Raw genomic sequence first — 144,179 nt, forward strand, 5'->3', positions numbered from 1 at the left:
AATGGTGACTCCCATACTTATAGTGTAGTCTGGCTGGAATTCTTCTCCAGGCTTTCTCCACATCTTCCATCACTTTGATGTTGTGCTAAAAGTGCTTTCCCTGAAACAAATAGCATTTTGCTAAACATTTTATGAAGTGATCTAAAAATGTCAATAAAGTTCCTTAATGAATAGTGTCCAAATACTTTTTAGAGCCATGTTAATTACGGTGACTGCAATACAGACTTGTGTGTGTATTTTCAGTATATAATTGGTGACATGAACTATCCTAAAGCTAAACCGTTAAATAGTATTTATCATAGATTGTAGCTTAGATGGCATGCAGCAACAGGTTCACGCTACAAAACGGGAAAAAAACATTATTAAAAAATATCATTTCACACTGACCCCATGTATCCAGTACTCTATACAGAGCCTTCACAAAATTGGCCATGACGAATCTAATTTACTTTGCTAAAAACTGAGAAATTACTGAGGAGATTAGTCTAATTTCAGCACCACAGTTTAGCCACCTGATCGATCACCTGACGCGACTCTTCCTCTGGTGCAACTTTCCCGCGCGTTATTTTTTCCCCACCTATATTCCGACAAGCCCCGCCTCCTGCATTGGGATTGGCCGGCAGTTCATACGCACAAGCAGTCCGCCTTAAGATGAGTAAGTACTGTTTTCATGTGCATAAATAAAATTTTGATGGATTTGGTCTGGATATTTTCAAGGGAACACGCTTTCTTATACGCACGTAGGCCTATATGTGAGAGGCCTAAATGTATGTTGCTGACATTAATTTTTTGAAATTTCATTTTATTTCGGTGTGTTGGATTAGCACCTGGACTGTTTGCGTCTTTGAACTTTAGTGATTTATTTTAGAATAAAAGGATCCCAAAAAGACAAGAATGGCACTTAACAAGCTTCAGTTCCTTTGCTGATAGATGCTAAACGCTGGACGTCCGAGGAAATTCCACCGCAGTTCTATAGGGATTAGCACTTAGTTGGTCTTGGCAGCTGCTTGTGCTCCTATTTGAATCATTATTCCACCGAAATTACAATACTGTTACTTAAATGTGCATATTGCTTGTAAATATGAACTACTAGCCAATCCCGGTTCAGGGGGCGGAGCTTGTCGGAATACGGGCGGGAACAAAATAACGCCAGTCAGACTCCCCCGCGCAGGCGGGAACAGAGTCAAAACCGGCGGTGTTTGAGAGCGGAGTGCCCCGGCTGCTCTCGGTCCTGCCCTGCCCTCACATGAGTGAGTGCTGAGGCTGAGAGAAGAGCAGACAGCCCGGCGTCATCATCGGGCTCCGAGCGCCTGATTTCACCAGGTTCACCTGCTGCTCCGACTCCGCTGAAGGTGGAGCGATGAGTACCGCGGATTCCTCTCCAAACGCCGACTGCTTGCGAGGTAAGGTAACCCTCCCGCCGCGGCTCGTGCTCCTTTTTGCCTTCATCACTCGCGTCTTTTCTGGAGCTCGTGGACCTACAATGATTCCATTTCATTCAAATTATAATATCAGGCTGAGGGAGTTATTTTATTTGGGATAAACATACAAGAGTAAAAGCTGTCCGTTCTGCTCGCTCTCCGTCTCCACTCGTGACGTGTTTTCAGACTGATTTACAAAATACATTTTCCAAACTTTGCTCTTAAAGGGGATATGGAAGCATGTAAGATGCTCTCACCTTTAACTCGAGCTGCGGTGAGATGAGCCTGAACACTGAAGCAATTCGGCCAGTTAAGGTGTTTTGTGCAGGAATTCCGACAAAACGTTTTCATTTTATTAACTATATAACCGTGACAGTAAGCCGGGTGTTCATATGAGGGACAGTCTGCGTTGAGAATCTTCCACATTAAAAGTGAAAGGGAGAGATAATTCTCAGCATATGTGCCTAAATCCCCCTCAGCCTCTCCACAGCTGGAAGAGAAATCAGTGCTATGCACTTTCCATAGAAATGAATGAAGTACACTCTTAAAGATAGTTCTTCAAGATTTCTTTAGTGAAGGGAATGGTTCTACGTGGAATCATGAGTTCCATGAAGAACCATTTCATGCTTAAATGGTTCTCAGCAAATGGTTATTTGAAATGGTTCCACAGATTGATGGAGAATGTGTTGCGTATAGTTCTAAGTAGAAATTTTTTTGAGCACCACAAAGGGTTCCTCTATTGTTACAAGCTTGACATCATAACAGTAGAAGAACCCTTTTTGGTGCTATTTAGAACCATATTCAAAAAGGAGTGATGTGTTGAGTCTGTGTGCGTTTGCAGGTAAAATCCTGTAGGCTTCTAATCTAATCTAATCTAATCTAATCTAATATAATATAATATAATATAATATGCTAGGGGTGGGCAATAGGATGGGTGATATTTTGTCATTATTGTGACAGGTTTCTTTACTTTTCTGAGCATACTGCGGATATCCTCAGTACTTGAGCACTGACCAACTACATTTTCATTGATGACATATGAGTTTTGATGGCTATCGGGCTGATATCAACAGAAACACTGTATTGGATATCAGAGGGAAATAAGATTGAATCTGATCTGATCCTGTAACAAACCGATCCTGAAATAGCACTCACATTGTGTGGTGTGATGTTGTTAGCTGTATATTTTTTCCTGTGGGGTAGTAGAGTAGTAGAGCCTACTTTTAGACACTCATCTTACGTGAAGTGCGTAAGTAAAAGGCTTAATGATTTTTAAAGAAAAAATAGCAGGTCCGTGTTGGCCAATATTAAAAATTTTATATTAGTATCGCAAAGAAAAATTGTTAAATGTTAAACGAAAATCATTGCACACATAGTTTCTGATATATAAATGTGGTACTACTCTGACTTTTTTCCTGTTCCAACGTATCAAACCTCATAAAAACCTCATGTGATCTGTGCATTGTTAAAGTGTCTAGTGGCATTGTGATGTTATGTTTTTACCATATTGTCCACCCTAAATATGATTTAATATAACCCTAAACATTCTGAGAACTGTCCACTGGCCTCTCTTTCCCCACCTTCAGGAGCCTGATTAGGCTTCTTTAGAGGGGCTTCAATTAATTCCCTCTTAATTCCCTCTATTAGCGTTGCAGAAGTTGATAAGTGTGTAATGGAGACGAACCTGCCTGCTGCAGTTGGTACCTTGTCTGCTCGCCTCCTGCTTCAGGCAGCCTGAGCTGTTGAAAGTCTCCAGCATTAAGAGTAGATAGACACAGCATGGCAGGGAAAAGCGCTCCAGGGATGCGTGCACCTGTTCTGACCCCATGCTTAAGCACAGTCTTTTCCAGTCCTGCTCCTGGAGTCTCCCGGCTCTGCACGTTATAGAGCTTTTCCCGCTCAGCACCTGACCTGAAGTGTCATTAGCTTATTATGAAGCCATGAGCTTAAAACAGGTATGCTAGAGCAAGAAGAACACTAAAGTGTGCAGTGCAGAGGGATTCTAGCAACGGGAGTGGAAAACACTGCTGTAGCATCTGCCAGTTAATTACAGCAGCTAAAGCCAATTGGTGTGGCATCGATATCCATTTGGAGATTTTTTCAGTGCAGCAAGTCGAAGCTCTTTGTTTGCGTTAAATAGATTAGTCTGGTTTCAGTATAAATGAAAAAAGCGTTTATTTTGTACTGGCTGGATGACCAAAGAGTTCAGGAGGAGCAGTAAAAATAGACAGCATGTCCATCTTTTCACTGTAGATCCTCACCAGTGCAACAGTTGCGCGGGACTCGCTGCCAGTTTGTGTTAAGCTGTCTGTTTGAGAGCATCTGATCTGTTTGGAGTTGAATCTCTGTGCCATGGGCTAAGTGATTCACCTTTAATTAAAAGGATGAATGTGGGTGTTTAATAAATAAATAAATGCATCTTTTTTGCCTAGTGAGGGCAGACACAGTTTGATTGCTTTCTCAGATTCAGTCCCAGGAGCTAAAGATATCTTTGAACTGGTTGTCCTCAGTGCAGCAGTAATAGTGGTGGTTAATTTGTATGCATGGTTTTCTCCCTTATGCACAGTTTTCTGTCCTTGTGTGAAAAGGTGTAGTTTGTTTTACTGCATAGCAGAGCGTTGTCTGTTTACATGTAATGTACTGAACATGTGGGATGATACATGTCATGTGAACTCTGTGAACATAAATATATCCAAATATTCTGAATATATCATTCACTCCCCGGTCTATACAATCCATATATAGGAACTTACATGTAACCAGCCTGTTCTGAGCTCACTGTTTTTGTGATGTCACAAAGACCAAATGCATTTGCGTTAATCCCCCTATTGCTGACTACAGCAGGTTAGCTTCTCCAAGTCACACTGAAGTTAAAAGGAATTTTTATGCCCCAACTGTTTTTTGATTGAAGCGCAAAAAAGGGCAGCCATTCAGAACAGAGATATTTTACATATGTCGGTCCTAAAGGCACAGACTGTTTACTTATAAAAGATAAATAGATGTTGAAAATTGTAATGTGAAATGAATTAAAGGATGTTTTTGGTACATAAACTCATACAAACATTAAAGGAAAATAAAAGTTTGAGAAAAATATACAATATGAGCCCTTTGATAACAGAGCTAAGTTAGAGAGCCGCATCTTGATATCTTGAAAAAATAATTCACAGCTTAATGTAGGTTTTAGTTATTGTGGGCTGACATTAACTGCCTAGTTCAAACTGACATGCTTGTAGCAGGTTTAATAGGTGGCTGTTATTTTCTGGGGTGTGATTTACCAAACGAAGTCTATGCATAATGAGCACAGGATGGATGTGAGAGGCTATCAGTGCGCTGATGGAGAGGAGGGAGAGAGGGAGAGGGAGACGGGTGAACAGGACACTACTCATTATTTTCATACTTCACTGAATGCTGTGAATGGTTTGGCGTTTTTAACATAGCCTCAGAGTGTTTTCTGTTTGTTTGTTCTTTATTCAGACAGACAGACAACCTGTTTGTTGGGGAGAATAGGAAGTAGAGATATTTAAGAACAGAAGATAGTGACATCTTTAATTTGTTCTATCAATTATACTAGTAAATAAGTGATCTATAGGTTGATTATGTTGATGATGTAATGAAGCAATCAGATGCTAACAAAAAAGACAGTACAAATGGACTTCATTGAAACAGTAAAAGAACATGCATAGCCTTTCAAAGATTCCAAAATACTTTATTGGAAAAAACAAAGAAGCCTCTAAGGAATTTATAAAAATATAAACACTATGTGGAAAATGCATATGAATGGAGGTGTCCATCAAGATCTGTTACTTAGCCCTTTGGGGTCCATGAACGTGTCTGCATGTCAAATTCGATGTTTATATATGTTTCTCTATCTTTGCAATAATGCAGCGCGCTACGGTTCAAAGTAGAAATACAGTTCAAACATTTCCTGAATCTGTAGAGTCGCTCTTTCCATTCCATCGCATCGCGAGATCATACATGACATCACATCCAGAGTTATGAGGCTATGAAGACGAGTTGAGATACACGTCATCTGTCTCCATGTGTTATTGGTGGATTTGTGTGTCTGTCTACATTTTGTGTGAAACAGACCAGTGGACACACAAAATCACTAAGGAATTGACCATCACATCAGAAACCCTGTGTTTTTCATACAGTTGACATTAGAAACGTGAAATAGCTTGCAAAGAGTTTACAGCTGCTGAAGTTGCTGCAGTGGTCCAAAAATTGGGAAAATGCCCTTAGACCCCAAAGGGATACTGTAAAAGTAATGATGCAGATCCAAAAATCCAACTACCGCTGACCACAGCAGCATAAGATCACTTGAAAAGAACTTTGTGCATATCTTTCTGATACTCAGTACTATCAGATGGCCACTTCGTGCAACCGTGTGACATGTTGACCAGTTGGCAGCCAGAGGCAAGTCTCAGAGGGAACATTGCAGTGATTAGGAGTTCTGTTTAGCAGCTGGTGCACACTGCACTGTACAAACTTTTGGCCAAAAAGATGTTGTTTGTCTTTTTCCTTTGAAGTTTACTGACAGCTTACAGATACTACGTTACAGAAGAAAGGAACTGTGTTACTTTATAAACTAATGATCGTCTAAATGTGGTGCTGAAAATAAAAGAAAACATTCCTTCATGGATTCTTTACAATTAAGAGGCAAAGATTGATATTCATAGCTCTCCGTTATACATTCTTTTGTCACGTAACTTGAATTTACACTTCCGATTAGCAGCAGCATTGGGAAGTTATTACATTAATATTTTATGGTATCAAAGGAAGAAAACTATAAGCATGAGAGGAATGGCACATTTTTAAACATGTAAATGTATTCTGCTTTTTTGAGAGGGGGAAAAAGTAGACATTTTCCCTTCAGGCGGTTGAGAAGCTATCATGAAAGCTCCAACACGTTCAGCTCTAATGTGTGCCAGATTCAATCTCCAGGCCCTAATATTTACAGTTAATTAATATTCTCCTGCTGGAGCCACGACTTACAGGCTGTCTGCACCAAGTACAATGATAAGAACTAAAACTGTGCATGAGTGAAAAAATGAAAATTGGTCCTCTGCAAATAAATGGGTGTCTGTGCCACATTAATACTATAACTGTGATGTTCTGAAATGAACAACAGTAGTGGATATTTGCTTCTGAAATAATTGTCTTTCTCTGAATATCCCAGTGATTGCACTTTGAGTTTCATGAAAAAGGCATATACTTAGATAGCCTGCAATGATAAGACTTTATTTATGCAGGTTCCTACAAAGAATTACTGATTTGTCTTGTGTAGTTACAGTACAGCTCATTACTGTTTTCTCTATAGTCAAGTCTGGGGTAATGGACAGGTGTTTTCTTGTAAAATTGGTCTGCGTTATGTAAGTGGGCCTAAACTGCAGTAAATATGCTAGTGAGCACTAAAGATTTATGCCTCAGTAGCATATCAAGATAGATATATGCGATAGATCTGTACTAGTATGTAGATAGAGATGTGTATCGTGTGGTTGCTGTGCTCTTCAGCCACATTTCACTGCAAGCTCTGGTTGATCTAGATGGACAGTTGTTCCAAGAATGTCTGTTACGAGAATTGCCGTTGCCTGCAGTGAGCATTGTGGCATTGGGCATTAGAAAATGTTCATAACCCTTTAGGGTCCTGAGTTAATACCCTGACATAGAGCACAAACGAGGACAGGGCTTTGAGGCTAATTATATATAGCACAACAACTACATCTAAAATTGCTAATTTTAACCATGTCATACATTATTTGGTGTTTTGGGTCACTAGAAAGCCATCCTTCTACAGTCTGTCATAAACTGTGAAGTGCACTTTTTTTGTCAAGTAAAGAGACCATTGAGATTCAGCGCTGGATATCAGTGAGAATGTAGTGATGTATATACCAGTTTTTGAGATATACACATCAGAGGGGTCTTTGGCACAGAAAGTCTGGTGGGGCACAAAAACTGTAGGGGCAGCAGCCGATTCGTCAATGGAACTACCCACAAACCTGATCCAAACACAGATGCACTCCATCAATAAAATCTCAAATTCACAAATGAATGTAATGTGGTGCAGGAGTTAGTGGAAGTGAAGAATAAGTGATATGATAACAACATTAGATCTCACAAAACCTTGTTATACAGCATTGCATTACGAATTCAAAGTTATCAAGCGGTATACAGTCATCGTGGCCTGCGACTACGTGTATCCAAAGCAACATTTCAGAGCTGGGAAACACTTGGCTTTCCAGGCATTAGGATAACACACCTTGTAATAATGCAGAATGACTCACCAGTGACGTTCACTGCTCAAAAAGAAAAGATGCACAACAGTCTTTCATCTGGGCAAACTTGTCAAAAACTTTTCTCTCAAAGTCCAACTAACCATGAATGAATTCTAATGATAACAAAGCAAGGGCAGGCAAAGAAAGCAGAGCAGTGTTTTAAGTTACACTTGTAGTTAGCCATGTTTTTCTCTTGAACCTCTCTGGATTCACATGGATTTTTTGTCCTTTCCAGACTGAATGATGTTGAAATCTTCTGGCTGTTGTGGTCCCAAATGTTTAATCTCTAATTTCTGCTCCAATGGCAGGGTACCAAATTTAACTGTTATTACATTTTTTGACTTGACTCATTATATTACCTTGCTATTAGGAGTGGCTACCACAACTGATCAGCTAGCTATGCCCGCAAACGACGTTTACTAAACGTCTGGACAAATGTACGTTTATTTTTTTTTATTGGCTGCATTCAGCATGGGGCCAACGTGGTCATGCCCCACGGCTGGTTGTTGAAAGTGCGTTGAACATGCGCAGAGTGTTTTCAGCTGCTTACTTGACTAACGCTGACGGGCCGGCACCACACTCACCATATGAAGACTGCTAGGAGAAATAGGTAGGCTACTGGCATTTCCACAACAGGTAAAGGAAGATATTTGGAATGTATCTAATAGTGCTACCGTTATCGTATATAATAAATGAGCAACAATATTAGTTACGAAGAAAAAAATATATATCAGTGTTGTCGGAAGAAAACCTTGTATTTCCAAAATGATAACTTTACAGGAGAAGGAAAAAACCTACTTTACTTTTAATGTAAGTCAATGGAACCAGACATTTTTGTTCCAAGTTATTTTGGGCCATTTCTTTTGGTCCATTCTTCATGAACTTTACAGACAATGTAAAAGACAACAGGCATTTTCAAATTATGTCAAAACCTGAAAAACGGCAAAAATGGAGGTTTTCTTCTGACAACAGTGATATATTGGTTGATATACTGAATTATTGATCATGTCGTGCACTTCTGCAGAGTGACATCCCACCAGCCCCTAATGTAGAGACGCTCCTGATACACACACACACACACACACACACACACACACACACACACACACACAGCTGCTGATTAGAGCGGTCATGTGTCATAGGTGTTTGAGCAAATTGAAATGATTGTTCCTCACAGTGAATGACTCAGAACACCTGAGGCTACACACTTCATAGTGCCCTTATATGAACTTCAAACTTCAGACCCACAGACATTTAAGGCAGCGGCAAATCACTAAGCAGGTCCCAAATGAGGTCCGTAGCCATTTTTGAGGTATTAACTCAGTTTTTTCCATCATATTATACCTACATGAGAAGTTTAGTCATTGATGCCTTTAAAAGATCGACCTAGATTTGGCTCTTTTCATGCCCATAGAGACACTTCATGAGCTCTTTCTGTAAAATTGACTCAGATTTGGATTGATAGGATCAGGCTGACCAGATTTCTGATTAGCCCTTTGGGGAGAATGAGAGGGATTAGCTACAGTCCTTTTGCCTCTCTTCTGTCAATCTCGCAAGTCTTCCCAAACCTAAAGGCATCATTGTCTTTAATAGCTCAGAGATATAACCGAGAACCCATGGCTAATTCCGTAAGTCTCTCGAGATCTCATTTATTAGCGTAGTCGGCGTTAGTATTTTGGAGCTACCTCCCTAGTCATCCAACCTCTTTAGTGCTGTGAAGTGTGCGAGGACCATGAAGTTATCTGCCAGAGCCTCTTTTCCTCTCGCACAGGCCCATCCATAATAGATAAGTCACTGTAACTTACAGTGCAGGGGCATAACTAGGCTAATGCTGGAATTTGCATATTCTTGCTTACCTACATTATTCATAAGTGAGCCAGGGCTTGTGTATGCCTTTGTATCGTGATCCTACAGTCAAGATGCCTGTATGTGGCTAACCACACAGCGGATGGAAAAGTCCGTATTGATTCTCTTGCCTCGCAACACTACTACTGTTACCCCCGCAGCATCAAAAAATCACATCTGCCCATTGCCAAGGCGAAGACTCATTAAAAAGGAATGAATTCTGATGAGGTTTCGTGGATGCATGCAACAGGACAGGTTCTGTGCTTTCTTCTGTTCGGTTTGCTGTCGTTTTGGAATAATGGGTTGAGGTTGAGCGGGAGAAGCTGGGAGGGTGATGGTGGGGTGACGATGAGTGCTCTGACACCTAATTTGAGAGATTTCAAAGAGGCCTCTTCCCTCTTCCCACATCAGGGATTGTAAGGTAGCAGATGCCATCATTTCTGAACGTTATGAGGTGAATTTATCATTCTCCTTGATGAATGGGGAGTTATTTATTCATCGGTTTTGTTCCCTTTAAGTCACAGCCAGAGAGCCACATCTGAGGGAGTTTGCCATTTTATTGCATGTTGTACGTCACTGCGCATGCCTTTCCATGTGTGTCTTTTGATTAGTCCTTTCTGTTTTTTTGAAGGGGATTTCTGCCTGCCATCCATTGTATTTTTCCCCACCACCTCTTTTTACTTGTAGGCTCTCAGAAGCTTCTTCTGAAACGTTTGTGATGTATAGTTCCATGTTTATGTAATATGCGTTCTTCTGATTTTGAGAAATAATTGAACTTATTTTAATTCAGAAGTGTTCCATTGCTGTGAGGCTCTTCACACAGCTTTTTTTAACTCCAAGGAGATATTAAGATAATGAGGGCAGTCATTTGTCTGGCGCCTTGACAAGGTGACGAGGAAGAGACCGCGGACTGCTTTCATGCACACACATTATGCATATCAAATGGTGTCATAGCAACTGGTGAAGGCCTTCATTAAATGGCGATCAAGCCTTTTGCAAACCGTCTCCTCGAAAAACCAAAGAAGCCGTCTCAAGTGCCGCTAGGTAGCTTTGACTGAAAGTACAGGGATGTCTCTAAACTGTAAACTAAATTTGGAATGATTTGTGACTTTGAGGCAAAAAATGAGATTGAAATAGCTTTTTTTTGGACACAGAAGACATTGCAGAAGATATTCTCAGGCATGGTATTGAGTTTTGATGCCAAGTATAATCTAATGGATGAGTATTGAAGAGTGTGTGTTTTTGCTTTTGTAATATTAAGAACTTAAATTACATTAAACAGAAAGGCTTCTTTCTTTTCTAAGTTATGCAGCAAAGCTCTATGCTTTCTTTCACACCTAGCCTTGTCAAGTCATTTTCTAACATTCACACATCCTAAAACAGTGAGCACAGGCTCGATAGCTCAATCTGAGACACTCGCACGCCCACCATCCCTCGCCTGCAAATCAGATACTTTGGTAAACTGGGCTACAACTCTCAACACCTCTATGCTTACAAGATTTGTGGTGTAAAAAGAAGAGTGACTCATTCAGCCATTTTTCTAGATTTATGCGTTATCAGGTAGTTATTGTGTGTGTGCCTCAGGCTTGGGCAGTGTACCAGAAATACTGTTTACTGAGGAATGGAATTGATGGGTGAGGTCGGCGGGGGGGGGTGTATTTTTCCATATAGCTATTTGGGGAGGTTCACTACACTGAAAATGTACTAGAAGGCAGTTAGAATTAAGTATTTTGAACATTTTAGCTGTTTTGCACCATATGTTTCATCTACGCCCCGTGCCTTGTATGTGCTTTAGGCTTGGGAAGCATACCAGAAATACTGTTTACAGGTGAATGGAATTAATCTTATTAAAACATCCTGTTAAACAATATATAATATAAATATATCATATATAATATAAATCCTTCATATACACTACATGTTCAGAAGTTTGTAGATACCTGCTCATCCAACGTTTCTTTTCTGAAATTAAGGGTATTAAGGCAGTTGATCACCCTTTGCTGCAGTAACAACTTCTACTCTTATAGGAAGGCTTTACAGGTGTTAGAACATTGCTGTGAGGATCTGATTGCATTCAGCCACGAGAGCATTGATGAGGCCAGCTGCCGATGTCCTAGATCACAAATGCCACTCCAACTCATCCCGAAGGTATTAGATGGTCTCCATCACATTTGAGAACACAGTTCCACTGCTCCAAAGCCCAAAGCTGGGGGACTTTATACCCCTTTAGTTGACACTTGGCATTGGCCCAGCGACCTTAGGCTCATGTGTGGCTGCGGCAGTGTCCCATCCTGTTGGCACTGCTTTCCTATGCAGATTACACTAGTTGTGTGTACACAATTGAATGTCCGTATCAGTAAGAGGGGCCTTAAAGTAGCTGAAATCACTGATTAGAAAAGCTGTCTGGATACTTTTGGGAAAACTTTATGAAATGCTTTTAAAAAAGGGAAAAAAAAACATTTAAAAACTTGCCGCATGGCGCCATTGAATAGTTTCTTCTAAGCACCGTGAGTTGTCTTGCTGAAGACCTCGCTACAAGAGGCGACTTCCCTGTAATTAGAAGGCTATACTTAGCTGCTAATAAAGCAGCCAAGTAAGGAGTTTAAAATTAAACTTTTTTTTGAAAACTTATCAGAAAAATAACTTTAGTTAAAAGCTGGCAGTGGTTGAGCATGTTAAAGGTGAGAGGCTACAGAATTACTGAGTTTTTGTAAAAAAAAATCCTTTACTGATGCCAATTCCAACATATTGACTTTGATACAGATTCCTAGATGATGCCTTATTAACAAGTTCGTTGTCCGTTAAACCAGAAATGAGTGTGAGGTGTCTGAAGTGAATATATTTATGATCCGCAGTGGATTGCAGATTAATCAAGAAACACTGACATTAATAACATACACGTGGAGTGTAATTTAGACAGCACATCACCGGTTTGCGGCTAAATCACGATGCGGCTAAAACTGACATTTGAATAGTTTTCAATACGCAGTAGTATTGAAGTAATTTAGTCAATACCATGAAAGTGTTGGATTTCAATATGTCTTCCATGTGTGTTGGTGGTGCCTGCTTAGCATTAATATCTTCTTTAACTAAAGCTGCAGTGGGCAATGCAGAGTGATACAGCAGAGGAAGAAAAAACAGTGGCAAGAGTTCAAGTGAGGCTGGGCTTAAAACTGTCAAAAAGCTGCAGTGGTCTTCTTTGCAAGCAGGTTATCTTTACCCCAGAAATTCAGTAGCAGCATTGCTGACCATCATTTTAAAACAAAAATATGTCTAGTCAAAGCTAAAGAAGTTACAAAAATAGTTCATGTAACACCCAAGCATACTGAGACATAAGAATTTTGACATCAAACTGCCATCATATTACATGTGCTGTCGTATTTCTATGTTTCTGTAGTTTGTGTGGCATCTTCAGCGAGGGCTGCACAACATGTCAGTTCTTCATCACTATTGCAATATTGGCCTATTAAGCCCTCAAATTCCATTACCCAGTTGTGTGCTGTAAACATCTTACCAGTTGGAGATGTTTTGTGGGTTTTCTTTAACAATTTCAATACAGTACAGAAAAGTTTAAAAAGTACAAAAAAGTACATTGAAATTTGAAGTTATTTCAGCCTCTTCTGAAGCTTTTTCATTTGCCATCTTTTTACGAACCACTGTCAATGATCAAAACTTGGCATCTGGGTGCAGAAGGTTTGGGATTCTGATATGTGAACACACCCACTCTCAAATGAGTGTACCAATGTGTTTTTGTTCTGAAAACATATATTTATAGCTTCTAAACAGATTCTAAACAAATTAAATAAAGCTTTCTCTGCCAGTACGTTTAGTGTACATAATTAGAGCTCTGTAGAATCATAACATTTTTAACATATAAAAAATTAAGGAGATCTTAAACTTAAGAATGGGATTGAACATGTCTTTGAAAATGTGCTACATTTCCAACAATTTTAAATAACTTTGGTCAAAGTCTTTAAGCAGGCCAGTCTTTAACCTTGTCATATCAAAGGTCTGACAATGCATTTTAAACATGTCACTAAGCATATTGGGATTGCGCTTATGAAGCAACATAATCCTAATATGATTTTTTTTGTTTTTATCGTATAACCATGTTCAGTAGCATCGGCAGAATTTTAAGTACACCACACTCCACAGGGGGAGCCTTCGCCGACCAGCAAATTAAACCATCAGCTCCCCAGTCGGAGTTAAATACGCAGAAATGACTCATTTAATGTCCGATTACCCCCTAATGCTGCGCCGTAAACAATGGCTTGTGCTCAATCACCAGATGTTAATGCTCCTTTTCGTGAGATAACGGGCTCAATCTTCGGTGGGAGATGACTTGCATCGCAGGCGTGTGTGGATGCAGATGGATTTTATTAAAACATGCACAATGCTAGAAGAGTCCCACTGTCTGGGTCATTATTAAAAGGCTCTCTCAATTCTGGAGATGCGTCTTCATTATGCTAGCACCCGCTTAGCACCGATAATGCCTGCTCATTTGCTCGCAAGTCCCTCAATTTTCCTGCCGATGATAATGCATATCTCTCACGGCAGCCTGGATGACGGGAGCGCTATTCTCCCAGTGCTCGGCGGATTACAAAGGTTAATCACCAATTTGAGGCTTATTGTTGCTAAATAGTCAAAGACCTACATGGATTGTGGCTGATAGATAGAAGCGGGTATCAGGCTGACTGCGCGCGTTGGATTTGAATGGCGCCTCCCTCTAGCATGGTGATGGGCTGCTGTTTGATGCCTTCATCTCTTCCACAGCATTTCAACATGAATGCTCAGGCTTACTGAAAATGTACAAAGCTCCCTGGAGTTGGTTTCACACTGAAACAATAATTCTGTCAGCAGTTTCAGTTCGCATGCAGTGGCAAGCAGTCTCGATTTTCATTTAGCCTGTGCTGCCTGGACAGATAGTGGAACGGCAGCTGAAATTATGAAGAAGAGGAGACGTTTAAGCGAGTCATTTTCTTCTAGTGAATTAAAAAATGTGAAGTTTGATGAGGGATCATTTACTCGTTTTTGTGTTGTTCACACAACCAGAAAGATACATTCCTCTCTACAGTTCCACTTTGGAATTGTACTGAATCCAGATGTTCCTGTAGTTTTATTGCATCTAAATGGCGACCAAACAGTTGTGGGCGGTCTGCCATCTAATTGCTTCTAGCTTTCACATGTTTAACTCCATAAAAATGTAAACACAACTAGATGTACTTTTCTTAAGAATAATAAAAGAACAATAAGCTTGGAGAGTAAGAGTTTAATTCCAGCAGTTTTCAAAATTTATCTGCATAATTCAGTCATTCAGAGTGGTTTAATTTGTGATATTTAGTTGTTGAGACATGTTGTTTTCAATGGTGGTGACAGGAGCCATAAATTAATTTCCAGGCCTTTTTTTGCCAAGAAGACAAGAATATCCATGTCATGAAGCTTAAACACTGAGTGCGTCAGACTGCCAGTTAGTGGTGGTTGTTATGTCACATATACAGCACATGGGTGTTTTGTTTGTTTTGATCGGTCTAACTCCTCTACATGCAGTTCCCAAACTCTGTGCTATTAGGATAAATATTCCCACTTAAAACTTGTTAAGACAACTTTGTTGATAATGTATTCTATGATAAAAAGTGCAGTCTTGCAATTTAAAAAACTGCAGTCTTTCAAATTGTGATTTTGATATAAAAACAAATAATCTTTCTTAGTGGCCACAATGTCTTTAGTCCAAATATAGCAATTTTATTTACTATGCAGAATGACAAGTGAATGTACACGAGTCTTTTGAGCTCTTATATGTAATATTGATATTAGGAATGAAATGAAAATTTGGCCATCAAAAACTTTCTGCCAATAGTGGTCGAATGTGGCACTTTTGTTTTTTGGCAGAAAGAGAAAAAAGGCTGAACATTCTGGCCAAAAAAACTCAAAAGGATAAATAGTTCTACAGTAAAGTGTTATAATCTAACACTGAAGAGATCATTTTAATGGTAATGAAATGGTGAATAAAAACATTCTTCAAACAGTTTGAGCGTTTGAACAGTCAAACGCTCAAACACTGTCCTCTGCAGCTGTGTTCTTTATGGTCTTTTTGGAGGTTTTTTCCAGCAAACACTTGCATTCATTAGCTCCGGCTGAGTTAAATGGCTGTTTTATTTCCAAATGAACACTAAAGCAACTTGTGTGCTATTAGCACCTCCTGCTGGAGAAACCTCAGGCTGCTAGGCAGGAGTTCCTAAAGCCGCGTCCACATGCTTTACTTATTTTTACATATGGTGTTATAGTGGAGGCACTCTGGAATTCAGTTATGGATGCCTTTGAGAAACCATGAAGCATTATATTTTCAGAATTTTACAACTTTTAATATTTTGTATTATATAGCAAGCTGTTTGAAAATTAAATTAGTCTGGTGATTCTCTCAGTTCTCTTTCTCAACATGGCAATTATTGCCTTTGATGTATCGTCAGCATTATTTTGTTAATTCAAAAGCATAAATGTTTTAAGTCAAAGTTTTCTTAAAGCTAATGGAAAACAATAGCTCAGGCACCATGTAGTGCATTCATAACCATTTCAAGTAATAACTTTCTGTGAGGTAGCTTTAGAGGCATTAAACGCTACTGATGTCTGGTTCCCTTCACCACCACTCTGAACATTTCTGACTCTAGAACCGAGCATTTTACATCAAACCAGTCTAAATGGCTTTGTTTACATTTTAACCATTTCTTAACTTTTGAGAAATTAGTGGATGTTGATATTTAACCTGGAAAAAATGTGTTTAGATCTTGTGTTTTTCATTTTTGTTAATATAATAATGTTAATGAAACTGTCTTCTCTGTTTTGAGGGATGCCTTGTTACTAAAGTCTTACACCTTTGTTTCATACTCTGTCACATCTTTGATGTTTACATTATGTCACAGTTTTGTCACATAGGCTGCCGATGTGTGCTCCCTGTAATTTCTCAGGTGACACATCTGCCTGTCGCTTATTACACAGGAAATGGTTTCAAGTATACTGGCTGGGTGTTGATTGGTTGAAGCGTGACAACTTAATCTGATAGACTACAGGCTGCTAATAGCAGCCTGACTCACTATTGGCAGTTAGTGTTAGCGTTAGCACTATGGAGAGCCCACAGCTGGACTGGGCTCTTGGCATGTGAATTGACACTTGTTTTTATTGCATAAGAGCTGGAGCGGGTTGATGTGGAGAGCCTGAGAGAAAGTGGGTGCAGCTGTTTGCTGCCTGGTCTCATTCACTGAGCTGCTTCTACATCAAGAAGAAGCCTCAAAGTGACAATTTTTTGACGGCACTGCTTGCTTCTCAATTTGGTGCTTGAAGACTGTACATGCTGCAAGTACTCATCTGAGGCTGTGTGATATAGCAGTCTTAATTCATCAGGGAAAAAGAGATGCTTCAGAACAGGCCTTCTATTCTCAACCATTAGTAATGAGGCCCGCTAAGAGTATGGACAGAGCTCAGGGCCTGGAAATTTAAACTTAAACTGTGTTTTCTAATTTTTTTCTACGCTTCGTTTCCTCCAGAGTTGGGAAAGAAATGCAGAACGGCAAAGTAGGATATGTTTTATCACTTAAGTAACATTCTGTACAAATGTTTTGATCTTATCCTTTCTCCAAATGGTGATTTGTATCTTTTTTCCCTAAACTTTAGATGGGTTTATGTGTGCAAGGGTGTTCTTCTAGAGCAGTCAGAGTAAGGGAGACGGTGTGAACTCTCAGTGCACTGTCTGTACGCCTGGGGTGGCTGGAGTGATCCAGTGCAGACCTATAAGTTGGAGGGTGAGCCATAGAAATGCCAAAACTAGGGATGCACATTCCAAGTAATTTTGATATTCAGTTATCCAAAAAACAGTAACAGAAAAGGAATAATCAGATTTCGGCTGAAATCTTGTGGAGTGTGGAGCAGGGTTTACCTTTTTAGTTGCTGGCACTGGTGTTGCATAAAAATAGTCGAGGGAAATCGGTGTGTTTTTTTTTTTTATATCAGATGAGTAAAGTAATGGAGACTGTCTCTGATGAGCCATTAGAACTGACACTATTTATTATCATGATAACTTATGTCACAATATGTCACAATATGCTTTTTCTGAGCATACTGCAGATTCAATTACTTAAACACTTCCCTTTGTGCTTGATTACAAAGAGAGCATAATGACTCTTGCTTAATTGGATTTAGCGCAGCACAATATATGGATTCATAGTATTTGGCAGTATTTTTTTAGATGTGGCACTACTTTGTCTGTTACTACTCATCAAATGTCAGAAAAATTAATTATCATGACATCATATATTGTGAAAACTTGGAGTATTGTGATATTATATTTCTTGCTGTATCACCCAGCCCTAAGAGGCAAAACTAGGACTGACCACTACAACACTGGATGCTGATGCAGACTCATTGTTTTCTAGAGGTGTTTCTTCCTCTTCAGTGGACGATGTGCCAACGTGTTCGTTTGTGAGAGAACTGTTTCACTGTTTCTGCATCTAGCATCAGCCTGGCCTATTTAGCGATTAACAGGCGTGTTTTCTCTGCCTTCTCAGTCACATCCTTAACAACGCATCCTTGGCGAAGCACTTATTAATCTTAATAAGATATTAGTATGTCATCATGCCAAGTTTTTTCTGTAGATGCAGTGAATGCCTGCTAAGCACAGTTTTACATATTGTACATTTTAGATGATGTTAAAGTGAAGTGTTTTCATAGTTTTGTGCATGACCTTGTACTGCAGTCTCTGCTTACTTCCCTCTTTCAATCTTGTGATGTAAAGTTGGACATGCAAATGTCATCAAATTATGGCAGCATTTTTTATTATGGACTTTGTCCATCATGTCAGTTAGTTATTGCATCCCTAAACCTACAACCCTGTTTCCAAAAAAGTTGGGATGCTGTGCAAAATGCAAATAGAAACAGAATGCAATAATGTGGAAATCATTTAAATCCTACTATTGAAACTAGTACAAAGACATTATATCAAATTTTGAAACTGAGAAATTTTATTTATAATTTTTTTTATATATATATATACCTTTTTTGAATTTGATGCCAGCAACACGTTTCAAAAAAGTTTGGATGGAGCTGTAATGCTAAAAAAAAACACCTGCTAATTGGCAACAAGTTAGTAACATGATTGGGTATAAAAAGAGCATCCCCGCCATCTTCTCTGGACCTGAGCTCATTTAAGATGGACTGAGGTGAAGTGGAAAAGTGTCCTCTTTTTGGAAATCATGGACACTGCGTGCTCCAGGCTAAAGACCACCCAGCTTGTTATTAGTGCATAGTTCAAAAGTCAGCATCCATGATAGTACGGTGCATTAGGGCACATGGCATGGGTGACTGGCACATCTGTGAAGGCACCATTAATGCTGAATGATATCAAGGTTTTGGAGCAACATATACTGCCATCTAGATGACGTCTTTTTCAGGGAAGGCCTTACTTATTCCAGCAAGACAATACAAAACCACATTCTGCACATAATACAACAGCATTGCTCTGCAGTAAAAGAGTCCAGGTGCTAAAGTGGCCTTCCTGCAGTCCAGACCTGTCACCATCTGAAAACATTTGGTGTACTATGATATGAAAAATACGATAAAGGAGACCCCGAACTGTTGAGCAGCTGAAATCCTGTAGCAAGCAAGAAAAGCAAAACATTTCACTTTCAAAACTACAGCAAATGGTCTCCTCAGTTCCTAAATGCTTACAGAGTGTTGTTAAAATAAGAGGTGATGAAATACAGTGGTAAACATGCCCCCGTCCCAACTTTTTTGGAATGTGTTGCTGGCATTAAATTCAAAATAAGCATATATTTTTCAAAAAACAATAAAATTTCTCAGTTTTAACATTTGATATGTTGTCTTTGTACTGTTTTCAATTATATATAGATTTTACTTGATTTGGATATTATTGCTTCTATTTTTATTTACAGTTTGCACAGCATCCCAACTTTTTTGGAAATGGAGTTATACATATCCTCTGAGCTTTTAAATGTTATGTTGTTAATGATATATATATATATATATATATATATATATATATATATATATATATATATATATATATATATTTATTATTTTTTTTAAAATGCTTCTTTCGGACTATTTCTCCCCCAAAATGCCCTGTATATCTCTCAGCAGTGAATTAAAATGCATTTTATGCCAAAAGATTCTCAAAAATATTGTAACACAATGTCTAAGACATCAGACTGCATATTTGTTGCCGTTTCATGAAATAACTTTCTTAGCGGCAGTTGGAGATCTGGTTCCTGTCTCCACCACTGTAAACTATTCTGATCCTGTACGTTTTTCTAGCAAGACGCATTTCACATTAAACCTTCTTAATCTTAGTGATTTAATCATGCATAAGTTTTAAAATATCAGTGGATTGCCTATTTAAATTCATAGCAGTCGTGCACTAAACTTGCACTATTTTGTCAGCTGTATTTCGCAAAAATGTCATTTGATAAACAATCAGTTGTTGATAAATTTCAGAATCTCTACACTTCCTGCTACATTCTACGAGCGGTTGAGAGTTTGTTGTTTTGAGCATGCTGCGAGTGAACGAGTCAGAGGAATCACCATGGTTACTGCATTAAGCAAGAACCTTTTCCCTCAGCAAAGGCAAATGTGATTTGAAGCTTCAGAGACTATTTTGAGTTTTTGCCAAGTAAAACTTTGCGGTTGCATGTGCTTCTGGAAGTTTCGTCTATATAGGAGTGATGTAGCTACAGAGAGTGAAGACACAAAATAAAAAAAAACAAGACTCCCTGTCTTTGTGTTTTCTAGCAGATGTGCAGGCTGGTTCCTCACTGCTTTACCTTACATTTCACCAGTACACAGCTCTGTGCTGCGCTCTGTTCACTGTGACCCTTGACCGTAAATGATTCATAGCCGAAATGGGTCTTGAACTCAAGTCCCAGCAGTAGAGTACGTCTCTGCATTGCAGATGCAGGGCCTTGAGCTGCCAGCTGGGTGAGCAGGCCAGAGGCTGCAGTATCTAGTGAAGATGTCTCTGATTGAGTGATGTTCAGTGAACACTGCAGGTAGCTACTTCTTACCACTGTATGTTCAACATGTCACTTTCAGTCCAAAACCTTAAAGTAATAGTGAATGTGTCCAAATTTTAGCATGCGTTGATCTGCAGTGATGCAAGAAGGGCATCAAGAAAGCCGTCTGTTGCTTCCTTTAAAGACAGTATTTGATTATTTTTGATTAACTGAAAATTTACAGCTATGTTTAAACAACAAAAAAGGCCCTCACAGTTAGTCATTTATGCTATTAGACTTGGTTACTTAATTAACTAAAATGAATTGATTAAAATGTATGTTCCAAATAATTTGGCAGTAAGTATTTGGCAGTTAACATGGTGATAATGCATATTTTAAGTTTCTTTTACAATAAGGAACAGACGCACATGCATACTTGTCACCTTTCAGTGAAATCCAACATTCTGATTGCTGAATGACATTCATGCATATTCTGATTAATTTTTCAAGCAGTGGGTGAAAGAATGTTAATATGTGAAAATTATCATTACCTGCCAAGACAACCAACTTCCATTTAGTTTGTCTGAAATTGATGTAGATTACTTTGATTTGTGTGGGCTGTCGTAACTGCTTTGAGTGCTAAATGACTATACAAATTACATTGCAAATAGCAATCATTGGGGTCCAAGCACTGGATGCACAGCCAGTAGAATACAAATCATGAGCAAGGTTATTAGAAAGGCTTCTATTTATAATAGATGTGGGGTCTCAAAAGGAGATATCAACCAAATTTGTACACATTTGACCTTTTCACCTTGGTATGGTAAGCAACAGATTTTTAAGAAATAAACTACCTAAAAAATAGGACAATATTTGAACATGACTTATATTCGCATAGTTGTTGAACTCAGTGAACTTAATATTTCCACAGCGGTTACTGCTGTGTTTTAATCTTAGAGCGCACCTAAATTTCATGTTCAAATTTTCATGTCTGAACAGATCCTAATGCACACACATTCTATTTATTTATTTGTTGTTTGTTTGTTATATTTTTTCTCTTTATGTGTTTTAAAAAGCTTCCTAATTTATCTTTTTTTCCAATGAAGTACTTTAGAATCTTTCCAAATCCATTTTTTATGTTGATTGACCTTTGAGTACTTGATTAACTGGCAAAATAATTGGCAGATTACTCGATTACTAATTTAATTGATAGTGACAGCGCTTTTTAAAAACTGTTAGTGTAATGTTGTCAGTTATATTGTAATATATCACAATGTAAATAAATAACAGAAAGAAAGAAGAAAAAAAATAGGTATGGTGTGATAGAGTAAAAGATGACAGGACAGAACAAGACACAACAATGTATGACTTTTGTGGTATTTTGTGTAGGGATGTACAATATGACAATATTTATTGTTATCATGATAAATTACATCTCAGTGCTTGTTGTTGATATCGTCAGTACTGAAGAAAAAACCTTGCCAACTGCATCTTTAATTACAAAGAGAGAATAATTCGTCCTGTTCAACTGTATTTTATGCAGTGCAGTATGTTAAATGTTCAATACAAATCACTGTATTCATAGTTTTGTTTGCTCCCACTCATCAGATGACAGAAAAAAAGAAATTTGACAACATATCGTGTATAGTAAAAAAAAGTTCTGTATCATGATATTAAATTTTTACCATATTGCCCGGCTCTAACTTTTTAACATGGTCATGATAAATGTTTTACTGTAAATATTTATGTTATGTAGACAGACAGATAAATTAATGACAACCCACTGCTGCTGTAGGAATGCATATATTACTCTGACATTGTGGTAGAAGCCAATAAAACGGCACAACAATCTTTCACCTTACATTCTCACCTCATTCCAGCATGACAGCATGTTCCTACTCAATAACAAAGCCTTCATTTCAAGTATGGAAACAGAGAGGAATGACCAATCTGAAGCCTGTTCAATCATGGTTTTCTCATGACCTTCATCTATACAAGAGAAATACCACACCATTTTTTCTTTCTTTTGCATTACATTTATAAAAAGTCAAAAGGAAGAAAATATAATGCGCATTCTCAATGCCACTCTCCAATCTGTATGAAAAACTTAATTAACTCAGGCAAAAAAAGAATAAAATCACAAATATGTAAGTTTTCATCTTTTTCAGTAGAAAAATGAACATTCAAACTTAGTTTGCAACATATCACAATAACTTGACAAGCCATAAGCAATAACACTTTCTCAAGAAACTGCACCAATGAAACTCTGGTAATACATTATAAGGTTTTACATTGATCTCATTACCACATATAAACTCACATATAAGCATCAGTAACACTAATACATGAACACAGTGCTCACACTCTCTAGATGATTACTTTAATGCCTGAAGAGTTTTGCTTAGAGTTTCATTCCAAATGCTGCATATCTTATTGTAGCAATTTTGGATATGACAAGATTTTGAAAAGAATAACAGTTGATATACAATGGAAAACACATTTTTTTTAATTTACTAATAAAGGCAGAATTACTATAGCTATATAACATACCTCTTGATACCTCTTGCATTTATAAAGTCTACTACCAACAATGCATTTCATGACCAAAAAAAAAGGAAAAAAAAGAGAAGAAATTATTGAAAGTCTTCTACAATGCATTTTGGAACCAAAATGTTCATATATTTTATTTCTTCTGGTTGGTACCTTTTATTTCCTTTATAATATTATTAATATTACAGTAGATGAAAGACCATATTATTCAATCGGAAAGGCTGAAAAGAACTTTAGTACATTGACTTAAACTCTTAAAACAAATATTTAGCGAAATCTACAACAAGACGAAAGAGCTGGACAAAAACAGCTCTATTACTAGTTTGTTTATAGGTCCCATTTTGAAAGATCTGTTGTTATGGTCTATGATGTCCCTGTTGGCCTAATCAGTAACTAACTGTTCAGAATCAAATTACATGGTTTAAAATACAACCCCTTTCCAAAAAAGTTGGAATGCTGTGCCGAATGTAAATAAAAATAGAATGCAATGATGAGCAAATCATCAACTAAATTTTAAAGGAAAATACTAAAGACAACATATCAAATGTTGAAACTGAGAAATGTTATTGTTTTTTGAAAAATATATGCCCATTTTGAATTTGATGCCAACAACACATTGCAAAAAAGTTGGGACGGGGGCATGTTTACCACTGTGTTTCATCACCTCTTTTTTTAACAACACTCTGTAAGTGTTTGGGAACTGAGGAGACCAATTGCTGTAGTTTTGAAAATGAAATATTTTCCCATTCTTATTTGATATAGGATTTCAGCTGCTCATCAGTTCGGTGTCTCTTTTGTTGTTTTTTTCATGATGCGCCAAATGTTTTCAGATGGTGACAGGTCTGGACTGCAGGAAGGCCAGTTTAGTGCCTGGACTCTTTTAAAATGGAGCAATGCTGTTGTAATACATACAGAATGTGGTTTGGCATTGTCTTGCTGAAATAAGGAAGGGCTTCCAGAAAAAAGACGTCGTCTGGATGGCAGCGTATGTTGCCAAAATGTGTATATATATTGTTCAGCATTAATGGTGCCTTGACAGATGTGCAAGTCACCCATGCCATGTTTACTTATGCACCCGTATACCATCATGAGTACTGGCTTTTGAACTGTCCACTGGTAACAAGCTGAGTGGTCTTTAGCCCAGAGGAAACAGCGTCTATGATTTCCAAAAAAAAATTCAAATGTTGATTCGTTGGACCACAGGACACTTTTCCACTTCCCCTCAGTCCATTTTAAATGAGCTCAGCCCCAGAGAAGGTGGCAGCATTTCTGGATCCTGTTTATATATGCTTTCTTCTTTGCGGTTTAGAGTTTAACTTGTATTTGTGGAGGCAGTGACGAACTGTTTTCACAGACAGTGGTTTTAAGAAGTGTTCCTGAGCCCATGCAGTGATTTCCACTAGAGAATCATGTATGTTTTTAAAACAGTGCCGTCTGAGGGCCCGAAGATCACGGCCAGCAAATACCGTTTTTTGGCCTTGTCCTTTGCATACAGAGATTTCTACAGATTCTCTGGATCTTTTAATGTTATTATGTACTGTAGATGATGAAAAGCAGTTTTGCTATTTTACCTTGAGAAGCGTCATTCTTGAATTGCTCGCACAGTCTTTCACACAGTGGTGAACCCCCCCCTCATCTTTACTTCTGAAAGACTCAGCCTCTCTAGGATGCTTTTTCATACCTACACGTTACTGACCTGTTGCCAATCAGCCACCAGGTGTTTTTTTAAGCATTAAGCAACTTTACCAGCCTTTTTTTGCCCTCGTCCCAACTTTTTAGAATGTGTTGCTGGCATCAAATTCAAAATGGGCATGTTTTTTCAAAAAAACAATAAAATTCCTCAGTTTCAACATTTGATATGTTGTCTTTGTACACTTTTTTGGAAATGGGGTTGTATAATTAGGACTAAATATCATTGAAACTGTATGTCTAGTAATGGTACTTGTGGATTAGTATGAATTATTTTTAGAATTATTAGGAATGTGGAATGAACTAACATAAGATCAGAACAAAACCTTGCACCTCCATTTTTGTTATTTCTTATTTTTATATATACTTTTAAAATGCCAGCTACCCTTTATGACCATGTCAAAAATTCATGATAAATGGACCCACATAAACAGTCCAACATTACTTGGAATAATAATCTTGATTTTACTTGCATTGAAAATTAAGAATGTTTTTTTCTTTCTCTTGCAAAGTCACTTTTTAATGATGAGGTTTTGTTCTGACAGCAACGATAAGGAATGTGGAACGAACTTTGGCTTTTAAAGAGGGAGATCTGTGTGTAAAAACGTTTTTTGTTTTGAACTGTTCTTCTAATCAACTTGGTCTTGCCCGAGGCCTGAGGCTATTCCAGACTGTTTAAAGAAAAACATGTTTGTGGTCAGAGTGTAGTGAGCCAGGCCTCTGCCAGAAAGCCTTTATGAGTCACCTGAACCAAGCCTGAATCACAGCTTTGGCATCTGAAACCCTGAACCCCAAACTAGTCTACAAAAGACACTACTGTACATTCATTGTCAGATTCATCAAGGATAATCAGGAATCTGCAAAAAAGAGGCTTTACAAAGTTTACAAAGCAAAGTGTAAACTTTTTAGCTTCAGTTCCTAACAACCACCCATTTCATAGAAACAAAAGTAATTTTAGAGCATTACTGATTCATCAGTTTTAGACTTGACAGTGATAAACAGGTTAGAATTAAATAACAGTGAAATACAACTCAATGTTGCAGTTGGTTTTGGTTTTTACCCTCTGACAGTTTCAGTTCTTGTATGTTTAATTCCCATATCCTGAAATCAAATTAGCTAACAAGGGCTGTTGTAGGGCTTGATATAAAGGTAAGATCATGTCAATCTCTCATTTTTAGGCAATATAGACATTTAATGTCACAGTAATAGCCTAACCTTTTGAACAAGGTTTGCGATACCATCAAAATGTTGTATCAAGAAAATTAAGTTGGTTTGGTTTCCCCTAGATTCAGAGTACGAAGGGTGGAAGACCCTTGGTACCCAAAATAGGGCACTGAGTGTGAAAGGTTAGTACTGCGCCCGTAACTGTGATCTGTGAAGGTGCTCTGAACAATAACTCACTAAAACAGCTGTACAAACATCAAATATAGCATGAGATCACAGAGTTACAGTGTAATGGAGTTTGTGAAACCAGAGCTACTCTGTGCATCTTTTGGTAAACTGCACATAGTTTGATTAAAAATGCTGTGACTGTATTTCGAAGTGTCCATAATAACAGTATAGTATCTGTTGAATTTTCTGATATACCTCATTATTGAATGTTGGGTCATGTTTGCTAGTTTATAATGTGGTCGCAAAGTCTCCATTGCAACACAAAGCAATCATCTAATGTTCAGTATATATTTGTCAATAACAATTGACAAACCTTCCAAAGTGTCAAATGTCTACAAGAACTGAAAGAACTTGAACTCTTTTCATGACTCTAATAACCACATTGTAATCAAAGGTAGTTAACATCATACCATGCTCTATGGCATACATAAAAATACTGAGCGGCCCAACTGACCTCAATTTTGGATTAAGATAACAGGAGGAAAAGATCTAAGTGACTTTGAAAGAGGATTCATTATTGGGGCAATGATGGCAGAACCTTTAGTTACAAAGACTGCTCAACTGGCTAGTGTTTCAACAGGAACAGTGACTAAAGGGAGGGACACCTGCATTTAGATCTAAAGGAGAGATATCAGTGAAGTTGGAAGTTGTGGTTGAAAGCATACATTCAGTGACTGTGATGCTCATGCATTAGTGTGATATGTACGGAAAAACAGAAGAGAAACTGTTCCTCAGATAGCTGTGGACAGTGATGTAGGACGTGATCAACGCACGTCAGAAAGTTAGTAAGAACAGCCCACAACTACACAGAGAGGGAGATTATAGTAGGATTGCTGTACATAAACCCCTCATTATGAAGACAAATGTACATTTGAGAGTTCAGTGGTGCGAAAACCACAGGCAGCTATCAACAGAGATGTGGAAAAAAGTGATATGTTCAGATGAGTCATTGACCTTGACCAAATTCTTCATAAGTGGGCGAGTGCATGTGTGGTGTACATCAAGAGCATGGTATAGGCATGGATGGTTGAGGCCTTTTTAGTCTTTTGTGCTGTTGGGCATTTTACTGGCATGATTTGTTTCCACCTTGTGCCTTAGAGCGAAGAGTCACTGCAAATCAATGCAAAGTCATTCAGACTGGACTTTTATTCTGTGATGAAACGTTTGCAGTTCTTAGGTTTTAGAAGTGTGTAATAAAACTTTGAGCCTGGTGGTGGGCCCTGGCCATTTAAAGCATTAAACACGTTGAAAACAAAGACACGAACTAGACTCGAATAACGTTTTTTTCCTTGAATATCGACAGCTGAAATTACCAAAATGTACTTTTGTAAGATAGCCGTTTCTTTTGGCTGTGTTTCAGTGGGATTTAAACTAGCTAGCTCTCCCTTTCCTCTGACACGAGTTGCTTCATGTAGTGGTCATTTTCAAAGCAAATTCCTTCTTTGTTGTTTGTGTGTTTGTTTTTCTAATAGATAAATAAAAATGTAAGTATATCACATATAAGTAAATGTAATATACTTCTATGTGATATACTAAACATTTTCAAATGTAACATGTAACATACACCCAGGTGGACCTCAAAAGTATTACCTACGTATAGGAAACACTGCCATAGAAGATTTTGGTTTATGCATTGTTCTGTTTTATTGAATATATTGTTCCTATGTTACGGTAGTGCAATGCACTGGCCTTGTGAATACCCATCTGAAATAAAATATCTTAATATTTACATTATATAAATGAATCGTTAATATGTGACTGCACGTTCCTCCAATGAGTCGCATTTTCCAAATGACTGACTACCTCAATGGTGCATTTCAGTCTCACCTTTGAGTTTGATCGCTCTTCCCCATCAACATACAAGATGGGAAAAGCTTGATTTTAATGGCTGTATCATGAAAAGGTCATGGCTAGAGGGGAATAGAGGGAAGAGTGAGTGCATAAAAAGGCTATTATGCAGAAGAGAAAGAGTAAATGAGCTAAATGTCATCATCTGAAGGAATGCAACTGCTTAGTAAATGAAAAATGGTGTTGTAGCATTTGGAGTAATAGTTCAAATTATTACTAGATTACACAAGCACCAGGATAATACATTATGCACATATATGGCATTAAAGAGAGAAAAAGGGGGCCTAGCTTTTTATAGCACATGCATGCACAACAGTACATCTGACTCTAGATTTTAGCTCCAAATCCCCCAACTCCCCCTACTCCTCTTCTCTCCAACAATCAAGTAAGGACACCAGCCTACGCAATGTAACTGCCTCAGCTAATTTGCCACAGTGGAGTTACAATGATTATGGTATTTGGATTTAAAATTTAAATTATGCAATCAAGGACCATATCTCTTCTCTTCAGCCAAAGGAAAACGAGTAATTAATTCTCTCCGTCAGCTTCTCTCACCCTCTCTTGGGCTGGGGGTTGGGGACCATTATCAGTGAGGCTTTTTAAACGTGTCTGCGTAGCTAATTAAAAGTTGAACCAGTTTGAGTCACTACACCGGAGCCAATTAACTGCTCAGAAGCGGTAACTATTTCATGGATCTGTGAAGAAACATCTTCACTCTCACCTTTCAGTCTTGGGAAGCGAACATGGCTGTAATGTCAGTGTTCACCGTTTGATTCTTTGCCTTTTTCTTCCTCCTCTTCTGCCTCACTGTATTCTTTGGGTTGAACTCAGTGGGTGTTGTACACATAAAGTATTGGTTGTAATGTTGGTCCACATTTTGTTTGAGGTCCAGTGGTCAGGATAGAAACAAACACCAAGCGTCTGGTCTGTCGATCGTTTTGGTCTGAGAGGAAATGATCGGTAAAGCCTTCGCAGATCAATGCTGTGTCTCAGGTTTCTGCTCTGCCTCCTTTATCCTCCTCCCTGCGTTCCTCCTTCTGCAGCTTTTGCCAAAGACATTTTCAGACCAAGAGCTGAAATCAAATACAACTTCTTCACACAAAGCGTTCATTCATATTTAACACCGCTGGATCGTTTAGGGCAGCAGATTAAGAGCTAACGTCTCCCAAAGCGACCACCCCTGACACTGCAGAACAGAAGAACAAGTTAAGCAGAAGTTTGCAGATGTCTTCATTTTTAGCCCCTCCATCATTCAACCTATGCTGGCTCCCCAAACTTCTCTAATTAGCTATTCGGAAGCAGTGGGCGTATGTCGTAAAAAGCGTCCAGAGGAGAACAAGGGGCGATAAAAGGCATTATTGGCAAGGCGACCTCTATCGCTCTTATCTCCCATAAACACTTCACTCACTTTTACAGGCCTGTGGAGATGGCACATGGAGCTGTAGGCCAAAAGGGGGTGAAGACAGCATGACTTATTCATGAGGGTGGAGGAACAAGTGTGCGAGATTGCAGTAGTAGTGAGCGAAGTTGTCCGATAAGCCTTTGTTGTGGTGATAAGGATTTTGATTTTAAAACTTTCGAACTGATCTTCGCTTCCAACACTGTCTGGCATGACTGACTTTTATTTCTAGAGTCAAAGTGGGATTGAAATTGTGATTGTCATGAGGGGTGAATTAGTTTCTTTGGTTGTGAAATTTGACTTTATGGAAATGATCTTGTGCTGACACAGAAACAATGCAAAGAAGCACCATACATGACTACAGGCACTTCAATATTGTGAGAATAATTGAGCCATGGTGCGATTGGGTTATTGGGTTATTTAAAGATTTGTATGTTTTGTGTTGCCATGTGACTCATTGCGATATTGCAATTTATTACTTTTGACTGCAAATCATACTTTCAAAAGAAAACTTTGTTTTATTTATTGAAGTATCTCACTGCAGTCTTTTTCATTGAAGCAAAACAGAATTGTGTAGTAGACAGAATTTAAAGAAAACCTTTACTTTTACATTTATTTATTTGATCTTTACCCCATTTTCTCCCCAATTTAGTCATTTCCAGTTTCACCCACTTGCTAGGTCTTATAGTACTACTAGCATGTGCTTCCTCTGAGTCACTGAATCACCAGCACATCTTTTCCAACTGTTGGCTCAACATACTTGGAGGAGAACACAAACTGGCAAGTCTGTTACAGCGACTAACAGACCACCATATTGGCTAGCATCATGCTGAATGATGGGGGAGAGGAAGGGCCGTAACCTAGAGAGAGCATGCCATTTACGCTCTCTTGGGCTTGTGGCTGGCCCCTGATGGCTCTTATGTGTTTAACCAATACGTTTATGTGTGAAGTAAAGAAACATTCAAAACAAGCTTTATCCTACTTACTTACTTAACACATACTTAACACATGAGCTTATCCAGAGCAGTTTACAATGGCAGATGAAGGTGACTAAGTCTCCTCAATGGGTCTTATTGGTCTTATAGGGATGTTTCTGTCCACCAAGCTATCAAACTGTTCCCTGACTCCACTGGCACAACTATTGGTCTCACAAGACAGAAATACATTTTGGAAACAAATTAGTTTAATCATGGGCTTAATGCACCTTAAAAATATTAATAATTAAATAATAAAATACTGGGCCTTCAGTACTACAACTATTTTTAAACTCAAAATATGGCAATGTTTATACACTTTATTGATTTTACGAAGTAAAAGTTACAAAGTACCTTAGTAAACTGTGGTATTTCAGCAAACCTAAAATATGGTAAATTCTTTGTCTTTGTCATCATGGAGATAAGCTGTAGTGTGCAGAGTCTAGACAACATAGAGCTCATATCTGTAAAAAGGTGCATTTAAAGCATGCAGTAAACTGCACACTGAGTTGGAAAGGCTTTGGCTGTAAGAGTGGTCTCTTTGTTATGATGGATGGTGAGGCATGCTGCTGAAATCTGTTGTTGTGAGTTACTTTGGCATCACTGTTGCTTTCTAGGCATTTATATAAATGTGCATCAGCAACAACAACATGGGCTAACAGACTGGTAAACAACCACAACTACACTGTCTGTCTGTGTCTCTCTCTCTCTCTCTCTCCTCTATGTGTACACGCACCTCAGCCAGGATGGAGGAATATAACATTGTAGATCGTCATTATAGATAAAGGCTCCGGGTGTGATCTGCTTCTCTCTCAGGAGTGAAATTACAGGCTAGGTACAGGAAGTTTAGCTGCAGCTCTGATTGCTCTCTCTGCTCAGGACGTGATGTTTCCCAGTAAACAGCCCTGAGTATCGCTCAGCTGCCACTGGTGTCTGACCACTTGCACATTTCTGTCCTATTCTTACTTATATACAGTACTGTGAAAAAGTCTTAACAGAGCAGTTCACCAAAAAAAACAAATTTACAATTTTCTTTCTTAGCTGCAAATATTGTCGATCAGCCAAGATGTGTTTGGAGCTGCAAGGCTAATACAACTAAAAAGTATTGTTTTTGGGTGACATAGACTTCTGTTGCATTAGCCTCTTAGCTAATTACATTGGCTAGACAAAGCCGACTTACTGTGCTTGTTTTATTGTTCCATGCAGGTTTCAATCTAGAACCATGCCTATACAGGAATAGTGCGCTTGTGCTTCTGGGACCAATCGCATGTTTGGTTTTCATACACTGTTCATTCAAATGCATTTTGTTTCAACCATAGGAAATGAATGATGAAGTGTTGAGAAGATTTGTAGCAGTTAGATTTGAATTATGTCCAAAAAGAACATCCCTCACAGACATTGCATACCGACTCTTAAGCCCTGTTTAAGCTGGATTCGTTTTACCAGACGAGGTCCAGTAATGTAATTTGTGCGTGAATTGACTGGTCGGTTCATACAGGATGAACCATCTGTGTAGTTTATCGAAATTACCTCAAATAGCCCAGCTCGAAACATCATCCCATGAACATTTCTGTTAGCATTATGAGATGGCCTCCACACTACGAAACAATAACGTCGTGTGGCTTAATGGCATGCAGACTAGCATTAGCCTAGTAAAGTGGGTCCATTCAACTTGCCAAACGCTGCTCAAAAAGACAAAACGAATCGCCTTGTGAGAGGTCATTTCAAGATATTTCAGTTTCATTTTCCTTCTCCTTGTAATTCAGCCATCACTAAAATTGTTGTTTGTCTTATCATGAACTTGAGGATTAAGGAATCAAATCAAGCTCCATTTTAGCTGTTAGTCTTGTCTTCAGGTCGCAATAAAAAAAAAAGAAGTATGTATACACAACTCCTGGGATACCATAGCAACAGCCTAGCAAGATCTTGGGATAACATGGCTTCCAAATTCAAACTTTCATAGAGAGTTGTCCGCCTCTGCCCCTCCTCCCCAGACTCGAAGCTCATGCATTTTGCCAGGTTGAGGACAAACCTACACGAAGGAGCGCAACATTAAACTTTGACTGTAGCAAGCAACGGATTTGGATTTGTGTTATGCCTCTCTGTCAATTTTAGCTAGAGACATGGCTGGCTATGCATGGTAGCCAAAGCTAAGCCCGTTATCCCAAATACAAAAGCCCACTGCTCCAAATATACTCACAATCTTGAAAAAGCTAAAGTCTTCTTGTTCGAATGTGCCTGTTCCATCTTAAATGATGCAGCAGTTACATTCTGGCACCTCAGCCTATTCGCCAGCCTCTGGTTTGAATTGTCCCACTCCACCTTAAAAAATGTACAGAATAGAATTTAACTGCTGCAACGTTTATGATGGAACAGGAAAATATGAGCCAGAAGCTGGCAAATAGGAAGCTAACTTCAGCCTTTTTAGGTCAGGATCCACTTCGTTTAGGTGGCATTGCAGGCCAAAACACAGACTTTCTGTGAATGGAAATTTAAAAAGAACATACTGGCTGTAGCATTGTTGTTGGAGGAGCCAATATTTACACTGAGCATGTTTCCTTAATCTCTGATGACATCATGGTCATTTTATGATTTACTGCAGTGAATATATTACATATTGCTCCTTTAATCTTTCCCCTTCTAGCCTGTTAATGTTTTCATTCTAATGTTAGTCATTTATTCAGTACTATTAAACACTTATTACACATATAAATAGCTTTAAGTTATTGAAGGTCTGTAATTGAATTGACCTGAATCAGACGTGTTGGAGCAGTGAAAATGTGCAAAAGTACAGAGCAGCTCCCAAGACTGTGATGAGGTGTGCTGTTGCGCACATTTCACTGTTGTGTTTTTTATTTTGCACAGATCACAGATTTTTTTTGTCTTTCTGCCAACTCTGAAGTCATCACAGTGTAAGGGATGATTCTAATAGTTGGTCTCCAGCTGCAGTTATGGAGCGTTATCCCACCACTTGGCAGTCAGCATTCTTTCACAGAAGGTTCCATGCAAACTCAGCCCTGTTTGTCGGCTTCCCTAAGCACATATTTACTGCTGTGGAAATCCAGAGAGCGCAGAGGTGCCTGCATTTCCAAGCAAATGGGAGGCATGGTAGAATGAGGATGTGGGCCCAGAAGAGGCAAGTAAACACAGAGCTGGAAGTAAATCCAGCTGATATTGCTATCTTCCTGCACCCAGCCAGGGGGAAGAAAATACAACTGTAGCATGCTGACTCAGTGCTGGGGTGGAAGAAAATGACTGACTTTGAGATCTTACTCAACTTCTAGTAATACTGAGTTTTGTTACAGTTGATGTGGTTCTTCTTTTGTTTTCTTTTGCTTCTGATCCCAGTATAAGTAATTTCCTCTTGAGTACCTGCTGAGACCAAATCCCAGGGAGTTATTTGTATTTTTTGTAGAGAATGCAGCGCAGTGCATATTTCAAGTACCACCCAGCATATCTTGCCCAAATCTGGTCCAATTTAGACAAGATGTGCTAGGCTGCCAATTACAGTAACTCCACAGAAAAGTCACTTCATGTTTTTATTATGCGCACTGTGTTGTTTTTGGATTACCTTTCTTTTCCTGCCATCATGTGACAGTGCAGAATTGATGCTCTATCAGTTGCTCTCTTGTAGCCAGGACTTGAATTCAGCCTGTTTCTCCAGTGCATGGTGACCTGCAGTTCAGCCTGTGCTCCTGTGGTTTCTGCTGCTGTATGAGCACTGTGTCAGCACTACAGAGGCGTGCTATAGTCCTTCACTAAACGATCGGGTAGACCTCATCAAACATTTAATCTCTCCCCACCGTCTATCACAAAAAAAGAGCTGTTTTTTATTTGATGAAGAATTTCATTCATAATGAATGTGACTCTGCCTCAGAGCAAGGGAAGGGGAATGTGGTGGATTGGTAGAGAAGGAGTGGGTCGGCTTTAATTATAGACAGAGAGAGGAATACCATAGTCTGGTTTGTAATTGCCCACTGACTATCAGCAAAAAAAAATATCCACGTTGCCCAACAAAATCACAGCAGCTTAGGCAAAATCTGTGGCTGCAGTTGGAAAATATTTGTTCAGGTTCGCATGTTTAACATATTAAACCACCTACATCCATTTATTTTTTTATTTTCCAGATATCACCTGTTTGATTTCACTTGCATTCACTTGTAGCCTATAGTTTAAAAGACAAATCCTCTACCTATCCAGCAAAAGAAAGATTTGCCAGCCTAGCTGATCCTTTCACTATTGTTTTTCTTATGTAGAACTCTTTCTTATCAGTCATTGTCATACAGCTGTTCAACTGATTGAACGTGCTCCCTGTAGCCCAGTCTACACGTTGCTTTAGCATTTGATCCCTTTGATCAGATTACAGTGCTTGGCACACTATCCAATCAAAGAGATTTGTGTGCTCATTTCAATTCAGCTACTACAACCCAATTCTCCTGGAGAGAAATGAGTGTGCGTTGGGTTTTTTTGTTTTTTTTTCTTTTTAAATATATTTTATTCCTAGGTTGATATGCCTGCTGAATACTGACATCAAGACTGCTTCCACACTACACAAAGATCTAATATCAATCTCAGTTTGCCCACCAAGATTATGTGTGTGTGTGTGTGTGTGTGTATATACACACACACACACACACACATCTGTTCCATTATACCGCAACAATAAAAACAAAGAAGCTAAGTAAATATTCAGTTTTTGTCCTGGAAATGTTTTTTGTCTGGTTAGGACTGAGCCTTTTTTAGTTCACTCTGGTGTATATCATCTCGCCATCATGTAAGCATAATATGTATCATCATCCAGTCACAAGCTCTAGCCAGTCAATGATAGATTGGGCTTGAAGGTTGCTTATTACACATGGTGGCAAGCAAATAACACTATGATAACTATATTTTTAAAAAAGAGAGAAAATAGTTATTTACCAACTTTGATGTAACCACTGCTTAATAATTTATGTCATGTGGTGCTATCTATTTTAGCAGGTAATCATGGTAAAATAGCTGCCTTTCCCTGCTATAGAATGTTTATAAGATGGTCACACTGTGCAAAAGTCAGGACACTCATATGTGTTCAATTTCCAGTCAAAATGGCCAGTATGTGCAAGTTATTTATTTCTCACAGTCGAGAAAAAAAGCAGAAAACACAAAACACAAAGGCCTTCTATTATAACATAATAGAATAATATATAAATTTAAAAAAGACAGTAAAATGGACGCCTAACAACTGTGTGAGTCCTGGTAGACCAATAAAACTGTCACCATCAGATAAACAATACTTAAAGCTTTCATCTTTAAGAGAGAGGAGAAAACGTGTACTCTTGCTTCAGATCTGGAAAAAAATCCACAGGTGTTTCTGTCCATTGTTCCACTGGGAGAAGTGACTTGATGCTTTGAGTCTGAAAGAATGTGTAGCTGTGGCTGGAGAATAAATAAATGAAGGGTGGCCTTTTATTCTGCCTACTGTACTAGGGTTGATGGGAAGTGGAATACAAAAGGAAAAGAAAAATATTAAAAAACGAATATGATTTCCTTTTGTGTGTCCTAAAGCCACAGGCAGCGCCTTTTCTTACATGTAAAACATTCAACTTGCTGGCCATTGTGATGGCTTGGATTCTGGGTACAATCTTTGTAAACCTACTTAAGTATAAAGTTTAAAGAGAAGCACGACAGAACAATACAATCCAACAAAGACAAGTTTTTGCATTATGTTTATTAACTTTGTTGATATAAACTTAAATATAATTTGCTAGTGATGGAGTTTGTCATCAACACTGTATCTAACCATAAACAGATGTCTCTGTCCAAATCCCTCTTTCAGCATGATCCTGCAAGACTCGGGTCATTTAGGTATTTTCTTCACTAAACACATGGAGAGAGTCAGGGTATAGGGTTATGCATGTGCTGTGATTCTGTCCTCGGAACATCAGGCGATGCTTAATGTGAAACAGTGCATGTGTAGCATGTCAGTGGCGAGATTTGGATTGTTGTCTATTGTTTAAGAAATCTCTGGATATAACTCCTTACAGTTGCAGTAGAAACAATGCCTGCAACTGCAACATTCGTCCATGCTTTTCCTATTTTACCCACTCCAACAATGACAGATAGGGACAGAGGGCCATGGTGACATTTGTCAGAATTCCCAGTCTGGCCTCTTTGCGGATATCTAGGTCATTGGATCCTGAACATGGCTGAGAACAAAGGAATAGATGGATATGTCCTGCAGAGCTAGTGTGATGTGGGACACACACATTCACACACACACATACACATGCACACAAATATACCAGGTTCTAACTAAACACCTGCTGTCAAAGTACTCTTGCTTACTTACACGCATACAGTGATGGAGTAAAAGCACTCTGAGTAATTAACAGTAGCAGGGTTACAGGGTTTCACATATACCACCTGCATAACATAACTTAAGGCTTCTTAAGTACTTGAAAAGAGCTTTCCTTTATTGTCTTTACTCATCTGTGTTACTCGTCAACTGTATTACCTCATCTGTTAACACTTTTAAATTTGTTTGTTTTCCAGTGGGCCCATTCCTAAATTCACTCGTGCTTCTCCAGAACAGTTTTTGAGCTTGTATACAGCACCATGTCAGATGGTGGGGCGATGGTAACTAGCCACTGTCTACGCCTCAAAATTCCATTTCATTAGGATTTATTTGGTGATAATTACTCTATGAATTAAATATTTAAAAAATTGCATTGCTAAAAGTGATACAGTTCTGCATATTTCTTTAACCATATTTCTCTGTCTTTTGACAATCTAAAGCATTGACAACTTATCTGATTTCAGAAGCGTTTATAAAATTCTTGATTGGAAATTTGTGTATTTTATGAGCTGTGCTGACACAGATTTAAAAGAGATATTTTCATTAATGTGTATTGTATTATTCAAATCATCTGAACGCATCATTCACAATTCAGTTGCTAGTAAGTGCAGTTAAAAGTGCATATTCTGAACTTTCAATTGATACCACATTTGTGATCATATCAACACTGAATGTAGTTTGAATGCAAATGTAATTCTCTGTTTAACATACTATGTAATCATATATGGAATTATGTAATTACGTCTGAATAAGATAGCAAAAGTACTAACTCCCAAACTTCTAAGGGTTAAACTAGGACGTGAATTTTCTAACACTGATAAACAGTGAAATTCTTCTAGTAAAGAATACATACGTTTTTGCATTTTTTGATTGACAAGAAATGTGCTCTTCATTATAGAATGACCTTCAGATGACTTCAAAGAGGGATTCATATGTTAAAATTGTAGAGCAATCACTAAAGCAGTTATCATTAAGGGTAATTTTGTTATAATTTAATCTAGCTCTCATTTATTTTCCCTCTCTCTATGTATATATATCTCTGTCTCTTTCTCTCCGTCCTCCTCTGTCCTCCTCTGTAATGCCATAATGAAGGTCTTAGCTGACATGTGGGCGTGGATCACCTTACTCATGCATTCCTGAAATAGCTTAATTTCACCCTTTTTTCCAATACCACCAACTGTTCCCCACATTTGTAGCCAAAACAAAGAAGTGGCAGTCTGCCTGGCTCAACAACTCCTTCCGAGTGCTGTTCAGAGGCCATTAAATAGCCTCATGACTTCTGGTTTCCTCCAAGTCTGATGTGTGCAAACACCTTAGTCATTATCACGTTCTGATAATGCACTCTGTTTGCCTGTGTTTCACCATACGCTTGCGTTAGATTCTGCATCTTTGCAGTATCCCATCAGTGTCTTATTGAGACAAGTAACCCATCACTGCCTCATTGAGATTAACTACAACTGACATGGGCATTGAAAAGCTGAAATGCTGCTTTAGGAGGATTATACGAGTGTTGGAAAGTAGCTCAGAGTTGCTGCCTAGCACAGCAATCAGAGGGTTAATTTGTTAGCATTGTGGTGATGGGAAACTTTAAGGGTAATAGCCACCAGGTGGCATTACAGTTGTAGGTTTCTCCCCAGAGAGCAAAACTACTGTGTAAGGATAAGAATGTTCATACTCGCCTTAGGGGCAATCCCACCCACCACCCCCTACCACCTCATACTTACCTCAAATCTGGCAATATGGACAACAATGCTTGTGTGAACATTTGTTGAACACATTTGTGTGTGTGGACATTTATAGCTCACGGTAAGCTATTCCATAAAGAAGTAAAAATGAAATGACATCCATTGAAGAACAATAATGCAAGGCCTTATCAGAATTGCAGAATTTACTTCTTTTGTGGATCTTTTTTGTCTTCTTTTTCTTTCCTTTTTAAAGAAATGTTACACATTTTGGAGGAGTAGTTTCCTGGGTCTCTTTGAGTGTTTGGGGATTATGTTGAAGGCCCGGCTACTGTCTGCTACATTAGTGTAGCGCGTCTCTCTGTAGATCGGCTCCTCTGGGTGGACCGTGAATTTGTATAACTATGTGCTCATGTTTGTAGGTGTAGGGGAGAGAAGGCACACAGTGTCACACGGTAAAATATAACACAAATATTTATGTAGTTGAACTGGTTCAGGTTGAACGTGCTTTTAGTTGTGTTCTCATATTTCCATAGCAACGTCAACTGTATCATGCAAACATTGCGCACTGAGAGCTAGACAGACTAAAGTACAGTCTCCACACAGAGGTGGTTCTGGTGTTCGCCACATTTGACACAGTCTCTCTTCACTAATCATATTTATTTTGATGTATGTATTTTATATATTTAGGTGTGAAAGCTTGTCTGGTTCAAACATCACAGAACTGTACTGAATTGATTGTGTTATGCATTAATTTAACAGACTTTTTAGTGACCACCCCCTGTCTATGGGGTTAATTGTAACATTTGCGCTCACTCTGGCTTTGGCTGTATTGTTCACAAACGTTAGGGGTTTGAAATAAAGTTTGTTTTCATTTGTAGCAGAGATGCGTAGGTTGCTTGTGTAGAAATAATATTAATCTTGCTCAGGTACTTTTTAAATTACACTGTCAGGGAGTTGCTTTACATATGGCGCTGCTGTGCCTGATATACTCATAGCAGCGCACACTAACATGTACCTACCATATACATGCGGCATTCTCGGAGGCAGGTCCAGTGTGTAAATTATAGTTAAGTATTCAGTATACAATCGGTCAGCAGTGCATATTATTCACCTAAATAATATCTGGTTCTTTGATGGACACGGTAGAGGGTTGTTGATAAACTTTGCAGCAATAGATCTGCTTCTGTCTCCAGTCTAGTTAAACATTTACTTACATCTTGGCAAAGAAGGAGACACCGGAGAGGCTTTGATTTCTGCTATAAGAAGTGCTTTTCATTAACACCAGCAGAAAAGGCTCACAAACACAGCTGGGAATAGCAGGCAAGGTCACTACTCGCTGTAGCTCTTCCCTCTACGGTAGATGCAAACCCACTCTAACTAACCTCACTGCCTAACACAAAATGACAAAATAAACACATACAAACCAGGAAACAACAACATTAACAACACAAACAACAACAGTAATGTCCCTCTGGTGGAGCCGGGCGGGGTGCACAGTGCAGTTCTGCATAGCACGCCTTTAAAGTCCCTTCTCCGAATCAGAACAAGTGGCAGCCACCACAATATTGTGCCTTATATGCATGTAGGGCAAAGCAGAGACTGAAACATCAGGCTTGAAACAACAGTTTAGTGTTTTGTTTCTGTTCTAGGACATGGTACTCAGCTCATCAGTGAATTCTAAAGTGAAATCAGGCACGTGAGGAGAACAGGAAAAACAATGAGCTATGAAGTATTTGTGAGTCTGAGAACCATACTACGAAACACTATGCGAATGCGTGTCAATTCTGGATGCAGAAAGAGTGAAAAATGAGAGAGAGGTATGAGGGAGTCGAGGTAGCTTGAAGATGATGGTATCAAGCGTGGCCTGCCCCGGCGAGACCGAGTTCAGCTTGAGAAGAAAATGCGCATCAGATTCCTCTGGAGTGAAGGGCAGAAGTCCAGCAGAAAAAGAAGGTGAAAGGAGGCCTGGGAGTGAGTGAGGGAGAGAGAGTGTATTGAAAGGGGAAGACAAAAGACAGAAGTAGAAGGAGGAAAAACAGAGGCCGGGGGGTTAGACTCTGAAAGAGAATGTGTGAGAGAGGACAGAGAAGGACATAATGTCAATAGAGAGAGAGAAAGAATGCTTGAAAAGGAGAACGTGGGTGAAAAGAACGTGAGGCATAGGGGCTCTGGTGTAGCTCAACAAGCCAAGGCACTTTTCTGTACACAGCAGAGACCTGCATTTGATTTCCAATGTTGCCCCAGCCAGCTGTGACCATGGATGTATTGTAGTACAACACACTTTCTAATCCACATTTTAACTTCAGACAAAGTGTGATGAAGGGTGTAATATTTTACAGAAAGCATGCCCTGATATGATAGTTTATTTCAAATATACCAGTTGGGTTCTTTCATTTTTCTAGTTGAACATAATGTAGAACAGCAGAGAATGCACTAAAGAATGCATGTTTACAGTAACTAATAGGGGTGCAACAATATGCAAATTTCACAGTACAAAATGTATTCGTTTTTTCATCTCAATACATTTTTGAAACAGAATTAAAAAAGAAATGCTAACATAACTTTCACATTTATTTCTTCTTATTATTTTTTTTTTCCCAAAGAAGACAGCAGTGCTTGTTGAAAGGATTACTGGCACAAGTAAGTTTGTTAGATGACCTAAAAAAAATACAAAATTACAAATACGAAATATGAAAAATACAAATAAAATACAAAAGTGCAAACTGTGTATTGCATGTTTCACATGTATGTTTGGCAAAATAAAAATAAAAATAGACAAAATTTTTGTGGGCTATAGGGCTACGTCTTAAAAATGAAATCAACTTAGCATTACAAGTTAATTTCCTGTTGGATCCTGCGTTTCTATGTAAAGTACGGCTCTTATCTTCTGGCTGATATGATTGAAAGAGGATTTTCTAATTTGACTCAATCACTCATAGCAAACTGCGGAATCCAAGACTCTTCAGTAGCTATCAGAAGCTATAAACATCCCTGTGGAGTTGTTTGTTTCGCCGGGTTCAGATTCAGCGCTTGGTGGCTTGAATGGAAGCAGCTGCTACGAAGTATGTTTTCTCCCTGCTTTGTGTCTTCCCAAATCTGTTAGCATAGTTGAGGTATTAACACCAGTCCTCAACAGTGTCGGCATGCTGTCATCGTTCAATCTTCCACTCTTTTACTTCGTTTTTTTTACTTCACTAGGAAACCAAAGTGTTTCTAGAACAAAAGATAATTGCGAGTTCACATCGCTTGCTCCAGCTTAAGCTTGCTCTCTCCGCTCACCATTTCACACAGCTTAGCTAATTGGCCATCCAAGGTGAACATAAGAATTTTCCTCCAGCGCTAGAATGTAACTGCCGCACCGTTTAAGGTAGGTCAGAAAATGTGAAGCTAGTGAATAAGAAGCTAACTTCCAAACCAGTTTTTTTGGTTCTGAGAGCTGTGCCGCTCTTTTTAAATTGGTTAAATGTTTTAGGAATGTCATGGATTGTGTAAAACTGAACTATTCAATTCACAGTGCCTATCATCTCACGACCCCCTTTCGAAAAAAAAAAAAATTATCCTCTAATGACCATCAGAGATAGTCTTTAAGTATTTACTGTAAGATCCACTGCAAAACTGCAACATTAAGTACATGTTTGGTACTAACATAACACAGAAAATTTCATAGACACATAGAAGTTAGCAGGTTACTTGCAAAATGAACATTGCTACATTTAAAGTCAACCTGAAATCAAAACTGACCAGTATGACCTTCTTAGGTAATAATGTTAGTTGTTCTTGTTCTTCCACAGGCTTTGATTGAAGTGACTTTTGCCTGACTCAAAATAAATAAATAAATAAATCATTCAGATTTCTGATCCATAGTAACTTTGTTACTGATATTTAATAAAATGTTAATGATTATATGACAAAAACATAAATGTTGGTATAGATTGTGCTAGAATATTGTGGAGTGCCCCAGGAGTGCTACAGAAGAGTGGTGCTTCTTGTGAATGACACAAAATAGTTGAATACTAATTATTAGCAAACTCAAATATTTCAATAGCAAAAATGGTTTAAATTATTATTTTTTTATTAGCAAAAGTAGGTGCACGTTAAAAAGTCTCCATGTAGTTAGCCGGCTCACATTTACTTATGTCATAAAATCATAATAGACCAGCTGAAATTATTTAAATAACAATAACATCATGTTGCTCATCCCTGTGTGATGGAACGTTGGGAGAATCTGCTTGATACATAAAGACAGCCAACATTTGGAGGAAATTGGAGGAAAAAAGGAGAGACCGAGCGGCAGAAGTTAAGCTCCCAGAGGCCTGCCTTGGGTCACTCTGCTGCACTGACTGGCTGGTCATTACTGGACCTCTCAGCAAAAATGAGTCAGTGAGTCTTTTTTTAGACCTGTATTCTATAGCGTGTGATTTTTATTTTTTTGAGATTGTCATACATGTATATGCTTTAGATGTGTCCCCTACATGTACCTTACTGCACATTTGCCCCTAAACTGCATAAACATCCAAATAAAACCTTCTCTTTATCACTTAAAACACTTCAGACAGTAACAGAAAGAGCACTGTAATAGCAGACCTCACTGAATTAATCATTGTTTTATGCTAATAGCCTTTGAATGAGGTTTCTCTCAGCTCGTCTCTACCTGCTGTTCCCTCTAATACTAAAGTAAGAGCCGCTGCATATGAATGAGTCTCTCTCTTCACCAGGGCTTTACTATATATATTATATAGTAAAAGCTACAAACTTCTCATTAATATGTGCCAGTTAGACAGCCTTGGGTAGTAGATACTGGAATTTATTAAGTTTAATATCTTTAATAGACTTTTATTGTAGTTCGCCATTAGCAGCAGCAAGACGTTTTTTTGGCTATGGGAAAAAATGTTGTTCTCCAAAATTACGCCATCATGCTCTGTGTTAACTTCTCCAAAGCATATACATTTTGTCCTACGCAGAGAACTGACAATGACTGTCAATTCTGAGATCATTAAGTAGTCAGTCAATATATGAATATTGGTACATACATGCTACATTCAATAGCATTTTAGTGGGCTAATAGTAGTAGTCTACAGTTTGAGTGGTCTTGCAGGGGCAGACGTGATGAGAATGCTCATCTAGAGACATCTTGTTAAACTTTTGGTGCTGGATTGCGGCAAAATCCGCCACAAAAAGAGTATGCCCCTTTTAAAGTCCACCCCCGTATTCCACTAGTCTGTGCCCCTGTAATGATGAGAGTACAGTCAATAATGCAAACAAAACCATAGACTCTGTCTTAGGCTAATAAACCTATTTTTCCATTGCAAAAGGTAATGTTTATTTTTACTGCATGTAATAGGATGTAATGATACTCTAAATTCAGTTTAAAATGATCCAACACAATTTGATACCATACAATAAATTACATTCAGTGTGATACAATACAGCACATTTTAATACATCACGAATAATGTGTGCCTGAGCATGTGCCTTATTCAAATGTTCATGCTTGCACCTGCTTACATGAATGCACAATAGGGACATAACAATGCACAGATTTTCAGGTTTGATGCAAATTTCAATTCGAAAGTCAGGTTTTTTAAAATATTGTGTGTTGCAAATATTACGAATGATTCCACAGAACTTTTTATGATTATTTGCTACACAGATTGGTTTGGCCAGATAATAAAGGTTCTCCAATAGAATGTTTTCAATGCCGGCTGCTCCACCATCTAACAAAATAAATCTGAAAAAAATCACTCCTACCATTTATAATTGATTAATAAAAAGCTCAGTCATTTGAGTGTGGATGCATGCTTAAAATAAGCCCCTCCCCTGCCCACTTTACTTGGATAGGATGCACCCAGACGCCTAGTTTTGATCATTGACAGTGAGTTCCTCAAAAGATGAGAAATGAGAGACCCTCTGAAGAAACTGAGGGGTGTATCAGCAGTGCAGTGTTACATTTCAATACACCGTTTCAAATTAGATTTTTTGATACATATTAAAATTGTTTCAGCCTCAGCATGTAAAATATTCCTTGCATGTGTGACGTATAACATGCTTAATTGGTAGTCTTTGTACTTTTCAGCTGTACTAACTTGTGTTAAATAAATGGGCTAATGACAGACTTGCTCTCTGACAGTGTTGATGAACACACCTTACTTGAAGCTCTGCTTTCCCAAGGTGTTGGATTGGTTTAGCAATTTCACACTCAGTTTTTCCCCACCCACGTTTAGCCCAAAATTTCACATGGTTGTCCCCAGATGATCTCGTTACTGGACCCACAAGACTACAGTTTGAGTAACTGGTGTTATATTATAGTGTTGAAGTAGTGTAGAATTATAGCAGTAGCTTTAATTTCAAGTAATATAGTAAAAATAATCAAATGTATGTGAAATTTAGCTTGCTACATATTATACATGTTTCAATTCCAGAGTCCTTATTTGCTCATGTCTCACCTCAGAGGTCTATTTGCTGTTCTGGACCCTGTATAGCAAGAAATTGTGTTAGCTGCTTTTTTTGTATGGTGAAGACATGTAATACAAATTTAGAGATAATGGATGTAAATGAATTCAGCTAGATTCATCGAGGGGAGAGAATATTAGCTGTTTAGCTGTTGTTCTCACAGCTGCTGTGCTATGTGCAAGACTAACCCTGGAATTAAAGGTCTGCCTCCTTTTGTGCTTCCATTCAACTAATGGCCATAACCCAAGGACACCCACCATACCGCGACAGAAACAGTAACACAGTACAGCTGTGAGATGGTAGCTAGTTGCAGGTGCCTGTGTGTGTGTCCTCTATGTTAAGTGTACACAGACCATGGTGAGCTGTATTGAATAAGACAGCAATCTCGTCGCTACTTCTAGCTGTTACCATTGGAGCTGGCAGCTCCTGTGCTGCCGTGCTTCTGACAGGCAAGCAGACATGTCAGTAAGTATCAGCTCCACCCTGGTGTCGCAGTCCTGCACCCAGGCATCTTCTCTCTCCTCTGCTCCTCCAGCCACCCGTGTGCCCCCAGGCTCCTCTCCAGCCTCTGACTGCGGCGCGGGCAAAAGCAGGTGTCACCGGCCGAGCTCTGAAAGACATGCTTAAGACAGTGAGAGGAAACCCGACAGTGACACTTCAAAAGAAGCTTTAAAGCATGAGTGCCTGCCATTGAGCAAACAATCAGCTAAATTACTGGTTTATTTATTCCCGTCAGCGTCTAACGATCTATTCTGCAATAACTGATGAAAGTGGATCTGGTACATCTGGTACGTCTGTGACTGAGGCATTCTGCTGCTTTTATTTAAAGTTGAAATCAAGGCACTTCTCTCTGAATAGAAGGCCGCTGGGTGCTGGTGTGTAATGGAGTTGTGATGTTTAATCAGCTTTGAGTGCGGAGGAAAAATGCCATGAAAGTGACCTTTCACTAGGGGAATATTTTGACTAGGGGGGCTGACTGTTTAGTCTAAGCAGAATAACTGTTGCGTTTTCCACGGTCAGGGATTTGATGAAGCGTAAAGGTCAGACGTAGTAAATTCATATATTTGCATGGGAATTCTGAGAGATCGTGAAGTTTTCTCTCTCTCTCTCTCTCTCTCTCTCTCTCTCTCTCTTTCTTTTTCTTTTTCTTTCTTTCCCTCTCTCTGGCTATGACTTTTGACCTCCTTAAAGGGGAATTCACCCAGTTTTTCAACATTTCTGCATAATTCAATCATTGAGGTATAAGCAAAGTAATTCAGAGTGGTTTGATGTAAAATGGTTCATTGTAGAGAAACTTACCAGCTCTGATTTCTTTAGAGTGGTGGTGATAGGAATCAGGGATCACAGTGTGTACAATGCAAATGTAGTCTTTTTATTTGCTATTTGTTTGTTATACAAAATTGTCTACACGTGTTTCTTGTGTTCTTATATGTAATGTTGATCATCTGGGCTGTTTTGTTGCACAACGCCCTCTAAGTACTTGGCCACAACTTTATCTCAAAATTGTCCTTGAACAGTGTTTAAGGCATCACACAACGTATGTAACCATTTCATGCAGTAACACTTGGTTTTGTTTACATGCGACGATTTTTGCCCATCCGATTGAATACATTCCGATTACAGATTTGGGGTGTTTATATGCTCACTCTACTTAACAATCTGATGGAACATCTCCGTTCAGTAATCAGATCCAAAATGACGCTTATTGGTAGAGAACCACTTAGTGTAAATGTTTCCATGACCATGAGCATTATGTGAGGTCCAGTCTGAGTGAGACGAGTTTTAATTGCTTGAAAATTATGGCAGAAAAAATGTACTTCACATGTATTAAGAAAGCGGCGAGAGGAAGACATCATGTTCTGAGACACATAAGCTGGACTTCAGTCCCACTGCTATCTTTGAAAGTGCAAAGCATAAACATCGTCTCCTCTGCAGATCAGTTTCTGCTCCCGCCATGCTGAACGTTCTAAACTTTTGCTATGATGGGAACACACATGCGCAGAACATACTTTCACATTCCGATTGGGAATGTAATGGGATACAAGCATTTACATGGCTATTACTCTTCTATTTAACAGATTGTTTACAGGATTACCTACCTGTTCAGTCGGATAGAAATTGTATTCCGAATGGCGTCAATCGGAATAGTCTTATACATGGACGTATTCTATTCCGATTGAGCTATTAGTCGGATTATTAACGGATTATTAGGCTATGTGTGAAACACTTTGGACATCTGGTTCCTATCACCACCACTGTGAACAATTCTGACTTGGTAAGTTTCTCTAGAACAGGGCATTTAAAAATTTTTAAATTGATGGAATTTCCTTTTAAATAAATAGAAAATAACTTTTTCTCTCTACTTTGTGTTGGATTGGCATGATTCCTATTTAAACACCTCTTTATAGAAGTGTTCCAGGGCAGGTGTAGTGTTCTGAGAGAAGACTAAGACCTGATAAAGTCAGTTGGACTTGCTGGTCTCACTGATTTGGAAGTGTGCCATGCTTCATCACTGAAATTTTCTATTAGGTGTGAACTGAATATTGTCCTTCCTTGTATTTCTTGCTTGTAACACTTAAAACATTGGTCTAGTGGGCTTATCCTCCAAGACTCTAAAACCTTTCCTTTTCTGCTTTATTTGGCTTCAACAGATTGCTTGCGGACCAGCGGCCACATACTCTCCTTTTCCTCCTGCCCACCCAAGGTGGCTGCATGCGAGTGCCACCCCACACTGCCAGCCTGACTGTACCCCTGGCTTTGTGACCTCTCTGAGAGCTTCCCCTCTGGACACTGCTACACTTCTGCTATTCGCCATCCCTGTCTGCTGGCTGCCCTCTTCCCTGCTGCTGTCCCTGTCCATGGCTGGCCTGCTAGGATCTGTGTTCCTCCTTGTCCTGCAGACATATGCTGCTCCTCCAGAGTTCATCCAGGTGTGGCCCAGTGCGTCCACCTCAGGACCTGGACTTCTTGCTAATGAGACAGTCACTCCCTCCCTGGTGCCTCCCCCAGGCACCAGCAAGCATCCCCCCCACAGCATCATTATTGGCGTCCGTAAAGGAGGCACCCGTGCTCTGCTGGAAATGCTGGACATTCATCCAGAAGTAGCGGCGGCAGCTACTGAGGTGCACTTCTTTGATTGGGATGAAAATTACTCCAAGGGCTTGGAGTGGTACCGTGAGCTAATGCCATATTCATACCCCCATCAGATCACCATAGAAAAGACACCAGGCTACTTCACCTCACCGTTAGCTCCAGCACGCATCCGTGCCATGAACTCCTCCATTAGACTTCTACTGATCCTGAGGGACCCGGCCGAAAGGGTCATCTCAGACTACACACAAGTCTATTTCAACCGGTTGGAGAACCACAAGCCTGTGCAGGCCATCGAGGACATGCTGGTCAGGAACGGAGCTCTAAACACACGCTACAAGGCCATTCAGCGCAGCCTCTACGACGTCCACATGAGGAACTGGCTCCTGCACTTCCCTCTGGAGCAGATCCACATTGTGGACGGGGACACGCTGATCCGTGACCCTTTGCCTGAGCTGCAGAAGGTGGAGCGCTTCCTGGAGCTGCCGCCCCGGATAGTGGCCTCAAACTTCTACTTCAACCAGACAAAGGGCTTCTACTGCATCCGCAGTGATGGCAGAGAGCGGTGCCTGCACGAGTCTAAAGGGCGCCCCCACCCACCCGTGAATAGCACTGTCCTCCAACAGCTCCGCTCCTACTTCCGCCAGCACAACCGCAACTTCTACCGGCTGGTTGGACGCACCTTTAACTGGCACTAGCTGACCCCACCTGGGCCGAGCTTCCTTCCTTTCCATCCGAGTCCAGTTAGAGGGCTTAATGACAGTGATATTGAGCAGGAGTGCAGATGGAAGCACTTTACATCACCCTCCTCCCCCAAAACTTCTCCTAAATGCCTTTGAACTCTTACAGAGTCTGTAGAATAATTTTGCAATCAGAAAATTGTAACAGTTAAGAAAATAATTATTGAGTAACAGCAGGAACGCCCTCAAGCATTGATCCTCCGTACTATAAGTAAGTCACTGGAGGAAGACTGAAGCAAACGGTTTTGTGAACTTATGAACTTCTCTTTTTTCTTTGTTTGTTTGATATTCTTGTACTTGATAATAAATGGTTGCTTTCAAACTGAGACATCAGATATCTGTTCTTCTCTCATTTTTTTCGCTCTGTCTACCTGCATTTACTCAGGCTTGTGCCAAGACGTTTGGAGTAGCCTTTGAGGACAATCAGAGGCAGGAGGTGAGAATTATGCAGGGAAGCAGGTAGCCTAGAGCAGTGCTTTGGAGGAGCAGGGACCCCTAATAGGCTGAGACGTGGAAGCCAGTGCCTGAAGCTTCAGAATGTGAATCATGAGAGTCAGCACAGCTGCGGTAGCTGCATGCATGCTCAGCAACACAACCTACCTCTGTTCAGCTCCTGTTACCGTACCACTTCAAACGGCTTCTTCTGAGCACTGACCTCAGGGGCTAAATGCCCATCTTTTTTAGCACTGAGATTTCTGACTGGAGCTTACAGCTCTCATTTACGTGTAGTTGTATGAAGAATGCTTATAACCGGATCAGTCAGTGTTACATCAATGTAGACGGTATGTGTGCAATAGCAAATAAATAAGCTCACATGCAGAAGCTGAATAAATTGCTATATATGAGAATGTCAGATGCACTGCCACTCAGAAGTTTAGAATCAATGTTTTCAATAGTGTAAAAGCTATTTGGTTGTAGATACAAATTTAACATTATTCTAATATAACATTAATCATAGGTTTCATTTTATTTCCATCCTAACAAAACCATCTACCTCCAAAATGGTCATTTTACAGGAGAGGGCAAAACATTCTTAACCTGTAATGTATGTTAATCTTAACGTATTCCAAGTCATTTTAGACACAATGTAAAGAACAGGACAAAATGACATACTTTCTTAGCCCTCTTTTACCCTGTTCTTCAGTGGTCAAGACCCCCATGGACCCTCACAGAGCAGGTACTATTTGGGTGGGGGATCATTCTCAGCACTGCAGTAACACTAATGTGGTGGTGGTGTGTTAGTGTGTGTTGTGCTGGTACAACTGGATCAGACACAGCAGTGCTGCTGAAGTTTTTAAACACTGTGTCCACTCACTGTCCACTCTATTAGACACTCCTACCTTGTCAGTCCACCTTGTAGATGTAAAGTCAGAGACGATAGCTCATCTACTGCTGCGCAGTTTGTGTTGGTCATCCTCTAGTCCTTAATCAGTGGTCACAGGACGCTGTTGGCTGGATATATTTGGTTGGTGGACTATTCTCAGTCCAGCAGTGACACTAAGGTGTTTAAAAACTCCAGCAGCACTGCTGTGTCTGATCCACTCAGACCAGCGCAACACACATGAACACACCACCACCACATCAGTGTTACTGCAATGCTGAGAATGATCCACCACCCAAATAGTACCCTTGTAGAACTACAAAGTGCACCTATATAGTAAGTGGAGACAATGGGCATAGAGCTCAAGCAAGCAGGTGATCATAATGTTATGCCTGATTGGTGTATGTGTAGGTGTTTTGTTGATATTGTTTCCATATATATTGTATAAGTTGTTCGTTTATTTACTGAATTATTTTGTCAGAACAAATGTAATTTACCCAATTTGCCACTTACCCCAGATATTATCAGTTAACCCAGATATGATGGAGTCTAAATTTGGCTTCTTTAGTTTAGAACTGGAGCTCTGAGGCTAACGTTGCTAACAAATGCTAGAAATAGCTCAGTTAGTTTCTGTAAAAATACACTCCTAAAACTTCTCTCAACTCACTAAAACTGCATGCAGAACTTCAATAAGGTCATGCAGGGTACAGTAAGACTTACTATGAACTCTAGATCAGCACTTCCACTCCTGACGAGGTTTGTGAATACAGTCCCTGTTGTCTGAAGTGGCTGTATGCAGTTGTGTTTAATGTTTCGCAGTCCCTGTGACCCAGAAGGATAAAGCGGCTTAGAAAATGTGTGTGTGTGTGTGTGTGTGTGTGTGTGTTTCACACTAAGTCATACTGTGTCCTAATCCACATCGACAAGTCTGTACAGTGTTAATGAAGAGCTGGATGCAGTTTGAGGGGGTTCAAAGATGTTTTGGTGTAATTTTTTTTTTTTTTACAAACGTTGGGCTATTTTGGTAACTTTTGACTTCTAGTATTTTGAAGCAAACTTAGCCTCACCCCTCCAGTTCAAAACTAAAGAAGCAAAGTTAGGACTCCAAACATGTCTCGGATGACCAACTACATCTGTAGTAAGTGGAAAATTGTGTACATTTGATATTTAGCAAGTCATTCTTTTAAATGACAAAAAATGTTAATATGATTTAATATGTATTCCAAGCTTTTGAATCAGAGTGTGTATCTTTTTACATCTTTGCTTCCCAAAACTACCGTGTTGCTTTTATAATGGGCACCTGCCTATCCTGCAAAATGTTGTGTTTAAACGTCTCATTGTCTTTAAAATTGATTAATTTGGTGGATGTTTAAAATAAGCTTGATATTTATTTTACATTTTTCACTGTTGTTAATTTGAGCCTGAGTACATTATTAGGGTCTATGCTACAGGAAACTACATCAGGGGATTTAAATAGTGAACTACGGGTTATGTTGAGCCCTGTATAACTCTATCCCTGTTTCCTCTTAGATCTGAAAAGCTAACGTACTGAAATAGTCATTTGTATCTACTAAATCACATAAGCAATGAAATTTGATAAGGTTGGGCTTTCTGCTTAGTCAAGCCCTCTTCTCTCCCACTACCGCATGATCACATTAGCTTATTTATTCATTTATTTATTGTTTTCAAAGAAACCATTTTTTGAAGTGTGGGATAGGGGAATGGGTGAAATATTGTTCAATTTTGAGTTTGTCAGATTGTTCTGTTTTGCTAATTAAAAAACATAATGGGAAATCTAGCCACCATGACTAAAGTGAGTGAAGAAAAGTTCTGCAGATAACACAGGTTAGCTCTTTGGGGTAGCAAATGTGAGTGAGTAGCAATGCACAAAAAACTTGTGTTTGGCTCGAATAATGCACAAGAACACATTTTCCAGCTTGTTCTGACTATTGACTTTTTTGTTTTCCTATTCATTTTTCAACAAGTGAACTGTCTCCTCCTTTATAACATCCCTGTTTCTTAAGCCTTTAGCGGTCAGTGGTGCAGGGCGAATTGTGGTCATGAACTCCTGACCCCTGGGGTGGTTAGCACTCACCTGGAAAAGAACACACACTCTTGGCCATGACGCAGAGGGAGTGTGTTGTGGTCACTCCCACTTTGACCTTTTTCTCCCTGTACTGTGAGTATGACACACATGCATTAATGTGTCTCTGTGTGCTCTCAGATGTGCCTTAGCTCTTAGCAGGAATGCTGTCTGATCATCCAGTGTGACATGCAACTGTCAGAAATAACCTGCTGCACTGCTGAAGAAAAGCAGTCAATCACTTTATTGCTTACTGCATTGCTTTGTTTTTTCATGACGCAGCTATTTATGAAGCTAGGATACAGTACATATCCGAGTTATAACGATCCGTTCATTATGTGGATTAGGAGCGTTTAGTTGGTTTTCTGTGGTTTGGTGTCTGATAGAGCATGCAGAGTCTTGTAAGGGCAAAAGAGATAAAGGATTCTTTCAGGGGAAATTGTGCTTTTACTATTGAGCTACATACTAAGGAGGCCTCAGAGAGTGTGTTTTAGATAAATTATTCATCTGTTTGTTGATTTATTTTTCATCACTTGTAGCTCAGAGGGCATGCTTTTGATCTGAGCGATGTGTTGGGGGTGGGGTTGGGCACATTCTTTCAGGCCAGTCGATGAGAAAAAGAGCTGGTGTCCTGAATTCATACATATACACATCTGCAGTTCTGATGAGCTGATAAGAGGGAAGGAAGAATGAAGGTATAATTTTTTAATAGATATCAATGCTGACACTTGTCAAACACACAAAATGTGCATAAATAGTCACACAAGGGCTGCATAATATGTTGTTTGTTAATCACTATTGTGATATTGGCCCTTGCATGCTAATCACAGAAGTATGCCTTTTAACCAATCCCTCTGTTTTTTGTTGTGTATTGTGGGCATCTTGACCAATCACAGCTCAAGGTAAATGCTTCTCTATGTGTTCTGATGAATTAAGGTATTTGTGTAATCCAACAAAAATAACATATTTTGGTCAAAAATACTGCAGGCCAATCATTAGCCCCATAAATGTCCAAGATATCCATTCCTCACTCCTGTAACCTAAATACACTCTCCAGCCAAAATGAAAATTCCGGAACTGATCTGTTTTATGGGTCTGTGCCAAAAGAGATCAAAAACCCAGATTAGCAAAGAACAGCATTACATCCGGCTCTGAACTGGCCCAGATGAGTAAAGAACAGCATTACATCTGGACCTGAACCAGCCCGGATGAGTAAAGAACGGCATTACATCTGGCCTTGAACCGGCCCAGATAAAACAACAGCATAAAGAACAGCATTACATCTGGTCTTGAAGTCTAAATATTATCTTTATATCTGGCCCAATACAGAAGAGGTTCCAGCTCAATTTAATACAAGCTAGCTGACTCTGGAACGGATCCAGTGCGGATAGGTCAGGGCTGAATCCAGTCCAGAATCAGCTACAGTAACTACAGCTAAAGTATTTGGACACCTACACATTACACCTACAGGAGCTTTTATGACATCCCATTCTAACTCCATAAGGCATTATGGGGCTGGTCTCCCCTTTGAACTATAACAGCTTCTACTCTTCCGGGAAGCTTTCTACAAGATTTTGGAGTGTGTCTTTGGGAATCTGTGCCCTTTCATTTATTCAGAAGAGCATTTGTGAGGTTCTCCATTCTTGTTCATCCTCTAGTTGTTCGATGGAGTTGAGATCAGGGCTCTGTGCGGGCCTGTCAAGTTCTTCCACACCAGACTCACCCAGCCTTGCCTTTATAGACCTTGCTTTATACACTGGGGCACAGTCATGCTGGAACAGAAAAGGGCCTTCCCCAAACTGTTTTCACTAAGTTGGAAGCATAGAATTGTTCATGCTGAAGCATTAAGATTTCCCTTCACTTGAACTAAGGGGCCTAGGCCAACCCTTGAAAAACATAGCATTATCCCTCCTCCACCAAACTTCACACTCTGCACAATGCAGTCAGGCAGGTAATGACCCATTCTTACTGCCAGTGTTTGTCTATCGAGATTGCAAGGCTATGTGCTGAATTGTATCCACCTGTTAGCAATGGGTGTGGCTGAAACACCCGAACTCAGTAATTAGGAGGGCTGTCCCAATACTTTTGTCCATGTAGTGTACCACCCCATATCCTGCATAAAGATTCACAAGAATTTGGGTTAATTATGAATGTTTAAAAAAAATAAATAAATAATAAAAAAAAGTTTATTGAACATTTTTTGAAAAGTGAACTCAAACAAGAAAACAATACACAGCCAATATTATGTGCCAGAGTAGTCTTTAGAGTGACATTTTTTGTCACTGTTTGAACACTAGGAAACCCTCTTTCTGGTGATGTGTTTTAAAGGATGAAGGATCTTTTAAAAAAAACAACGCTTTTGGTGTGGATTTTTAGGCTGTTTTGAAATTTAGATGGAAGACAGCTGACATCACTGCTAGGAGGCCAGATATCTTATTGCGACCATTTAACTGTGGTGACTTCAAACCATCATTACAATGGAGAATGGGTTACTTGAACCACAGATGAAGAGAACAACAAGCTAAAGTTAGCAAGGTAGCTGGCACAGCACAGTTATTCAATGATGTATTTGCATATTGCATGCTGAGCATTGTCATGAGAGAACGCTGATCAATGAAAACGATATAAAATCAAACCAAAGGCTGAGGGACATAACTCTGTGTTACAGAATACACAGCAAATTAGATTAAATGTTGGTTTTAGGCCAGAATTTCTCCCTTAATAATGAGCCAGTTGGCATTGTTTTCCCATGTAATTATTTAATAATAAGCTCTAGAATGTAGTAAGCCTGGGAATCTAAGCAGATTATGGTGTCACATTGTTGATTACTCAGTGCAGTTTTAATACATTGTTTGGCATTTCACAATAATTAGCAATGAAATACTATTATTTTGGCCATATTATGTAGGCCTACCTCACTTATTTGCTTCTTCTAGTGATGGCACTGTCAGCTATAACGCTAATGTTATAACTGATGTTCCGGACATAAACAGATATAAGCAATGGTGGCATTAGCTTTTTCACATGTGTGTTTGGTTACAAATGGCTCTCTGTTGCCCCTTAGAGTTCTCTTTAAGGCCTTTATTACAGGATGAGAGATGACAAGCAAGTGCATACATAGCCTGATCTGATGTTACCAAGTTTCAAGTGTACTGCTTGTCATTGTAGATATTCTGCTAGGTGACAGAGAGCAGGCAGCAAAGCCATCAGAGATTTGGATTAAGTATAATTTCAGACACACTATGATACTTGTGTTGGAAAAGTAGTAAAAAATTGCAGGAGAATGATGGATAGAATCTTACTCGCCTCTCACAGCAGCATCTAAAGCGCTGCACTTCAGTGGTGATTTTAACCATCAATCAGAGTCCATTTTAATAAATAACTCCCTTCATGTGAGAGACAGATGCAAAACAGATGAGCAGTGATCGCATAAACTAGCTTTGTGTTTAGCTTCAGTCAGTTTTTTGAGCTGGTACAGCAGCAATTTGTTCTCCATAGAAACATGGCAGCAAATGTATAAAATCAAATTGTACCCATTTTTATTTATAATTTCTGATGTTATACTGAAAAGAAGTAAGGCATTTCACTTCTCAAAGCTCTAAGACTTAGTTTTGTCTTTTGTCTTAGTTATCTTTTTAATTTAATTATTATTCAGCGATAATCACAGTGTCATGTTTTTACTGGTCCTGTACTTCAGACAATACACAGGCAAAAGCCAACACTAAGGTAGCTTTGTTGATATGATTGTATGGAATATGTAGCACAAAACAAACCTGTCTGAAAAACCTGCCTGAAGCCCTCCATCGTCTCTCTGTCATCATGCGGAGTTACTAGTCTATGCTGGAGGGGTGAAATGTCTGCTGGGATTTTTCTTGCACAGGGTGGATGTGTCCTCTGTAAGGCCTGTTCTTAGGCTCTGAAAAAACTCTCTGACCAGCCTGTCCTTCACTAACTTCCATTATTAAGTAACAGCTTTGGTAGAAGCCCTCACATTTGGGTGGGGTTTGGGGGGGTGTCGATGGTAGGGGAGGGTAGATTTTAGGGGGAGTGTTCTGCACTCATGTTCTTCTAGCAAATCAAAAAACCATAGCGATTCCATAAGCTTCACTGAGATTTGGTGCCTCTTTCCTTTAGGCAACCAATAGTGTCCTTGTTGTCAGAACAAAACCTTCTGTCTGTATCTTTGCTTATTTTTTAATTACATAATTCGACCAGACCAGCCGTCCTTTATATTGTGTCTACATTTCATGATGAATGGATCAACAGAACTGCTCTAAAATGATTTTGGTTTTTTAGTGTGCTTCTCTTTGAAAAAAAGAAATTAAAAGAAATTGAAAATATATATTTTTTAATCGTTGATGAGATGAAGATATGGCTAAAAGCTACTGTTTCTTTTGTTGTTGTTGTTGTTATTATTATTATTATTATTATTATTATTATTATTATTATTATAACTATGATCACTTACATTACATAATAAAAATAGTTTGTATTTTTCTTGTTCACTCAATTTAGCAAACAGGTTAGTGATGTAATGTAGGCTAATATTTGAAGTATATTATTAAGTAATCATTGTTATCCATGAGTCATATGTGAAAGTAGCAATATAAGGGGTCCTCATTGGTTGCAGTTCCCCCCCCACCGCACTCACTATGTCTTTCAGTGTTTGCCCGTCTTCCATTGCTGGTTGTTATGAATCTCTTTTGAGTCTCTCTTACTGTGTCCTCATATGGCTTTAGTCCTCTGTTGATTACCTCATTACCTTTAGCTCATTTTTCTAATAAAGAATACAAGTGATGATTTTAATAATTGATTTCTTTTTCTGTTCTTTTTTTGCCTTGAATTCTTTCTTCTGTTAGTTCAGAAACTGCTTACAAATACACAGTGACTATTACAGCTAGAACTCAAGTTCAGGCCATAAGTCTCCAAACTCTGATGAGGAAATAACACATCTTTGAGATCTCTGGAGCCCCTATGGGACTTCTAATAGTATGTTAGCTTTAACCCCTTAAAATCCCAGGCTTATTACATACTAAGGCTTATCATTCAGTAGCTACAAGAACATCAGTGCAAACTGACTGAGATGTTTTTAGGTTATAGAAGTGTGTAATAAAATTTGGGGCCCGGGCCATTTAAGAGGTTAAGTCAATGCTGGCGCACAAGAACATTTTTGGGCCATTCTAGATTAAACACAGACTTTTAAAGCTTGTAATTTATATTGCGAGTTACATTGACTATTTCAGTAAAGAACCCTTTTAAGGAAGACCCCATGAACCTAAAGGAACTGAAAAGGTGTTTTCTGTGAGTTTGCACAGTGTGCATCATCGCTCTGCTCTTTAATCACAGCTTTTGTTTCTCACATTGACGGAGAGTCAATAGCTGATTTACGCATAAGATGCAGCTCCCTCCCAATACAGCTTACCGTACATGCCTTTTTTTCTCTCTCTTTCATTGTTCATGTGTTTTTACTCTTTTTTTCCCTCTTTCCCCCCCCCCACATGCACACACAGACACCCAAAGCAGAGTAACAGGTTTAATGAACTGCTCTCTGTGGTCTGCTGCTCTTCCCACAGACAGAGCGATAAAACATAGAAACATAGTCTCCCCTGCTTTCCATCTGCTATCTGGCCTGCCGCTACGCTACCTTGTTAAAAAGTCAATTAAAAGGAAACAAAGAGACAGCAAGAATATTGTTCCCTGCACCGCTTGCTTTGTGGAATGAAGCAGCACTAAATGAGTAAGGCCCTGAGTCACAAATTACGCATTGATTGGGGGTGGGGGGGGGTTTGGGGGAGTTTCACATCGCAGCAAAGTCTCAGAAAGTCAGTGAACATCAAAGTAATGTTTTGAAACAAAGGAGTTGAAGAGCCAACCTACTCTATCACTGTGCTTATGCTTTTTCCTCTCTGTTCCCTGCAAAGATTCACTGAAACTACAGAACTGAGACAAAGAAAAGGAGCAGAGAAAAAGCAAAGGCAGACTTTTCTGTTGGAAGTAGTAGAGTTTTTCGAGTACAGTGCAAGTCCAAGTAACTGGAGAGTGAGAAAAATTTGTTCTGTACTCACATAGACTGAATTAGAAATGAAACAATGACTGTAAGGTTAAGGTGTAGGATATTAATGTTAATGTCAATCTGAAATTGACTTTTTTCACTGTATTTATTTAAGTACCTGCTCAAATAAAGCATGATTCACCACATCTTATCATTTAAGTAAATTCATGTTTTTGTGTAATTTTCCATCAAAGTTCAATGCTTTTGCCTGCCTTTTAAACATTTCTAATTTTGGTCTAGGTCACCTTGTTTTACCTAGGGATGTGTATTGTGACTAATTTTGATATTCGAGTATATGTATGGGTTAATGAATGGATAATCTGTTAACGGCAGGTAAGGAAAACAAGGGAAAAACAGACTTGGTCGACATTAGAGGGCTGTAGGCTTACCTGTTAATGTGACTGCACTTTTGTTACACAAAACATTAGCAGCACACAAAAAACAGACAGGAAAAAAACATTTTTAAAAAAGAGAAGTATATTTTATGTATGAATATATATTTCTGGGCCTAGCTAACATCAGCTAGAGTAGTTAGCTTAGCGATAAAGCCATGCCGGAGCCAGTTGCGTCCTTCACAATAAATGCTTGGCATTGTGCTCATGTTATGGCATTCACATCAAAACTAGTTTCAGCAGTGCATGGCCGCTTCTTATTTCTCCTGTTATATCAAAAACATCACTGCAAAACACTAGAGGGCTCCTGTGAGCGAGTCCTTAATGAATGGGGCTGAATGGAGCTGAATGGCTTAAACTTAAACCATTTATTTTAGTATTCAAGTATTGGCATCTTAAACGATTATTCAGGTTACTCAAGTACTCATGCACATCCCAAGTTTCACCTCCCACTCCCACCACCCCACATATCATCACTGGGCTTGCTGGGCTTGTTCAGAGACACTGCCTGATACTTAGTTTGCTTGGAAATTTATCACTGAACGGAAGGAAAATGCATGATTTTCCGTTCATTTTGAGTTTAATTTGAAGATATTTACATCTGTTCATGACAAACTGGACCAATTACCTTTGATAAGTAGGCCATCTAACTGGTGGATAGCTGTGGCTTGCACAGAACAGCTGTATAAAACAGGAGGTGTGGCAGCATTAACCAGTCAGTCTCCAGCATCAGAATCCTCTGACATTATCCCTTATGGATCCATACATGTATCTGTTCTATTGTCACGAACACTAGGAAAAATCCTCATATTCCCTGCTTTGTGAAACAAGATTCTGATTCTCAGTATCAGTGATGATGAGTGTGTACTTCATGTATTCTGAGCTGATATTCTGTATGCATGGAGTGAGGCCTTTGTGGCCTTCATCATTATGACCCGAGTCGGGGTCAATTTAAAAGATTAATTCAGTTCACAGAGTGTTTTGAATGAGTTATTTTAAAAATCTGGTCTTGAATCGTTCCAGTAAATGTTAACTGTATATTAATTCTCCGTTTTCTGGCTGAAGTGAACTAAAATTGCACTGAAATTGATCTGAAACTTTGTTTATAGATGTTTATAGCTGTAGCAAGTGACCATTTTTGATGATAATTTCATATTTTCTTAAATCTGATGTGTATTTCTAAATACAATTTCTGTGAAATTGAATTAAAACTGAAACAGGCCTGTTTGTGTTAACACTTAATAGTCAGGCTGAGACTTTATTACTTTTATGTAGTTAGTTGGTTAGTAAGGAAGAGTTTCTTCATAAGAAATATCAGCAGGGGGCGCTCACTGTCTTACCTGACTATTCTGTCCTGTAGTATAGAGAGAAAGAGCTAAGTCACTCTAACATTCAAGTAATTTGGTGGAAGCTGGTGTTATATAGACGTTTGTGTATGCATGACTAGCCTTTTTGCCAGTACTTCTACCACCAGCTCTGAGTCATCACTCACATGTCAGGATACATCATAGAGCTTCCTCCCTGTTTGTCTTCATGCCTCTCTTGGCTGTCGCCCCTGTTCAGCCTTTTGAAGCAGGACGGACACCGGCCCCTCAGTGAGCGAGCCGTGCTGGCGCAAAGGCATATGAGTGACAGCTCATTACCTTCAGTTTAATTTAGATAACAACCTTGAAAGGAGAAAGTCCTCAGAATTCTCCTGTTAAAACAGGGTTATGATGCCTTTGATGCACTTGTTTGTGTGTGTGCATGTCTATGTGAATGCCAGCAGACATTATCAAAAGTTTGATCCCTGAATGAAGCATCTAAGCTTAGCACAGACACTGTAGAGTTAGCCCCCAGCCCCTCCCACCACACACACAGTGTGAGGGCTTGCGTGGTGCGGGGTCATTCTGACCCATGCTTACACCACACATCTATAGTTAATATCATTCAGAAGGATTTTAGTTTGTTTTCTCTAGAAATACATCAACTTTTCTCATGAATATTTTCAGACGACCTTGTTGTGTTAGATAGAGCCTTAGAATATTCTTATTTTATCACAGATGGCAGATATTCACGCATGCTTGTATCATTCTCCATTCAAAATGGGCTGTACATTAGTAGATGTTTACAAATGTAGTAAGTGGACATTTTGAAGGTTGGCAAGATAGTATTATATATGAGATTGTGATAAGCTAAATATATACAAAAACCCTAACCCTTGAATTTCAAAAATAATGTAAAAATAATACTTCACTTTTTTTCAATTTCTTTTCAAAGGAAATTGAAAGATTTTGTTTGATCATGAGCTTAATTACAAAAAAAAAAAAAGCAAAAACATGCTGTCATTCCTTTTTTATGTCGCCGTGACATTAACGTTGCATGGTGCGTCATAGCAATAAGCTGATGTGGATTAGATTATATTTTCTACAGTGTTTCTAAACATGTTCGGTCCCACATGCAACAAATCACACATGCACAGTCACTCAGCTGATTAACCAATATGTTTAAAACACATTTTAATCTGTTTGGACTGAGCAGCATGACGAACCTTCTAACTGCTGTTGTAGGAGAACAGAGCAGAAAAAAGACTTGCTTGAGACGGATCTCAGATTGTCAGATTTAACTGGCATTGTACTTAAAACGGCCTCCTCTTCGTGCATCGGATTCCATGTTTGGCAAATCCCCCTCCTGTTTATAGAAAGTAGATTAAGTTGTAATCCAAATAAATGAAGAGTAACTGGACATGCTAAGATTCTAACTACATGTTCAAGCCGATTCAAGCAATTTTAGCTTTTAGTCCTGTTTTTCAGTTTACATTGGATTTTACAAAAGTTCAGTTTACACATATGAAAATGACATAACGTTTTTCTTTTGAATAAAAATATCTTTACCAAACAATTTACTATTATGTGTCAACACTTTTTCTGTTAAAATTTGTAGCTCTTTCTGATAATTTTGGTTTTCTTTGTTCAGCCAACTGGAGCTTTACTTGGCAGGTCCTTAATATGTATGACCTCATTTCCATGTTGAATTTGATTGTCTCTTGCCCAGGGCATCAGTAAAAAAATACTGCAGTATTAAAAAGACACAGGCACACTAATCACACTACAGTGACTCTATGAATAGCTCTTATTTACCATGCTGCACATTTTGCATAGCATAGTGCTGTTACCACCAAGTTATATAAATCTGGCCCGAAGAGTTTTAGTTTGTAGGTGGAATCTTTTTTAACCACACCCCTGCATTTTAGAGCAAGAAGTGAGGCTACATCTCTGTCCCTCATGGCCACATGGTGAGCAGTTAGATCCCAATGTTTCAAAGTAAACGTTTTCCCAAGTCTGAAAATCAGTGTGTAATATTTTCTGCTGTTATGCCTTTAAATAGCCACAACCTACCAGTCTAAAGTTTTACTAGACAGTTCTATAACCTAAAAGTAACTCAGCCACTTCACATTTAGTCCATGAAGATGCTGGATAAAAAGCCTTGTAATAAGCCTGAGATTTGAAGAGGTTAAGTAAACTTTTTGTGTCATAATAAAATATTATTATTTTATTTGTGTACAACTATTCAAAGGGGAGTTTGCTAATATAAAATATAGGGCCACAGGGTCAAAGCAAAGAACGACTAGCTTAGTTAAAAGTCCAAAGTGTGTTTTCATCTTTGAACTGAGAGAGAGAGAGAGAGAGAGAGAGAGAGAGACATGAAACATCCTCATGAATACAGCTGTGTGTGGTTCCGTTGAGTGGAGTCTCTGCACTGTACTGCAGATGTGTTGCTGAAAGACACCAATTTACACTAACACACACCAACACGATCCAGTCCAGCAGTCCAGTGGTCTCGCACAACGTCTCCCTCTCTCACTCCTTCATCAAGCCATCCATCTTTTCATTCCTTTCTTGTATGGCACCAACTCTGACCTTCATTCTCTCCTCGCTTCAGTATCACTGAACTCTGTGTTCTCTGGAGAGGGCCAAGCCCCCCCCTTATTCTCTCTCTCTCTCTCTCTCTCTCTCTCTCTCTCTCTCTCTCTCTCTCTCTCTCTCTTCCATTTTCACTCTCACTCCCCCAGGCTTTTCCCAGCACTAAGAGAAGCACTTTGATTAGGCTGTTATCAGTGAGGGGGCTGTGAGCAGGGTGCAGAAGGTAGGAGGACGGTCTTGCTCCTTGGAGAGAGAGAGAAAGAGAGATTGAGAGCAGGATAAAGTGAAAATTAGCCTTCCTGTATGTCAAATCCCTTACATTCATTTAAAACGTATTTCATTATCCGATGTTATTGGCCAAATATGCTACGAAATTTATCTTCAGTTACACAATAGCTGACAATACACAGAAATTAATAATAAATTGATGATACATTTTACACATTTACAGACTGTAACTCTATTTTTTTTCTGTAACGCTTTTTAAACACATCGCAGTGTGTAGTGGAACTCTTCCCTTATTTGAGACCAAATTGAGGAAAGCTTGTCTGCTACATTAAAGAAGAAAGAACACTTATTTTCAAAAAAATAATCCTGTGGCATTAAAGATTTAACCCCTTAAAATCCCAGGCTTTTTATTCTGTAACTACAGGGACGTCAATACAAAATGTTCGGCAAAGAGCCCTGGCATAGAGCTACTGTCATTGTTTTTCATTTCTAACCTCTGACTGAAACTTAATGGTTAGGCTGCTGCTCGTATTCACAGTCAATGGAGTATATAAGACTTCCAGAAGGCCTAGAATAATGTTTTTCCTCATGAAATCCAACCCGTTGGAAGTCACAATTGGTTGATTCCACTGCCAGATCCTAAATAGGCCATTAGTTCAGCTCCTGACGTCCTAACCAATAGGAGAGCTCACTTGGCTGTATCTACCTAGATACCACTGAGGGGGAAAAAAACTTGACTGGATTTCCATTGGGCATTTAAAAAATGGAATCCTTTTATTTCAAACTTCAATTAAAAAAGAATATAATTGCAATACTTGCAGGGTTAATATACAACACACCTGATTATTATATTAAGTACAAAAGAACTAAATGTCATTTTTTTTAATTTCACAGAATTCATTAGGCTTTTTCTGAGGGCCTACAAGGCTCTGAGGCTTCTCCAGTCATGTAGACATTCGTTCCTGAATGCTGCACACAGCACTGACACACACAAACACAAACACACACACACACACACAGACATGCTGTAAACATTTACACAGACACATTTTCATAAATAATAATTAAAACAAGACCTGCAATGATGCTAGGCCAACAAAAAGGGATGTAAAGCCATATGTATTACGTTTAAGCAAGATGAACAGTGATTGTATGAGTGTAGAAGCGTTCATGTGCAAAACTTTGAAGTAGGTAGAGAAAAAAAAAACTAAACCAGAAGCACGTTTAAAAATGTTTAAACAATGGCAGATAAGCACTCGGCTCTCAAACTTCAGAGAGATTAAACAAAAGGAGCGGGCTCTATCTGTAGGAGTCTTAAATATTTAATTCATTAGTGTTTGATCTTTAATTGCTGAATTATGCACTATTAGCTGAGATCAAGCCTGCACATCTTGTTGTGTTAAATATGGGATGAGCTGTGAGTTGCATGGGATTTGAGGTACACTCACATAGAGAGGTGCAATGGGAGTCTTCTGTTCTCTCAGCACTTCCATTAAAGGAATACATCACCCACGAATTCTAATGTTGGTAAGGACCTAAAGACTCGCTTCTGGGTCAGTTATCAGTGCTGTGCAAATGAGACTGAGATTATGATAAACTGCCACTTGAAGTTAACTAGCGAGAGCTGAGTAACTATCTATCAAATTATGTCTTCATTTTTGAATTTTTTAGCAACCAACAGCACACTCTTAAAAATAAAGGTGTCAAAAGGGTTTGTTTGTGTGATGCCATAGAACAGGGGGTGCCTAAAGTGCAATGTTTGTGGAGGGCCAGGGTCTAAAAAGACAATGAATACATTTTTTTACAAATAGATTTAATAATATTACACTATACTGTTGTTGCTAAACTAATTAAATCAAATCAAATTGCATTTATTGTCATATCACTTTTACACAGGTGCGAAGGTGAGTGAAGATCTTAGGTGCATAGCCCCCTTGTAGTACTTAAATACAAAAACATGTAAGAAAAAATATATACACATTAGACTCTGAGAGCCTGCCATTTAAGAACAACTTTTGTTTCCCGAAAAAACCTTTCAATGGACGGTTCCTTAGACATAAAAATTATTTTTGTAAATGTGTGAGGGTGAAGAAGCTTTTTAAAATGTAAAAAACTTCTAAATAATGTAAATGTGCCAAATGAAGAGTTTTCCTAAAACTGTACACCCAAGCCAAGAACCATTTAGGAACCCTTATTTTTCAGAGTGTAGGAAAAACTTTTAGTTATTTACATTATGTAGAGCTTTTTTAAGGTTCTTCGCACTTCAAATCTCATTTACTCAACTTTTTACTCCAGTTTTTAAAGAACTTAGTTCATGAGCCTACTGCATAAGGCCTACTGCGCTGGCGCTATTTAGTGAACCTGTGAGGTCTGCCATAGATCACTCACATGTCAAGCTTCTTCTAAACCCTCTAATCATCTCAAACACATTCCCACGACTTTTTTTTGTTCTTTTCTATCTTACAAAACCCCACATAAAGCCTGTTTCTTGACATGGTTCACACATAAGTTATTCAGCAGGAATCTATGGGGCTTGTCTCCATAATACCACCGGTGGTTGGCATCTATGCACCGCTAATCGTCCAAAGTCTGGTGAGATCCAATGGGGACGGAGATGAGCAGAGATGTTCTCCTTAGTCGTTCCTTCACTGCTGCCACTCACCCTGGCATCTCCCCCTTTCCAAAATGTCTAAATATATTTATGTCTGTCTTTCGGCCGCAAGTAAGAAATCCTATTCCCTACATGCTGACACCAAACGAGTGACACCACAAAAATAACATAATTGATATGCTGAATATGCTGTTCATTGCCAGCTGTATTGCATGGTGTTGTGGAGAGAGACAGAGAGGGAATTTGAGGATGTGTGTAGGGGCGAGTGAGTGAGAGAGTGAGAGAGACAGAAAGGCATTACTAAGATGTGTGCAGAGGGAGTCCTTAGGCGTGGGCTCAGGGGGACTCCTGAATCCATGCTGCCTCTGATGTGCTAATTCAGCTGCTCCCCAGAGGGACAGCTCCAAATTGAAATGTCTTGACGGGGACTGACAGGTGTAGTCATTTGTGCTGTACAAGAGTGAGAGAAAGAGAGAGAAGGAGAGCCATACGCACAGGGCAGATCTACTGTTGAAAGTGGGAACGAAAAGACTTGCATGGAAACTTACACATACAAATAGTTAGGACAGTGTTGCTTCTAGATAGGCTTAACTGGATCTAATTAGTAGTGTAGTAGTTTCAAACCAGGTCAGTCCATTAAGCAAAGAATTTGCAAACAGTTTCAGAAGCAGCAGCAACAGTATTTCCGTTATAACATTTTGAAAAGCTTGAATAAGCATACTGAAAGACAGACGGAAAAAAGTGTACAGTCACTGAGTCTCGTTGATATCTAAACCATTGTTTTTCACCGATAGCACATCACAAGGTCATTTTGCCAGGGTCAGGCAGCATGTCTGGAATAAATAAAGTGCCAACTCTTCTTTGACCAAAAAACAAAAGAAAACTCAGAGTAAGAGAGCTGACCTGGGAGCAGTTTTTGGATTTTACATCCGAATACGTCCCCTTACACAGACTGGGGGTGAATGAACTTGGAATATATTCTCTTAGTCTGAAATAGAAGTCAACATGTGAGCTTCAGAACAGACTTTACATTAACATTCAACAATATGTATTCCCCAGGCCTGGATCATCAAGTTATAGGTCCATGGACACAAGTCTTTGGCAGGCCCCTATCTGGAACCTTTTTGGTGGTCAGGAAAATTTTTCACATCAAGTTAAATTAGATCTGTGCAGCACCACAATGCTAAAATATTAACTGCGGTGTTGGGCTGTGTGTATTTTTTTTTTTCCTTTTGGATGTCTGTGGAGTTCCGACTGAGCTGTGGGCTTATAGCACTAGAATCAGGTTATCTAATTATGTCATTGTCTCTTTCTGTATCCCTCTCCATGCCCCCCTCACACTTCTTGAAGCCCATGTGTGTCTGCAAAGCACTGTGGATTTAAAATATATCAATTCAGTTATCTTACCCATGTAAATATTTCTAAAACTTTATTTGTAATTTACTTCTTGTCCACTTAAAATGACATTTAAACCTTGCTAAACTGTACTAGCCAATAAATATAGACAATAAAATCTAAACAGGTTACACCATGCATGGTGCATGGCATTATTATGCTAGAGCTGTTACTATCTTCTCATCCATTTCTTCCAGAAGGGATTGTATTGATCTCCTCTGGTCGCATGACAGTAGCAAGTTGGCAGACTGTAGAATTTCCAAACAGCTGGGATGTAGCAACAAACGAGGAAAAAGACCAGCACACTTGCAAACCTAACCATCGTGCATCCTAAACAAAAGAATACTGCTCAGCATGAAAAATGTTTATTCACCATTTATATCTTAACTTTGATGATTTTATGCATAGAAGTACAGTTTGCAGTTCATAATAGTGGATAGTAAAGCATCTGCTGAGCAGTGACTGAAAGAGAAAATGAAGCAAATGTTCTAGAATGATATGGAGAGCATCAATATTTTGGTTAGACGTAATACAAGCTTGAAATCAGTCAATGTTTTTTGCCATGCTGCTAGTAAAGTTCCTGCTGAGAGTAAAGCTGTTCAGGTTTTTGTCATAACTGCTCATGTGGGCCCAATAGTGGCTTTGGCCCCCAGGCACACGTCCATAAAACCCATGGGATGATCTGGGCCTGGGAAAAAAGAAAAAGGATTCTACAAAAAACCATTGACTGTGACTTGTAACAATAGTGGAGCCTGTTTGGGTACTACATAGAACCATATTAAAAAGGTTCTTTAAAGAACCACATACAACAGGTATCACAGAGAAGAACCATTAACCCCTTAAATGGCCATTTCCCACCGACAGACCCAAAGTTTTATTACACACTTCTGTAACCTAGGAATAGCTCAACCCATTTGCACTGAAGTCCCTGTAGTTACTGAATAATAAGACTTAGTATGTAATAAGCCTGGGATTTTAAGGGGTTAAGCCATTTAAATGGTTCTTTGAGTTGTCACTCCCTGTACTAAAGAACCCCTGAATAAGCCTTTTGCTTAATAATGTGAACTGAAATGAGCAAGAAATACATCAAACATACATCACACATAAATCTTGGATTAAATTTTAAACTTTTTAAATTTGTTTTCCTTTTTTTCCTTTTCTTGTGCGCTCCAAGGTCTATCTTGTGCTTCTGCTTGCATGTAAATTGCCGGCATGTATCTCCATTTTCTTTCTGGTGTGCTGCTTGTTGTAATGTTAGCTTTAACTGTATGCAATTTGTCTGTTCTTTAGTATTTGGTGTATAACATCGGGCCTCAGGGACTGCAGTCTACAGTTGGTTAACGGTCTGGCACATTTCTTTTTATGTTGATTAACGTTCTGATAAATTAATTAATTCATTCATTAACACACTCACACACATACACGCACCAATCAAGCAGTGCTCAAAGAGCCGTCTATATGCCTAATAATAAAGTTATAGAAATATCCTAGACATAGGCTGTATGAGTTTTCATGAACTGTCATTGCCTAATGGGACAGATGCACCCTGTATCTCCCCTGTAGATCTCCCCTGAAGCTGCAGTCTCACCACTGTGCCATGCTGGAGTGTGTCCCAAAACAGCTTGCAGCTAGGGAATCGTTAAAAACCATCTACAAGCGAATCCGCATGAGGCTTCGCTACCACTTTTTATACCCAGAGTCCTTTGAGATTTAACATTATGAAAGGTATTGCTTGTCATTTTTGTCCATATGCATGATGCAACCAAAAGCAATTCAGATTTTATATTACATTCTAAATGTTTTATACCCTGTAAATACTTAGGATTCTGATGTTTTGACAAACCTAATTAACAAAGGAAACTGTAGCATTTTGGTGAAAACATTTTCTAACAGTTTACAGTTTTGTAATAGTTGATACTAGTATGGTTCCAACAGCAGTCAAAACAGGCGCTGCTGAGCATTGTTCAAACTACATTGTTCAAACTACATAAACATCACACACCTGCCACACTTGTTGAGTTTTTTTGACTTTGTTATCTATGACAGCATCTGTTTTTGTAGATATAATTATGCAACGGTTAGTATAATGACACAATCTGATTGACTGAGAAACAGTCTACCTGTGCTGTTAATTGTGATAGCACTTTTTCCACAATAACTGTATCATTTTGCAGAGCACCGGTGATAAAGTAACATCTTGCTTTATGCTGCAGCTAACCATTACTAAGTGTGGTATATATACATACAGAAAATGGATGCACAAGATAACTTCTCTAAGATAATACTTGATCCGTACTTTGTTTGGTCAGATTCTGAAGAAAAGGGTGACAGCGGGCCTACATCAAATTCTAAAGCTGTTTTTCCCCTAGCAAGTTTTGGGCCGGCAGCTGTGACAGTGGAACAACGAAACAAAGTGAAATTTTCTAGTAATGAACCCAATTCAATTCAGCAAACAAGATGGTCTATGAAATGCTTTACAGACTGGCTAAAACAAAATATGGCAAATATTGAAAAAGCTGAGCTGAACCTGATATTGCCACAGTTTCTTTGTCTGTACAGCAAATGTCTGCAATATTAAAGCACTCTTTTGTTTTAACTTTTTTATTTTTTAGAACGGTTGTATATTAGCAATAGAACACGTAACGTATTATACTGTCATGGATAACATCATGCCTGCAATGATCTGTGAACAAATCACAGCACTGATGTAATTCATGATAATGCAGTTGAGTGTTCTTCTGCTTAAGCACAGACACCAAGTGTCTCAGACACCAAGAAAGTCTATTTTAGCTTACAACTCGGTGTGGTTTTAGGCAAGCATGTGATGATTTAAGCCTGCAGTTTGCACAACACTAATAGGTAGCTATAAGCTTCCATTACTTTGTTAGCTGCTTTAGCATAATAGCTTGTAAAAAAAAAAAAAACTCCTCCGTAACACTACTAAGTATGTCTTGCCCTCTTTTCCAGTGCTGTGCTAGCCTTAGTCAGTCCAGCTATCTCTACTCTACATCCACCGCACTTACAGACACAAACCCTAACCCTATACACCCCTCTGGCCCCATTCTGTCAGACCCCCCAAGGCTGATACTGATTGGCTGTTATGAGCAGAGATGAGGAATCCCTCTCCTCCATCTGCCTGACTCCTGCAGGAGGACACAGCCGCGTTTATGGGGAGGGGAACTTAAAACTCACCGCCCTGTGCAGCTTGAGGGGGGGAGACAAGAATGGGACGCAGGCAGATGTACGCTGAGGCAACACAGGTGTAACACATCACTGCTCTTGCAGGATAGTGAATTGTGTATAGTGAACAGTATGAGAGAGAAACTTGGAAAAGGTGCTGGAAACTCTTAGTGAAAGATGTACATCTGCCAGAATCACAGCAGAGCCCCTAACAGTACATTTGATCATCTATTCATCACCTATGAATCTCTGAATCTGCCACAATAGAATTGGAAAACTTTCACCCAAAGTTTGAAATCCATTATTGATGAGACGTGTCCAAAAGTGTGTAGACACCTGCTCATCCTGTATTTCATCTGAAATCATGAGTATTTGTTCCCCCTTTGCTGCAGTTACAGCCTCTACTCTTGTGGAAAGGCTTCATTGCTGTGAGAATTTGATTTCATTCAGCCATACGAGCATTATTGAGGACAGGTACTGATATTGGATGATTAGTTCTAAATCACAAACACCACTCCAACTTGGAGCACCATCACTCCAGGCACTTCCACTGCTCCACAGCCCAAAGCTGGGGGGCTTTATAGCCCTCTAGCCATCACTTGGCATTGAGCATGGTGACCTTAGGCTCATGAGTAGCAGCTCCGGAGTGTCTCATTCTACTGACAGTACTTTTCTATGGAGATAATATAAGCTATGCATGCACAATTGAATACTTGTGTCAGTAATGGGTGTACCTTAAAGTAGCTGAATTCACTAAGTAGAAGATTGTGTCTGGATACATTTGGACATATACACACACACACACACACACATCATCTAAACTGCTTATCCTTCTGGGTCGCGGTGGGGTGCTGGAGCCTATCCCAGCTGTCATTGGGCGGAAGGATTTGGACATATAGTGTAAGTATAATATAACAGTGCTTTAACATTATAATAAAATCTTTGTCAGAGTTTCACATAGCCTCAACTTAAAGCTGCACTATGTACATTTTGGTGTCAGCGCTATTGAGCTACTGCGCTAGTGTGAGTCGCCCTGTAAAGCCTTAAATAGTCATGTAAAAATTAGAGGATTTACAGGGGTTTTTCATACCACGTCACACTTTATGTTCTCTTTACATATTAGCATCACACAGAGGCCCAAAAAGAAGGTCTGGCTTGATGTTTAGATCTCAAATGCAAAAATCAACATTTTGCTGATGAGGATATGATGATAATTCTTGGAAGACACGCCTTCATCATGTTTTGATTGAGTTCTCTTTGAAAACTCTTTCAATGCACTAGCAACTATCAGATTCATCCATTCGGGGAAGGGGTCTGAAGCACAACTGAAGTTAAAAAATATTCCTCTGCACATTGTGTGCAATTACACATCTCCACCAGAGAGGTCTCCAAATCCCCAAACACTTACATAATGTAGCTTTAGCGAGACGTGACAGAGCGTTACCGCGACATTTCACTGCTGTGTAAAAATGTATTTATTTTCTGACTTGTTCTTTGATCCCAACAGATGGATATAAGTGGAAGACAAATATTCACCACAGATTAGTATCACTGAATATTTGATGACTCTAACAAACTGTTTGTTAAGGTCGTGCCAGGTTTCCAGCTGAATCCTGGTTTTCCAGATGAAAGTTCTACTAGGTACATCAGTATGAACATTATGTTCAGTTCTGTATTAAAGGGGAATCCCATCGATTTTTCTAAATTTCTGCACGATTCAATTATTACAATGCAAACATTTAAATGTGGTTGAATGTGAGATGCTCTGTTCTAAAGAAACTTACCAAGTCAGAATTGTTCATAGTGTTCAAGATAGGAACCAGATGTCTGAGAAGTTTAGTATTTCTTAAAGCTCTCTCACAGAAGGTTTTTACAAGAAGTGGTTATGAATACGCTTCCTGACACTTGAGACAATGTTTTATGATAGCTTTGAGAAGGCTTTGGCCTAAAACACATTTTAAAAAATCTCGTCAGAGGGGTTCTTACTGGCTATTATAAGGCAAAATAGTCCCCAAAGAAAATGTATTTTTTCAGAATAACCCTTATTTTACCATCATCAGCATTACATATAAAACTCAGACACATCTAGGTTCACTGATCATTTGAGATAGTAAATGAAAAAAATTGTGATCCCCGGTTCCTATCACCACTACTGTAACAGGCTTTTTTTACAATAAACCATTTTGCATCAAACCACTCTGAATGACTTTGTTTACATCTCATCATCAATTGAATTATGCAGATGTGAAAACTCACACAAAATGTGAAAACTCAGTTGAATTTCTCTTTAATATATACATGCAAAGATAAAAACATATAAGAAAAAATATATACACATTAGACTCTAATATATATATATATATATATTAGAGTCTAATGTGTAGACTCTAATATATCTAATGTATACATATATATATATATATATATATATACATATATAGTCTAATGTGTATATATATATATATATATATATATATATATATATATATATACATGTACACACACACACACATTGTGTGTACATTTCATATTAGAACTATTAGAAACTAACTATTAGAAAGGCCTTTTACGATTAACCTATAAGCACCAGTGCTGGTGCTGTGTGATCTGTGCCAACAGAATTTTTCAGGCATTATGAATTTTCCAGGTATTATGAATAGCTAAAATATTTTTAGCTTTGGGAGATTATAACCTTGTAAGGTAAAGTTTTTTGTGCTTTCTTGTCCTTGCCCTGTAAGCAATGCTGAACTAACTTGTTTGACGCAACTTTTGGAGCAAAGAGAGCACAGCAATGTCCTCAGTGAAAAGCAGAAATAAGCAGCACTCCCACTGTTATAGACAAAACAGTGTAGCAGCCCTCAGGGTCAATTATGCCACAAGGCTGAATCAAGTTTAAGATATGCCAAAGCTATAACTCTTGGAAACAACTTTGACAGGAACAAATAAAGCTTTTCATTAGTGCCAATAGTGCTGCGGACCATTAAATGTTTATGTCTCCTGAATGTGGTCTGAATCTCAGTGCTGTAGCCTAATGTAATACTACAAATCAATTCACAGTGTCCGCAATCAGAAGATTTAAATCTTCAGCACTAAATTTTAGCGACTCAATATAGTGGTCTCTATAATATTAACTTAAGTGGCGATTTTTGGATGTAGGTGTGGGCGCTGTCTATCTTTACTGACAGTCTTTACTGCCTGAGAAGTGGTTCCTGCTTTGCTCTGCAGATTTCTCAGTCTGAAACTTTGCAGAACTCTGTGCCAAAAATGCTGCATGTTAAAATCTGCCCCCAATAGTCTCTACTGAGCCCCCAAACTCTGATTAGACTGGGAATTTCATTACAATACTCTCTCAGAGACACTCAGAGGAGAGAGAGAGGAGGTTAGAGAGAAATGAGGAAACTTTTTTTATTCTCAATGGTTTCATAAAGTTTAAAATAATGAGATTGGTCAAAATAGGCCTGACTGCAATAGGAACCATCTTAGAAATCACTATTTAAAGTGGTCAGTGGAGAATGAATTTCTAGCGCTAGAACTTCTAATACATAATAGAGCTCTGTGTGTGTCCATGGCACAAAATTTTGCCATCTAGTATTAATATTGCTATTGTTAAAGGCGAACAGCAAGGCTTAAAATAACTTAAGAATGCTATATTGGCTTCTAAACAGGCACTTACTGGAAGCGAAGGTGCCAATGTTTCACTTCCAAAATATGGTGCTGGCACTCAAGATGTATCAATGCTGATGACTTCCATGTCAAACTCTCTTAGAAATTAAAAGGTCCTCATTCTGGTGAATAAGATATAATATTTAAATTTAAATTAAATGCAAAGCACACAAACAAAAATGCATCAGTGTTTTTTGAGTATTAGAGCATTTGAATTCTTAAACAAATGACTGCACCATTTTAACTGCATCACTCACTAATTTGTGTCTGTTTACCAGCTTTTCTCTACTTTGTGTTCAGAACTACATTTGTCAATTAGTCACAGAGACTCTTGTCACTCTTGGTTAAAACAACATACAAGTGTATTGACTTAATTGCATTTCCATCAACTTAACAGACTTTTTCAGTCGATTTTTTCACCAAATAGCCTCTCTGTTACAGTTAGGGTTGCACCGATACGGATACCATACTAGTATTGGCACCGATACCGGTATTTAAACACAGTATCACATCGGCAATGGGGATATCTCACATGCACTACTGGATGATGCATTCATGTGTGCCACCATTAGACGGAAATTAACAACATGTCAGTTGTGTGGGTTGACAAATAGCAGCAAAAGTATTTTGGAATGGCAATAGTAGTGGGTGTTAGACCATTTGGAATTCTTTGTAAGGTATCAGTTTCACCGATATGTCACAAATACACCAGACAACACAACTCATGAACAGTGTAAAACACGCTGACTGCTAAACTAGACTTCTTTCAGGAATCCCTCATCTCCCACTGTGTAGTCGCTTACAGTCTGAGTTAATGTCCAAGCTGTTCAGACGGTACAAATGTAAAGGCCTTTAGCATATCAGTCTGCTACCCGGTTCTGTGTGTTCACTAGCTCCATCTGTGGTGCTCCTCTGTCGAGCAGTTGCATCACACAGCGGCGGGGGCCGGAAACTGTACAAAATCAGGACTTTTAAGCTAGTTGGGCTAAAGTTATTTTTGGTATCAGTACTCTGTATCGATCAACACTCAAGGGTCAGGTGTCGGTTTGGTAGGAAAAAAGTGGTATCAGTACATCTCTAGTTACAACCCAGATAGAAAACGGGTGATGGCCCAGTTCTGGCCCACACTTACTGCTTTCATCTGCCTCTGAAGGATTCCCCTCCCCAGCAGCAGTTTGCCATATTTTCTGGCCCACCTATTTAAATTTTAGAAAGTATTTTATTTTTTGGCAGAATTAAGATCTGCAGTGTTTTCCCAGAGGTATATGAATCAAACGTTTACTCTGGTTTTCCTTATCAATTCTACAGCAGTAAACTGATCTGGAGGTAAACTCTTTTTGTTAACATTTGTTCCTATGTAAAATTCTACACCTTGACCTGTGATAAATCCAACTTTTGCTTTTTTTCTTCTTAGGCCTGCATCAGCTGTATAAGATGTTTTTTGAACATTTCACAAGGTTTACAGTCTTAAATTGCCCCTATCCCAACTGTTGGGATGTTGCAGGCACCAATTTAAAGAAAACAATGAAGTTGGTGAGAGAAAACATTACATGTGTTGTCTTTGTATTGTTTTTGTTCAAATACAGGTCAATGAAGATTTATAAATCACTGCTTTCTGTTTTTATTTGCATTTTACCTGCTGTCCCAACTTTTTTGGAACTGGGTTCATAGTACTCAAGTTCAATTAGTAACATAATACATTTTCCTACATACATTACAAAAAGAAACTTTGTAACTTTTAAACTTTATATAGGAATTTTTATTAATGTTAATGTAATTTCAGTGTCTTGCTCAAAAGTTTTAAAAATCATTTCATGAAAACCAAAATGTGTTAGTTGTGCCCTCCTCTCCTCTAATTATTGTTCATATTTTTTGACAGCTTGTCAAAATGTTTATCAAAGATTGATACTTCCTCTCCAATAAAATACTGAGATGATATGAATGCCTCTCTTTAAGCAACTCAGACACAGGTTGTCATCTTTAACATGGCCTAGTTTCAGTGAAGCTAAAGAATTCTTTGTTTATGATATACTTGCTGTACCTGCGCTACAGAATAACTGCCAGAGGGGAAATTTCCTGCCTGCGTGACCTATTGACCTTTGAGAAAAAGCCTGAGGAGAAGCCTCTGTGTTTGACAAAGAACATTCAAGAGCAGCTCAGCAGTGCAACATCTCACACCACATGCCTTCATCCTCAAAGATACGTGCAGTGCTTTAGCTCGGCCAACTTTGATTTTTATGACTTAATCTGTCCCTGACCTCCACCAGCGGCATACAAAGCACTCCTTCATGTAGATCTTCCATAGAGGCTGTATGTCTTCCCAGCAGTAAATACCTCTTTGGACTCTGATAAGGAATATTTACAGCAAGGTGTCGTGAAGCACCCTTGTTAACGTATGGAACCCATAGTTGCAGACGGTGCTAAATTGAAGCACTTGTATTTCTCTTTCCAGTGTGATAGCCTTGAGATGCCAAAACGTTTGGGGTGAGTCTGTGTGTGTGTGTGTCCATCCTCCTCTAAGAGGCCTTGCCTGAGACCTTGAGCTTTGTTGAAGCACGAGAGCGTGAATTCTCTCTGGTCTGGGAGAGCGAGCGAGAGACCCTGAGAGATAAGATACTTTCCAGCCATCAGAGAACGAGCCGTCCCAAAGCTTCGGCCTCAAATCTTTCTTTCTCCCTCTCTCTCTCTGGAACTCTGACGTCCGCACCTCAGATAGCACATCATCTGCCCTGAGGTTTGAGACTTTGCCATGCACTGGAGTGGGCCCAAGCCTCAACCAATCACTCATCACAATGGCACGGGCCTGTCTGTTCACAGCAGACTTTGTTTACTGTGAGTTTGTTTTGTGCTTTGAGCTTGTATCTGGGAGGTGCAGGTGCTAGTGGAGGCCCCCAACAGGAGGAGGAGGAGGAGGAGGAGGAGGAGGAGGCTGAGAGTGGTGAAAGCCGACGGAGAAAACAGTTACTCTGTCTTCCTTAAACATCTTCAAGGTCTCTGGGGAGGAATAAAATCCCAAGAGGGAGAGTTTTCTGCAAGGAGATGGCCCGGGTGCTGGACTAGGTAAGCCTGTTCCATTGTCTTCTCTTGTTTAAAGTACTGCTTTTTTGCATTTAACGTTCTCTAAACTGTGGTGAGAACAATTCTCAGCAGAGTTTGCAGCTCTGTGTTAAATTATTTATAGAATACAAACTAGTGTTTGAGATAGAAACCATGGTGAGAACAGTTCTTGACTGACTTTGCATATCTAACATAGCTAACCATGCCAAATTATTTAATGAGTACAGAGGCTTGAGAGTTAATCTCTATGTGATTATCACGTCAAATAAGTGATTGAATTTTTGTTTGTCGAATCAGCAACATGGAATTTAGGCATGAATTCATTTCTGAGTTAAGCGCAAAGATTAGAGTTCTCACACTTCTGCTAATCCTGTATGGATTTGATGTGCTGCTGATGAATATCTCACCTCCCCAGATCTGCCGAAGTTCGCCAGGCACCGTGGCTCCATGCTCGCTGTTCCTTTTTCCTATGCATATACTTCTTTGAGACGTAGCATTAAAGAGGCATAGGGCATGGGAAAATGGGGCTGCAGAGGTGTTCCACTGACGCTTTCCCACACCGCCACCACCACCTCTTCTTTTATGAAGCAACGGCTGAGTAAACTGTGTTTTACACGTCTTTAATGCTTTCATGCTCTGCCACTCTGCCCAAAGGGATTAAACTCAATTAGAAGCAGTGTATTAGTCTTATCAGTGTAATTTTGCCATATGGCATTCTGCGAATGAGCTGTGATGGTGTGATCTTGTGAAGAGTGAATTTAAACACAACATGTAATCTGCTGCCTGCCGTAACTGAATAAAGCGACTGAATCTAAAGCATTCCTAAAGTGTTTGTAGTTTCATTCACTCAATAATTCTGTGTACTTCTGTATTCCTCTGTGAGGGCCTGGTTGAATAATTTGAAATAAATTTATCTCATTACCATAACACACTGACAACCATAGAGGTTTTCTTTTTACTACATAACCTTTTATTCTTTTGATTCATGTCCTGAGAGTTTATAAGGAAAACATTATAGTAAACAGATGCAGCAACTAAAAGTCGTGCAAACTCATTTGCTTTTAATTATAAATGTACAGTCCTGTACAGATAACACACTTGTGCACATTTTAATGCACTATTACTGTTTATTTTACTGCTTATTTGAAATGAACATAATGGAGGAAAAATAAAACAATAAATATGGCTTGTGCAAAAGTTATGGCACATATTATATTTACATTTTGTGTTTTTTCCGACTGTAAACTTCTCATCAAATAAATATAAAGTATGCGCTGATATGTGCAGAAAAATGTCATATTTGAGTTGCCTGTAGAGAATGTGTTAACTTATTTTACTTAGAAAATCAACTGGGGTGTTCAAACTTTTGCATACAACTGTACATACCAGTAATGAGAAACAGATATGTGAGTGCATTGCAGTAATGAGAATTAGAATGAAAAATAATGAATAATAATAAATAATGTAACTTTCTGGTGTACTCTGTAGAGCTCTGGTTGATCTGCTAAATCATACACTCTCAGAGATAAAGGTATGAAACTGTCACTGGGATGGTATATCTCAGTACCTTTAGTCAGGGAACATAACTGTGCCATAATCCATTGAAATTATATTTTCTAAGTTGTATTGTCTCCACACACCCCGTCTTGTCCCCAGGCTTTTATTTTTTTGTGCTTTTTTAAAACATTAGGTTTTAAAAAGGTACAAATATACATTTTTACCTGGAAAAGCTTATTTAAGGTACACAATTGGGCCTTAAAACCACTGTTGTACCTTTGAGGGAACATTTACATTGTTTGTATGTTGATGAATGAAAAACGTACCTGCACAGAACCTTTATTTCTAACAGTGTCTGAATATATTTTTATCAGCATGATTGACACTCAAATATTTATAGAAATGGTTTGAGGCAGTTTCATGAGAATGGCCCATCTATTTTTTTCTGAGTAAACAAACAAACAAACAAACAAACAAAATCAATTACTTGTTTACATTAGACAGTTTGAATTACAGGTTTCATCTCTTAAACTACAGGCTTGTTATTTATTAATCTTAAGACTTATCTAACAACTACTTTGTATTTGATAACTATTATGAAACTCAAAAAGAATCATAATAATAATAAATTGATGTATAGCACACATTTGCATTCAATCAGATAAAGTACATTCTGCATATGCAGATGTTACCATAAAATATAATCGCAGTTAATGTTAACATTTTCAGTTTGTGAGTTAAACAGCTGCCTTGGTTAATTTATATCTGACCCCTGTGTGAGTCATGTGGATGTAACAGTGGCCCCTGGGCTTTAAGGGGGTTAAATACTTGTCCTGAGTGGTTTGCCCATTAAAACACACAGTGATATAAATCATTAATTATCATAAACCTGAAGCTAGAAGAAAAGGCAGCCAATTCAGCATGGCAAACACACAGATACGTGATTCTCAGATGTGTCTAAACCTGGTTAACAGACTTCAGACTCCATATGCAACAAGAAAAAGCTCCCTGCTGTGTGCAGAGACTTCTCTCTGTCTCTCTTTCTCTCCCTCGTTCTCTGTGAAGTGATGTTTGTGAGTAAAAGGACTGTTGCAAGCTCCGTAGACAGATGATAAATGCATATTTGGTGCAGGTGCCAGGGGATAAGGGCCGCAAGTATCATTATATTGAATCAAAGACAACGGGTTCCCACTCACTACTCTACTGTCCCTGAAGTGCTCATTACTGAGGTAGTACGAGAAAAGAGAAACATTTAGACCACTGCTGTCCTCATCAAATATGGAGGAGATCTCTGCGATCGATGGCCTGTGTACAATAATCGTGTGGCTTGGGTAGAGCAGTGGAACAGGGGAGAAAGCAGTCGACAGGGATTCTTGTTCAAAAGATTGAACAGCACAGAAAAAGCTCAAGGCATGAGCTCAACATCTGTGCAAACTGATTAGAATTGTAAGTTTGTTTCGAGCAAAGTTATGGCTGTGATGAAGGGATGTGACACAGAAGAATATACTACGATACATGCCACTAAGCAGTGACAATGATATAGGCCTATTTATGCTCTTATAATTAATGTAAAATAACAAATAAAGGGCACTTTTGAGGAATTCAGTAGAATAACTAATTTTGATTCACTAAAACATTTCAACACATGGTTATTAAAGCGTCCATATGCCAGAAAACTTTGTTTAAAGACATTTTTTATGTGTTGTTCACTCCACCTACTGCAGTTTAGCTCTGCCCATTCACAATGAAGTTATAAGAAGTGTTTCAGCCCAGACTGATTTTTGAACATGACACAGTACAGGGCAGCCAATCAGAACAGAGTCATTTGCATGTGTACGTCTTAAAGGCACAGTAACAAAAAACAGCCTGTTTAATTCTAAAGGATAAAAACTGAAATACTTATCGTTGATACTAAAATTCTGAGAAAAAAATTTATGATGAAGCTCAGATCTTTAGCTTCTTATACCAAACCTGACACATGAAACTTGGCTGCAATCTTGGATTCTGAGCTCTGTTTCATCCTGTATGTATATCACTCCTGTTTTGAAATAGCTGCAATGGCTGCCTGTATCTTATAGGATGGATTAAAATTCTGCTACTAGTTTTTAACCCCATAAAATTCCAGGCTTATTAAATATTATGGCTTATTATTCAGTAACTTTGATGCAAACTGGCTGAGCTATTCTTAGGTTATTGAAGTGTGTAATAAAACTTTGGGCCTGTCAGTATACCCTGGCCATGTATAAGGGGTAAGGGCTCTTAATGACCTTGTGCCCACATACAACATGTTCCAGCATGTGATCTTAGATCTGCAGTTACTGGTCTTTTGCCAATACCTTCTGTACAGTACCTAAAATGTAGAAAGGCATCTTTGGGTTATTATGCTTCTAAACTATGAAACTCAATTCCACTTTTGTATTAGACAGTCAAGCTCAGTGCTCACTTTTAAGAAGCATATGAAAACGTATCTCTTTAACTTAGCATTTAATTAAAACTCTACATCTCTTAGTAATCATATTAATCTTTTTATTTGATCTGTGTCATTGCCTCATATGAGTTTTAAATTAACACTCATAGTTTCTTCTTATGCTGTTAAGCTCTGTCACCTGTCTGTTAAGCACTTTGAGCTGCCACCGGTATGAAAAGTGCTCTATAAATAAAGATATTATTATTATCATTATTATAAAGTGTGGTTGGAAAATGGCCATGTAGATTTTTTTTTCAAGAATCATATGCACAGGCAAAGAACCATTTAGCAACCATTATTTTTCAGTGTACGACACAGCATGAGTAACACACAGCAAAGAGTGTGACTAATGATGGCAGGCAGTGACCCTCAGTATACAGCAGTATACAACAGAAAATGGGCTGTGATGGTGAGAGTTTGTTAGAGAGTGGAGGTCAGTCTGTGTGGCAGTACTTAAGAAAGCACACTGCTTGAGAATAGAAACTATTCTTAAACGTGGCAGTCAGTGTTTAGAAGCGGTAGTACATCCTGGCGGCCTTTACAAGAGCTGCATGAGTAGATATGATCTGCTTTTATCGCACACAGCTAATGTATTGTGAGATCACAAAAATCACAGTAATATATACCGGGACAAATACAGAAAGAGGAGTGAGCTTCAAAAGTGTGTTTCTCTCTCAGTTTGAACTGTACAGAATTGAATTGAATTGAACTGAATTGAATTGAATTGAATTGAATATCATCGCTGTCCAAAGAATATTTGTACCTGTACCTGGACAGTGCCTTTTTTTGATACTGTACTGAATAAGCTTTAAAATTAAAGTCTTAAATTAAAATCCTAATTTTAATAAATGACTAATTTGACTAAGTCTGCTGTGCACTCATGTGGCCTCTGACACTGTATGACATACTGCTGTTTATCAAAATGCACAAATGTATGCCACACAGATAAAATAGCTGTAATAACAGTCATTTGAATTGTTTTATGCCTTTTTTGTATTTGGACTATATTTTGGATTTTAAATGTATTTACTTATTAATTTTTGCCAAAATACTATGTTCACATAGTGAGTAGGACAAGGCTAGCACACAGAGCTAGTCACCTCATTAGCAGCCACATTTTGTGTCAGTGTATAAGATTAAAGGTTCCAACTAATGTGAATTGACCGAAACAAGGGTCATGCCAACACCTTGCCAATGGCTGTTCATTTCTCTGGCTCCGCCGGGTCTGCACTCAGACAGCTGTACATGACACACAGCAATCAAAGTGTAATTAACACATTCTCACTTGAGCTTGTAACCTCTCAGATCAATCTCACAGCAAGCAGCAACAATCAGCTGGACATTAGCTTTTCTAATGTGTGAAACTGATGTTTTCTCTCATAACAAGTGGCTGTGCTTCACACTCTGTGCACTGTAAACTCCAGCATCAGAGATGAAGGTCTGAAGAGTCTCACTGATGGAGGTTTTAAATGCATACAATGAGAGGGTAGTGCCTCCCTGTGGTGACACGCACTACAAAACAATGGCTCACATGAGTTCAGTAGGAAACGTATTGTGCTGCATACAATAGGAAGGAGACTGGGGCTTGATTAGTGTACTTTGGCACGCAATACATTTCTCAGTAGTGTATTTGATCTTAATAGAGTGCAAGATCTATTTTAGACATGCATGTAAGTGGCTGGTTGAACAGAACATAAGTAGGCAGTCATTTAGAAGTTGCAGAATGTGATTCTGCATTATAAAGTGTACTTTCTTATGAATACCTTTAACATTATGTTCTTAATACTGCATCAATGGATGTTTTCCTCTTTTGTCTGCTTCAGGTCTGGGCTGAGAGGGAGTCCAGTCAGAGACCATAATTATGGTTCCATTGAAAGTAAAGTAGGTTTATTCCTTTTCCTGTAAAGTTATCATTTTGGTGATATACAGTTTTCTTTTGATAACAGCGGCATATTGTAGTCTGTGTCATCATGTAGCAAATGGCCTGTATGATGGCAAAGAGTGGAGTTTATAAAATGCTTTATAGGAAAATAAAATGGTGTCAACTTAAAAAGTAAGTAACTCTGCTGCAATTATTTCTTTAAACTTCAAATAATCAGTTAAAACAATATAGGACAGATTCTTGTTCTGTTAACTTACAATGAACTATCATAATCTAATCACAATTGAATGAAGTATAGTCAGCCTAGATTAGTCAACATTATATATTTCCTTAAATCACTTCAGAAAAACTCAGCAACCTTGAAGGCTTCATATTCCAATAGAAAAATGCTACATATAGAGAGAAGAGACAGCAGATACTATGTGTCATCTTCAGTAATTTCATGCTGTACTAGTTGTGCTTACCATTCACAGAAACTCCCATAATGGGTTTGGTTTACATTCAAATTATGATTGGGAAAGGTACCTGAACACATATTACACTCTCAAGTGTAAAAGAGTGAAAGGGCTTATTAGATTCTACGTACAAGCAATATAAAATATATGGTACCTGACAGAAGTTCACACCAAATATGTGTTGCACAATCATAAATACATTTTGATCTAAAAGCTAATGTGTATCCTTTAGTTAAATAGGCCTGCATATGAGCTCCTGCTTCAGTTCCTCACTCTCACAACATACATACTGCATTCATATTAGCTTCATAGTAGTGACTGAGAAATGTATAGTAGATACTGAATAATTCACAGTGGTTACACTCTCTGACAAAAACAGCACCTATCAGGGTACAAACGTTGCCACTGGGGTGGTACCTTCAGGGATACGTCTTCAATAATTTTAGTCAGGGAAAAAAGTTGTACTATATTCTGTTGCATTTTTGACATCTGACTCCACACACTGGCTTAAGCCCAGGCCTTTATTTCAATTTTCTATTTTAAAAAATTGAATTTTCTGTTTTATTTGTTACATTTTCTATTTCTAAATGAGTTTATAAGTGAACTCAAAGACCAAACTGTGTCATATTCTAGTAATTTGTGAGAAAATTCTGTATTTTAGTAGGTAAAATGAAATCAAATCATTTCTCAGTGCAACATTAACTTCAACCACTTAAATCCCAGGCTTATCACATACTAAGGCTTATTATTCAGCAGCTTCTGACTTCAGTGCAAACTGGCTGAACTGCCCTTTAGAAAAGAAGTGTTAGAGAAGTGTGTTATAAAATTTTGGGCCCTCCAGTGGGTCCTGGCTACTTAAAGGGTTAAGAAAAACATTTTGCTGATGTCGGGACAAACGCTCATATCTTCAAAATTATAACTTTACAGGACAAGGAAAAAAACATACTTTACTTTTAATGTAAGTCAGTGGAACCAGATTTTTTTCCCAAATAATTTTGGGCCGTTTCTTTTGGTCCATTCATCATAAAATTTACACACAATGTAAAGGGCAACAGGCATTTTCAAATTATGTCAAAAACTGAAAAACAACAAAAATGGAGAAACAAGGTTTTGTTCCGACAGCAGTGATATATATAGACTGCCATGCTACATTAAGAGCAGCACTGCTGAAGGGACCCAGTGCACATTCACCTGCCTGTTTACTGAGCAAATTAGCCTATCACAGCAAGATACGCTAATTATTAAATGCAGCATCATCAGATTCTCCCAACTGATTGGTACCCTGAGAGCGGATTTTCACCATAAAGCATAACTGATGCTTTATTGATTGTGTCTTACTGTCTCACTTTCACTGAATGGGGTGACCAGAAGGGTGACCAGGCTTCATTCTATGGTGCCAATGGCCTCGCCTTGGTTATGCCTCTGTCTGTGATAAGTATCAATAGTGAGGTTGATGTTTATGTATGATTTTATTTATAAATGATATGTTTAGCGGTTTTCAGCAGCCATCAGGAGTGCAGCATATGTGGAACTTCTTGATGCCTGGTGGAAAAGTGCACCAGGTGTCTGAAGTCAGAAGTTGCTTGAGAGGATGCCAAGAGGCAAAGACAGAATACTTTGAAGAATCTATTAAATATTATCTTAAATTATGAAACACTTAATGTAAAACGTTTCACTTTTTTTGGTCCATATGTGCTGTTTCATAGTTCATATGGCTGTTCTATCATGTGGAAAAAGGTGTGCCCAAACATACATGTTTTTCTAAAACGTGTGAAATTTTGTCTGAACCAAGTCTTAAGAGGCTGTGAGAGCAGGGCAACATAGCAGTCAGCACAAAGATTCGAGTGTATGCATTATCCACAGAGGCGGAAGTGACGGGGGGGCAGGTATCAGCGCAGACTTCATGGCGCCAGGCTTTAGCGCCTGTCTTGTGGGTGCGAACTCTGCGATTGAAACCCAGAAGCGCTCAATGGATCCCGATGATGTGGCCCTCACCGCTGCTTTGATGTCTCTTTGAAGATGCAAATGGCCCAGGAGCGCCGCGCCGCTGGATCCTGCCGGAGTGTATTTGCCCACAGGAGCAGCCAAACAGGCTGGAGCTGCAGGGAAAGTGCGAAGCCCCGCGGAGACGGCAACGCGGGAACGCGCAAAGCTGCAGCCTCAGCTTCTCCGCGCTGAAGATCAAAAAGAGGTGGAGAAACTGACTGATGAGGTCGATTTTTTATTAAAAAATGAAAGTCCGCGAGTTCTTTCTGGCACAGTTAAGTGTTACACTGCCGTCTTTCTGTTCTTACTCGGGAATCTTTCTGAACACGGCCCCCCCAAATACGCCATACTTACACTGTGCTCAGGATCTCCCGAGTTAGACGTTTTAGATAATCTGCTTCTGTTGTTTTACTCTTTAGATCTTTAGTTATTTCTCAATATATGTTCGTTTTGCACAGTCCTTGCTTGCTTGGATTCATAAAGCATCTATCTATCTACCTATCTATCTATCTATCTATCTATCTATCTATCTATCTATCTATCTATCTATCTATCTATCTATCTACCTGTCTGTCTGTCTGTCTGTATTTCTATCTATCTATCTATCTATCTATCTATCTATCTATCTATCTATCTATCTATCTATCTATCCAGCCAGCTATTTCCAATCTGTCTGTCTGTCTATCAAATCCAGCTATTTCTATTTGTCTATCTATTTCTCTGTCTGTATGTCTGTCTATGTATGTATATATGTATGTATCTATCTGTCTGTCTGTCTATCTATCTATCTATCTATCTATCTATCTGTCTGTCTATCATGCATCTTTCAGATTGCTACATTATGAGCTTTATGGATTGGAGCATCTGAAAAAATAATAGAAGCTATATATCAAAACCCAAACCACAAAACATTCAGAATTTGAATTACAATCAATTATAACTTTTATTTTCACATAAAGAAACATCTTATTTATGTACATACTTACAGTGCTTATTCATATACATGATTATATTACAAAACTCCAAATACAAAGAGGTAAAATAATGCTTTTAAATCCAGTTTCCCAGCTCAGTTTTGTGTGTGTGTGTTTCCTTTTTTTGCACACCTGATTCAGCTCCAGAAGGACTTGATCATTAGCTAATGATGTGACTTAGGTGTAGAGAAAACATGAATCTGCTCACAAAACTGCGTTTCTTTTGCTAAGTGAGAAGGAAATGTGTCTCTCAGTGAAAGCATGTGGTTAATAGTAAGCTGAGGCGAGCAGAAGTGTGGGGTGAATGGAGTGCTGGTGAGCCATCAGACTAACTCTCTGATGGAGCTGTTGCTGATGGAGCTGCAAAGAGATGCGCTGTCCACTCAGAGCATGGTGCTGAAGTGAAGGAGTTGCTGGGAAGAGCAATGGAGACACCAGAGCTGGAGAGAAATATTCAGCACGCCTGTCCTGGACCTCACGCTTCAGCTTCATCCTTCTGTTCTGAAACCATGTTTTCACCTAAAGAACAGCCAAGAAAACTCATTAGTATGCATCAAATGAACAGGTGACATGTATGATATGGAGGACAATGACACATAAGATCAAGAAAAGCCTTGTGCTCACCTGAGTTTCAGAAAGATGCAGTTTCTCTGCTATCTTCTTTCTTTGGGTTGCACCGAGGTATTTGTGCTTGGTGAAGGTTTCCTCCAGCCGTGAGATCTGGTAGGAGGTGAATTTGGTTCTGACTCGACGGTTTGGGCCAGTTTCTCCTTCGCTGTCTTCACAAACTTCACTCTCAGATGAGTCAGATGTGTAACCACAGCTGTCTGAAACAAAAGAAAAATACATTAGCAATCAAAGGTCATTGATTTTGGATAAAACTGAATATAGGAGGTGAATGATACACTCTTAAACATGGTTCTTTAGTAAATGGAATGCTTCTATACTGTACTGAACCATTATATGCTTCAACAGTGTGGTGAAATGGTTCTTCAGACTGATGGAGCATGTGTTATGAAAATGGTTCTATAGCACCAAAAAGGGTTCTGCTCAAGCTTGCAACAATAGAAGAACCATTTTTGGAGCTCTAAAGAACCATTTTCATAAAGACTCAACACTGTCCATCATTCTGAAGAACTATTTCACCATACAAAGAATATGGGAATGGTTCTATACAGACTAGAACCCATTCTCTTTAGTAAGAACCATCTTTTTGAGAGTGTAGAACTGTACTTACTGGTAGGAGAGGATGGGGTCTTGATCTTCACGTCTTGGTCATTGTGACTGACATCCTGAAGACCCCTAGACGAGGTCTGTTCGGTCTCCTCTGTCTGGTCCTCACATAGCTTCTGAGTTGGTGGAGGCACTGAGCAAAGTCCATGAGACTGGAGCACATCTAAGCTGAGAGCTTTCCCCTCCTGACTGGTGGAGCTGTGAGAGCTCTGTGAAAGCCACGCTACAGTAAAGTTCTTGGCCATGGTGGGCGCTCCTGCTCCAGCTGTGAAGTGGTTTGATCAGATCAGCAGCAGCTCCTCGGCCTAAGAGCCAGGCTATGTGTAGGAGGCGCTCCGCTGTATTTGCATAAGTAAAGGGATCTCGACGGAACGATAAGTATTTGATGGGCGTTGTAATGGAAGTTAATAGATGTCGCAATTGCTGTTTTTCACACGTCGAGTCCACTCGCTACATCCAGGCGCCGCTGTGTCTGAGCACTGACGCGCTTATCGACTGTAGGCTCATGTGAGGATTAACAACCGTAAATCATCAACAAGTTTGAGGGCGAACTGATACAATCACTGCAGATCATCAATAGCGCCACAGAAGAAAGGGGCAGTTCTGCAGATAAACCCGCAGATCTGGCGCGCTATTATTGTCACAGTGTAGAGATGCATAACGATTTTCTATATCTACTCTTAATTCAGCTTACGTTGCCAGCTAACAGGCTAGCCCTGTAGAAATGGACCACAGTTAGAAACGTCAAAGTGGGTCCAGCAAAGTGGACATGCAGTCTCACAAATAAAACGTGCCAAACTGACTCTTTTAAAGAGAGAGAAGAACCACTCTTGTTACCTAAAAAGCGTTGGATGGATGGTTCTTAAAGGGAACCTGACTGTTAAAACAGTGTACAGTGCTATTGACATATGGCATATAAACCAAATGGGAATGTTTTGTTTATTACAAAAAAGACAAATAGGCCAAATTCCTCTACCAGTAGGCCACCATTGTCACACCGTGATGATTCCATATGGTCGCTCTGCCCATATGGAGAAAAATATATTCCAAATGTATGAATAAAATATATTTTCGCAATGTATGAAAATGGTCAAAATACATATTTGCTAAATACATTTTTTAAATGCATTTATCTGTATTTGCTGTTATATTCTTTCAAAGATATTACAGATATAACTAAATATGCATGAACTGAATGAATGGTACTGACTTTTGCGTTTTGCACTGTAGTTTGCATTAATCATGTGCAACTGCAGTAAGACACTCACAATTAATAAACAAGATATCAAATCATAACTGCATTTTCACAGTTTATCAATACCTGCAGCACTTACTTTTGCCATGTTAAAGGTTCATTTACTAATATTTAAAATTCTAATATAAAAAAAAAAATCATTTCAAAAGGTTTTCCAAACAGTAAAGTGCATTAGACAAGTATTTAGACTGTTTTCATACATTGCAAAAATGTATTTGAGTACATTATACACACATTTATTTTTGTAAGGTACGTTTCTATGTGTAATATTTCCACATGTATTTTGAGAGAGAGAGAGAGAGAGAGAGAGAGAGAGAGAGAGAGAGAGGGAGGGAGAGAGAGGGAGAGAGAGAGCAATCATTTGATGCAGCAGCAAAAATGGCAACCTATTAGTATTAATTTTAAAGTATTTTGCTTGGTTTATTAAGTATATTTGAATGGTTTTGGGCATGCACACCATATTGGGGCCTATATTAAAGGAAAAGAAAAGGTTCTATAAGTTTCCCCCTGGAACCATACATCAAAGGCAGAGAATATTGGGAACCTTTATTGGAGTGTAGATTGATAACGACATGCATTTATTTGTCTTGATTATAAAGGAGATTTGTATATCTATCCAACAATTTTGTATATAGGACATTTTTGGAGAAAGAAGACTGTTAATGGAAAACACATTCATTTCTCTAATATAGGTGGCTTTTCTCACACAATAGCATTGATATTTCTAGTATAGGCCTGTGTAAATCACACTCCAACCGACAAATATGATTAAAACAATTCCAAAGTGCTCTAAAGTGTGTTTTTCAACCAAATCCTCAGTTTGTTTATTTCCATTCCACCGCAATTATTGGTAAACATGAGCAGGAACGCGACGTCTTTGTTGTTTACCAGCTTTTGCTGGAAGTGTGAGAGATGTAAACTCTCAGTAGGGTGAACTGTTTCTCCATATGAAGGACACTGTATTCTCATAATAGGAAGTCGTTTCATCATTTCACTTGATGAACCAAGTCTGGTCTATTATAAGGCATTGCATCTTATGCTGAAGCGCCAGGTTTCCCCCAATCTGGCGCCCTTTTAGCGCTGTAGCCTTATTGTCAGTCGTCAAAGGCAGCTGTGAGCAGACACACCAAAGCAGAGTGAAGGTGAGTCAAATCCGTTTGATGTCTGTTGACAGTAGAATCTGAATTAGTCTCTGGCGCCTTACAGCTCGAGCACAACACCCCACCTCCTCAACATAACCCCAGTCCTGGGCGTTTAACCGCTCATTCGGAAATGTCTCTGAATTTGGGCCTTAATTTCCCTCATCGCATCAGAGCGGAGTTTGTCCGCGGAGACACACGGCAGCCTGTAACACACGCCTCGTTTATGTCGCTGTTTGTGCTGCTTGAAGTAGATTCAAAAATCTTCTCGCTCAGAGTCTTCACAGACAAAATGAGGCCAGATCAGACGTAGTACGTGGTTTTCTGATTGAATTAGATGAACAGATCAGTTTTTTCTTCTACAGTCAGCTGCCCTCAGCACTATCTACCTGTTTAATTGTATCAGATCATTAGTGAGTGATCGTCTGTGTTCAGGCCTCGAACAGCACACAAACTCCAGACTTCGTGGAGCCAGTCCCTTTGGGCTTTTGTGGAGAGTGTAAACTCATCAATGAGAGACTTAATTAGTACTAATTGCAGGCCATGATCTACTCGTTAGCTCCCGTTTGAAGTGCAGCAGCGGAGACAAACAGAATTAGTTGACACGCATATGAAAGCGCGGCGTGGGAGCGGACTGAGGGCCGCATATGGAGCACTGCTTTACAGACAGACTACAGGGTGCACTGGAACACAGGAGTGGAGTAAAAATGTAGTAAAATCTAGTAAAAATGTAAGTTAACCTGACTGCCTTAAATTTTAGATCGAACTTCGGACTGATTATTGTTTATAACCTACTATGACATTGTCTGACAATCAGAGAAATTACTGATTACGTTTAAACTTTAGACTCACTTTTTAAGTTAAAAATGTTTGACTGCAATATATTCACCATATGATGAGATGAGTTAACTGCTTTTATATGCTACATTCTTATCATGGGTTTGAGTTGTAACAATAATGGAACCCGTAAAAAAAAGGAAAATTCAAGGTAAAAATAAAATTTTAAGATATCTTACTTCACAGCAGCTTGAGGGAAGGGGAGTTCCCCAGTGCCTTTAAAATATTAAGCTGGCCAATCTTTTTTAAAAATAAATAAATAAGCAATAATAATAATAATAATAATGATAATAATAATAATAATATAATATTATTATTATTATTGTTGTTGTTGTTGTTGTTATTAACTCAGTCCTAGTAAAGAACAATTTAACCCTTTGCATGGCCAGGGCCAACTGGCAGGCCCAAAGTTTTATTACACACTTCTATAATCTAAGAATAGCTCAGCAAGTCTGCACTGAAGTCTATTTAGTTACTGAATAATAAGCCTCGGTGTGTAATAAGCCTGGGATTTTAAGAAGTTGACCATGCAAATAACTATTTAAACATTCAAAGATCAACATAATCTAATTGTCTAATTCAAAGATCCATTCAAATGTTTTTTTTTAATTATTATTATGGTTCTATAAACACTGCATTTACTAAAGAGCCTTACAGGAACCTCTTTTATAAGGGTGTAAGCTTCAGATTTAACATTTGATTAAAGCTGTGCCATGTGATTATCAATAACAATGGGTTATAACACATATATAACATTATCTAACATAATTAATCTAAGTGAAACGTGTTCTGCTCTGTAAAGAGGGTTAATGCAGGATGGATGTTGACTGTGATGCAGTTGTCTGTGTTCACAGAATGCAGAATTCCCAGCTAACTTTATCTACCTTTAAAATCTACCTTTCCAAAATAAGCTCATAATAAAATAGTCATATAAATAGCACAAGCACATACCCGCTTTATACACATTCCAAATGTCAACACTGTAAAATAAATGAGATGTGAATGAATGATGCTTTTCTGACTGAGAAAGGTCACTCAACTAATATAAGCCATTGTGCACCTATTTCCCTGAGTGATGCCTGAAGGTTTGTGATTGAGGCTCGTGCGCTTTGAAGAATTTGATAAGCGAAATAAGACCCCCACTCTAAGGCTGCAGACTCAGTGACGATATAATCATCTCAGAAGGAGATTAGAGCTGATAAGCACTGTGCTTAAATCACTGCAGCCCTGAGTTATAGAGTTATAGATGTGGCTTTTAAAACTACACTGTAAACTTTAGTTGAATTTAAAAATCATGCCAACTTATTGCCTCCAAGAAAATAAGTTACTCAACAGGTTTAAGCTTGAATAACTTTGTATATGAGTTATAGATACTTTCTAATTTTCAGTGGTCCACCCACCCCAGCAAATACAGTAACACAAACTGCCCAGTGATTATAAAAGGTGTCCGTTGAGCTGGTAGCACTCGACTTTTTTAGATTCTACTTAATCTTTAATTAGTTTGGTTAACTTAAATCAAACGCTCTTCTTTGTGTGATGTATTGGCATCAACACAACATTATATTAAATAGACTGTTTTGTACAGTAACATAGAAATTTCTGAGGACTCTAATGCATGTTTGCCATTCTGTTAGCATTTATGGCTCCAGGCTGAGCTGATAAACCTGAACACAAAGCACCATCATGGTGAGAATAACAAAAACAAGTAAAATGCATCCAAACTTCACATTTAATGTGAGAGAATGCTATTATACAAAAATATTATGCAAAAATAATTTTATTTATAAAGTAGATTAATAACAGCCATGAATGCTGGAAAGCTTTTGGGCACAGGACTCTTCAGTCTGTAGGAAAATTAACAGACTAGATTCACCTGAATAACTAAGGATTATACAGGAAATAATGTGTTACTAGGTCTGTATTAGTAACTTTAACAAATAAGTCGACCAAAAACAATAAAATTAAAAAAGTTAGAGCAATTATTATGTTTTACAGTGCATACTGTCCCTTTAAACAGTGCCATATAGCTATATTTTTACTGACAATTAAAGCTGATTGTCTAGGAATATAGCAACTCCTTGTTTCATTACCTCACTATGTCTGTATACACATCTGTTTCCACTATATGAACAGAATATTAGCACCTTTATATGAAAGCAAAGAATGACAATGACAGGTCATCACTTTCAAAGCAAATATATTCAATTTCTCTCAATAAATAAACTCTTTTCTCTATTTCATAACATTCTTTACATCTTCTGTTATATTTCTCTATACAAAAAAGTAGCCTATGTATATTTACATATATTGCACGTAAAAAAAAAACAGAATATAAGTCTTTACATTAAAGAATTCAGAGTTTGTCTTGAATCAGTAGAAAAGCTGCATGGCGTGGCTGTGCTGAGGGATCATGTGCTGGTGATGGCTGCCGGGCTGCTGGACGCTCAGTGGAGGGATCACGTGCTGGTGAGGGAATGGGGTCTGCTGGAGGGCCAGTGGGGGCATCATAAGCGGGGTCAGAGCCGGGCGCTGTCCGCTGTAGCAGTGGTGCTGAACGGCGGGGACTCCGGGGAAGAAGACGGGAGCCAAAGCTGGGACCAGATAATCTCCTCTCATTTCCTGGACCTCGCGTTTCAGCTTCATCCTCCGGTTTTGGAACCAGGTCCGGACCTGTGGTCAGCAAAGAAGACGGAGGTTAAGGACATGTTCAAAGAACAGGGCAGGCTTTGCAAATAGGTTTTAAACAGCGATTGGGAAAAAGTGAAGAACGTGACTGACCTGAGTTTCAGAGAGGCTGAGTTTCAGCGCGGTCTTGACCCTCTCGCCCGCGTCCAGATATTTGTGCTTGCTGAAGATCTTCTCCAGCTTGTCGATCTGCTCCGGGGTGAACTTGGTCCTGATCCTGCGCTGCGAGCCGAGATCTTTCTCTGCTTCGTTCACGTCTTCGACTGAGGGGCATTCAGAGGAAGCAGCCTCGCTCTCGTAGCCAGAAGAGTAGCCGCTGTTTTCTGAAGCTAAATAAAGAGAAACAGATCTTGAGTTATTGGCTGCACCTTAAAAATGAGCTCCTATAAGAAACTGATGATGAAGAAGCCTGAGATACTTACAGCTTGGAGAGGAGCAGCTTCTCGGGGTTAGTGGGCTGAACAGGACGGGCTCCTTCTCCTTTAGCCGCTCTGTGGGGGTCTTCTGCTCGGTGCATTTGGGCTTGGGCTGCAGATAGCCCTTGTCGTAAGAAGTTGGAGGCCGCGGCTGCACCGAGCACGGAACGTGGCGCCTGGGCGCAGCTGCAGCATCCAGATGTTCCGGGTCCTGCTTAGAGTCGTGATAGCTTTGGGCGAGCCAGTCCACGGAGAAGTTTTTAACCATGTTTCTCTTCTGCTTGGAGATCCTAAGTGTATCCGTGAGAGTCCTGAGAGTGTTGTGACAAGCCCCCAGGAGAGGCCCCCGTATATAAGGCCAGACCCCCAGAGGTCATTAGCATATGCATGTGGGTGTTAACGCCTGATCGATTCTCAATCATTAGGGCTTAATGGGTCGTTATTGAAGTCTTTACATATCCTGTGATTGTGCGAAAGCCTGGCGCCACGAAGTCTGTGAGAAACCTCTCGGGGGCTTCCAGCAGTCTGCGTGGCCTTTCAACAAAGCCGTGTCAGGACACCAACAGCTGGCCCACATGAAACATCTTCTGGTCAGTGGCCATATCTACAGTCTATAATACTGATAAGAGGGCGACCATTGGCCGAGTTTCTTGACCTTTCATCATGAAGACGTTCCAGCTTTTCAAAACATTTTTTTTCCACAAATGCACCATGTTCAGGTTTATTACTACTGGCTAAGGTCATTAACCATGAACCACAAGGGGAAACATGAAATGTGCTTAAGCAGAGCACTTGAGACCTTTTCCCTCTTTGAAGTGAATTTGCAGTCTTGGCATCATGAGCCTGTATTATTTTGAGAATATTACATAATATCCTACTTCTCAAACCATTTCCAGAATCTCCATACTCTTCCAAGACTAAAATGAATGCTTTTGGAATCCAACACTTTTCCAGAACTGCACAAGAACTGTGTCAACTCGTCATGCTGGAAAAGAATCATCTGACATATTTTGACTTGGATCATGTTATATTTTAATGCTGCTCTCATACCAGAAACCCAGAACTTCAATGGTCTGAGTTTATATTCAAACGTAGATTTTTAACATGTCAAAGATCTGCTGACACTGACTGTTCATTTAGTTCTTATTTAGAAATAAACTGTGGTTGGATTTATGTTAAGGGTGACTATATGCTGATCAAACGTGTCACTTTTTAGTGGGCTGCTCTCAGTGATTAGTCTCTTGTTCTCCTGAGCACACCTTCCTTTTGTAATTGAGACAATGGCAATTACAATAGAGCCCAAATGGTTTTGCAGCTACACGTCTCTAACACCCTGCAGAGCCACCGGCGCCACCAGCGTTTGGCCCCCAAACCACGCCCTCCTGCGCTGCGATTGGCTGGTCTCCTGCCTTACGATTGGCCAGTGGTGTAAACACATAATCAGTCCACCCTATGGGACGCAGGAGCTGGAAACTGTGGTGGTACAGGTGGGGAAAAACAATAACGCCCCTTTTGGTTATCTCAGATCAAAGGGATCACAGTAGCAGCTCAATTTGAGATGCAAATTGCGTCTAGAACGAGAGTAATGCCCAGACAATGGACTGTCAATGTAAGCAATGTGGTGAAAACTCCCAAACTGTGAAAGCTCTAATGTAAAACCTTTGAAAAAAAGAGACTTGGGTTTTTGATGTCTTATTAAAATATAGTTGTAGGTGTTTACACACAAATAAGAGATGAAACAGGCAAACAAAGTGCAGCCACTCTTATTGCGAGTTTATTTGTAGTGTTTGATTTCATTACATATACCTGTTAATTCAAAGATTTGAGAAATGAGAAGCTGTATGAAAGGCATTCGCATCTGGTCAAGGACAGACGATGACTCGATCTCTTATTACGTTTCACTGTCAAAGTTTTTAAATCTCTGTCCGCTGCTGGACAGACACGTCAATCCCTTTAAAGACAAGACAATGCCTTTAAAGGTGTCGTTCAGCTGTAACAATGATGATAACACCATGCTCAATGTGTCCTTTATCAGGGATCTGTAGCCGGAGAGGTTTGAGCTCTTTGCCTTCCAGTTGAGTCCTTATCTGAAGCACTTTGAAGTCAAGGCCCCTGATCCTGTCTGGGAACCTGCAGAGAATCCGACCACCCTGGAAGTCGCCTCCAGGGGCGCCTATTTCCTCCCCTCAGGGTGACAAATTGAAGCATTGTGCTGCTCTCAACTCAAAAAAATCAAAAACAAAAACAAGCAAACAGAAAGAATATTTATATTTGAAGAAACAACCACTTAATTGCAAGACAAATCAAAAACAGAAAATAATACATCACACTGCATAACACAAGGCAACCCAATAACAACAGAGAACTCTGTGCCACTAAGTGAAAAGTATCCATTTTAGAATTTTAGAGCAATTTAGAGTAGCGTGCTTTAAATAGACCTCCTGATTTTACAACACTACTGTACGTGGCCTGTGTACTAATATGCATTCACTAAAGATTGAAGTGCAGTTAAGCCATGACTGATTAATACATGCCACTGTAATTTTCAAACTCTTCTCACTACCAATAACATAGTGAAATTTTAAGATTTAAGATATGATTTCAACTGGTTAGATAACCACTTGGAAAGTGCACAGACGACAAAAATCTTTTGAATTCGTTTTGGTTTTGTTGGAGAAAAAAAAAAAACAAATGAAAAACTGTAAGTTCCCATGGAAGAGTGCTGCAGATACATGTTACGACCATATCACGCGCAGGATTCTTATGGTGAAAGGAGCTGAAAAGTCAGTGCAGCCACACAGCTCCATCGTCCAGAGGCTCCACATGCATGACTCAGACTACAGAAAACAAGGTTTTCTCAGTGTTCAGTTCTTAAACTCCATACCCATTCACTCTCTTGAGTTAATAGAGATCGTATTGCCCTCCAGCCCTGAGTGCTTAATCTCAGTGTGGGCTCACTGGAAGGACGCTTTAACCCTGCGCAGCGTGTCCTGGATCCGGCGTGTGTGCCGCTCTGCAGCCGGTTGGTTGAAGTTGGCATCATTGTCAGCAGCGAGGAGGGACACGTCACATACACCCAGATGGGTGATCCGGGCCTGCAGGTACGCCTGCAGCTCTAGATCAGGAGTGTATGAATACATGCGCTCCTGGAATGCATGGACCTGACTTACCACACACGCTATACTCCTGCAGAGAGACAGAATGGAGGGAGGGCAGAGAGAGAGAGAGAGAGCAAGAAAAAGAGAGCATGAGAGACCGCACATGAGAGGCAGAAAAAGAGAGTGACAGCGTGAGTGTGCTTACAAGGGAGAGAGACAGACAGAGACAGAGAGAAAGAGAGAGATGTATGTAAATAATATAATCTTTGTGATTACATTAATTACATAGCATTGCAATATTAGTAACACAATAGCATTCAATATTTCATTGGTAAGTGTACATGATTATTAGGCACCATTATTAGAAACCAAGCTGCAAATCTCACATACAAACTCATCTCCGGCAAAATGACTAAAGATTTTGCCTAATTCTTGCTGATGATCAGTACAGTTAGTATGTAATGCTAGTTAGTCAGTGGAAAACCACCAAACAACTTTGTCTCTTTATGATAAAAATCAGACTAAATAAACTTTTTTTAGGGAAAAGTAAAGGGGCAAAGGTCAAAAAAAGAAAAAAATCTACAAAAAAATCAAACTGACTGACTCCAAAAAGGTTCAGGGGGAATAAATCCCAGAGAATTAATTTGGACCATAAACATTAAGTAGATTTAGATTTGGCCGCATCATATATAAGGGAGGGGCGGGTGCTTCACCTAAGTTACCCTACATGTTCTTTTTATGACAGTGGAAATACGTAAGATTAAACATGTGTGGTGTACCTGTGTATGTTTATCTTAATATACTGCTGTATGATAAACATTTTTTAATGCTTTGGTAACATTCAAACTTAATATGCTCATGCTAATAAAGCCAAACTGCAAGTGACAGTTTGTGGACCCAGGATTCAATATATCATTTACACTTTAATAGCTACCAAATAATGTATAGAAATTACTGAAAAGTAAGCCTTAAGGTTAAAAACTGAATAATAACTTTACACTTTGACAAGAAAACTGAATACTTCAGCTCAACTTCCCTTTCGCTGACTCTCTGAGTGTGTGTGTCCTGATTCCCAGCTCAGAGTGTACAACAGCCAGCTGTGTGTCCGCCTCGCACCCCGACCGTTCCGACCCTGGCATCTGCCAACAACACCCAGCCCCTCGGGTACCTGGCACAAACCCATAGCCCCAAGCATGGCGTCACTACTGATACACCATCTGGCTGCGCACACTCTATACACGCATGGTGCACACAGTCACATGCACACCCAGGCTACAGGAACCTGAATGGACATGGCAGCATGTGCAGCCACCAGCTGTGTCATTACCGCTCGCTCTGACTCTCCGTGACCTCCAACCCCTGCAGATGTCTGCCAACATGTGTGTGTGTACGTGCATGTGTATCATGAGGTTTAATTCTGAAAAAATTTCCTGGCTGTGTGTCTGCTGTGGTGACAATGGCCTGAAGCTGTACCTTGCTAGAAATGCTATGCTGCTGACTGCTGGCAGTGATATTAATATGCAAATTAACAAATGAATTTATTCACAGTCAGGGGTGGACAAATACCGATAGTCCAGTGGTCTCCACAAAGTTTTTACACTGGGCACAACTTCAAGCACATTTGGTTGGCAAAGGGCTTTTTTTTAAATTAATTGATAAATTTATAAATTAATCTGTTCTTGAGAAAGGTCCTATGTTGGAAAGAAAGAAAAAGTCTACGTCAGATTCATGACGTTCTTAAACCGCAGAATTGTTTGCATCTTTGTGCTCTTGAGTGTTAATTCTAACTGACTGTAGTCTGTTAATTCTAACTGACATGGCACTGTGAATGTTTGCATGACTATCTGCCAGTCATTTTCAGACCTAGTCATTGAAGCTAATGTTCATAATGCTATATAGTTAACAATCTTTATCTGATACCGAGAAGATACAGGGGAAAATAAAACTTCTGCATTGTGGCTGGCATAACAGAATGTTATTTTTACTTTGCAACATAATACAGAATACTGGCATGTTACTTGGATAAACGGACAGACAGATGAGCTTGCATGACTGCTCAGTTAAACGTGCTAGGTTCCTTCGCTAAGTTTCTCCAACTCAAACAGAAAGACCATGCAGGAGCATAGTTTTTTTAAAGCTATGTGGGCAAGAAAAACCACATCAACCTTGTGACTGGTGAGAGTAATGTTTACATGAGCATTACCCAAGATTAGGACTGCCTGGTTTACACAGTTATTTAATGAACACTGGACTGGTATTCATAGGATATACTCTGTACATGTATATTGTTAACCCACAAGAACAAGATTAATCTAATTAGAAAGAAAACAGGCATTTAGGCTCCCTGGGGCTTTAATTAACTAGGTTAACTTAGAGGTTGTTTTCTAGCTATGCTAAAGCTTCAGCCTTGGGGCTCTCAACAACACCCTACATCACCTAAAGAGGGGTTACCTGGTCATACCAAATTCAAAGTGTTGGGTTCCATTTTTTAAATTTAGAATACAGAATATTTCTTTTATATGTAATTTTATACATACCAATGTTACAGTCATTCCTCTGTGTACAATTGTCCAGTTCTAGTTGTAATACACTTTTAAACACATCTCTGTGGCATGGAATGGCATCACTGTGACTGACCTTAGCTTGGGCCACTTGTATGCTCCACTGGTCAGAGTGAAAGCTCCTATCTCCTGCTGTTGTACATGCATGGCCAGAGTGTGTGCATCCGGTAGAGTTGGATGCCCTCTTCCCCTCTCTCCCTCCATCAGACACAGGCTGTCGCTCTTCAGAAACACCTGCAACCAGTGAGCCAGCCAGATCAGATCTATTGTCTCAGAGAATATAGCCCTAATCCAGCACACTTGGTCCAGCTAATCAAAGTCTCATTGTTTATAAATTACAGCTTATAATGTTACAGGTGATCCATTTGTTCAGTACTCTCTGTCATACCTGTACAGCTCTGAGCTCCTCAAGAACCTCCAACATTTTAGCTGACAGCTGCTTCCAGGCCTGTGAAAGAAAACCAAATTTATTTCCACAGGAAAACTAGTTTATAAGCAACCTAAAAACTAAGATTAGCAAAAGCAACAAAATAATTTGTCACATAATATATATATGTTTTATTTTTTTTCTTGTAACCAGAGTTGAATAGATAATATCCCCAAACAACAATTCAATATTGATGTGCAGTCTGCTGTGCAGTGGAGATATGTTAATCCATTTAACAATATGGTATTAACAATTATAAATTAAAAACTGGTGCCGATTTAGAAGACAGTCTATTCCTACTGGAAACAAAGATGAGACTGAGGCGTTCGTGATTTGCCCAGTCTTACCGGTAACTGCTTCACAATCACATTCTCCAGCCCTCCAAGAATCTGCATGGCAGTAGCAAAGTTTCTCGTCTCATAACAGTGTTTAGCAATAGAGAGAAACTTGGTAAGCAAAGAAGTCTGAACCTAAAAGAAGACAAGCACAGCAGGTGACAGCTAAAAAATTAATTAATGTCAGTTTCTGAGGAGAGATCAACAATATGTAAAGATGGAGACTGGCATAGCAGGGAAAAACAAAGCCCCACCTTTTTTAACAGTGTTTGCTATCTGGGTCAAACTTCTTTAAGAATGCATTTGCCAGAATATCAAATAAAACTGAGATTTAAAAAATTCAGATCATACAATGTTTCTACGCACCCTCTTGTACAAGATGGTGTTTTCTGTTTACAGATTACAGGGGGAATATGCTATTTACTTTCTGAAAAAGCTGAACTCATGCGAAACAGTAAAATATGCCTGCAATCAACGGAGCATTTAAAAATCTGAAGGATTACCTTCACAGAGTCGGTGATGACGATCTCAGCGGACACCCAGTTAGTTACACTTTCTGCATATCGGATGAGGTGCTGCAGGGGCCTGTCCTGAGCTGGCGTCTCACCCACAAACAGACTACTGCCCTCTAGTGGTGGGGCATCAGGTGGTACACATCTGACCAACATTGAAAAACAACGTCTGAGACAATTGGAAGCCCAAAAACAACTGCAATCAAAATTATTTAGTAAATGTGCCACCAGCTTTTAAATAAGGTCTTCAGGGTTTGTGCTTTGCATCATTCTACACAGACTATTAATTTAAAAACCTTTTATTCTCACTTTTATTTATTTATTGACATAAACATGAATGGGGGATAGGAAAGTGTCCACTGGAAGTAAAATAAGTACCTATATAATAATATATGACAGTGAAATGGTGAACGGAAAATATGTCTGTTATACAATAATATGGAATCATTGTCTCAGCCTACAAGTTTTAGATGCCATCGCTATTCTATGTGAAACTCAGATACTCACTTTGAGATGTTTACTGCTTTTTCTCGAACTCCCTGTGCTCTGGAGTTGAGGAAATGGATTGGGTGACAACCTTGAAAGAGTTCCTGAATTGAGGACAAAAATAACAGATGGGGGAAGCTGAGCACAGATGCTGTTGAGTCAAAACACACTTGTTTGACATATGAGGCTGATTGTTTCCGTGACTGCATATGGTTATACAGAAAGAGTGGCGAGATAACGATGGAGGTGCTTTGTCTCCCTCTAGAGAAATAGCAAAAGAATAACAACACCTGTATTTGGCCATTGTATCTTCACTAGCAAAGGGAAAAGAGAAAGGAACTACACAGAGAAGGATTAACAGAAAAGGTTAACAAGGGAGGGATACAGAGAGGATAGTGGCCATTTTAAGAGGTGAGAGGCTGCAACAAAAGTCATGAAGAGAGAGAGAGAGAGAGAGAGAGAGAGAGAGAGAGACCAAAGGACAAAGGAAGACCAGACTAAATGACTGAGAAAGACAGAGCTCCATGCTATAGTGGTATTTACCTGCTGGAGGAGTGTGAGCTGCTGTGCTATCTGCAGAGGTGTGTGTTCTGTCTCACTGAAGGCCACTCTCTCCTCACTCTTCAGACATGAGCTGGTCAGCTGGCTGACCAGAGAACTGTAGCAGGGTCTGGGCAGTGCTGCAGCGATGGAGTACACTTTCTCTTTAGGCTGGCTTGCCTGGGGCTCTACCACACGGGATATACGCCACTGGAAACTCTTTGTGTGCCACATAAATATACACATAAACACAGAAGTGGCACTCATTCAGCAGCAACATCATTTCCACTTACAACATGTAGCAGATGGACAAAAGTGTAGACACAATTCAGGCTTCAAGAGAGCTGCTAATACTGTGTTTAGCTAAGCAAAAAGCATCTGTGCATTTTTATATACAGAACAGTGTGGCATTAATTGTCAGAACCACTTAAGCAAGTCTATTTGAGGTTATTTAACAACTAGACCCAGTTTGATGTAACTGTGAGATGATTTAGGCGTGCAGTTTGCACAATGTTAATTGGTGGGGCATCCGCTTCCGCATCCGCACCATAGCCCTGGGACAAACCAAAGAAGCAAACTTCGAACACCAAACATGTTTTGGTTGCTTGATTACATTAGGATTAAGGGGAAAACTGGGTAAATTTGATCTTTTGTCAAGCTATTCCTTCACAGTGATTAATCATTTGATTAATAACCTCTCTGTCAAAAAGTATTACACTGAACTCAAGGTCATTAATTAAAATGCCTACAAAGTGTTTAGTCTGAAAAAAAAATGAGGCCAAGTCCATCACGCTGACCTTCTTGGCAGCATCCTCTGACTTCCCGCCTGAGGAGGAAACTGACTGGACATCACCATCCTCCCAACTACTCATTGGACTACCACCAAGACATGGCATCCCACAGCTCTGTTTCTTTTTGGGAGGGTTTTGCAGTATCATGAGTAGATTCTCTCCTCGACTGTCTACAGGAGCCACCTGGAAACAAAATGCACATGAACGTCTAGATATCAAGGCTATCATTAGTTATCAGAAAACATTACTTTGAGTTCAGGTTAAGAAGGGCCACAGACAAAAGGAAGACCAGCAGATATCCTTACATTATACAAAAGTTAGTTCCAGCCAAGCAAGCTGATTGGTTGAGAAGCATTCTAACCGTGCTGTTATTTTGCCATAACAGCAAGTTTTTTTTTCACAAACACTGTATCACTCCGCTGAGACGCCGTTGCTAAGCAACGACTTTGACAGCTGTAGGAGACGCTGAAGCCATTTGAATGTTTTTACTTCATACTTTGTGCACAAACAGAAAATGGACACTTTTAAGATGACATTTGACCTACAGCCGATTTGGTCAGACTCTGAAGATGAGACTACACTAAATTCCCAAACTGTCATTACCACCGAGCAAGCTTTTCAGTTGGCAGCTGTGACAGAAGAACTGCTAAACTGGAATTAGCCAGACATGAACCGAATACCATTCGCCAAACAGAATGGGCTGTGAAATGCTTTACAGTCTGGCTGGAACAAAACAACATTAATATTGATCTAGCAAAAATTGACAAAACTGAGCTAAACTTGATTTTGTGGCAGTTTTATGGCTCAGTCCATACTTCAGAAGGCGAGGCTTACAGCAGACTGTGCAGCGAGTGAGCGGAGTTCGTTATTCTGACGCAGCAACAAGCTGCTTGTTAAGGAACTATAATTTGGCGGAAGGAACTGCTAACATTAAAACATATTAAATGCCACGTTCACGGGCACGTTTATTTATTTCTTAATTTATTTATTTAAATGTTGTATAAAAGCAACAACGTAACCCGTGATGTTATTTTGCGATAACACACAACCTCGAGTGTTCTATTGCTTAATTCTGCAATGGTTGTTATGCAGTTGTATTTGGACACTTTGATTGAAGCAGCCTCCTGTCACCTCTGATGTGAGGAAGTGGTCAAGAGTTTGCTGGAGGCGGGACTTGGATGTTATGTCCACCAACTGGCAATTTCCAATCCAGCACTCTAAGAGGTCTAGAGTGCGATGGTACACCTTTGCACTGTTTGTAGAGGGGTCCTCATTTCCTCTGAGGAGCCGAGAAGACACATACATGTTTCAGAATTCACAACAGGACAGTAAATAGTAACAGCAAGACACAAAATGTCACTTCTAATAATAATTGGCATGGTGCTTACCCCACTGAATTGTTAAATTTGTCTATTAAAAACTGTAGAAACTCCTCAGGAGTACAGAAGTAGCGAAAAGTGTAGAGGAAGTGTTGGATGTATCCTTCCATGTAAGCATTTCTGTCAGAAACAGAAAGGAAATGTATATTAACAGCTTGCTGGGTTTGATTTTCATACAGTGTGTGCCAACAGCATAAGTTGTTGACTAATGAATGAAAAGTATGAATGAAAAGTATAAATAAGCGAAATGAATGAATGAAGCATGGAGATTACATAAAACAACAATGACACAGTATCACACCAGTACAATGCACACTATCACAAACTGCCTGTAACAGTGTTCTACTTTACCTGGCATAAAGATAAGCCATGAGGCCTTTGGGTGTTCCAGCCACTAGAGGGCAGCAGCCTTTCCTTCTGCGCTGTTCACACACCAGGCTCAATACGGCTTGATCTTCACAGGGTCTGAGGTCTACAGCGGAAACACCAGAAGCAGCCAAAGAGGGCAGTAGAGAGGGGGGCAAGCCCCACTGATCCACAGACAACACCTAACAATCATACAAATAACGGTCAGTCTGTTTTCCATTGCACAGGGTCCCAAAGCAATGCTCTATATATTGCCTGCACTAGAGGGTATTCAGGTCCTGGATATCAGTTAAGAAAACTCCAGTTGATTAAATCCCCTCATTTGGAATGTGCTGCAATTAGAGACACTGATGTTGTACACTTTCTTGTCAACTATCTGAGTAGCACTAAAGAGCTATTTTCAACACTTCCTTGCACTGATTGAAGGCCCTGTGAACATTTACTTGCATTCACTACATCTGCTCACTGTAAATTCAGATAATTATTACCTGTTCATCCTCCTTGATGTCACATAAATGTATTTCAAATATGCTTTCAACTGAAAGATTACAATGTATGATGTTTCTGTTTACAAAGTCATTAGTACTTGTTTGCTAATACCAGTGGTCTGGAATCTCCCTTAAAATGTCGAAATGTGCAGTCCATTTTGCAGGGAACTATTAGGGTGACTGGAATGTACCTATATAGTATCTGAGGAGGACCAGATTGCAGTTTGAGTGGAGACACTTTCATGAACACATTTGTTCAGTGGACGCAAAGTTAATAAACACGAATTCCATAATGATATCTGTGTCCACTATAGCTTCAAGCATGGTCAGGGGCGATGCTAACTGAAAATATGAAACTGAAAGTTTATTCATGAAACATATCCCGTGATGCCATTACATTGAAATGGAGTTCTAAATTTCCATATCAATATCATGTTCTATAATAGGCAATTTATAATAGATCTTTAAACAAACATGACTTCTATCCTTTGCTGACAACACTGGGAACACTTTTCATTATGCTGTACCAGTATAATGACAAAGTTGCATTCAACTAAAATAGTGATACAATTTTATAGCTTGCAAGTATTTATAAAGTATTTATGATCTTTTTCTATCTTCCTGTGTTGTACATGTCTAGAAGGCATAAAAGAGGAAGATATTTTTCAGTTTATGTAAGAAAAATGAAAGTGAGGTCTGGTCCTTCACAGTGCCATTTATGTTTAATGGGTCTCGCTCAAAGGCCTGTTTGCTACATTGGTCTTATTGTATCTCAGCAGCCATGTTTCCACTGTTAGAGCCAGATGAAAAGGTTCTTAGACTACAAGCCTGCTATTGTACTGTGTTTCCGTTTGTGGAGTTACAACTCTGGGGCTAAATAATCACAAGGGCTTTTTCCAAAATGAATCAAAGCTGCAAAATATCATTTGATGCAGGCGAATGCATCTCTCTATGCAACAGAAGAGTTGTAAAGTTGTAACATTTTGTTTAAGTATGTTGTAATCATTTTCATTCTTCAGGCCAAATATTCAACATTTTCACACTAGCCAGGAAGCTGTATGTTTTGAACCATCAATTTTCCATTGTTAGTCCAACATTCTGATCAATGTTACTAGATAACACAGGTCCCACGGCACGTCAGATAAGAAAATACATTTTCGGTGGTACGTACCCAGAGATATTTCCTTACAGAGTGAAGGAATTCTACTTTGGTTCGCAGCTCTTCAAACTGCATTTTCAGTTTGGGCAGCATCATCTTTGCCTCAGAACCTGCAAAGAAAGCACAGACTTAGGACACAGAAAGAACATTTACATCAATGTCTGGATTGTGGTTAAGTTTTTGTCCACATATTTAATCAGACGTTACATTTCTGAATATTATACCTTTATTTTTTCTCTCTTGGTGAATCAGCTTGTGATAGAAATTTCTGGTCTTCTTTAGATTTCTGCTCTCAATTATCAGCTGTTGCTGAAGTTCCTGCAGTAGGCAACACAGCAGAGACAAAAGCTCACTTCACATGGTTGACCACAGTTCACCTGAGAATAGAGAGGTCAGCATGCAGTACTGCTATCAAAAAAGCTTCCTAACAGACAGAGATCCAAAGTGATTCTGAAATCATAAACACATTATAAACAGAACATCCACCTGGATTCTACTCCAGGTCATGTTTATCTACTGTGAAATCTTTGAGAACAAGTAGTGGAGCTGAAGACTGTTTGCAGATGTATTCTCACACTACGAATTTTAGCCCCAGTGGTCATGAGACCAGAGTTTCCAGTGTACTCTGGTGTGACTGCACCCCTCACTATGGTAACAGGCATCGATGGCTAGTGCTTTGAAGTAGTGATGCTCAGTTGTAGCTTCTGTTCTCCCGTAGAGTTCCTACTGTCTGACCGGTCAGCCATTTAAACCTCTCTTCATAATCATCAAAGCACTCACACTAACCTGGCCACTAAAAGATAAACTATCACAAATGATAATGTCCACTCTCCAGTTACCATGGAAATGTCTAATAAATTCAATTTGTAACACTATCACGCAGAATAAACAAAACAATGAATAAATGCTATAAAGGACTGAATAGCGTTTACTGGTGCTAGCTCGCTTTGTTGCATTAAATAAAACCTACCTGGTAAAACTCTGGGTCTAAGAAAGGTGGCTCCTTTTAGTACAGTTAGCGTTAAGCAAACATTGAAAGATAAAGATTAGGACACAAGACAATTCCAGCACAACAGTGTCACTCTGCATTCAAACACAACAGGACACCAATATTCAGTCAAAAAAAAAACATAATATATGAACATGCAGCTGTGCCTCTTTAAAGTACAGTAGTTTTGTAGAGATGTCCTACTTGTGATTTATCCTCCAAGCTTGGCGAGTCACTGTGGTTGCCCAGTTTGCAGGCGTACTCCACTACTTCCTGACTGAAGTAGTCCTCTCCATACAAAGCCAGGGCCCATGCAGGGCTGAAGGAGGGCCCCTGGAGGCCCGAGCATGAGAACAGGGGCCTGTCGGAGATGAAGGAGCCAGAGTCGTCCATTTCTGTGTCCGACCAGTCATGGGTGAGCTGGCTCTCTCCGCTCTCCTCCAGTTCACAGCTCTGGTACAGAGCTTCAGCCTCACAGGCATGCACATCAGCTCCCCCTGCTGGAATACTGCTGCTCTCCATCTTCACACTGACTCCACTCATCCCTGGAGCACGGTGATAGAGGTTTGGATAAACAGGTTGTAGGAAACTGATTTAACTGTTTGCAGTGGTTTTCCTTCTGACAATCCAGCTACCACAGCTAATAACTGATATTAATGATTTCTCACTCACAGCCATTGAAACAAGCGGAGAAATTCTGCAAAAGTGTGGACTGGTTGAGTACTGTTTGTTTATTTCTGGTCTAGCATCATTAAAAGTTTTTTAAAAAAACAACATGTAATTAAAAAGATTTATTTTGCTGTTACAATAAAATATGAAATGTTGAAAGGAGCAGTTCTCAAAAAACATGTATTGAATACAGTACTGAACTTTTTGGTGCATATAAACAACATCCTTAACACGTTTGCCATATTTTTTTCCATGTCTTGACATGAAACAAACAAAACAAGTTGGAAGTAAAGAATGTATAATAAAAAACTTAAAAAAAGCTACTAAAATTAAGCTATGATGCTACTTCTCTGTAACTTGAAAAACTAATTTGTAGAAAGCTGTGAAAAGAAGAAATGTTAGATGTGTTCAGAATGAGCAGAGATGTTTTCTTAATTAATGGGAAAGCCATTTATATCTTTGAGATTGAAGTTACAACAACATTAACATCCAGACTGCCTTGTATTTAAAAGGGGTGATCAAATGCCAGGAAGATAACAAAACAAGTAAATAATTAAAGTATACTTTTTATCATATAATAACATTATATGTTCCCAAAACATATTTTGAATGGAATATCTTAAAATACCTATTAATGTCCAGATTTCAATCCACACTTATACCTAAAAATAACGTTATAAATAAATGTAATTATTAATATGACTCTAAGTAACTCTAAACTTTTGAATGATAGTATAAATGTAGTTCTATACTTTAAAACTATGTAATTAATTAAGTAATTACTTTTAAGTAGTACAACCAAACTGCAGTAATGACTAGTCTTCTAACGATAAGCTGTTTAGGTATGCACAAATTTACTGTTGTATGCAAAAGTTTGGGCACCCCTGGTCAAATGAAGTTCTGTTGATTTTCTATGTGAAAAAAGTACATATCCTCTACAGAGAGCCGTGACTCCCTCTCCAGCCCCCCTGTACAGACAAGGGCCTGAGAGCCATGTGATCCATCCAGGAGAGCACACTTCTGCACATTTTAGTGAACCATTACTGTTTATTTATTGAATTTAACATACTGGAAAAATCAAACATAAAATGTGGCCTGCGTACAAATATGTTTTTCATGTTTTTCATGTCTTTCATGTTTTTTCCAACATTTTAAATGAAACATGAATTGTGTTCTAAAATTTGCAAAACAAATTCTCTCCCTGCAGACAATGTGTTAACTTTTTTCACTTAGCAAAAACATGAAATTTGTCCAGGGGTATTCAAAAATTTGTATATGTCTTCATGTGTTAAGAGGGGCATTTTATCTATCAGAAGTAAACAGTGTAGAAAGAAAGCAGCAGAAGAGTAAGAAAGTTCACTTTTCTGAGTTGCTTCCCTGGCAACTCTAAGTAAGACAGAAGCATTGAGTCCTCTCTGCGTGTGTCTGGCAGTGCTGAATACACTTCAAGTTCATCCAACAGAATATTCCTGCATTCACAACTTTACTCCACAGTCAATCCAAATTACACTGAGGCAAAAACATCCTTTCCGAAATAGCTATTAAGTGGACATAGTTAAATCTTGATGGACGTATGAACTCAAAGTTGGCTAATCCTACCTGTGCAGTCATGACGATGCTTGTTATGTGTTAGCTGCTGAGTCCTGTCTAACATCCACGTGTTGTTGCTCTCAGAGGCTGTCTTTCCTTCTCCACCTCCTTCCTCTAGCCCTCTGTGTCCTCGCGTGTCCTCTAGCTTTCTTTGTTTTTGTTCTACAGCTGCTGTCTGTACGTTCTCCACTGAAGGGCCTAAAAAGGCAGCAGGGCACACGTTTGCATTGTGGTCAAGCTGAGTGTGTTCTCTGCTGTCTCTCCTCTCTCTCTCTGCCTCATGCCTCCTGGCATTCAGGAGTGATGTCAATGCCCTTTCCTCAGGCTTTGATGGAGGCTGCTCACTAGACGCTCTGAAAGAGGGACAGAAAAACAGACAAAATACAGAGAGACAGTCAGAAACAAAGAAAGAGAAAGAGACAAAAAACAAGCATATATTTAAGAACACAACAGCTCTGTCAGTTATGAACAAGAGAAAGCAGCTTATTCTAGCCACTGAGCAAAAGGAACAATCACTAGGAGCAATCACAAAAAAAATTACAAGAAAAAAATAATAAATTAAATATCTAATCACACCAAACCTTATAAAACTACTAAATGACAACCACAAATACACATCAGGTAGATCTCAGTAGTAAAACAAATAAAGGAATTACAAGTTCCAACTGAATAAAACAATGGGTCACACTTTATTGTGATGGTCTCTTGCTAACTATCTGGTGATGCTCAACTAATTATCAATAGTATCAGGCTATTCAACAGCATTAAGTGTAGGATTAGGACCAGGATTAGGTTTAGGATTGGGGAAAAATCCAATTAATTTACTACATTTTTTGGTTAATTACAGTTAAAGACGAGGCGAGCATCTAGAAAGCAGAGGACCATCAAGATAAAGTGCTATCACAACAACAACGACAACAATAATAATAATAAGCAAAATCATCTACATTTCAGTACAGAAAATTCAAAGCAGTAGTAGAGTCCAAACTACATGAAATAACAGCACACATAACCTACCAGATCAAGTCCACTTGAATTCCTTCCTAAATACCTGCCAAACTCTTTGCATCAATGTGCAGCTGCAGCGAGAGGCAGCTTGCGCCTACAGCCCCGACTCCCTCTCCAGCCCCCTTGTACAGACAAGGGCCTGAGAGCCATGTGATCCATCCAGGAGAAAGAGCCTATTGTGACAGTCTGAACTTCACAGCTACATGGCCTCCTAGCATCTCTCCTTCACTCATGTGACCCCTCCTGATTCACATGCAAGAGTCACTTGCTAAAATGAGGTACTGGAAGATTGGCACCGCATGTACGATTTTCTCTCCTCTGTGTACACATCTGGCTCCTCCAAGGTCCTCCCAAGACTCTCCACATGGACACTGGAAGAAGCCCAAGGGTCTTCACAAGAGCCCTACAAGCCAAACCCTTTATTGCAGGCTGTTACCATAGGGACCGATCAGCCTGGAGAACGAGCGAGTCGAGGGCTTTTTCAAAATGCTTCTTGTTTGAATGCTGATGATGAGTAGAGTAGGGGGTGGGGAGGTTGGTGTCTAAAGTGTGTATTGTAAACGACTCACTCAAAGCAAATCAAAATTCAAAGTGCAAAGCCTGATGACCATTTTGGGCTCCTCTTAAAACACTTCCGCAACTCAGTCTGCTGATGCTGGGTGGAGAACTGCTTCCCTCTGGCACACATTTTTTGGAACAGTTTTCAAGTGTTTCTAATTATTCTACAACCCCAATATTTAGTTTTTACATTGACGTAATTTATAAGATAATATCGTTGAGGATGTGGTCTTGTAACAAAATGTGAATCTTCCATCCAGCAGTGCCTTTAATAGATAAACGCCTGAAGCAGCTGATTTGAAAGTTAATGTAACAGCAAATTTTGCACTGCAACGATTTCCTGCAGTCTGGCACAGAACATGGACTTCAGGGATACTCACAAGGAAGAGGAGCTGTGGTTGACCAGGCAGTGCAGCAAACCCAGCAGGTCTGCGTCCCAGTGGAGATCACTGAACTTCTCCACTACTGCCCTGCAAAAGGTCTCAAACTGCAGGCTCTTTAAAGAAAGGATGTACTCTCCTGCAAATACAGAGGATGAGAATTCAACCAGCATGAGTCACAAGGGAACCATTAAAGTCAGCCAGTCAGCTCCCCCATCTGCCTTTTGTTTTCCAATGATCAAAAATCCAATAAGAGAAGAGTTCAAATTACACTGAGGGCTTTCTGGTGATGTTATGGTTATAATACAGTTAAGGCTGTTATCTAATTAGGTGGCTGTAATTAAATTAACTTGACACAGAACCAGTACAATACGTTGAAGAACAGCAAGAACACTTACTTAGTTTAGATGGTATGAGGCCCTAAGTTATGCATTTCCACATTTTTAATGTGCTATTTGCATGTTAAAACTTGGCTCTAATTAGATGTGTACAACCGGCTGCATGACTTTTTCCAGTTAACTCAACATGACTTTTCTAACACAAACTCTGTTTAGTTCAGTTCTCCTAGCTTACATTCTCGTACAGCATCTCAGTTAGGTAAACAATACAAAAGAGGTTAAGTATGTAGCTTACTTAAGTTGAAATAGTGTAATAGTCTCATCCTTCATTGGTAAGTCCTATCCAGCAGGTGGGAATTAGCAATGACCAAACTGAGGGTGGAGGTGAATTGAACACATCCTTCTCTTCGGCCCACCAAAAATGAGAGCAATTTTAGCTGATACAGAGACATTTACATTCACTTTCCTTTTTTGTTTTGACGAAGCTCAAATCAGACTGTACTGTTTACTGAGATGCAATACTAAAAATCTCAGTTAAGAGAATTTTTGACTAAACTAAACTAAGAAATTGCATTTAAACTGAGTTGATTCAAAAACAGTTGCAGCTTGTTTCCTTATAAAGTTTTACACCTTTAAAGTTTATCTGACTTTCATTTTTGTACAGGCGACACACAGCACTGCAAACTTTAAAGTATTCCATGAGCTGGGTCTGGTGTGTTGATCCAGTGTGTCCGAAAATTTGTAGACACCACTTCTATTTAGTGAATTAGGCATTCAATTGTGCACAAATAGTATGTTTAATCGATATAGAAAAGCACTGCCAAGAGAAAGGGACACTCTGGAGTAGCTGCTCATGAGACCAATGTCACCATACCAAATGCCAAGCCTCGGCTAAGGGGTATAAAGCCCCCCAGCACTGGGCTTGGAGTGGCATTTGTGATCCAGAACTAATTATAAAACATCAGTACCCGATCTCACTAATGTTTTTGTGGCTGAATACAATCAAATCCTAACAGCAATAATCCAACATCTAGAGTAAAGCCTTTCCAGAAGGCTGCAGCAAAGGGGGGGGCAAACACTCTATTTACACCTTTGATTTTGGAAGAAACGTTGGATGAGCAGGTGTCTATAAACTTTGGGACATAACAGTGTAGTTGAAACTGAGTAGGTCAACAGGTCACCAGGACAAGGGTTACAAAACACTCAATTAGACAGTTTTCAATGTGTTGTTTACAAAAAAGTGAAGAAAGTAATGGAAATTACCCATGGCTTGCTCTTCCACTCCACTCTCTAGATAACCATCAAAGGCAAACTCCTCTCTGATCAGGCCAATGACCTGCTGCAGAATGAGATGTCTATGGCCTGTGCTGTTTGGGTGAGCCCTATTATGTGGCATGTTACCATTTCTCTTTTTGTAGTAAGACGATGTGGCATGGTGTTCAGACTGGCCATTCTGGGTGACATGGGACGTGTTACAGTCCTCATTTTTGTCAGTCTCTGATGCTGCACTAAAAGGTAGGCTAAAGTCAAAGCCTGTGATTGGCTGAGAAACAGCTATCTGAATAGGAAACAGGGTCAGACGCCCTGTCTGAGGGTCTTGCTGTAGTAGGTAGTTGTTGTAAACACCGGTAGCAGTAGCGCAGGATAAGCTAGAGCAGTTTGGCACAGAGTGGCTATTTGTCTCTTGACTGTCTCTGGATGAGATGGAACAGTAATCCTGTACTGGAAGAGCTTTGTCCATTTCCCCCTGTTCTATCACTTCCTCCCAGTACTCTTCAGGTAGTGGTGTTTCAGCTGCCATGTCCTCACTGGTCATTTCATTTTCAGGGGTGATTCTGTCACACAGAGGACAGACAAGACAAGAGTTCTACAAATTAGATATATATATATATATAAATGGTGTCTATTAGGCACTTTCTTCATTTATGGATTGATTTGACTGATTTAATTGACTAATCATGACAGATATAAATTACAATGTCTGGTCTTTGAAAAAAAAATATATGTCAGTGGAACTCAAAATACTCAGTGGACTACACTCAAAATACTCAGTGGACTACACTCAAAGTACTCAGTGGACTACACACTTTTCTCAAAGCTTTGCAACATCACTCCTGTCCTGTCAGATGGATCAGTATGCAATTAGTTATTTAGACTTGTGTATATTAAAGGATCAATATTAAGAACTAGCTGGTTTGAAAATCTCTAAATCTGGCTGTACTATTTATTCATTTTTAAAAGTAACCCTCCTTCACAACAAATAGCCTGGCTACCTCTCTGTTCCATGATCAGTGAGGGGGCCCTCCTCCTGAGCCAGTACTATAGGGGTAAAGTGAGTGGCTGAGGAGGTGAAAGCCTTAGGCAGCCTGCTCATTGAGATTGGGCTGCTCTGAGGAACAGGGCCAGATACAGGGGCCAGCTTGACATCACTTGACAAGGGAATAAAACCTGAAAACACAACAACACACAAGTCACTCTGACTTTTGCTGTTGGAAAAAAAGTACAGCGATCTATAATCAGCAAGAATGATGCATGTCGCAATACCAAAAATCATAACTCGTAAAAGTTGCAGCTGCAGCAGACAATAACAAAAGTAATTTGATTTTATTTCTCACTTTTATTATTTGTTGACATTGAAAGAAGTGAAGAAATTCTGTAGATTGGGCATTTTCTAAAACTTCCAAGCCACATTTGTGTTCATAAGTAGAAGAAGAAATAGTTTATGGATTTGAATTTGATGAAACGTTATTATTGTGCATGCATTACTGTCTTATTACTGTCTTTGCATCTTTTAAATTTTTCCATATATTTGTTATTTGACACTCAAACAAATTGATATATAAATGTGATGTAATGTACGTCTTAATGTAATTATGTAATTATTTATGAATTGTTCAGCAAAATGACAGGAATTAACTATGAACAAACATACCAGTTTTCCTCTCTGCTGGAGTAGAGCTTTTGAATGAATCTGGCTCTGTAATCCAACTGGGTACCTAAAATGACACAAAGGTGCAATTTTAAATAACAAAGAAACTAAATACAGTCAAAATAAGAAGCGTAATACAGTCGTATGCAAAAGTTTGAATACTCTCAGTGGAACTCTATGTTATATTGATTGTTCTAAGCGAAAATACATTCGCACATTCATTTTTCTGCTAATTTTAAAGTGCAGTTTCTATGTATTTGCCGAGTCTGACTTATTGGGAAAAATAAAATAAAAATGAAATAAATAAGGTGCCATAACTCTTTTCCACTTAGAAAATCAACATGTCATTTGACCAGGTGCACCCAAAGTTTTGCATTGTGTGGTGAAAAAACTCATACTATGCTGTAAACAGTCAGTAAAGCTTTATATGTGCACAAATGTGTTTTTCATTAGAGTGGAAATACAGCATATCGCATGAACAAGAAGCTCAGGACACTTGTTCCATCTTCCAAACAGTGTTAACTACAATGAAGGAACAGACCTTTAGTGGGGTCTGCTTGCTACAGATACGGGGTGAGCGGCAGAACTAATGCAGTAGAGGGCAGTGAGGTCTCTGGTACCATCTGTATGCTGGTGTTCCATAACCAGTTTAAATAAAAACACAAAATTGGCCACACTTTAGTGTAAAAGGAAACAGCTGAGAGCTGAATCACCTGCTGATGCACCGTATTGAACTGGGTGAAAAAACGCATAGAGAGACTTTCTAATCAACCATGGCCAGTGCTTACAATTAGTGAAGGTTGAAGAGGTAAAGCTGCAGGGAGTCTACCTTTTTGTGATGTTTTTGGCCATTCCAGTTATTGTAGACATGACATTTCACATATCTCAAAGGTGGTTTGCATTCTCTGAATAGATGTTGTTCTGCATGTTATACATTCAAGACTAGAACTGAAATGTCCAGTTATTTTAGCTGGAAACTTGTTTTATTGGTAATAGGGTCCTTAAAAAGACTATAGCTTTAAAAAACTGCACTGATTGCAGTTATGAACTGGAACACTAAAGTTTAATGTTTTTCCCATTTGAGCTATCTGACAGGTCACTCATTAAATTGTGTGCCATGAGCAATGCTTTAATTATGATATTTGCAGTGAGAATGTACCTTATGAACTCTGTTGATTAGCTGCGTCCACACAGTTTCTGCATTGGTCCCTTGACGGGACAAGTAATCACGGCAAGTCTGAATCAGCCATGAAGAGAAACGATGGAGAGAAATCAAAATATCATAATCACAGGCAGCCTTCACTTCTAATTTTCTGTAGGTTAGGTTGCACAGCCTTTCTAACTCAGAAGCAACACTGATGTCAAAGAAATATTTCAACACATGCAACTGTTCAGTTTCTTGAATTTTATTTCATTTTCAAAATTTGATGTCAAAATGTATCAATCGGCAAGTATTACCTTTTTTACCATGACAATAGAAGGTCTTTCGATTGGTGTTCGTTTGGCCATCTCAAGCAGAAGCCTCTTGAGCCTTCTTGGCATAGCTAGCTTCTGATTAGGGGACAAATGAAACTTAGCTGTGGCCCATAGAATGGCTGCCACTCCATATATGCAGGCCTAGAAATGAAAGAAAAAAACACGGATTCTTAGAGGTTTGTTTGCATAAAAAAGTGCTACTATTTCAACCTGAGTTTACGAACGTATCTGCAGTGCTGTGAATTCTGGATAACCACCAGAAGCAGCATGAAGCATAGAGCATACTCAAGATCTTATACCAACAAAGTCACACCATGACATTAAGTGACACGGCCAGTAATACAATCGCACACATCTTCTCGGAGATTTTGAGTGACTCTGGTGATCATCCGGAAGCCATAGAAGCACAGTTACATTTGTAACTAGCATTCTATTTCATTCCTGCTGACCACCAGAGGAGGTGCAAAGCACAGGTGATGAGGAATACCAACAAAGCCATAAGGATTAACACTCACCTACTGACTCCAGGATAGCCTTACACTCTTAAAAAAGAAGACTCCAAAATTATTCTTGGCTTAGACATAGGGGTCTATGAAAAACCCTTTATTGGCATGTTTTTATTACATATGTGGAAGTTCTTTAAACTGTTAAGGGGCTCATCAGACTTCAGTACATCTCATTTACAAAAGCAGTTAAAAAAAAACATCTTTTGAAAGGTTCTTTAAGAAACCAGGTGTGGTTTTTCTATGACATCTCTCCAAAGAACCATTTTTAGTCCCTTTACTTTAAAGAGTGCAATTGGCACCACTGTCACTATTTGAGGGAACGCTGACACCATGTTCCACCCGTGAGGGACATTTTAACACTGACCTGTACAGGGACATGTTTTAGCAAGAGTGGCAAGGCAGTCATTATGGTATCACGTCCTGGGTGGGCTTGTACATCATACTACCAAGTATGGACGAGAAGTTAGCTCTATGCAACAAGCTATCAGTCCCAAAAGGCACCCTAAACCCTGCGATGAGCTTTGTCGAATTTCTCAAGTCATTTTTCACGTTAATGTGGTTTGCACTTGTTATCTGTGCTTATTACTGGCATATCACTATAACGACTGATGCTGTCCTCACTGAAAGCTGTGGTAAGCATGCATAAAGGGCACTAATGAGGAATGGGACACACTACAGCCTCATGCATACAAAATTGTGGACTACACAACCACAATTGCGCCATTTGGGACCTGGTTTGCATAGGAATAGCAGCACCTCAGAGACTGGGCTTGGAACCAGGTCACACCGATTAGCTGAACTCAGAAGCAGCCATATGGCAGGAGGGTCATAACTCTTTAACACTGGCTTAGGGTGGCAGTTCGACTTGATATTAATGGTACTGGAATTGCGGTGGAGCCTGCTAACTGGTAGGCCTGGCAGCTGCTGACAACAGGACTCTAGCAAGTACCAGTCCAATGCGTCCATAGCTGTGGTATGAAACAACTGTCAAGGCTCTACAGATAGACACCTTATGGTGTTCTTAAAGGTAATGGAAGAGGGGAGTTAACTTGTCCGATTTAATGGTAAGTAATGGCCTAAAGAAGACAAGCATTTATTACATCTTAGATAATGCAGCGATGCCTGAAGGGAGACATCAAGGAACGATTAAAAGAAGGACCTCAATGTGACCAGCAACTGATAGGTCCTCTCGCATCCAAGAACATACTGTCCTTTTAAAATACAGAGCACTAATGTACTAGCTACTCTGGTGATACCACTGGTAGTTTAATCAAAAAGGATACTGTGGGACAACCAACAGTAGGAGTCCATGAATACCCGAGTTGCCAGAGAGCAATGAAACCTGTGTTCACCTGTGTCACTGTGACAAGATGTAAAAGGATATTTTCTATTCCACTTCCACAGTACCTGTATTACTGGCTTGATCATATGTGTGACTTTGTTGATGTAAGATCTCAATCTGTGCTTCGCTCCACCTCTGGTGGTCAGTATGAATGAAATAGAACCAACCTTTTCTGTTACAATACCATGTTCCTGGAATTCAGGAGCTACGTAAAAGGCATCATAGGATCCTACACAGAATGACAAAAACAGACAGTAGCACTGTAGCACTGAGAACAGGATAGAATGGATCACAAAAACATGTGCTGTCATAGTAGTTAAAGTCTTGTTTTTATGGACTTCTCAGAGATAACTAATTGGAAAATGGGTTTTAACACTGGTGTATCTGCTGTATGCTTTCATCCATATAGTGCAGAACAGCTTTAGTGGACATGATCAGTATTGATTTTACAACTAACAATAAAGCAATACCAGATGCCCAAGTAATACAGCCACCTATTGCCTTTGTAAAAGCTTCAGTCCACTTTGAAATGCTGTTACAGTAGTCATAAACTGCGTATGATGCGATATTGGAAACTTTTCCAAGAAAAGCCTCTATTTCTTTGAGGGATAAAGGATGTAAAATCTACTTCATAAATGATGCTCTGGAACTTTCCATTAAATGTTTACATTCTAGTGTTTGGTGAAAACAGAGACAATGATCGTATCCATCCTGGTGTTAATGAAACCACTCTTCAATTTGTTTAGCAGTGTCTTTGATGCTGTTACTTTATTGGAATATGGGAGCATCATGAGGGAACACTATTAACAGGGGCGTGGCAGGGTGTACCTAGTCCTGTAAAGTTGCCTCTTGGCATCTTTGTGATCTAAAGTGGCATTTTTTGTGATACCTTAAATTTTCAGTCACGAGCCTTATCATAAATTCCCTTTTTGTGAAGCTGACGATGTTTTTTTTATGTGAGACCTAATCTTTTGGTCAGTTTTGAAGTCTTGTCTTGTATGCCCATCAATTTCTTATCAGTGAGATTTGACTTGCCACCAGTGTTCTGTATTATTTTCAAATGTGCAGGTTTACAGACCCATACACTGCAGTTTGGTACTGCGTTACTTTGAAAACTCACATACCAAAAAGTTAATTAGACTGACATATACTGCTAATTAGCATTCAGATTACAATTACAGACCTGTGTGCGTAGCAGCATTTGTCACTGAGATTTAGTTAAAGCTTTGTTTCCATTATTTTGTCCACACCCTATATACTGGTATGTTCCTCAGTACATAGACAACTTGTCTTGGGTCATCACTGACTCTCTGTGTTGTGAACAGCAATACCTGGATTTTTAGGCTTCAGAAACAGCATTTCTCCCTCACAGCCCACATACACAGAGTCTAGGCACAGGTACGCTTTCAAAAAGCAAACAGAAAAAAGAAGACTTGGTACATGCATTTTACACAACATAATACTACAGATCATGGCAAAATGGAATATGTTCTTAATGTTTAATCATCCTCATTTATGACCACCTTCAAGTTTTTTTTATTCCTGTTCCCAAGACAGACTGATACTCCTGTCAAAACCAGTCACGTCAAAAACATTGTTAAATTTGCTACCTTGCTTGGTTTGCATTTGCCAACCCGTCAAAATATTGCCTAGCTAATCAGCCATACCCACAATCCAGTAAAAGATGGTTAGCTGATAAATAAATGCTGCTGATGCCTTGCTAGTAAGAATATTTCAAACTTTTTTTTAAAGAGGACCTATCACTATTCTTTCTCAGCCTCTCTTTTATATTATACTATGTCAAATTAGTGATAGGAACCACAATTCAAATTCAAATAGATTTTTCCCTCAAGCGTACCCACTGTTCCATAAAAAGGATAATGGCTTCTATGTCGTGTTTGTGCAGCTCCATACTTGCCATAGTTATGACAGCAGCACTGCAACTCTTCCCAAAATAGCATGCAGGCTTAAGGCTATCAAACGATAATGTCTGAGAATGTACTAAGTAATGAATAATTGTTGCTGTCATTGTAAGAATCTGATATTTAGTCTGATAGTGAACTAACCATTAGTGCAGCTCATATTGCAGTGTTTCTAGCATACTGCAGTGCCAGACAGCTGGACACTGATCACTGATCATTTCTCAGCTACAGCCAAATGTTATCAGATAATCCAGTGAAACTGACGCAAAAAGACCAGCCTTCCAAAAGGCCATGATTCCCTCACAGTTCAAATGTCAATTCAATGTCAATCTTTTGCTGTGGGGAGAAATAATTCCCGAAGACACTGATTATGTTTTCCATGAACCAGACTGACCTGGAAAGTCAATGTAGGTCTGCAGAGTGGACAAGCAAGTGTAGCACAGAGCCCACAGATCATTCACGGACAGCGGCCGTGTACAGTGCGAGAGCAGCTCCCGCAGAGAGACCCACTGCAAATGAAAGTTAACACAAAAAATGACTAAGAAGATAATCCTCTTGTTCCTTTTGATAAAGCTGGACAAAAATGAACAGCGTACCTCATCCTGAGATTCTTCATTGAGGCACAGCATGCTTTTTGTCATGTAGTTAGAGCAGCACAGGTTGCTGCTCTCTGTTTCCTCCTTTGCATTTGCAGAGAGACCCCCAATAGCCCCGCTTTGACCTGTATCATCTGGGCCCAGGTCAACACTAACGTGAGGAGGGGAAAAGGTTCTGATTCTATCTACAGATTCCACAGAGTGGTCAATCAACTCTGCTTTCTTGTCTAAATCTGCATCCTGTGCTCTTTTCTTTTGTGGTCCCTTCAGCATCCTGTCCTCCCAGTGCATCACCACACTGTCCTCTCCTTCGATCTCTGACAGGTCTGCCACCATCATACTGATGTCCGTATGTGAAGGAGGTGAGAAGACAGGAGGGTTGTTGGAGTCCGGAACAGAGCAGGAGCGGTTAAGGGCACTCCTTGCTCTACCTGACCTCCTCTCCTGGTTCCTCTTGCGGACGGGGGAGCTGTTCTGCGACTGGCAGAGTGAGTTTTCATCTCTAAATAACACTGAACCACTGGAATACTCATCCACGCTCCCTGACCGGAAGGAACCATTACAGACCCGGCCCCTTTGTTTAATCAGGTGCTCTTCTTCATCATAGGAATCTGATGAATAATTTCTGCTCATGTGTTGGTCACCTGTATGATTTTCAACCAGGTTTGATCTTGACCCTTTGTATTTCAGAAACTGACGATATGTCTTCTCCCATTCATCTGTGAATGAAAGTAAATACTGTTAGATACTACAGATGGGCATTTCAGTCAAATTTGATACTCAAATTATTATTTGATATTCAAATATTCAAATAAGGTGTAAAAAGTGTAAAGACCAAAGACAAATTCTAATCATCTGGATTCACATCAGCTATCATAACTAGTGTAGCCATACTGTATTTCACCTCATACCTTTCAGCTTGAAAATAGTGAGCTTGTGAAGAATTAATTGATACAGGATGTGATAAATTCACTAAATGAAGTTCAAAGTTTTATTTATAAATCTGTGAGTAGAGTCTAAAATGAGTTTAAGGTAGATGTTTAATGGTGCTTTTCTGCAATCCTTACTGTGTACTATACCAGTGCTTTCCCGAATGGTGTGCAGTAGCCTTAAGCCAGGCTTTCTATCCTTCCCTCTTCGGAGTAAACAGATAAGAAACTCTGGCCAAAACATAAAAAGCTGGCTCTACACTGCCCTCCGGTGGAATATGGAGCTCAGATATCTCAAGGTTCTTATGAGAATGTACACTGCTAGAGAAAAGCTAATTTGCATATTGAAAATCCTAATTTACTATTCACATAATTCATATTCAATATTCAGACATTTTGACTAACCCCTACTATACATCTATAATAAATCCATAAACACCTATCAAATCTAACGTCTAACTCAGAGGATTTTAAGCTTTGACATATGTTAACAGAAGAGAAGATTAAAGGTTAAGGTAAAAGATTAAGGTAAAAATTGCTGGGGTTTTTTGCATCAACCCTTAAAGGGTTACAATGTTGAGTTAATGGCAGTAGTAGATGCCTTAAAGTCTGATATAAAAGGAAATTAAAACCTTGGAAATTTCCGACAGATTCTATAGACAGCACTCTTCTACCGATGGCCGACAGCTTCCGGCACACTGCCGTGGATGAGGTGCCTGTGAGTTTGGCTTCTGCCTGAGAGAGAATGTCCTGTTGAGAGGAAGAATGTGACATTCTGGTCAAAGTGATAAGGCTTTCAGCCTTGTTATTTAATGGATACAAGATAGCATTTTCTTTTACGAATTAACCCCCTGGGTTCCACGGACTCGCCCACACAAATGTAATGTTTCTACATATGTGTCTCTATCTTCTGCTCTCTAACTCAGGGCAGAAATACAGTTCAAACATTTTCTGAATCTGTAGAGTCATCCTTTCAGTTCCATCTTATTGCAAAGTTGTACAATGTCTCACGTCCAGAGCTATCAGGCTATGAAGAGGGGTTGAGATACATGTCATCTGCCTTTCACCGTGAGTAATTGCTGGATTCATGTGTCCATCTACACTTTAAGTGAAACTGATCAATGGATTTAGGAAATCATTTGGGACCCATTTCATTCAGTCGACATCAGAGACATGTGAAATGGTGCACAAAGGGTTTACAGCCGCTGAAGTTGCTGAAGCGGTTTTGGAAAGTAGTGATGAAGATAATAGAGCATTTTGATATGAAACATATGGCAATCATGTTATGTGCAAGTACCTTTAAAGGCGAATTTAAGAAGATATGCAAAAATTGAGAAAATGTCCTTAGACCCCAGAGGGTTAAATAAGCCTTTTAGATAAACTTAAATATTTATTACAGCCCAGAACAGCTGACGGGGGCAGATTCAAGCAAAACGTTCGACAAAAATAATCAACTACACATTCAATAATTCAAACAGATTCTGAAGTATAGTTATTTTTTATATTGAAAGCCTGGGTGCAAAGCATAAAAAGGTAAAAACTAGGTTTCAGTTTCATCTTTTATGCAGATTGCGCTATGACTAAGAGTTGACTTTTATGGCTGACTCATATTATGGTTGCATGAGTGACAGCATATAGGATAAAATTAGATTACCGAAGCTTTGTTCTCGTTAAAGAGAAATCTGAATAGACAAGGTGGTTCATGTTCAGTCTATCACTTGCTGTTATCACACAACTCAGAGCACAGCAGTGAAAAGTGTTGTGATGCTCTGTAATGCTTCTTTTGCATGATTATACGCTGACCCTGAGGCCATCTGACAAACAGAAGTGTCTTTCAGTACGCCGCTAACAAAAATATCCACACTAGCTCACTCTAGCATACCACAGCTGTCACATCAGCATGCTTATGAATAGGCAGAAACAGTATAAAAGCAAAGAAACGGTCCAGATTGAGGTTTTCAGTTTGTTCACATTTTTGAGGAAAACATGTACTGTAATGATTTGTTCTTTAACATTTCATCCTCTAGAGTACATTACAGCCTTATTGTTTCCTCACAAGGTTCTGCTAAAGGGAACTGCTTAATAGCAAGTTTACTAATGTGAGGAATCAGAATCCCTATGTAATGTTTTTGTAATGATTTTGTAAAATGTATGCATAATTAAATCAGTAAGATGTAAACAAAGTCAATCAGGATGGTTTGGCAAGAAATGCTCCATTTTAGAGAAACCGAATGAGAATTGTTCATAGTGGTGGTGACAGGAACCAGACATCTGAAGCATTTAATGCCTCTGAAAGCTTCCTCACAGAAAGGTGTTACACAAAATGCTTACAAATACACTGCCTGGTGCCTGACTCACAATAGTTCTATGATAAGGTTTTGGCCTAAAACATAATTTTACATTAAAATCTATTTATAACAGAGAGGTACATGCGTTGTAAAGCAAAATAGTCCCAAAACAACATATTTTTTTGAATTTATCACTATTACCATTATCAGCATTTTGTGTAAAAACTCAGAATATTCTGTAATTACTCTAGGACAAAGCAATCTGAATGAAACCATGTGCAATGTGCTCCTCAGTATACAGAGCTTTGAACAAGCCGGGATGCCCCTGCGTCGGAGGGAATGAGGTAGGCGCCGGACAGCCGTTGCCTTTAACCTCCGTTTTGCAACTACCGGGTGCATACTCCCGTACCCGTTCATGTGTCTGGCAGAAAATAGAGATCACTTCCAGCATCACATGTAATGCAACTGATTACACATACATCAAGGTAGGTTGCGTATTTTTTTGGTTCAGATTGCTTCATCCTAACAGGAGTTACAACAGAATATTCGGGGCCTCTTTCGAGTGAATCTTCCAGAACAACAAAGACAAAGTTGGCAATCATCCATCAAAATGTTATAAAGGAAGCAAATGGGGAAAAGATTGTTTTGCTAACTTGTGAATTTACAAATCTTTCAATTTCATGATCATAAATTGAGCTGTCCCTCACCTGGGGGCAGGGCCTATTTTCTGGTTTCTCCTCTTGCATTTGTTCAAGAAACCTTTGAGTCTCCACCTCCAACTCCACCTCTAATTCAGGCTCTATAACATAGTCCAAAGCAGCTGAGAGGGTGGAGCCAAGAGAAAACACATGGCCCTGAAACAGAGAGAGAGAGAAAGAGGGGGAGAGAGAGAGAGAGAGAGAGAGAGAGAGAGAGAGAGAGAGAGAGAGCGAGAGAGAGAGAGGGAGAGAGAGAGAGAGAGACAAGAAGCAACAAAAAAGCTCAGTAAAGGAAAAGCATTCAAAACAGCACTGTATCACATTGAAGACACAGAATAGGTCCAGTAGTAATCAAAAACAGAGAATGTGAGACACAGTGATGATGCTCACAGAGTCAGTGACCTAATACTATGGCCCCATTCACATCTAGGATGAACATATGTCTTGGCTGATCCAATCATAAGTGGACAGCACTAAGTACCGGTGCAAATGTGGTCCAATGCATCTTGGAGATGCATCACGATCCGATGACTCAAACCACCTTCAGAGGTGGTCAAGGACACACACAACCAGAACATTTGTAGTGTGAATGCTTATGCGTCCCTATGCGTCCCCAGGAACAATGGCCCAAAGCACTGCCTAATCAGCCTAATCAGAGACGAAAGCAGCTGGTTTGCCTCTTTCTATGTCTTCTCTACCCGTACGCTACCAATCAACGTGGTCTAAATATTTATAACAGCCCATACACGTACACAAACAAGGACTGGCAGGACATTTTTGTCTAACAACAAATGCAGTGAGAGGTTCGCATGGTAAATGTGTACAGTTCTCATCTGCCGGTCACAAAATCTGATTGCACTGGAGAAGCAATCCAGACACATAGAAATCTCAAGTGTAAATGTCTATACATCTCATTGTCCACTTACGATCAGATCACTCAAGACGAATGTTAATAGCAGGCATAAACAGGGCCTATGACACATAAAAAAGAGTGGCCATAAACGACTTGTCATTTAATCAAATCACATTGTAGAAAGCGAAATTAATGCCAAATTCAAAAGTGTGAATCTTAGCAAGGTCTGCATCTAGCTTGAACACCTACACATCATTTTGTTTTGGTTATGTCATCATGCTATTTCTCAAGCCAATAAACAGTGGGCACAGACAAATACAGATGAAAGCGAAGAGCCGCATCCATTTTCTTGCCTGAAGCCAGGCCGCATTCATCATCTGAGACAGGTCATGCACTCTCCCGTCCAGGCTAACAAACGAGCCGTTATCTGCTCCCCTGCTCCCTCACCACATCACACACGATAGCCAGAATCAGAAATACAGCCTGCTACAAACAAACACTATACAATGTCAATAGGGCCACTTTGTTCCTGTCATATTGTTATGTAAAAATATGCTCTTTGAATCTGTATAAAACAGATATTTGCATTATCTTATTAAGGTGAAATCAGAAGCTCTGCATCATAGTCTGGCTGTATTAACTCTACATAAAAGTTTGCGTCACTTAAAAATTATTAAATGCTTTGGAATCTTCGATCTTAGTGCTGAACGCTATAGATAAAACTTAATGTCACAGGTTTTTCCAAATATGTTACGGTATAAGATCATTTTTAAATTTGCATTAATAAAATTCGTTAAGCCATGCTTCCTGAGCGCTGGCACTCTATGCTAAAGGAATTTCCTACAAACCTGGTTTGTTTTGACAGTTTTGTTCTATTTACTTTTCTTAAAATTTCACCTATACTTACCTTACATAATGTATTTATTTCAACATGGAAACAGGGACATTGGTATTTTCGTAACATAGAATGTTATCTTGGATGTAACTGATTTATTAACAGATTAATTGATTGAGTAATTGATTGTTTTGTTGCTACACAATGTGTTGGTGGTATTTGTTTTTAATGCATCAAGATGTAATTCAGCTCTGTAGTAGCACACATAAACATATAATAAAATATATATATATATATATATATATATATATATATATGTGTGTGTGTGTGTGTGTGTGTGTGATATTGTACTATGTGATATTGTTTTCAACAAAAAAAAACAAGACAGAGCTTGTGATTGAACTGTATCTAGTCCTCCTAATCTTATTATTTCTGTTAAGCTTGTGAACAAGAGCGCAAAGCCATTACATGGTGACCTAACATCTCAGTGCACATCAGGATGTACAGTGCATTAGTTCACCTCAAACGTGCTCCCAGTCTTGTCGAATTCTGGAGGCACAAAAGAGCCTTCTGGGTCATCTGAGAAAGAAGAAAAGAGCAGCAGGAGAGGAATCAAAAATTGGATATGATTATTTTATTTCAGATCACCAAGGTCAAACAGTACAAACCGTTTTTTTCTTACTAAGTAATCCAACAAAAGTAAATTATTTTGGCCAGTATAATTCAGGCCAATCTTTAACCATGCTTACATAACTATTACTGACACCCAGGTGCAATTTTAGCATATTGCAAGGGGCATCACAATCACAATATGTAGCAATATAACAGCAATCCTAATATGGTGTCCTTATTATCCAGCACTAAAATAAACAAACAAAAAAAAGAACATGTGATTCTGCTGTTTAATAACATTTCCTTCAGCATTATTCCCACGTAAACACACAATGTTACTCTTTAAGACACAACCACAGGCTGCTGTGGAGCTTGCTGCAGCACTGACTCCTCTAAGTAGGCCACAGACATTGAGGATAGCCAGCCTCCTCCAGACTGCTCTGCAGAGTTTGGAGGAGTTATATAGGTCAGGCTCCACTCCTCTTACTCCATATGCTTTATTACATATAACTCCCATGTACCAGATCCAGAGGGACCCTCCACCAGCTACACCAGAGTACAGTTACATCCAAGAGCTGGACCATGAGAGAGATATACATAACTAATGTAGACGTAAGCAAAATGTAAAATGTGTAAAGAGAAGGTTTTACAGGAAAAAAGCTTAAGATGACATCATTCCATGTATGCCTTTCTGCTTCGATGCAGGTGCAGTGCTCCAGTACTCCTACTCGCCATGCGGATCTGATTTTGCATGGCCAATAATGCTTTAAATGTCTATTGCATAATGGCTAATACTAAACGTTCTGAGCTTTCCATTTTCAAGAAGGAAAACCGGCAGTACAGAGCAGTCAGTAACTAACCAGTGACACAGTTTTTGTTGTTTTGGTACTGTACTGCATCACACAGCATTTGAAAATGTAGAATGACGGCTTTAAATAAAAAATATTTTACATCTGTATGGGGGAAACCACATGAGATTTAATGTCTTTTACATTCTCCCAATTTTATAAACAATAATACTGCAGTGTACTTAGCAGCAAATCCTTTGCTACTGATTACTCTCTGAAGACTGTAACCCCCTGACATCACTTATCACTGGTCATCATCTTCATCTTCTTTTCATGCACTGCCAGCCCCTTAGTACACCCATTTTCAGTTTATGCTTGTTTCAGGGATTGTTTCTGTTCAGTGTTCTCTAGGGGTGGGAATCTCTAGGCACCTCACGATTCAATTCGATTACGATTCAGAGGCTGCGATGCGATTATAAAATGATTATCAATGCATCTTGATGCATCTTTTTTCTCTATACAGGATTTCTGTTTTCTCACTGTGTGAGGACTTGGTACTTTTAAAACAAAGTATTTGTAATGATTCATAATGAATTTACTTCCAATATCTTTTATTAATAAAACAAATGGAAGTGATGTGGCAAGTGAACTAGAAGGCTCTCATTCACTGCTCTTGTTTGGAGCATATGAGACACTGGCTGCCACTCATCTGTGATAAAATGCGCTGTTACGGTGACATAAGATCCAGTGGCAGTGGATGTCCACACAGCACGTTACAGCCGTCCTACCCGTTTCCTTTAGTGATTTTATAACTTCGGTTTTGGTCTCGTTGTAGAGACGGGGGATTGCTGTGTCACTAAAATATCTTCGAGACGGGACGTGTCAGTCAGAATTTAAGGTGGAACATGAAAATTCGAACAAGAAGCTGGCGAATAAGAAGCGACTTCAACCTCTTAAAACAGTCAAACTTTGAGAGACATTTTACAAGAAACTATTCGACTTTTGAGGAAAAGTTTTCTGGCAGAGATGAGAGGAAAGCGTCTATAGCTAAAGCTTAAACCAGAGGAAAGTAAATCTGCGTTTTCATTTATATCTTTTAACCTATACTAGGACATTAGCACATACTGAGACATGTTGGACATAAAATGTTCTGGCTCCCAAGGTGGTTTGATTTTTGTTGGAAGGACAAATTAGCTCTTCTTAACATTTGGGTTGTCGACTCCTGACCTAACTTTTAATGCAAAGGGTGCCGGTCGGATTTCTCGCTCATCCAGTTGTGCTTTTTGTTATGTGCCGCCGCAGACTGTCCGGACGCTGCACTTCCACACTTCCAAGTTCTGTCATTTGTGTTCTGTCAACATTACGTTATAAATTAAAATTTAGAAAATCGATTTATGACATTTGTGAATCGATTCGTCCGCATCGCGATGCATCTAAGAATCGATTACCCCCACCCTTAGTCTTCTCCTCAGTCAGTGAAATGCATTGTGGGTTTCAGATTGCATGACTGACTCAACAAATCGAGAACATTTTTTGTTCTCCATAGTTTCTTTAGGGTGTGCTGACACTTGGTGGGGTTGGTTCAATTACAAGCAACACTTGTGCAATTGCTCTGTTAGGTCCATTGAGAACGCTACCATTCGAACCCTGGTGTCACCAAATAAGTGGTGTGGTTCATATGACTTAAGAATGTACCAAAAAAATAACCCTCTCTTCTCTGCATGCCTTCTTTGGTACCTGCAACAGATGAATTTCTGATGCTGTTCTGATTCGTGCATGCATTTTGTCATCTGTTCATGAGTTCTCAATCGCTAATTATAAAACAGATAGTTTCAGTTTTAAAATGTGGCTGAGGCACATCTGAAGCTGTTGTAAAATACTCTATTTGCACCCATGTATCCACAAGCGTATTATGCATTAATGCACCAAGTTTTCATCATTGTACTACAAGCAATCAGCTATTTAGAGCTGAGTGTTACACTGCTTTAACTCCACTTCATGTTGAGGGAAACCCACGGTGACACACGGCCTATTACATGTTACTGCTTTAGAATATCACAACATTTAGAAAAAACAGGACATATATAAAACTCATGAGCTCAGTCTGAAAGTTTGTTAGTTATTATCCCAGTTATAGCCACCAAATATATATGTCATATAATCTTAGTGGTGACTATTTACCTATATCACATTTGTTTACATCTTTTGGTTCGATGACTGTCAGTGTGAACCCTAAACGAATTAGAACTAAAATCCAGCAGTGCATTATTTCCTGCTTTGGTCCAGCCTAATAAGGGTGTAATAGTGCACTGATGCATTGCGACACTGAAATCCAAAACTGTAACAGTGCACATCATGGAGATGTGACAAACCATCGTGGGGAATGGGCATTCTATTCTGTTCCAATGCAACTGAACTGTTTGAGCACCAAATGTCACAAACAACCAGCATCAGTCAACAACTCCCACCAGCATGTTCGTTAACAAGTGTGTAACACAGTTAGCATTTTTTCTTCACTCAATTTCTGTTCAAAATGTCATGAGAATATAGAATGTGAACCCAGCATCGAGAATTGAATCAAACTGTAGTCATGCTTCATTACACCCCTAAGAACTATATATAAACAGACTATATATAAACAGACACCTAAGAGTACACTTCAGGTCTAAGTTTAAAGGTTAAGTTTTAAGGACATTTGGTTTTAGCAGTTAAGATTTGTTTGTGAGTTCAGACCATGCCTTCAACATGAGGGAAGACGAGTATTGAGTATTGAGGGAAGGGAGAGAACTCTGAGAACTTGGGCTGGAGTTATGGGCAGCTTCTGCCTGTAGCTAGAAGGCCAGACACCTCCTCACAGCTGTAGTAGGACTGATGTAGGAATGAGGAAAAAGGAAAAGATGGGGTGGCGGTGGGGACTGCGAACACTGCATCATGGCAACGCAGGGTGAGGATGTGAATATATAGGGTGTTAGATTGGAGGAAGGAGGGGTTTCAGGCATGTTCCTCCCCCCCAATCTTCAGTTATAACATAACTACATTTTAAGCTTTAATACACTTCAGAATTTTTCTGCTGCTGCTGTTGCCAGTCACATTATCAATAAAGACAACGGAGTCAGTTTCACTGGTAGCCGTACATGCCCATACCAGCATGTTTTACCAAAGTTCAACCAGGCTTTAAATTATGAGCTGTTCCTTTATTTCCTCCACACTTTCTTTTTTCCACCACTCTGAAACAGCTTATTCTTTGTCTCGTCTGTCAATAAAACTTTCAGAATTTTATGTACTTTTTCAGCAAAATGTAACTTGACCTTTCTTTCCTTGAAGTTTGCATCTTGAGGTCAATTCTTTTGAGGTCAAGTTGGCGTATTCATCTCTTTATAATAGTTTTTAATGCATTTTATGCCTGCATAAAAGTGTCCTTGATCTATTCAACAGTGAAAGGGGTTTTTCTTTATGGCATTAAGTGCTTTTTAGCCATTCACAACTGTTTGCTATTGCAAAGCTCACCACGCTTGCTTCTTAACAATACAGCACACATTTGACTTAGACATTTTGATTTTGGTTACACCTCCGAGTTTGATTATTCAGGCTCATGATGATCTGCTTTGGTGGGACTGCAAGTTCTTTGGACCTCACATTAAGAGTAAATAGCAATATGTTCCACATGCAAATGCCACAACTGCAATCAACCCTAGGCCCTTAACTCTCTCATACATAAACTAATCTTGGAATGACACATTTTGGTACCCTGAAGATAACAACCAATGTATCCGCAGGGCTGTAAATCTTATATGGCTCTCTCAACTTTGAGTTCTGTGTTTAGAGATTTTTTCCCATTTTATTTTCCCATTTTAGGTGTGCCTAACCCTGACCCTAGAGAGTTTAGTTCCAACCCTCATCTAACACACCTGGCGATGACATTGAGATATTCCTGGGGACTCTGACTGCCTGGAGTATTAAGACTCAGGATAGAAATAAATTCAGGCCAGCAGATCCCCAGAAGAAGAGCTGGGCACTTAGACAAACTATTCCAAGACAAATTATTTTGCTTGAGCTCTTAGACATGCCAGCACATGCACACTTACTGCCAATTGGAACTGAGCTGCAAATAAAAACAGAATTATTTAAAAATAGCCTCTTAAGGTGCGCTTTTTCAAAACTGCAGCTCATGTAAGAGTTATCCCAAGCCTTTTTCTGAAGAGGGCCCATGCTTCACCAAGAGTACTTTGCAAGGAAAGCAATTTAGAAGACAAACCCTTAACTTCAAGTAATTAAAGCAAACAAATGAAAGTGATTATAATGAAAACCCCACAAACACCGAGGTGCACTGAAAATATACTCACCGCTGAGCTGTTCCATGAAGCACACATTGCCATGAGCGTTGAAGGCCAGAGTGTCTGGTGCAATGCAGAGAGTGTGAAAGAGCGGAGACATCGTGATGCTCTGCAGGGAGCGGACACACTCCACACACACTGCCCACACCTCCTGCTCAGACAGACAGCTGTCCCTCAGACACAGGATATCCGCCAGAGACACGTTCTCCTGAGCAGGAGGATTACACAGCAAGAGTTATGTTACTCTGGACAATGACATCATGAAAGTTCACTTTTACTTTTAAAGTCATATATACAGCGTGTCCCAAAAAATTGACATCATTTTGTAGTCTAATAACATAGCCAATTCTCCCTCAAATGATCTCAAATTTTAACAAAATGTGTAAAAACTAACCAAGTTTAATTTTTAATGTTCTTTTTCAGGTTGAAGAATGGTGTTCACTAGAAACGAAAAGGCATTTTGTGTGTTAGAACATGCTCAAACACAGTCAAACAAGAGTGTGCAGCGAATAAAAATGCACCAACTGGAAAGCAGATTTGGACATAGCACAAAAATTCAAAGAGGAAGGCTGTCTGTGCAGGGCAAAGGGATCTGGACGACCACCAGTGTCGGAAGATATTACATTTGTGAAGCTTTGTGAAATCGGTTATAAAATCTACATCCCTCTGAATTTCTTGTTCGAATTTTGATAAATAAATCTTGTATTGTTCAACATGAAGCCTATTTAATTTTGCCTAGGACATGTAGTTACTCAGATATTCACATCTCAAATGATGTTAATTTTTTTGGGACACCCTGTCCTGTTGCATGCAAAAGTTTTACCACCCCCGAGAAAAATACATGTTTATTGATACATATGTTTATTGATTCCCTCTGTAGGGAACAGGCTTAAATACGGTATTTTTCTGCTTATCTCAGTGCACAATTTCTACTTATTAAATATTTTGGAAAAATAAAATATACAATGTACCATAATGTTTGCACAGGCCACATTTTGACATTTTGTGTTTGTTATTTTATGTTTCCAATATGTTGAATTCAACAAATAAGCAGTAATTGTGCATTAAAATGTGTACCAGTGTGTTCCCTGTAGAGGATGTTTTAACTTATTTTCATTTACTTTTTGGTATCAGAAAAACGACAAAACATAATTTGACCAGTGGTGCCAAAACTTTTTCACATGGCTATAATGTTTAAATTTCATTTAAACCATATCAACAAAATTTAATTTAAAAAAAATCACTGGCCACTCAATTAGGAACATCTACCTTGTAAGTCCACCTTGCTGATGTAAAGTTAGAGACTGCAGACCATCTGTTGCCATGCACAAATTATTTAAGCCATCCTCTTCATCAGTGGTCAGTTTTTTCTTAACCTGGCTGGACATTTTAAAGGTGGTGGGTAGTAGGGTTTGAATCCAGTACAGTTTTGTGTTTTCTCTGCTCTAACACATCTAAATCTGGCAATTAACTAATGAGTTGAATCTCTGATGAGGCAACTCACCTACTTGTGCAAGAATCCAGCCCTCCAGGACCAGTATTACCCACCCAAATAATAAAGCCGATGCATGTAATATTATTTAACATTCCACAGTGTATAATTTAAAAAGGTCCGGCAGCTGGTATAATCAAGTAATATATTTGTTTCCCTGTAACTCAGATTAATTAGGACACTGATGGCTTTTGGTGTGTGAGCTGCAAGTGAGGAATGAGGGGTATTGGGTGGAATCCCCTGCTGTAAAAACTAAGGATATGCACAGACATTTTAGCCATTGAAAAATTCATTTCATTATGGTGCATCACAAGCCAGGAAAATTCACACTTGTCCATGAAGATGAAGAAAGGTACAATAAAAACTAGTGCAATAAAATGTAGCGTTTAAACACAAAAACACTTGACAGGACAAAAATCCAGTTTGTATAGTTCAATTAGGCCAAGTGAAAATTTCATTTTATGGCTGGTGAGAAAAAGGATTAAACAGGACTTCTGTATGTGTGTGTGTGTGTGTGTGTGTGTGTGTGTGTGTGTGTGTGTGTGTGAAAGATATCTGGTGTGATGTGCACAGTCTGCATGCATTTCAATGAGTTACTTACATATGAAAAAGAAAGCATTTTCAGTGTTAACCTGTCATCTTTCTCTAAAGCCGACCTAGTTTTATAGCTTACATATTTATTTTTATGATATATTACAGAAAACTGCGAGTGAAGAATGTTGGGTGGACAGGTGCTCTCTCTAAATGAAGCCAAAAGCAGAACAAGATTAAGCAAGACGTTGATTCAAAGCTCGGCGGTTCTACTGAGCTACCGCTGATACGTGCTTCATATGCACTTTTAGCTGAGCATGAACTTTTGTTCCAACTTTCCGGCTCCTCGAATACACTCTGAAATAGAAGACCAGCTATGTGATGATGTCATTTACACTGAAAGGGCATTTGATTTTTTAACAGAGGGTCATTGTGCAGTCGACTGGAAACAACTGCCCATTACAGACCATCGGCCTCGACTGTCTCTGTATGATGTTCACACCCACTCAAATTCCTAAGCATGTGCTTGTGCTTAATACACCTTTGCCCAGCCACCGGCAACATGCACACTGAAATTAATAAATAAGTAAGTAAATAAATAAAAATGCTGCATCCTCCAGGACCTCCAGTACAATACACGCTCGCACACACAGTAAACGAAGCAGACCCAGAAAGCTGAAGAATAAGACACAGTTACAGAGCAGGAAAGTGCCACTTGACGCAGCAGTGCAAGTGCGGCCCATAAATAGGCGAACTCCCTTGAGAACAGTGCAGAGAAACACAGCCTCTCTCTCTCTTTCTCTCTCTCTCTGCACTCCCTCCTTCTGTAAATTAAACATTCCGGCCTAGATAAGTTTTCCCTCTCCTCCTGGCTTTGGGCAGAAGTTGTGTTTTTGTACACTGATTTAGGGCCAGACGTCTGTACTCAAATCCATCATTCAGCACCCTTCTGATGAGTTTCTTCATGTCTGAATGTGCTTGCTGTCCCTGTGGTCTGCAGATGGCCAGATTACAATTTTCTCGCCAGTTAAGTGCCTGCATGGTCACATGATACTTAGAAAGATCAGTAGTGTTCAGCAATTTCCTCAGATAGTGTTGAGCTGTCAGCCAAGCTGTATGTCTACAGTTTAAAGCAATAAGATGGCAATCTTCCCCAGTTGTGTCTGCAGATCTTCATCTTCCCAGATTAGCACTACTGATCTGTAAGGGTGTAACCATTTCAATAAAGCATAGACAAACTTAAAAAAATCAGCCTACTACATACAGCTCACATACTGATTGCATCCAAAAGTAGTATGCGGTATGCAGTATGTGACCACTACGAACTTCTTTAGCACACCAAAGATAGCCTGATGACATAGTACTCCGATATTTAACTTTTAAGCCCCTTAAATGGTCAGGGCCTACCAGCAGGCCCAAAGCTTTATTACACGCTTCTATAACCTGAAAATAGCTCAGCCGGTTTCGACCGAAGTCCCTGTATTTACTTGAAAAATAAGCCTTAGCATGTATTAAGCCTGGCATTTTAAGGGGTTAAGGGGTTATGCCAAGTACTGATGCCTATACTAGCTTTATCTAACATAACTAGCTTATAAGTCCTCTTTATATAATTCCAGGTATGTACAGTAGATTGTTACATATTATTCCACAGCATTTATCCTATTGTTGGTCAAACCGTCTCCAATTGGCAATGTATGAAAACTGGTTTTCCAAGGCACTGGTGTAGCGCTGTAAATGAACCCTAACCGTACATCATCTGCTGGTACTCGTCTCACAAAACATTCGTGTATTGGACACATTGTGGCTAGAAATGCACCTATGCCACTTTTCCCCTCTGACACCAATACTGATCAGCTGATGCCAAACATTGTTACCTATGCTAGCTTTATCTAACGTAACTATCTTATAAGTCCTGTTCATATGGTTCCACTTTTTAAATACTTTATTTTGGTAAGAGCTTGGTAAAAGAGTGCTCTTTATCAGTAATAAAACACATATAATCCAACAATTTGAGATGCTTGAAACTAACCTACCCACAACCCAGGAGGATTAGAGGCTTAAATGTGTGTTTGTGTGTATTTTTGTGCTTAGCATTTACTATCATATAATTTGTAATAAGAAACCTATTTAACAACTTAATTAAATGTAGAATATTTGTGCAAAACAGAACTGAACAACAACCAGATAAACCTGTATTCTGTGCATGTAAACACACAGCAGCTTCTCTGGCTCAGCAAAAACGGTCCAGAATGTTGTTTCGCATCCAACTTTCTTCTGCTAGAGTTCACAAAATATTACATTTGTTCACGCTGCCAATAGAGGTTTGTGAGCCACAGACTTCTCAGCTTTGTTGAAGCAAAGGGCCGCGATACCCTACCGCTGTGTGATGCAGCTGAACGACAGAGGCACACCACAGGTGGTGTGAGTGGACACGAGGGCCCAGCTAGCGGGCTGCTATGTTAAAGGCTAAACCAAGATTAAAGGTGTTTCTTACTTCAACAGACCGGCAGTTTCTTCCACGTTTCCACTACATTCACTCCCTCAATAACAACCCAGACTAACATACTGACCACACAGCAGAGGAAGGATTACAGAAAGAAGCCTGAATCAGTTGTTGAGGTAAGGGACTCCTGTTAGCGCGTTTTACCACTACCACAGTACCACTACTACCGCCTTTCTACAAGACATTGGTGTTACAGATTTTGCTATGAGCATTTTAGCTACTGCCTGTTGACCCACACCACGATGTGTTGTTAAGTTCCATTTACTGGTGCATTTGCGTGTCAGTAATTGCTTCATTGCATTAGTCCTAAGTATTGGTATCACCATCACTGATACTGCATTTAAGCGCCAGTGTCAGAGCTGATACTGACACAGAACAGGTTATAGTGCAATACTCTATTTCTTCTATTTACTCCCATTCATCCACTCAGTGCCTCTGGTCTCCCTGCATGCACCCCGTTCCGCTTTTCATCACATCAGTGAGTGCAAGCTGCTTTACTCAGCCAATGAGCTTAGAATCCCACCAACCAATCAACACCCAGTAGCAATTATGTTAGTGTCCTGCTGCCTTAAACCTGCCCTAAAGCTTGCTGTAGAAAAACAGGCAGATAAAAATCCTTGGGTCTCAATCACCAATACCTTCCTAAATTTTTTCTAAAATATGTTCTTGAAAAAGGTCCAAAGAAAAAGTCTACGTCAGATTCATGACGTGTTCTTAAACCGCAAAACTGTTCACACCTTTGTGCTCGAGTGTGCTTAGATTCTGTTCTTACCTGAGAACAAATCCCAAATGTGAAAACACTGGTTAATGTCAGAAGCTTTGTGAAAACTGTGCAAGTGGGTTTTAAGAAGAAATTTCTTCTTAAGAACGGTGAGGCCCTTTAATTTTTATGTAATGCTAGGCCTGTGCCAGAAACAGTTCCGTTTTATTCGGATAACTGTGTGGAAAATAACCACAGTAAATGGCTAAACTGTGTTGAGGGGGGTTTCTTTTGCTTTAGTGTTTCGTTCTGTAATTTTCTGAATGTCCCACTGAAGCGGACATGGGAGAAAACACGGTGATACCATGCGAGTTCAGTCTTAGGGTGGGTTAAGTTTAAACTTAAATTAAATTAAGGTTCATCTATTAAACATGTTGCACCAAACATAATTTTATAACAATCAGGATTACATTTAAACCACCATTTTAATCCTGGATTACTTTTACAGTAAATCTAGGTTATGTTTAATCCTGTTGCAACGTTATGTTAAACTCAGATTTAAACTTCATTCTGGGATTAAATTTAAACATCCAACTCCAGTGGTTTAAATTTACAAAATGTGTTGAAAAAGTAGGTGCTCTCTGCAGAACAGAAAATCTCTCTCTCTCTGAGAGAAACTATACATATAAAGGACCAAATTTAGCATGTTTATAATTCATTCACTAATAGTTATCGATTCTGCCTACAGGGGACGCTATTGAGGGGGTTTCCTTTCCTCAGGGGGCTTTTCTGTGCATCACTGAAGTAGAGCAAAATTAACACAGCAGCACATCAAATTATCAACAGGTCTCCTTAGGTTTGGCTAAACAGTTCCTCTGACGCTGATCCTCCAAGTTTAGTAACTGACTGTATAAATGTCTTAATTCACTCCTTGCCTGTGAGAGTTACTTCTGATATAGCCATATGCTAGTTTTCACTTAAATAGAAAAAGTAACTTATGATAAGTGCCGAGAGTGATGTTGCTGCTGTTTATCTGCACTGCCAAATCCATGGAGGACAGACAAAATTATGGCAGGTTACATTTTTAATCACAGATTAAGACTTAAATTGTAGATTTGTTAATCCATGTTTAAAGTTACATGGTGCAACACAACTCTATTTAAAATAAAACCAAGATTAACAAATCCTTGATTAGCTCTAAACTCAGTTTAATTTAATTCTTGTTGGTGCAACCCACCCTTAATCTTTTAATCTTTGTCAAATAAAAGAACATAATAAAGTGCAGTTCAGTAAAAGTTGTAGCTGTAGTACACTGTCATCTTTCATGTGACTACAAAACTGTCCTCAATATAGTAACAAAGAACAGGACTGAAAATGTCACATAACCTTTATCATCTGGGAGTTTGTTGCCACTTAGCTTAGCCCTTTGTTTTCTTCTCTGAAGCTATTTCACCTGAGGTCATTTGAAATTACAAATTTCGACTAACAAACGAGAGCTGAGACACGTTTTTACTCGTGTTTTTCCTGAGATCGATGTCATTTTCCAGTCTGAAACCTAATGCTGTGGTGTAAGGCTGTCCTAAATATACACCGTACCATTTGAACAGGAATGATATTTGCCTGCAGCACTGAGCGTGTTACACCAGCGCAGCTGCTTCTTTAGAGCAATTTCTTATATCTTTGGTAGAATAAACAAGGTATCAATGTAGGAGATCACATGCTAAAAAGTTCAGATATGTTAAAGTGTGGAAATACAGTGGTGTGAAAAAGTGTTTGCCCCCTTCCTGATTTCTTATTCTTTTGCATGTTTGTCACACCTAAATGTTTCAGATCACCAAACAAATTTAAATATTACACAAAGATAACACAAGTAAACACAAAATGCAGTTTATAAATGAAGGTCTTTATTATTAAGGGAAAAAGAAATCCAAACCTACAGGGCCCTGTGTGAAAAAGTGATTGCCCCCTAAACCTAATAACTGGTTGGGCCACCCTTAGCAGCAACAACTGCAATCAAGCATTTGCGATAACTGGCAATGAGTCTTTTACAGAGCTGTGGAGGAATTTTGGCCCACTCATCTGTGCAGAATTGTTGTAATTCAGCCACATTGGAAGGTTTCCAAGCATGAACTGCCTTTTTAAGGTCATGCCACAGCATCTCAATCGGATTCAGGTCAGGATTTTGACTAGGCCACTCCAAAGTCTTAAGTTTGTTTTTCTTAAGCCATTCAAAGTGCGCTTCAGCTTGAGAACAAATGGCCGGACATTCTCCTTCAGGATTTTTTGGTAGACAGCAGAATTCATGGTTCCATTTACCACAGCAAGTCTTCCAGGTCCTGAAGCAGCAAAACAGCCCCAGACCATCACACTACCACCACCATATTTCACTGTTGGTATAATGTTCCTTTTCTGAAATGGTGTGTTACTTCTACGCCAGATGTAATGGGACATACACCTTCCAAAAAGTTCAACTTTTGTCTCGTCAGTCCACAGAGTATTCTCCCAAAAGTCTTGGGGATCATCAAAATGTTTTCTGGCAGAACTGTGACGAGTCTTTATGTTCTTTTTGCTCAGCAGTGGTTTTCATCTTGGAACTCTGCCATGCAGGCCATTTTTGCCCAGTCTCTTTCTTATAGTGCAGTCATGAACATTGACCTTAACTGAGGCAAGTGAGGCCTGCAGTTCTTTGGATGTTGTTGTGGGGTCTTTTGTGACCTCTTGGATGAGTCGTCGCTGCGCTCTTGGGGTAATTTTGGTCGGCTGGCCACTCCTGAGAAGGTTCAGCACTGTTCCATGTTTTCGCCATTTGTGGATAATGGCTCTCACTGTGGTTCGCTGGAGTCCCAAAGCTTTAGGAATGGCTTTATAACCTTTTCCAGACTGATAGATCTCAATTACTTTGTTTCTCATTTGTTCCTGAATTTCTTTGGATCGCAGCATGATGTCTAGCTTTTGAGGATCTTTTGGTCTACTTTACTTTGTCAGGCAGGTCCTATTTAAGTGATTTCTTGATTGAGAACAGGTGTGGCAGTAATCAGGCCTGGGTGTGGCTAGGGAAATTGAACTCAGCTTTCCAAAGATGTGATAAACCACAGTTAATTTATGTTTTAACAGGGGAGGGCAATCAATTTTTCACACAGGGCCCTGTAGGTTTGGATTTCTTTTTCCCTTAATAATAAAGACCTTCATTTATAAACTGCACTTTGTGTTTACTTGTATTATCTTTGTGTAATATTTAAATTTGTTTGGTGATCTGAAACATTTAGGTGTGACAAACATGCAACAGAATAAGAAATCAGGAAGGGGCAAACACTTTTTCACACCACTGTAATGCTGTCTAGTGCTATGGTTTGTGCAAAATAAAACAATAGATCAAGAACAACATTTCTTTTTTTAACTGGTGGCAGAAAGTTTTTAACATCACTAGAAGCTGTTACCATGATAACTCAATTAACCATCATCAGACACAGGCCTATGTGATGCATTCATCTACTTTACAAAATGAAACTCCTGTTTGAGAGCCTAGAAAAATAATTTATTAACATCTGTTTCAGCTCTGTTCACCTTCATTAATTGAAGACTCACTCAGGCACCCCCTCTAGCGTTTCACAATCATGTTTTTGGTATAAGAGGAAGAATATGAAGTGGCCAGTCTCCCCTTAAATTAACTCTTAAAAAAAGTTCTTAAAAAAGATGATTCTTAAAGGGTTCTTTAGTAAAGACAGTACTTCTATATAGAATCATGAACACTCAAAGAACCATTTGCATGCTTAAAGGGTTCTTTGCATGGTGGATGGTTCTTTATATAGGTGGAGAATGTGTTGCAAAATAATGGTTCTATAAAGCACCAAAATGGGTTCTTCTATTGTTATGATGTCAAGCTTGTAACAGTAGAAGAACCCTCTTTGGTACTATATAGAACCCTTTTCAAAGAACCCTCTTTGGTGCTATATAGAACCCTTTTCAAAGGCCCAATCCCATTTCACAACTTGCCCCAACCACTTAGCCCTTAGCCCTCTGTTTTGCGCGTTCATGTCTAGGGTTAGGGCGTCCCGATTTTTGTTGACACAGAGGGGTAGGGCGAAGTGTTAGGGCTACACGGCCCTCCAAATGGAGTTTTTTCAGAGGCGCATTCCAAACAGAGTGTTATGAAAAAAAAAAGAAAAACTGGCAAGATGGCTGCGCGAGCGACCAAAGAAACCCACAAATATAAGTATTTTCTCCATTAAAAAATTACGATAATCATTGTATTTTCTTAGTTTAATGTTGTTTCAATGTATTATGGTCATTTTCTTCATGACAAGCATAAAAAAATCTCTGATAGCATGCTAATGTCTTGGTAGCTAGCTATCTAACTTTCCCGTTCCACCTTAAATAGTCGAGCAGTTCTGACGCCTGAAGCGCCAGAATGTAACTGCTGCACCATTTAAGGTGAAACAGGAAAATTCGAACAAGAAGCTGGCGAATATCTGACTTCAACTTCGTATTACCAAAAAATTTGCGGTGGGTGATAATAAATAATTGTCTTATAGCCCCCCCTTTGAAAGCATATGATGCCCTAAATGTAAAGGTTGCTGAACTTTTCCCTTCTCTGCTATCACTGAAGACGGGCTGGGTCGCCTACAGAGCACCGCTAGTAGCCTGTTAATGAAGCAATTTTTTGTTTTTGTTTTTTTAATAATCCTGTCACACACTGGCTACTACACTGTATACAACCCTGAGAGCAGCATGCAATATGCTGCATGTAGTACACAGTATGCTATATAAAACACCATCCATGATCAAAACTAAGCCTGGGTGCATCCTATCAGAGAAAGGTGGGAGGGGTTTTATGGTATGCTCAGACCCGAATGCAAATGATTAGGCTTTTTTTTCTGTCATCACTAGTAAATTCTGGGGTTTGTGTTTTTTAGGGCCCATTTTGTTAGAGAGCAGCCATGGCACAAACTGAAAAAATTCTACTTAAACTTTCATTTATCTAAGCCAAACCGATCTGCGTAGTATATAATCTGAGCTCTGTAGAACATTTTTAACACATTTAATGTCAAAAATCTAATAACACCTTGAGCTCAATTAAAAACTGTGTTCAACATATACTGTTACTCATCTATTGATATGTGATATATGGCTTAATCTGAATAAATAATTAAAAGATTAGGATGCCATTAAAAAAAACCCTGACTGATCTCAGGTTTTATGCTGGTAAGCAGGGGCGATTCCTGTGCTAGTACCAGGGACGCTGACCTAGTACTGGATGCTAGAGAATCAGAGCCAACTCATTTCCCGTAGGATCTTATTTATGAGCTGAATGTTAGAGGATGATTCATAGTTACTGAAATGTCACATTAATATCACAAGCAAAAGCTTCTACATTAGTTTATAAGACACCCCCCACCACACACACACACACACACACACACACACACACACAGAGGTTTCTTGGTAAATGGTCTACTGTAGCTCCACCACAACCGAAGAAATGTCAGTTATGTCCCTTTTTACTGGCTGTTTGTGTCGATTATTCCTGTCAGTATGTGGGGTTTCAATGCGACAGAAATCCCAGGCGACGTGGTTATGTGGCTCAGCTCTGATTCCTTCAAAAGCATGAAATGACATCGTGACACTGGCTACTGGAAGATGACAGCTCGTTATACCCTGACAGAAAACCGTTTTTTATATAGCTACCAAACTTCAGAAGAGAAGGAGGAGCGGTTTTTTTAGATGATATGAATTAGCAGAGCAGTGCTAACTGAATGTTTATTAGTTCTGGTTCATGCGAAGGACACGATCTCTCACCTCATCCTCAAGCAGTGGCGGTAAACGATTAACTTCGCAACACTCTTCCTCCTCTTCGTCTTCCTCAGCAGCCAGCGTGACTGCACCGGTGCCGAAGGTGCCCATCGTCTTTAATTTGAAATCACAAACAACACAGGTTACTGCTAGTGCAGTCGTGCTGGTTTGAGCTGAAAGGCAGCGCAGTGTCCCCCTCTCTGTTTTTATTTTTTTCCCCGCAGCCTTGTTGGCGACCGAGCCGCATAACACTGCCCAGCAAAAAACCTGGGCTCCACCGGAAAAACGGACAAACGGTGAAACTGAGAGACGCCGTCGAGATGTTTCGCTCCTTCGCTGCGCAGAACAGACCGCAACGGGGCAGTTTGCTAACTACGCTGCCATGGCAACGAGCGGCGTGCGTGCACGCTGGGTCCGATTCGTGAACGTGAATCGTGTTTTTCTAACAGGTTCTTTTAGATGACTCGATCGAACCGATTCACAAGTCCAACTAAATCGAACCGCGTTTCCGTTCGTGTTTTTCGAAAAGAATTCCAGTGATTACCTGACAAAGTCCTCAAAAAGGGAAAAAAGAAAAAAATAAATTCATAAAATCATAACATAAAACACGTGTTTGGACAATATAAAATCGTCATTAAAAGATTGTTTAATAAAAATAAAAAGGTAGAAGGAACTGAAGCAACAAGATAAAAAATATTTCAAAAATAATATAAAGAACAGCAAATAAAATGTCAAATAAAATAAAAAAAAATTCCTGTTATGAAGGTTTCGGTCATCCAGGTCTTTAAATCATTGCTGCTACAAACGGAGGAGACTTGAATTGTGAGTTTGACTTGATCTGTGAATCAATGAATCGATCCGTCAAACGGACGGATCAAAAGAATCTGTTCAGTAGACTGAATCAAGCTGAATCGAACCATCACTGGCGCATTAGCCACGTCCGTGACCTGTGGAGGAGTAGAGGCGCTATATGAAACCTCCCCCCGCAGTTGAGCGAGGAGACATGCAGAGTTTTTGATTGACTGATTCACTGTCCATGAAACCTCATGGCAGTGGTTTTACGCCGTGTGACCGCAGGGACGTCAGTAAGATGTGTGTTAGAGACTCTGTAACCTGTCTGGCCGTGCTTTGTGTTTGCATGCTGCCAATGGCCAACAGTAGGCCTGCAGGTAATCCGGAGCTGTAATTACCACAGAACAGGGCCTCCATCAGCTTCGACCAAGCTGTAATCACGGTATCACACAATAATTATGCATGGTATAATATAGTTCACTGCAGTTACAACAAGCCAAATAGAAAGAATGAATATAACAGAATAAGCTGAATAGCTGTCCAGTGTTATGTAAGGAATTAAAATATGCTCTACATGTAGTGGCTTTGAGAAAAAGTGTGACAAGTGTGATGTAAAGGACCCATATCATTGAAAACTGTTCTTAAAGGGCCCATATCATTCATTTCTCCATATATGGACTGTGTGAACCGGGGAGTGAAAAGCACATTTTGAAACTTAAACAATTTTCTCATTTTGAATTCATTGTTTTTAATGCTATCCATCTATTTAACCTACAACAGTTTATCTCTGCCCATTCACACTTAAATGGTAAGGACTGTTTCAACAAGGACTGCTTTATAACCTTGAAGGCTAATGCAAAAACATGGCTATTTCTGATGTTCATAGAAATAGTTTGTTGAAAATCAAATGTACATGATCTTCCACTTCAAATGCTGTCAATCAGTCAAGACTTTCAGAGTAGCTAAAGGAAGGGGCATTTAGGTTAACCGAAATCATTTCTTTCCTGAGAACAATTTGGTATCATTCCATGCATAGAGTAAGGAGAAGCTAGGTCAGTATACTCAGAAAGTCAATAAAATATCCGATTACGAATATGAGGACCACGTTTTTCTGTATGAATGAGCCTCAGCCATATATGTTTGAACCTGAATATACACATGAAGAAATGTCGGAGTTGGGTGTTGGAGACCGGA

General features: G+C 39.2%; 3 protein-coding genes across 3 annotated transcripts; 1 reads left to right on the forward strand and 2 right to left on the reverse strand.

The window, feature by feature from the left end:
- The first annotated feature begins 1,211 nt into the window (after positions 1-1,211).
- Positions 1,212-49,021, forward strand: hs3st1l1 (heparan sulfate (glucosamine) 3-O-sulfotransferase 1-like1). The gene is made up of 2 exons (XM_036574579.1): positions 1,212-1,403; positions 47,508-49,021. The coding sequence occupies exon 2, from the start codon at positions 47,715-47,717 to the stop codon at positions 48,642-48,644; it is 930 nt and encodes a 309-aa protein (XP_036430472.1). The 5' UTR covers positions 1,212-1,403; positions 47,508-47,714; the 3' UTR covers positions 48,645-49,021.
- A 43,644-nt stretch (positions 49,022-92,665) lies between these two features.
- Positions 92,666-93,723, reverse strand: LOC118809956 (homeobox protein vent1-like). The gene is made up of 3 exons (XM_036573474.1): positions 93,403-93,723; positions 93,074-93,309; positions 92,666-92,965 (listed from the first exon to the last, which is right to left on the reverse strand). The coding sequence occupies exons 1-3, from the start codon at positions 93,662-93,664 to the stop codon at positions 92,666-92,668; spliced, it is 798 nt and encodes a 265-aa protein (XP_036429367.1). The 5' UTR covers positions 93,665-93,723.
- Positions 93,724-96,095: 2,372 nt separating this feature from the next.
- On the reverse strand, positions 96,096-142,453 carry LOC118810060 (kinase non-catalytic C-lobe domain-containing protein 1). Its single transcript, XM_036573578.1, has 31 exons — positions 142,200-142,453; positions 131,187-131,385; positions 125,964-126,022; positions 123,765-123,911; positions 121,402-121,519; positions 119,841-120,559; positions 119,639-119,753; positions 118,654-118,725; positions 117,490-117,551; positions 115,457-115,615; positions 115,158-115,235; positions 114,002-114,065; positions 113,343-113,517; positions 112,333-112,904; positions 110,732-110,870; positions 108,795-109,138; positions 106,731-107,071; positions 106,509-106,541; positions 105,763-105,856; positions 105,551-105,648; positions 103,877-104,073; positions 103,535-103,645; positions 103,278-103,425; positions 102,153-102,329; positions 101,359-101,574; positions 100,837-100,919; positions 100,321-100,474; positions 99,830-99,952; positions 99,444-99,503; positions 99,132-99,289; positions 96,096-96,582 (listed from the first exon to the last, which is right to left on the reverse strand). Exons 1-31 carry the CDS (start codon positions 142,302-142,304, stop codon positions 96,351-96,353), a joined length of 5,352 nt encoding a protein of 1,783 aa, XP_036429471.1. The 5' UTR covers positions 142,305-142,453; the 3' UTR covers positions 96,096-96,350.
- Between the last annotated feature and the right edge of the window lie 1,726 nt (positions 142,454-144,179).

This window comes from Colossoma macropomum, unplaced genomic scaffold (genome assembly GCF_904425465.1).
Source record: "Colossoma macropomum unplaced genomic scaffold, Colossoma_macropomum, whole genome shotgun sequence".
In the NCBI taxonomy this organism is placed as follows: Eukaryota; Metazoa; Chordata; class Actinopteri; order Characiformes; family Serrasalmidae; genus Colossoma; species Colossoma macropomum.

Coding starts and splice junctions, on each gene's coding strand:
- LOC118810060 (XM_036573578.1), bottom strand. CDS start 142,304: ATGGGCACCTTCGGCACCGGTGCAGTCACGCTGGCTGCTGAGGAAGAC. Junction 119,754..119,840: donor ATGAAGAATCTCAGGATGAG/GTACGCTGTTCA, acceptor TTTCATTTGCAG/TGGGTCTCTCTGCGGGAGCT. Junction 107,072..108,794: donor GCATCGTCATGACTGCACAG/GTAGGATTAGCC, acceptor ACCGTGCTCCAG/GGATGAGTGGAGTCAGTGTG.
- hs3st1l1 (XM_036574579.1), top strand. CDS start 47,715: ATGGCTGGCCTGCTAGGATCTGTGTTCCTCCTTGTCCTGCAGACATAT.
- LOC118809956 (XM_036573474.1), bottom strand. CDS start 93,664: ATGGTTAAAAACTTCTCCGTGGACTGGCTCGCCCAAAGCTATCACGAC. Junction 93,310..93,402: donor AAGCTGCTCCTCTCCAAGCT/GTAAGTATCTCA, acceptor CTCTTTATTTAG/CTTCAGAAAACAGCGGCTAC. Junction 92,966..93,073: donor TCAGCCTCTCTGAAACTCAG/GTCAGTCACGTT, acceptor TGCTGACCACAG/GTCCGGACCTGGTTCCAAAA.